The sequence below is a fragment of the Eleutherodactylus coqui genome, unplaced genomic scaffold, assembly GCF_035609145.1.
Source record: "Eleutherodactylus coqui strain aEleCoq1 unplaced genomic scaffold, aEleCoq1.hap1 HAP1_SCAFFOLD_106, whole genome shotgun sequence".
Taxonomy (NCBI): domain Eukaryota; kingdom Metazoa; phylum Chordata; class Amphibia; order Anura; family Eleutherodactylidae; genus Eleutherodactylus; species Eleutherodactylus coqui.
Genome location: NW_027102596.1, coordinates 303,870 through 448,048, shown reverse-complemented (window position 1 = coordinate 448,048; position 144,179 = coordinate 303,870).

Sequence of the window (144,179 nt, the reverse complement as noted above, 5' to 3'; positions counted from 1 at the left end):
CCCGATGCGTTGGTTATTGAAAAAAAAAGCAGATTCCGCAGCCAATGCTGAGGTAAAATGAAAGCTGTGCTGTGATTGGTTGCTATTTTTTATACTGTTAAGGTAACATGAAAGCTGTGCTGTGATTGGTTGCTATATATTATACTGCTGAGGCAACATGAAAGCTGTGCTGTGATTGGTTGATACTTCTTATACTACTCAGGTTACATGAAAGCTGTGCTGCGATTGGTTGCTATATATTATACCGGGAAGATCCTAGCAATACTGAGAATAATGAAAATAAAACACATCATAGGTTGAAGAAATTATACGCACGGCACGTCTTTTCTTCAGCCTTACATGACTATATATCTATATTTGTATACATCCATATATTTGGGTAGAAATCCATAAAAATATATATCGATATATATATGTATTTCTATATATTTATATAGATATTTATCTATACACAGAGACAGATAGATAGATAGATAGATAGATAGATAGATAGATAGATAGATAGATAGATAGATAGATAGATAGATAGATAGACTGCATGGAATAACCCTGGATGTCTGACAGTTGAAGCTGACTGGTGATGTCATTAAGGCTCTATTTTGACACGTACAGCTTGGAACCATAAACACTCATGCATGGCAGCCATTTACAGCCAGTCTCCATTGGAGATGGAATTGGGCAGAAATGTACTGGCCTATCTTCCTATTCTGACTCAATAACATGGCTGTAAGCGTATCGGCTGAAGTAACTTCTCTTGTAGTTATGAACCAGTACTCACAGAAGATATATGTTGTCAGACAGCATCCAACTCGACTGCAGAGGCATGTCAGAAGATTCCAGGGTTTATTCAGGTAGAAATCTTGTATAATGCACATTCAGCAGTAGGTAAAAAGAATGATGATTAGCCAAAGCACAGAGTAGAGACCTAGCACATAGGCTATAGACAGGAAACTCCCTAGCAGGAGGAAAAGGAGGAGTTATGCAATACAGGGGGTACAGAGGACCAGAAGGGACAAACTAAAGAAGGCAAACACTTGCAGATACAGTACAGGTTATACATGTCAATGAATAGAGTCAGGTAGATGAGACATGACACTTCCCAAGACGCCACAGCAGCCGGACAAATTGTATGTTTGACAGAATGGCTGTTTTATTCAGCCCATAAAGGTGACTACCCACTACAGTTCTTTTTTTCACTGCGAAATTCACAGCAGTTTTTTTTCTGCAGGCGTCTATGGGACTTGTAATGTTAAAATCGCAATCGCGCAAAATCGCGATTTTAACTGGAAGCAAAACAACAACACACACCCCCTACGTCTGTATGCTCCACGTATTCGGGTCATGGGCGTATGTACAGTGGATGCGGTCGCACCTGGGGCCCGGAGCCCTAGGGGGCCCATAAAGTCTCTCTTTCCCACATTGTAAACCAATGCTATCAATGAAGCTTTATAGTTGGGGGCCCAGTTCCAGACTTCGTACTGGGGCCCCACAGCTTCAAGTTACACCTCCGGATTAGGATAATGCTAGGCCATTCCAACCAGCCTGTGTGAGTGACCTACAGTCGCTGCTAGTTCAAAAGCGGCAAGCATGCAGGCTGGCCCCTGATGCGTGCTTCAGAGCCAACGCTTCTAGATGGAGCGACATTCGGGGAGCAAAGAACTCCAATGAACGGATGTCTACTTTAAAAGGATGTATTGCTTTATTCAATGCCTAGACACAGCAACAGTTCAACCGCTCGATAAAGACCGCAGTCAATAAAGGAAATAAAGAAATGTGTCTGTTTAATGTAAACTTGCATGGGAAACGTTTGCGAGCCACTGACTGACTGAATGCTGCTGGTGCCGCTGCTGCATGTCTGAAACTTGGTCTGACGTTACATGCACCACCAGGAATAAGGCCTTGCCTATAAGCATTCCCCAGCTGGCAAAAACGGAACATCCCTGCCTATTCCTCACCGTGGAAGGACAGAACCTACCTTTTTAAAAAAAAATAAAAAAAATAGGCCACAGCGGCAGCCAACTGGATTTTGGTAGGCCGCTGTCTCCCCCTTGTGTGCTGCATTCAAAATGCACTCTGCTAAAAATAAAAAGGATCCAGTTCTGTGGCTTCTCGGAGGAGATAGGGGTTCCCCCACCTCCCGTCTCCGAGCTGCAGCGGAGACTGACTAACATGGCTGCCAAGTCTGGTATTTATACTTCTAAATTGATGACATCACAATGCAGTGACATCAGCCTGCCAGACACCTGGCTCATTTGCATACAGTGTGTATGTATGTATGTATGAATGAATGAATGAATCTATCTATTTATTAATTATGTAGATTATAGATATAGATTATATCTGAATTATAGATTTTGTGCATATAGATAAAAGATAGATTTTAGATGAGATATATATATATATATATATATATTTATATATCTACATACATACACAAACACATATAGCTGTATTATGTATATATGTAGATTCTATAATGTATGTTGATTATATAATAGATCTATTGATTGATAGATAGATAATCCATAGATCTATTATATAATTAATATACATGATAGAATCTACATAGATATAAATAATCTAAAATCTATCATCTGGATATAATGTATGTCTATAATGTACACTATCTATCTATCGCTATACAAATAGCAAGATTTATTTCTCTATATTATCTATAGTTATGGATGGGTGGATGGATGGATTTATTTATGTATGGCGGGAAAAAAAAAAAAAAAGGCCTGCTGTACATTTAAACTTCTTCAGATGACCATGCTGATCTATTCTTATTCTTACTAGGGTCTACTGATGCCAGCCCAGGGGAAGCCAATTTTCCTCATTTTTGGGAAAAAGTTTCCGTCCGTCCCCACTCGAAATGCGTCCACCAAAAGAGATCTCTCAAAACGACCGACGGACGCACCTTCAGAGGCAAACTAGTGCTTGCTTCTAGTGTCATCGCGTGCTTAACCATCCTGCGTAGGGAGGTGACGAGTCCTGCAGGCTCTGCAAGCCTAGGATGCGTGAGCACGGTGCAAGAGGAAGGACTGAGGAGGATGTGAGGGGGTGCGGTTGAGAAAGCGTTGGGTGGGGCTATGCAGAGGTCTTCCAGCTCCCTCAGTGCATTGTGGGTGCGCCCGGAGTGCTGCCTGAGCGTGTTGCATCTGATACGTCCCCTATCTGGGGATCATATATTAAAGGGAGCATAGGTGCAGCACGTTTCTGTAAAACCAATAGAGGGCGCTGCAATGTTACTGTAGAAACCAATGGACTGCATGGCAGGTAGCTATACATAGATTTTAATGACGACGACTGCCAAGGCTAAAGCCCGTGTATATTCCATAGACTATAGCTATCTCCAGGATAGCTGCATGCACAGTCGCGCCATTGTCTCACACGGCTGCTTTCATTCCGCGCTTCCTGACAAGGCAATGTACGCATACGTCACTAGTGACGTATGCGTACATTGACCTGAAGGAAGCGGAAGGTAGCGCAATGTACGCTTTTTGACCGGATGGAGGAAAATCGGGTTGCTGGAGGTCACGTGACCGAAGTGACAAGCGGCTCCAGGAGAAGATTTGGGATAAGAAGAAGAGGTAAGCAGGCTGCCTGGGGAGCAATAGGTAAGTATATATTTTTTTGTTTTTAATGACAGAACCCCTTTAAGGCTCTTTTATGACACTTTTCGAACCGTGGTATGGTTACATGTGGGGAGTGTGGTGACAATACGGTTACACTAGGAAAGTGGGCTTACATGAGGGGAGCGTGGAGGTGGTGCGGCTACACAAGGGGACTGTGATGGAACCCCTAACAATAATCTGTGCCGTGTCATTTCCATAAATGTCATAGAAGGTAATGAAAATGAAGTGAACAGTTTAGCATACAGTAATTCCCCTTTCACATGGGCCAAAACTCTCACTTACCCAAAGTAAGCTCTGTTAGACTACACATGTGATACTGGACAATGCACCCATCCTCAGCCCTAGTTGGCCTGTGGTTCACATTCCTATGTGGGTCAGAAGCGGTGTTGTGTCTCCTTAAGGAGAGCACCCAAAAAGTATGTGGAGACACCCATGGGGTAAATGGGTCAGGGGATGGTATAGTCACTACCCAAGCACTGCACACAGAAGAGGGGTTTGAAAACCTAAAAAATGAGTAAGAAAGCTTATAAGGTGATGCTAGCTCCTCTGGGATATCTATGCAAATAAGGATAAGACAATACCTCTATAGCGCCATCTATTGGATGCAGCATTCCTTCAAATCCAAGTGATTTATCACAAGCCTTAACAATGATTGGGAATATTAAACCAAGCCAGGAAGCCATGCACAGACACACTGTTTCAGGGCGAGCACCCACTGGCGTTTGCGTTTTCCGCGGGGAAAAAACGCAGCGTTTTCGCCGCGTTTCCCGCGTTTTTCCGCCCGTTTTCCGCGGCGTTTTTCGCGGCGTTTTCGCGGCTTTTCTATTAATTTCCATGGAGAAAAATAAGGACACATATGCAACTGACAGCTCCTATGTTAAAAACGCAAACGCAACGCAAAAAAAACGCCAGTGGACAGGAACACATGTTATCTCTATGCCTGTGCAGGGAAAACGCAAAACGCAAAACGCAAAACGCAAAACGCAGGTAAAAAAACGCCAGTGGGTGCTCGCCCTCATGGTGATTGGCCCTCCTCAGTGTGCAGCAGGCTTCTGGCTTAGGGTGCATTCACACGAACGTATATCGGCTCGGTTTTCACGCCGAGCCGATAGACGTTGTCTTCATATGCGGGGGGGGGGGGGGGAGGCTGGAAGAGCCCAGGAGCAGGAACTGAGCTCCCGCCCCTCTCCACCCCTCTGCACTATTTGCAATGGGGAGAGGCGGAACAGGGGCAGGGCTAATACCTGGAACTTAGCCCCGCCTCCGCTCTGCCTCCTCTCATTGTAAATAGTGCAGAGGGGCGGAGAGGAGGCAGAGAGGGGGCGGGAGCTCAGTTCCTGCTCCTGCGCTCTTCCAGCCTCCACCCCCTGCACATGAGGACAACGTATATCGGCTTGGCATGAAAACCAAGCCGATATACGTTCGTGTGAATGCACCCTTAGTCTGTGAGGGGCCTGTGATGTGGATTATAAGCCGTGTCGTATCTCCTTAAGGTGAGCACCCGAAAAGTGTGTGGAGACACCTAGGGGGTGAGTGAGTCAGGGGATACGGAGATACGACACTGCTTATAATCCACATCACAGGCCCCTCACAGACTGAGGGTACATTCACACGAATGTATATCGGCTCGGTTTTCACGCCGAGCCGATATACGTCGTCCTCATCTGCGGGGGGGGGGGGAGGCTGGAAGAGCCAGGAGCGAGAACTGAGCTCCCACCTCCTCTCTGCCTCCTCTCCACCCCTTCTCCGCCCCTCTGCCATGCTGTCCATTGGTTTCTACAGTAACATAACAGCGCCCTCTATTGGTTTTACAGAAACGTGCTGCACCTCCTATTGGAATTACCCAAATTACAGCACCATGGAGATTAGCGGGTCACCTCCCAGTTCTCCATCTTTTTGCCCTAATTTTCTCTAGGGTGGTTTCAAACCGGCGGGAAAGTCGCGCCAATTTTACCCGATGCGTTGGTTATTGAAAAAAAAAGCAGATTCCGCAGCCAATGCTGAGGTAAAATGAAAGCTGTGCTGTGATTGGTTGCTATTTTTTATACTGTTAAGGTAACATGAAAGCTGTGCTGTGATTGGTTGCTATATATTATACTGCTGAGGCAACATGAAAGCTGTGCTGTGATTGGTTGATACTTCTTATACTACTCAGGTTACATGAAAGCTGTGCTGCGATTGGTTGCTATATATTATACCGGGAAGATCCTAGCAATACTGAGAATAATGAAAATAAAACACATCATAGGTTGAAGAAATTATACGCACGGCACGTCTTTTCTTCAGCCTTACATGACTATATATCTATATTTGTATACATCCATATATTTGGGTAGAAATCCATAAAAATATATATCGATATATATATGTATTTCTATATATTTATATAGATATTTATCTATACACAGAGACAGATAGATAGATAGATAGATAGATAGATAGATAGATAGATAGATAGATAGATAGATAGATAGATAGATAGACTGCATGGAATAACCCTGGATGTCTGACAGTTGAAGCTGACTGGTGATGTCATTAAGGCTCTATTTTGACACGTACAGCTTGGAACCATAAACACTCATGCATGGCAGCCATTTACAGCCAGTCTCCATTGGAGATGGAATTGGGCAGAAATGTACTGGCCTATCTTCCTATTCTGACTCAATAACATGGCTGTAAGCGTATCGGCTGAAGTAACTTCTCTTGTAGTTATGAACCAGTACTCACAGAAGATATATGTTGTCAGACAGCATCCAACTCGACTGCAGAGGCATGTCAGAAGATTCCAGGGTTTATTCAGGTAGAAATCTTGTATAATGCACATTCAGCAGTAGGTAAAAAGAATGATGATTAGCCAAAGCACAGAGTAGAGACCTAGCACATAGGCTATAGACAGGAAACTCCCTAGCAGGAGGAAAAGGAGGAGTTATGCAATACAGGGGGTACAGAGGACCAGAAGGGACAAACTAAAGAAGGCAAACACTTGCAGATACAGTACAGGTTATACATGTCAATGAATAGAGTCAGGTAGATGAGACATGACACTTCCCAAGACGCCACAGCAGCCGGACAAATTGTATGTTTGACAGAATGGCTGTTTTATTCAGCCCATAAAGGTGACTACCCACTACAGTTCTTTTTTTCACTGCGAAATTCACAGCAGTTTTTTTTCTGCAGGCGTCTATGGGACTTGTAATGTTAAAATCGCAATCGCGCAAAATCGCGATTTTAACTGGAAGCAAAACAACAACACACACCCCCTACGTCTGTATGCTCCACGTATTCGGGTCATGGGCGTATGTACAGTGGATGCGGTCGCACCTGGGGCCCGGAGCCCTAGGGGGCCCATAAAGTCTCTCTTTCCCACATTGTAAACCAATGCTATCAATGAAGCTTTATAGTTGGGGGCCCAGTTCCAGACTTCGTACTGGGGCCCCACAGCTTCAAGTTACACCTCCGGATTAGGATAATGCTAGGCCATTCCAACCAGCCTGTGTGAGTGACCTACAGTCGCTGCTAGTTCAAAAGCGGCAAGCATGCAGGCTGGCCCCTGATGCGTGCTTCAGAGCCAACGCTTCTAGATGGAGCGACATTCGGGGAGCAAAGAACTCCAATGAACGGATGTCTACTTTAAAAGGATGTATTGCTTTATTCAATGCCTAGACACAGCAACAGTTCAACCGCTCGATAAAGACCGCAGTCAATAAAGGAAATAAAGAAATGTGTCTGTTTAATGTAAACTTGCATGGGAAACGTTTGCGAGCCACTGACTGACTGAATGCTGCTGGTGCCGCTGCTGCATGTCTGAAACTTGGTCTGACGTTACATGCACCACCAGGAATAAGGCCTTGCCTATAAGCATTCCCCAGCTGGCAAAAACGGAACATCCCTGCCTATTCCTCACCGTGGAAGGACAGAACCTACCTTTTTAAAAAAAAATAAAAAAAATAGGCCACAGCGGCAGCCAACTGGATTTTGGTAGGCCGCTGTCTCCCCCTTGTGTGCTGCATTCAAAATGCACTCTGCTAAAAATAAAAAGGATCCAGTTCTGTGGCTTCTCGGAGGAGATAGGGGTTCCCCCACCTCCCGTCTCCGAGCTGCAGCGGAGACTGACTAACATGGCTGCCAAGTCTGGTATTTATACTTCTAAATTGATGACATCACAATGCAGTGACATCAGCCTGCCAGACACCTGGCTCATTTGCATACAGTGTGTATGTATGTATGTATGAATGAATGAATGAATCTATCTATTTATTAATTATGTAGATTATAGATATAGATTATATCTGAATTATAGATTTTGTGCATATAGATAAAAGATAGATTTTAGATGAGATATATATATATATATATATATATTTATATATCTACATACATACACAAACACATATAGCTGTATTATGTATATATGTAGATTCTATAATGTATGTTGATTATATAATAGATCTATTGATTGATAGATAGATAATCCATAGATCTATTATATAATTAATATACATGATAGAATCTACATAGATATAAATAATCTAAAATCTATCATCTGGATATAATGTATGTCTATAATGTACACTATCTATCTATCGCTATACAAATAGCAAGATTTATTTCTCTATATTATCTATAGTTATGGATGGGTGGATGGATGGATTTATTTATGTATGGCGGGAAAAAAAAAAAAAAAGGCCTGCTGTACATTTAAACTTCTTCAGATGACCATGCTGATCTATTCTTATTCTTACTAGGGTCTACTGATGCCAGCCCAGGGGAAGCCAATTTTCCTCATTTTTGGGAAAAAGTTTCCGTCCGTCCCCACTCGAAATGCGTCCACCAAAAGAGATCTCTCAAAACGACCGACGGACGCACCTTCAGAGGCAAACTAGTGCTTGCTTCTAGTGTCATCGCGTGCTTAACCATCCTGCGTAGGGAGGTGACGAGTCCTGCAGGCTCTGCAAGCCTAGGATGCGTGAGCACGGTGCAAGAGGAAGGACTGAGGAGGATGTGAGGGGGTGCGGTTGAGAAAGCGTTGGGTGGGGCTATGCAGAGGTCTTCCAGCTCCCTCAGTGCATTGTGGGTGCGCCCGGAGTGCTGCCTGAGCGTGTTGCATCTGATACGTCCCCTATCTGGGGATCATATATTAAAGGGAGCATAGGTGCAGCACGTTTCTGTAAAACCAATAGAGGGCGCTGCAATGTTACTGTAGAAACCAATGGACTGCATGGCAGGTAGCTATACATAGATTTTAATGACGACGACTGCCAAGGCTAAAGCCCGTGTATATTCCATAGACTATAGCTATCTCCAGGATAGCTGCATGCACAGTCGCGCCATTGTCTCACACGGCTGCTTTCATTCCGCGCTTCCTGACAAGGCAATGTACGCATACGTCACTAGTGACGTATGCGTACATTGACCTGAAGGAAGCGGAAGGTAGCGCAATGTACGCTTTTTGACCGGATGGAGGAAAATCGGGTTGCTGGAGGTCACGTGACCGAAGTGACAAGCGGCTCCAGGAGAAGATTTGGGATAAGAAGAAGAGGTAAGCAGGCTGCCTGGGGAGCAATAGGTAAGTATATATTTTTTTGTTTTTAATGACAGAACCCCTTTAAGGCTCTTTTATGACACTTTTCGAACCGTGGTATGGTTACATGTGGGGAGTGTGGTGACAATACGGTTACACTAGGAAAGTGGGCTTACATGAGGGGAGCGTGGAGGTGGTGCGGCTACACAAGGGGACTGTGATGGAACCCCTAACAATAATCTGTGCCGTGTCATTTCCATAAATGTCATAGAAGGTAATGAAAATGAAGTGAACAGTTTAGCATACAGTAATTCCCCTTTCACATGGGCCAAAACTCTCACTTACCCAAAGTAAGCTCTGTTAGACTACACATGTGATACTGGACAATGCACCCATCCTCAGCCCTAGTTGGCCTGTGGTTCACATTCCTATGTGGGTCAGAAGCGGTGTTGTGTCTCCTTAAGGAGAGCACCCAAAAAGTATGTGGAGACACCCATGGGGTAAATGGGTCAGGGGATGGTATAGTCACTACCCAAGCACTGCACACAGAAGAGGGGTTTGAAAACCTAAAAAATGAGTAAGAAAGCTTATAAGGTGATGCTAGCTCCTCTGGGATATCTATGCAAATAAGGATAAGACAATACCTCTATAGCGCCATCTATTGGATGCAGCATTCCTTCAAATCCAAGTGATTTATCACAAGCCTTAACAATGATTGGGAATATTAAACCAAGCCAGGAAGCCATGCACAGACACACTGTTTCAGGGCGAGCACCCACTGGCGTTTGCGTTTTCCGCGGGGAAAAAACGCAGCGTTTTCGCCGCGTTTCCCGCGTTTTTCCGCCCGTTTTCCGCGGCGTTTTTCGCGGCGTTTTCGCGGCTTTTCTATTAATTTCCATGGAGAAAAATAAGGACACATATGCAACTGACAGCTCCTATGTTAAAAACGCAAACGCAACGCAAAAAAAACGCCAGTGGACAGGAACACATGTTATCTCTATGCCTGTGCAGGGAAAACGCAAAACGCAAAACGCAAAACGCAGGTAAAAAAACGCCAGTGGGTGCTCGCCCTCATGGTGATTGGCCCTCCTCAGTGTGCAGCAGGCTTCTGGCTTAGGGTGCATTCACACGAACGTATATCGGCTCGGTTTTCACGCCGAGCCGATAGACGTTGTCTTCATATGCGGGGGGGGGGGAGGCTGGAAGAGCCCAGGAGCAGGAACTGAGCTCCCGCCCCTCTCCACCCCTCTGCACTATTTGCAATGGGGAGAGGCGGAACAGGGGCAGGGCTAATACCTGGAACTTAGCCCCGCCTCCGCTCTGCCTCCTCTCATTGTAAATAGTGCAGAGGGGCGGAGAGGAGGCAGAGAGGGGGCGGGAGCTCAGTTCCTGCTCCTGCGCTCTTCCAGCCTCCACCCCCTGCACATGAGGACAACGTATATCGGCTTGGCATGAAAACCAAGCCGATATACGTTCGTGTGAATGCACCCTTAGTCTGTGAGGGGCCTGTGATGTGGATTATAAGCCGTGTCGTATCTCCTTAAGGTGAGCACCCGAAAAGTGTGTGGAGACACCTAGGGGGTGAGTGAGTCAGGGGATACGGAGATACGACACTGCTTATAATCCACATCACAGGCCCCTCACAGACTGAGGGTACATTCACACGAATGTATATCGGCTCGGTTTTCACGCCGAGCCGATATACGTCGTCCTCATCTGCGGGGGGGGGGGGAGGCTGGAAGAGCCAGGAGCGAGAACTGAGCTCCCACCTCCTCTCTGCCTCCTCTCCACCCCTTCTCCGCCCCTCTGCCATGCTGTCCATTGGTTTCTACAGTAACATAACAGCGCCCTCTATTGGTTTTACAGAAACGTGCTGCACCTCCTATTGGATTTACCCAAATTACAGCACCATGGAGATTAGCGGGTCACCTCCCAGTTCTCCATCTTTTTGCCCTAATTTTCTCTAGGGTGGTTTCAAACCGGCGGGAAAGTCGCGCCAATTTTACCCGATGCGTTGGTTATTGAAAAAAAAAGCAGATTCCGCAGCCAATGCTGAGGTAAAATGAAAGCTGTGCTGTGATTGGTTGCTATTTTTTATACTGTTAAGGTAACATGAAAGCTGTGCTGTGATTGGTTGCTATATATTATACTGCTGAGGCAACATGAAAGCTGTGCTGTGATTGGTTGATACTTCTTATACTACTCAGGTTACATGAAAGCTGTGCTGCGATTGGTTGCTATATATTATACCGGGAAGATCCTAGCAATACTGAGAATAATGAAAATAAAACACATCATAGGTTGAAGAAATTATACGCACGGCACGTCTTTTCTTCAGCCTTACATGACTATATATCTATATATGTATACATCCATATATTTGGGTAGAAATCCATAAAAATATATATCGATATATATGTATTTCTATATATTTATATAGATATTTATCTATACACAGAGACAGATAGATAGATAGATAGATAGATAGATAGATAGATAGATAGATAGATAGATAGATAGATAGATAGATAGACTGCATGGAATAACCCTGGATGTCTGACAGTTGAAGCTGACTGGTGATGTCATTAAGGCTCTATTTTGACACGTACAGCTTGGAACCATAAACACTCATGCATGGCAGCCATTTACAGCCAGTCTCCATTGGAGATGGAATTGGGCAGAAATGTACTGGCCTATCTTCCTATTCTGACTCAATAACATGGCTGTAAGCGTTTCAGCTGAAGTAACTTCTCTTGTAGTTATGAACCAGTACTCACAGAAGATATATGTTGTCAGACAGCATCCAACTCGACTGCAGAGGCATGTCAGAAGATTCCAGGGTTTATTCAGGTAGAAATCTTGTATAATGCACATTCAGCAGTAGGTAAAAAGAATGATGATTAGCCAAAGCACAGAGTAGAGACCTAGCACATAGGCTATAGACAGGAAACTCCCTAGCAGGAGGAAAAGGAGGAGTTATGCAATACAGGGGGTACAGAGGACCAGAAGGGACAAACTAAAGAAGGCAAACACTTGCAGATACAGTACAGGTTATACATGTCAATGAATAGAGTCAGGTAGATGAGACATGACACTTCCCAAGACGCCACAGCAGCCGGACAAATTGTATGTTTGACAGAATGGCTGTTTTATTCAGCCCATAAAGGTGACTACCCACTACAGTTCTTTTTTTCACTGCGAAATTCACAGCAGTTTTTTTTCTGCAGGCGTCTATGGGACTTGTAATGTTAAAATCGCAATCGCGCAAAATCGCGATTTTAACTGGAAGCAAAACAACAACACACACCCCCTACGTCTGTATGCTCCACGTATTCGGGTCATGGGCGTATGTACAGTGGATGCGGTCGCACCTGGGGCCCGGAGCCCTAGGGGGCCCATAAAGTCTCTCTTTCCCACATTGTAAACCAATGCTATCAATGAAGCTTTATAGTTGGGGGCCCAGTTCCAGACTTCGTACTGGGGCCCCACAGCTTCAAGTTACACCTCCGGATTAGGATAATGCTAGGCCATTCCAACCAGCCTGTGTGAGTGACCTACAGTCGCTGCTAGTTCAAAAGCGGCAAGCATGCAGGCTGGCCCCTGATGCGTGCTTCAGAGCCAACGCTTCTAGATGGAGCGACATTCGGGGAGCAAAGAACTCCAATGAACGGATGTCTACTTTAAAAGGATGTATTGCTTTATTCAATGCCTAGACACAGCAACAGTTCAACCGCTCGATAAAGACCGCAGTCAATAAAGGAAATAAAGAAATGTGTCTGTTTAATGTAAACTTGCATGGGAAACGTTTGCGAGCCACTGACTGACTGAATGCTGCTGGTGCCGCTGCTGCATGTCTGAAACTTGGTCTGACGTTACATGCACCACCAGGAATAAGGCCTTGCCTATAAGCATTCCCCAGCTGGCAAAAACGGAACATCCCTGCCTATTCCTCACCGTGGAAGGACAGAACCTACCTTTTTAAAAAAAAATAAAAAAAATAGGCCACAGCGGCAGCCAACTGGATTTTGGTAGGCCGCTGTCTCCCCCTTGTGTGCTGCATTCAAAATGCACTCTGCTAAAAATAAAAAGGATCCAGTTCTGTGGCTTCTCGGAGGAGATAGGGGTTCCCCCACCTCCCGTCTCCGAGCTGCAGCGGAGACTGACTAACATGGCTGCCAAGTCTGGTATTTATACTTCTAAATTGATGACATCACAATGCAGTGACATCAGCCTGCCAGACACCTGGCTCATTTGCATACAGTGTGTATGTATGTATGTATGAATGAATGAATGAATCTATCTATTTATTAATTATGTAGATTATAGATATAGATTATATCTGAATTATAGATTTTGTGCATATAGATAAAAGATAGATTTTAGATGAGATATATATATATATATATATATATTTATATATCTACATACATACACAAACACATATAGCTGTATTATGTATATATGTAGATTCTATAATGTATGTTGATTATATAATAGATCTATTGATTGATAGATAGATAATCCATAGATCTATTATATAATTAATATACATGATAGAATCTACATAGATATAAATAATCTAAAATCTATCATCTGGATATAATGTATGTCTATAATGTACACTATCTATCTATCGCTATACAAATAGCAAGATTTATTTCTCTATATTATCTATAGTTATGGATGGGTGGATGGATGGATTTATTTATGTATGGCGGGAAAAAAAAAAAAAAAGGCCTGCTGTACATTTAAACTTCTTCAGATGACCATGCTGATCTATTCTTATTCTTACTAGGGTCTACTGATGCCAGCCCAGGGGAAGCCAATTTTCCTCATTTTTGGGAAAAAGTTTCCGTCCGTCCCCACTCGAAATGCGTCCACCAAAAGAGATCTCTCAAAACGACCGACGGACGCACCTTCAGAGGCAAACTAGTGCTTGCTTCTAGTGTCATCGCGTGCTTAACCATCCTGCGTAGGGAGGTGACGAGTCCTGCAGGCTCTGCAAGCCTAGGATGCGTGAGCACGGTGCAAGAGGAAGGACTGAGGAGGATGTGAGGGGGTGCGGTTGAGAAAGCGTTGGGTGGGGCTATGCAGAGGTCTTCCAGCTCCCTCAGTGCATTGTGGGTGCGCCCGGAGTGCTGCCTGAGCGTGTTGCATCTGATACGTCCCCTATCTGGGGATCATATATTAAAGGGAGCATAGGTGCAGCACGTTTCTGTAAAACCAATAGAGGGCGCTGCAATGTTACTGTAGAAACCAATGGACTGCATGGCAGGTAGCTATACATAGATTTTAATGACGACGACTGCCAAGGCTAAAGCCCGTGTATATTCCATAGACTATAGCTATCTCCAGGATAGCTGCATGCACAGTCGCGCCATTGTCTCACACGGCTGCTTTCATTCCGCGCTTCCTGACAAGGCAATGTACGCATACGTCACTAGTGACGTATGCGTACATTGACCTGAAGGAAGCGGAAGGTAGCGCAATGTACGCTTTTTGACCGGATGGAGGAAAATCGGGTTGCTGGAGGTCACGTGACCGAAGTGACAAGCGGCTCCAGGAGAAGATTTGGGATAAGAAGAAGAGGTAAGCAGGCTGCCTGGGGAGCAATAGGTAAGTATATATTTTTTTGTTTTTAATGACAGAACCCCTTTAAGGCTCTTTTATGACACTTTTCGAACCGTGGTATGGTTACATGTGGGGAGTGTGGTGACAATACGGTTACACTAGGAAAGTGGGCTTACATGAGGGGAGCGTGGAGGTGGTGCGGCTACACAAGGGGACTGTGATGGAACCCCTAACAATAATCTGTGCCGTGTCATTTCCATAAATGTCATAGAAGGTAATGAAAATGAAGTGAACAGTTTAGCATACAGTAATTCCCCTTTCACATGGGCCAAAACTCTCACTTACCCAAAGTAAGCTCTGTTAGACTACACATGTGATACTGGACAATGCACCCATCCTCAGCCCTAGTTGGCCTGTGGTTCACATTCCTATGTGGGTCAGAAGCGGTGTTGTGTCTCCTTAAGGAGAGCACCCAAAAAGTATGTGGAGACACCCATGGGGTAAATGGGTCAGGGGATGGTATAGTCACTACCCAAGCACTGCACACAGAAGAGGGGTTTGAAAACCTAAAAAATGAGTAAGAAAGCTTATAAGGTGATGCTAGCTCCTCTGGGATATCTATGCAAATAAGGATAAGACAATACCTCTATAGCGCCATCTATTGGATGCAGCATTCCTTCAAATCCAAGTGATTTATCACAAGCCTTAACAATGATTGGGAATATTAAACCAAGCCAGGAAGCCATGCACAGACACACTGTTTCAGGGCGAGCACCCACTGGCGTTTGCGTTTTCCGCGGGGAAAAAACGCAGCGTTTTCGCCGCGTTTCCCGCGTTTTTCCGCCCGTTTTCCGCGGCGTTTTTCGCGGCGTTTTCGCGGCTTTTCTATTAATTTCCATGGAGAAAAATAAGGACACATATGCAACTGACAGCTCCTATGTTAAAAACGCAAACGCAACGCAAAAAAAACGCCAGTGGACAGGAACACATGTTATCTCTATGCCTGTGCAGGGAAAACGCAAAACGCAAAACGCAAAACGCAAAACGCAGGTAAAAAAACGCCAGTGGGTGCTCGCCCTCATGGTGATTGGCCCTCCTCAGTGTGCAGCAGGCTTCTGGCTTAGGGTGCATTCACACGAACGTATATCGGCTCGGTTTTCACGCCGAGCCGATAGACGTTGTCTTCATATGCGGGGGGGGGGGGAGGCTGGAAGAGCCCAGGAGCAGGAACTGAGCTCCCGCCCCTCTCCACCCCTCTGCACTATTTGCAATGGGGAGAGGCGGAACAGGGGCAGGGCTAATACCTGGAACTTAGCCCCGCCTCCGCTCTGCCTCCTCTCATTGTAAATAGTGCAGAGGGGCGGAGAGGAGGCAGAGAGGGGGCGGGAGCTCAGTTCCTGCTCCTGCGCTCTTCCAGCCTCCACCCCCTGCACATGAGGACAACGTATATCGGCTTGGCATGAAAACCAAGCCGATATACGTTCGTGTGAATGCACCCTTAGTCTGTGAGGGGCCTGTGATGTGGATTATAAGCCGTGTCGTATCTCCTTAAGGTGAGCACCCGAAAAGTGTGTGGAGACACCTAGGGGGTGAGTGAGTCAGGGGATACGGAGATACGACACTGCTTATAATCCACATCACAGGCCCCTCACAGACTGAGGGTACATTCACACGAATGTATATCGGCTCGGTTTTCACGCCGAGCCGATATACGTCGTCCTCATCTGCGGGGGGGGGGGAGGCTGGAAGAGCCAGGAGCGAGAACTGAGCTCCCACCTCCTCTCTGCCTCCTCTCCACCCCTTCTCCGCCCCTCTGCCATGCTGTCCATTGGTTTCTACAGTAACATAACAGCGCCCTCTATTGGTTTTACAGAAACGTGCTGCACCTCCTATTGGATTTACCCAAATTACAGCACCATGGAGATTAGCGGGTCACCTCCCAGTTCTCCATCTTTTTGCCCTAATTTTCTCTAGGGTGGTTTCAAACCGGCGGGAAAGTCGCGCCAATTTTACCCGATGCGTTGGTTATTGAAAAAAAAAGCAGATTCCGCAGCCAATGCTGAGGTAAAATGAAAGCTGTGCTGTGATTGGTTGCTATTTTTTATACTGTTAAGGTAACATGAAAGCTGTGCTGTGATTGGTTGCTATATATTATACTGCTGAGGCAACATGAAAGCTGTGCTGTGATTGGTTGATACTTCTTATACTACTCAGGTTACATGAAAGCTGTGCTGCGATTGGTTGCTATATATTATACCGGGAAGATCCTAGCAATACTGAGAATAATGAAAATAAAACACATCATAGGTTGAAGAAATTATACGCACGGCACGTCTTTTCTTCAGCCTTACATGACTATATATCTATATATGTATACATCCATATATTTGGGTAGAAATCCATAAAAATATATATCGATATATATGTATTTCTATATATTTATATAGATATTTATCTATACACAGAGACAGATAGATAGATAGATAGATAGATAGATAGATAGATAGATAGATAGATAGATAGATAGATAGATAGACTGCATGGAATAACCCTGGATGTCTGACAGTTGAAGCTGACTGGTGATGTCATTAAGGCTCTATTTTGACACGTACAGCTTGGAACCATAAACACTCATGCATGGCAGCCATTTACAGCCAGTCTCCATTGGAGATGGAATTGGGCAGAAATGTACTGGCCTATCTTCCTATTCTGACTCAATAACATGGCTGTAAGCGTTTCAGCTGAAGTAACTTCTCTTGTAGTTATGAACCAGTACTCACAGAAGATATATGTTGTCAGACAGCATCCAACTCGACTGCAGAGGCATGTCAGAAGATTCCAGGGTTTATTCAGGTAGAAATCTTGTATAATGCACATTCAGCAGTAGGTAAAAAGAATGATGATTAGCCAAAGCACAGAGTAGAGACCTAGCACATAGGCTATAGACAGGAAACTCCCTAGCAGGAGGAAAAGGAGGAGTTATGCAATACAGGGGGTACAGAGGACCAGAAGGGACAAACTAAAGAAGGCAAACACTTGCAGATACAGTACAGGTTATACATGTCAATGAATAGAGTCAGGTAGATGAGACATGACACTTCCCAAGACGCCACAGCAGCCGGACAAATTGTATGTTTGACAGAATGGCTGTTTTATTCAGCCCATAAAGGTGACTACCCACTACAGTTCTTTTTTTCACTGCGAAATTCACAGCAGTTTTTTTTCTGCAGGCGTCTATGGGACTTGTAATGTTAAAATCGCAATCGCGCAAAATCGCGATTTTAACTGGAAGCAAAACAACAACACACACCCCCTACGTCTGTATGCTCCACGTATTCGGGTCATGGGCGTATGTACAGTGGATGCGGTCGCACCTGGGGCCCGGAGCCCTAGGGGGCCCATAAAGTCTCTCTTTCCCACATTGTAAACCAATGCTATCAATGAAGCTTTATAGTTGGGGGCCCAGTTCCAGACTTCGTACTGGGGCCCCACAGCTTCAAGTTACACCTCCGGATTAGGATAATGCTAGGCCATTCCAACCAGCCTGTGTGAGTGACCTACAGTCGCTGCTAGTTCAAAAGCGGCAAGCATGCAGGCTGGCCCCTGATGCGTGCTTCAGAGCCAACGCTTCTAGATGGAGCGACATTCGGGGAGCAAAGAACTCCAATGAACGGATGTCTACTTTAAAAGGATGTATTGCTTTATTCAATGCCTAGACACAGCAACAGTTCAACCGCTCGATAAAGACCGCAGTCAATAAAGGAAATAAAGAAATGTGTCTGTTTAATGTAAACTTGCATGGGAAACGTTTGCGAGCCACTGACTGACTGAATGCTGCTGGTGCCGCTGCTGCATGTCTGAAACTTGGTCTGACGTTACATGCACCACCAGGAATAAGGCCTTGCCTATAAGCATTCCCCAGCTGGCAAAAACGGAACATCCCTGCCTATTCCTCACCGTGGAAGGACAGAACCTACCTTTTTAAAAAAAAATAAAAAAAATAGGCCACAGCGGCAGCCAACTGGATTTTGGTAGGCCGCTGTCTCCCCCTTGTGTGCTGCATTCAAAATGCACTCTGCTAAAAATAAAAAGGATCCAGTTCTGTGGCTTCTCGGAGGAGATAGGGGTTCCCCCACCTCCCGTCTCCGAGCTGCAGCGGAGACTGACTAACATGGCTGCCAAGTCTGGTATTTATACTTCTAAATTGATGACATCACAATGCAGTGACATCAGCCTGCCAGACACCTGGCTCATTTGCATACAGTGTGTATGTATGTATGTATGAATGAATGAATGAATCTATCTATTTATTAATTATGTAGATTATAGATATAGATTATATCTGAATTATAGATTTTGTGCATATAGATAAAAGATAGATTTTAGATGAGATATATATATATATATATATATTTATATATCTACATACATACACAAACACATATAGCTGTATTATGTATATATGTAGATTCTATAATGTATGTTGATTATATAATAGATCTATTGATTGATAGATAGATAATCCATAGATCTATTATATAATTAATATACATGATAGAATCTACATAGATATAAATAATCTAAAATCTATCATCTGGATATAATGTATGTCTATAATGTACACTATCTATCTATCGCTATACAAATAGCAAGATTTATTTCTCTATATTATCTATAGTTATGGATGGGTGGATGGATGGATTTATTTATGTATGGCGGGAAAAAAAAAAAAAAAGGCCTGCTGTACATTTAAACTTCTTCAGATGACCATGCTGATCTATTCTTATTCTTACTAGGGTCTACTGATGCCAGCCCAGGGGAAGCCAATTTTCCTCATTTTTGGGAAAAAGTTTCCGTCCGTCCCCACTCGAAATGCGTCCACCAAAAGAGATCTCTCAAAACGACCGACGGACGCACCTTCAGAGGCAAACTAGTGCTTGCTTCTAGTGTCATCGCGTGCTTAACCATCCTGCGTAGGGAGGTGACGAGTCCTGCAGGCTCTGCAAGCCTAGGATGCGTGAGCACGGTGCAAGAGGAAGGACTGAGGAGGATGTGAGGGGGTGCGGTTGAGAAAGCGTTGGGTGGGGCTATGCAGAGGTCTTCCAGCTCCCTCAGTGCATTGTGGGTGCGCCCGGAGTGCTGCCTGAGCGTGTTGCATCTGATACGTCCCCTATCTGGGGATCATATATTAAAGGGAGCATAGGTGCAGCACGTTTCTGTAAAACCAATAGAGGGCGCTGCAATGTTACTGTAGAAACCAATGGACTGCATGGCAGGTAGCTATACATAGATTTTAATGACGACGACTGCCAAGGCTAAAGCCCGTGTATATTCCATAGACTATAGCTATCTCCAGGATAGCTGCATGCACAGTCGCGCCATTGTCTCACACGGCTGCTTTCATTCCGCGCTTCCTGACAAGGCAATGTACGCATACGTCACTAGTGACGTATGCGTACATTGACCTGAAGGAAGCGGAAGGTAGCGCAATGTACGCTTTTTGACCGGATGGAGGAAAATCGGGTTGCTGGAGGTCACGTGACCGAAGTGACAAGCGGCTCCAGGAGAAGATTTGGGATAAGAAGAAGAGGTAAGCAGGCTGCCTGGGGAGCAATAGGTAAGTATATATTTTTTTGTTTTTAATGACAGAACCCCTTTAAGGCTCTTTTATGACACTTTTCGAACCGTGGTATGGTTACATGTGGGGAGTGTGGTGACAATACGGTTACACTAGGAAAGTGGGCTTACATGAGGGGAGCGTGGAGGTGGTGCGGCTACACAAGGGGACTGTGATGGAACCCCTAACAATAATCTGTGCCGTGTCATTTCCATAAATGTCATAGAAGGTAATGAAAATGAAGTGAACAGTTTAGCATACAGTAATTCCCCTTTCACATGGGCCAAAACTCTCACTTACCCAAAGTAAGCTCTGTTAGACTACACATGTGATACTGGACAATGCACCCATCCTCAGCCCTAGTTGGCCTGTGGTTCACATTCCTATGTGGGTCAGAAGCGGTGTTGTGTCTCCTTAAGGAGAGCACCCAAAAAGTATGTGGAGACACCCATGGGGTAAATGGGTCAGGGGATGGTATAGTCACTACCCAAGCACTGCACACAGAAGAGGGGTTTGAAAACCTAAAAAATGAGTAAGAAAGCTTATAAGGTGATGCTAGCTCCTCTGGGATATCTATGCAAATAAGGATAAGACAATACCTCTATAGCGCCATCTATTGGATGCAGCATTCCTTCAAATCCAAGTGATTTATCACAAGCCTTAACAATGATTGGGAATATTAAACCAAGCCAGGAAGCCATGCACAGACACACTGTTTCAGGGCGAGCACCCACTGGCGTTTGCGTTTTCCGCGGGGAAAAAACGCAGCGTTTTCGCCGCGTTTCCCGCGTTTTTCCGCCCGTTTTCCGCGGCGTTTTTCGCGGCGTTTTCGCGGCTTTTCTATTAATTTCCATGGAGAAAAATAAGGACACATATGCAACTGACAGCTCCTATGTTAAAAACGCAAACGCAACGCAAAAAAAACGCCAGTGGACAGGAACACATGTTATCTCTATGCCTGTGCAGGGAAAACGCAAAACGCAAAACGCAAAACGCAGGTAAAAAAACGCCAGTGGGTGCTCGCCCTCATGGTGATTGGCCCTCCTCAGTGTGCAGCAGGCTTCTGGCTTAGGGTGCATTCACACGAACGTATATCGGCTCGGTTTTCACGCCGAGCCGATAGACGTTGTCTTCATATGCGGGGGGGGGGGGAGGCTGGAAGAGCCCAGGAGCAGGAACTGAGCTCCCGCCCCTCTCCACCCCTCTGCACTATTTGCAATGGGGAGAGGCGGAACAGGGGCAGGGCTAATACCTGGAACTTAGCCCCGCCTCCGCTCTGCCTCCTCTCATTGTAAATAGTGCAGAGGGGCGGAGAGGAGGCAGAGAGGGGGCGGGAGCTCAGTTCCTGCTCCTGCGCTCTTCCAGCCTCCACCCCCTGCACATGAGGACAACGTATATCGGCTTGGCATGAAAACCAAGCCGATATACGTTCGTGTGAATGCACCCTTAGTCTGTGAGGGGCCTGTGATGTGGATTATAAGCCGTGTCGTATCTCCTTAAGGTGAGCACCCGAAAAGTGTGTGGAGACACCTAGGGGGTGAGTGAGTCAGGGGATACGGAGATACGACACTGCTTATAATCCACATCACAGGCCCCTCACAGACTGAGGGTACATTCACACGAATGTATATCGGCTCGGTTTTCACGCCGAGCCGATATACGTCGTCCTCATCTGCGGGGGGGGGGGGGAGGCTGGAAGAGCCAGGAGCGAGAACTGAGCTCCCACCTCCTCTCTGCCTCCTCTCCACCCCTTCTCCGCCCCTCTGCCATGCTGTCCATTGGTTTCTACAGTAACATAACAGCGCCCTCTATTGGTTTTACAGAAACGTGCTGCACCTCCTATTGGAATTACCCAAATTACAGCACCATGGAGATTAGCGGGTCACCTCCCAGTTCTCCATCTTTTTGCCCTAATTTTCTCTAGGGTGGTTTCAAACCGGCGGGAAAGTCGCGCCAATTTTACCCGATGCGTTGGTTATTGAAAAAAAAAGCAGATTCCGCAGCCAATGCTGAGGTAAAATGAAAGCTGTGCTGTGATTGGTTGCTATTTTTTATACTGTTAAGGTAACATGAAAGCTGTGCTGTGATTGGTTGCTATATATTATACTGCTGAGGCAACATGAAAGCTGTGCTGTGATTGGTTGATACTTCTTATACTACTCAGGTTACATGAAAGCTGTGCTGCGATTGGTTGCTATATATTATACCGGGAAGATCCTAGCAATACTGAGAATAATGAAAATAAAACACATCATAGGTTGAAGAAATTATACGCACGGCACGTCTTTTCTTCAGCCTTACATGACTATATATCTATATTTGTATACATCCATATATTTGGGTAGAAATCCATAAAAATATATATCGATATATATATGTATTTCTATATATTTATATAGATATTTATCTATACACAGAGACAGATAGATAGATAGATAGATAGATAGATAGATAGATAGATAGATAGATAGATAGATAGATAGATAGATAGACTGCATGGAATAACCCTGGATGTCTGACAGTTGAAGCTGACTGGTGATGTCATTAAGGCTCTATTTTGACACGTACAGCTTGGAACCATAAACACTCATGCATGGCAGCCATTTACAGCCAGTCTCCATTGGAGATGGAATTGGGCAGAAATGTACTGGCCTATCTTCCTATTCTGACTCAATAACATGGCTGTAAGCGTATCGGCTGAAGTAACTTCTCTTGTAGTTATGAACCAGTACTCACAGAAGATATATGTTGTCAGACAGCATCCAACTCGACTGCAGAGGCATGTCAGAAGATTCCAGGGTTTATTCAGGTAGAAATCTTGTATAATGCACATTCAGCAGTAGGTAAAAAGAATGATGATTAGCCAAAGCACAGAGTAGAGACCTAGCACATAGGCTATAGACAGGAAACTTCCTAGCAGGAGGAAAAGGAGGAGTTATGCAATACAGGGGGTACAGAGGACCAGAAGGGACAAACTAAAGAAGGCAAACACTTGCAGATACAGTACAGGTTATACATGTCAATGAATAGAGTCAGGTAGATGAGACATGACACTTCCCAAGACGCCACAGCAGCCGGACAAATTGTATGTTTGACAGAATGGCTGTTTTATTCAGCCCATAAAGGTGACTACCCACTACAGTTCTTTTTTTCACTGCGAAATTCACAGCAGTTTTTTTTCTGCAGGCGTCTATGGGACTTGTAATGTTAAAATCGCAATCGCGCAAAATCGCGATTTTAACTGGAAGCAAAACAACAACACACACCCCCTACGTCTGTATGCTCCACGTATTCGGGTCATGGGCGTATGTACAGTGGATGCGGTCGCACCTGGGGCCCGGAGCCCTAGGGGGCCCATAAAGTCTCTCTTTCCCACATTGTAAACCAATGCTATCAATGAAGCTTTATAGTTGGGGGCCCAGTTCCAGACTTCGTACTGGGGCCCCACAGCTTCAAGTTACACCTCCGGATTAGGATAATGCTAGGCCATTCCAACCAGCCTGTGTGAGTGACCTACAGTCGCTGCTAGTTCAAAAGCGGCAAGCATGCAGGCTGGCCCCTGATGCGTGCTTCAGAGCCAACGCTTCTAGATGGAGCGACATTCGGGGAGCAAAGAACTCCAATGAACGGATGTCTACTTTAAAAGGATGTATTGCTTTATTCAATGCCTAGACACAGCAACAGTTCAACCGCTCGATAAAGACCGCAGTCAATAAAGGAAATAAAGAAATGTGTCTGTTTAATGTAAACTTGCATGGGAAACGTTTGCGAGCCACTGACTGACTGAATGCTGCTGGTGCCGCTGCTGCATGTCTGAAACTTGGTCTGACGTTACATGCACCACCAGGAATAAGGCCTTGCCTATAAGCATTCCCCAGCTGGCAAAAACGGAACATCCCTGCCTATTCCTCACCGTGGAAGGACAGAACCTACCTTTTTAAAAAAAAATAAAAAAAATAGGCCACAGCGGCAGCCAACTGGATTTTGGTAGGCCGCTGTCTCCCCCTTGTGTGCTGCATTCAAAATGCACTCTGCTAAAAATAAAAAGGATCCAGTTCTGTGGCTTCTCGGAGGAGATAGGGGTTCCCCCACCTCCCGTCTCCGAGCTGCAGCGGAGACTGACTAACATGGCTGCCAAGTCTGGTATTTATACTTCTAAATTGATGACATCACAATGCAGTGACATCAGCCTGCCAGACACCTGGCTCATTTGCATACAGTGTGTATGTATGTATGTATGAATGAATGAATGAATCTATCTATTTATTAATTATGTAGATTATAGATATAGATTATATCTGAATTATAGATTTTGTGCATATAGATAAAAGATAGATTTTAGATGAGATATATATATATATATATATATTTATATATCTACATACATACACAAACACATATAGCTGTATTATGTATATATGTAGATTCTATAATGTATGTTGATTATATAATAGATCTATTGATTGATAGATAGATAATCCATAGATCTATTATATAATTAATATACATGATAGAATCTACATAGATATAAATAATCTAAAATCTATCATCTGGATATAATGTATGTCTATAATGTACACTATCTATCTATCGCTATACAAATAGCAAGATTTATTTCTCTATATTATCTATAGTTATGGATGGGTGGATGGATGGATTTATTTATGTATGGCGGGAAAAAAAAAAAAAAAGGCCTGCTGTACATTTAAACTTCTTCAGATGACCATGCTGATCTATTCTTATTCTTACTAGGGTCTACTGATGCCAGCCCAGGGGAAGCCAATTTTCCTCATTTTTGGGAAAAAGTTTCCGTCCGTCCCCACTCGAAATGCGTCCACCAAAAGAGATCTCTCAAAACGACCGACGGACGCACCTTCAGAGGCAAACTAGTGCTTGCTTCTAGTGTCATCGCGTGCTTAACCATCCTGCGTAGGGAGGTGACGAGTCCTGCAGGCTCTGCAAGCCTAGGATGCGTGAGCACGGTGCAAGAGGAAGGACTGAGGAGGATGTGAGGGGGTGCGGTTGAGAAAGCGTTGGGTGGGGCTATGCAGAGGTCTTCCAGCTCCCTCAGTGCATTGTGGGTGCGCCCGGAGTGCTGCCTGAGCGTGTTGCATCTGATACGTCCCCTATCTGGGGATCATATATTAAAGGGAGCATAGGTGCAGCACGTTTCTGTAAAACCAATAGAGGGCGCTGCAATGTTACTGTAGAAACCAATGGACTGCATGGCAGGTAGCTATACATAGATTTTAATGACGACGACTGCCAAGGCTAAAGCCCGTGTATATTCCATAGACTATAGCTATCTCCAGGATAGCTGCATGCACAGTCGCGCCATTGTCTCACACGGCTGCTTTCATTCCGCGCTTCCTGACAAGGCAATGTACGCATACGTCACTAGTGACGTATGCGTACATTGACCTGAAGGAAGCGGAAGGTAGCGCAATGTACGCTTTTTGACCGGATGGAGGAAAATCGGGTTGCTGGAGGTCACGTGACCGAAGTGACAAGCGGCTCCAGGAGAAGATTTGGGATAAGAAGAAGAGGTAAGCAGGCTGCCTGGGGAGCAATAGGTAAGTATATATTTTTTTGTTTTTAATGACAGAACCCCTTTAAGGCTCTTTTATGACACTTTTCGAACCGTGGTATGGTTACATGTGGGGAGTGTGGTGACAATACGGTTACACTAGGAAAGTGGGCTTACATGAGGGGAGCGTGGAGGTGGTGCGGCTACACAAGGGGACTGTGATGGAACCCCTAACAATAATCTGTGCCGTGTCATTTCCATAAATGTCATAGAAGGTAATGAAAATGAAGTGAACAGTTTAGCATACAGTAATTCCCCTTTCACATGGGCCAAAACTCTCACTTACCCAAAGTAAGCTCTGTTAGACTACACATGTGATACTGGACAATGCACCCATCCTCAGCCCTAGTTGGCCTGTGGTTCACATTCCTATGTGGGTCAGAAGCGGTGTTGTGTCTCCTTAAGGAGAGCACCCAAAAAGTATGTGGAGACACCCATGGGGTAAATGGGTCAGGGGATGGTATAGTCACTACCCAAGCACTGCACACAGAAGAGGGGTTTGAAAACCTAAAAAATGAGTAAGAAAGCTTATAAGGTGATGCTAGCTCCTCTGGGATATCTATGCAAATAAGGATAAGACAATACCTCTATAGCGCCATCTATTGGATGCAGCATTCCTTCAAATCCAAGTGATTTATCACAAGCCTTAACAATGATTGGGAATATTAAACCAAGCCAGGAAGCCATGCACAGACACACTGTTTCAGGGCGAGCACCCACTGGCGTTTGCGTTTTCCGCGGGGAAAAAACGCAGCGTTTTCGCCGCGTTTCCCGCGTTTTTCCGCCCGTTTTCCGCGGCGTTTTTCGCGGCGTTTTCGCGGCTTTTCTATTAATTTCCATGGAGAAAAATAAGGACACATATGCAACTGACAGCTCCTATGTTAAAAACGCAAACGCAACGCAAAAAAAACGCCAGTGGACAGGAACACATGTTATCTCTATGCCTGTGCAGGGAAAACGCAAAACGCAAAACGCAAAACGCAGGTAAAAAAACGCCAGTGGGTGCTCGCCCTCATGGTGATTGGCCCTCCTCAGTGTGCAGCAGGCTTCTGGCTTAGGGTGCATTCACACGAACGTATATCGGCTCGGTTTTCACGCCGAGCCGATAGACGTTGTCTTCATATGCGGGGGGGGGGGGAGGCTGGAAGAGCCCAGGAGCAGGAACTGAGCTCCCGCCCCTCTCCACCCCTCTGCACTATTTGCAATGGGGAGAGGCGGAACAGGGGCAGGGCTAATACCTGGAACTTAGCCCCGCCTCCGCTCTGCCTCCTCTCATTGTAAATAGTGCAGAGGGGCGGAGAGGAGGCAGAGAGGGGGCGGGAGCTCAGTTCCTGCTCCTGCGCTCTTCCAGCCTCCACCCCCTGCACATGAGGACAACGTATATCGGCTTGGCATGAAAACCAAGCCGATATACGTTCGTGTGAATGCACCCTTAGTCTGTGAGGGGCCTGTGATGTGGATTATAAGCCGTGTCGTATCTCCTTAAGGTGAGCACCCGAAAAGTGTGTGGAGACACCTAGGGGGTGAGTGAGTCAGGGGATACGGAGATACGACACTGCTTATAATCCACATCACAGGCCCCTCACAGACTGAGGGTACATTCACACGAATGTATATCGGCTCGGTTTTCACGCCGAGCCGATATACGTCGTCCTCATCTGCGGGGGGGGGGGGGAGGCTGGAAGAGCCAGGAGCGAGAACTGAGCTCCCACCTCCTCTCTGCCTCCTCTCCACCCCTTCTCCGCCCCTCTGCCATGCTGTCCATTGGTTTCTACAGTAACATAACAGCGCCCTCTATTGGTTTTACAGAAACGTGCTGCACCTCCTATTGGAATTACCCAAATTACAGCACCATGGAGATTAGCGGGTCACCTCCCAGTTCTCCATCTTTTTGCCCTAATTTTCTCTAGGGTGGTTTCAAACCGGCGGGAAAGTCGCGCCAATTTTACCCGATGCGTTGGTTATTGAAAAAAAAAGCAGATTCCGCAGCCAATGCTGAGGTAAAATGAAAGCTGTGCTGTGATTGGTTGCTATTTTTTATACTGTTAAGGTAACATGAAAGCTGTGCTGTGATTGGTTGCTATATATTATACTGCTGAGGCAACATGAAAGCTGTGCTGTGATTGGTTGATACTTCTTATACTACTCAGGTTACATGAAAGCTGTGCTGCGATTGGTTGCTATATATTATACCGGGAAGATCCTAGCAATACTGAGAATAATGAAAATAAAACACATCATAGGTTGAAGAAATTATACGCACGGCACGTCTTTTCTTCAGCCTTACATGACTATATATCTATATTTGTATACATCCATATATTTGGGTAGAAATCCATAAAAATATATATCGATATATATATGTATTTCTATATATTTATATAGATATTTATCTATACACAGAGACAGATAGATAGATAGATAGATAGATAGATAGATAGATAGATAGATAGATAGATAGATAGATAGATAGATAGACTGCATGGAATAACCCTGGATGTCTGACAGTTGAAGCTGACTGGTGATGTCATTAAGGCTCTATTTTGACACGTACAGCTTGGAACCATAAACACTCATGCATGGCAGCCATTTACAGCCAGTCTCCATTGGAGATGGAATTGGGCAGAAATGTACTGGCCTATCTTCCTATTCTGACTCAATAACATGGCTGTAAGCGTATCGGCTGAAGTAACTTCTCTTGTAGTTATGAACCAGTACTCACAGAAGATATATGTTGTCAGACAGCATCCAACTCGACTGCAGAGGCATGTCAGAAGATTCCAGGGTTTATTCAGGTAGAAATCTTGTATAATGCACATTCAGCAGTAGGTAAAAAGAATGATGATTAGCCAAAGCACAGAGTAGAGACCTAGCACATAGGCTATAGACAGGAAACTTCCTAGCAGGAGGAAAAGGAGGAGTTATGCAATACAGGGGGTACAGAGGACCAGAAGGGACAAACTAAAGAAGGCAAACACTTGCAGATACAGTACAGGTTATACATGTCAATGAATAGAGTCAGGTAGATGAGACATGACACTTCCCAAGACGCCACAGCAGCCGGACAAATTGTATGTTTGACAGAATGGCTGTTTTATTCAGCCCATAAAGGTGACTACCCACTACAGTTCTTTTTTTCACTGCGAAATTCACAGCAGTTTTTTTTCTGCAGGCGTCTATGGGACTTGTAATGTTAAAATCGCAATCGCGCAAAATCGCGATTTTAACTGGAAGCAAAACAACAACACACACCCCCTACGTCTGTATGCTCCACGTATTCGGGTCATGGGCGTATGTACAGTGGATGCGGTCGCACCTGGGGCCCGGAGCCCTAGGGGGCCCATAAAGTCTCTCTTTCCCACATTGTAAACCAATGCTATCAATGAAGCTTTATAGTTGGGGGCCCAGTTCCAGACTTCGTACTGGGGCCCCACAGCTTCAAGTTACACCTCCGGATTAGGATAATGCTAGGCCATTCCAACCAGCCTGTGTGAGTGACCTACAGTCGCTGCTAGTTCAAAAGCGGCAAGCATGCAGGCTGGCCCCTGATGCGTGCTTCAGAGCCAACGCTTCTAGATGGAGCGACATTCGGGGAGCAAAGAACTCCAATGAACGGATGTCTACTTTAAAAGGATGTATTGCTTTATTCAATGCCTAGACACAGCAACAGTTCAACCGCTCGATAAAGACCGCAGTCAATAAAGGAAATAAAGAAATGTGTCTGTTTAATGTAAACTTGCATGGGAAACGTTTGCGAGCCACTGACTGACTGAATGCTGCTGGTGCCGCTGCTGCATGTCTGAAACTTGGTCTGACGTTACATGCACCACCAGGAATAAGGCCTTGCCTATAAGCATTCCCCAGCTGGCAAAAACGGAACATCCCTGCCTATTCCTCACCGTGGAAGGACAGAACCTACCTTTTTAAAAAAAAATAAAAAAAATAGGCCACAGCGGCAGCCAACTGGATTTTGGTAGGCCGCTGTCTCCCCCTTGTGTGCTGCATTCAAAATGCACTCTGCTAAAAATAAAAAGGATCCAGTTCTGTGGCTTCTCGGAGGAGATAGGGGTTCCCCCACCTCCCGTCTCCGAGCTGCAGCGGAGACTGACTAACATGGCTGCCAAGTCTGGTATTTATACTTCTAAATTGATGACATCACAATGCAGTGACATCAGCCTGCCAGACACCTGGCTCATTTGCATACAGTGTGTATGTATGTATGTATGAATGAATGAATGAATCTATCTATTTATTAATTATGTAGATTATAGATATAGATTATATCTGAATTATAGATTTTGTGCATATAGATAAAAGATAGATTTTAGATGAGATATATATATATATATATATATTTATATATCTACATACATACACAAACACATATAGCTGTATTATGTATATATGTAGATTCTATAATGTATGTTGATTATATAATAGATCTATTGATTGATAGATAGATAATCCATAGATCTATTATATAATTAATATACATGATAGAATCTACATAGATATAAATAATCTAAAATCTATCATCTGGATATAATGTATGTCTATAATGTACACTATCTATCTATCGCTATACAAATAGCAAGATTTATTTCTCTATATTATCTATAGTTATGGATGGGTGGATGGATGGATTTATTTATGTATGGCGGGAAAAAAAAAAAAAAAGGCCTGCTGTACATTTAAACTTCTTCAGATGACCATGCTGATCTATTCTTATTCTTACTAGGGTCTACTGATGCCAGCCCAGGGGAAGCCAATTTTCCTCATTTTTGGGAAAAAGTTTCCGTCCGTCCCCACTCGAAATGCGTCCACCAAAAGAGATCTCTCAAAACGACCGACGGACGCACCTTCAGAGGCAAACTAGTGCTTGCTTCTAGTGTCATCGCGTGCTTAACCATCCTGCGTAGGGAGGTGACGAGTCCTGCAGGCTCTGCAAGCCTAGGATGCGTGAGCACGGTGCAAGAGGAAGGACTGAGGAGGATGTGAGGGGGTGCGGTTGAGAAAGCGTTGGGTGGGGCTATGCAGAGGTCTTCCAGCTCCCTCAGTGCATTGTGGGTGCGCCCGGAGTGCTGCCTGAGCGTGTTGCATCTGATACGTCCCCTATCTGGGGATCATATATTAAAGGGAGCATAGGTGCAGCACGTTTCTGTAAAACCAATAGAGGGCGCTGCAATGTTACTGTAGAAACCAATGGACTGCATGGCAGGTAGCTATACATAGATTTTAATGACGACGACTGCCAAGGCTAAAGCCCGTGTATATTCCATAGACTATAGCTATCTCCAGGATAGCTGCATGCACAGTCGCGCCATTGTCTCACACGGCTGCTTTCATTCCGCGCTTCCTGACAAGGCAATGTACGCATACGTCACTAGTGACGTATGCGTACATTGACCTGAAGGAAGCGGAAGGTAGCGCAATGTACGCTTTTTGACCGGATGGAGGAAAATCGGGTTGCTGGAGGTCACGTGACCGAAGTGACAAGCGGCTCCAGGAGAAGATTTGGGATAAGAAGAAGAGGTAAGCAGGCTGCCTGGGGAGCAATAGGTAAGTATATATTTTTTTGTTTTTAATGACAGAACCCCTTTAAGGCTCTTTTATGACACTTTTCGAACCGTGGTATGGTTACATGTGGGGAGTGTGGTGACAATACGGTTACACTAGGAAAGTGGGCTTACATGAGGGGAGCGTGGAGGTGGTGCGGCTACACAAGGGGACTGTGATGGAACCCCTAACAATAATCTGTGCCGTGTCATTTCCATAAATGTCATAGAAGGTAATGAAAATGAAGTGAACAGTTTAGCATACAGTAATTCCCCTTTCACATGGGCCAAAACTCTCACTTACCCAAAGTAAGCTCTGTTAGACTACACATGTGATACTGGACAATGCACCCATCCTCAGCCCTAGTTGGCCTGTGGTTCACATTCCTATGTGGGTCAGAAGCGGTGTTGTGTCTCCTTAAGGAGAGCACCCAAAAAGTATGTGGAGACACCCATGGGGTAAATGGGTCAGGGGATGGTATAGTCACTACCCAAGCACTGCACACAGAAGAGGGGTTTGAAAACCTAAAAAATGAGTAAGAAAGCTTATAAGGTGATGCTAGCTCCTCTGGGATATCTATGCAAATAAGGATAAGACAATACCTCTATAGCGCCATCTATTGGATGCAGCATTCCTTCAAATCCAAGTGATTTATCACAAGCCTTAACAATGATTGGGAATATTAAACCAAGCCAGGAAGCCATGCACAGACACACTGTTTCAGGGCGAGCACCCACTGGCGTTTGCGTTTTCCGCGGGGAAAAAACGCAGCGTTTTCGCCGCGTTTCCCGCGTTTTTCCGCCCGTTTTCCGCGGCGTTTTTCGCGGCGTTTTCGCGGCTTTTCTATTAATTTCCATGGAGAAAAATAAGGACACATATGCAACTGACAGCTCCTATGTTAAAAACGCAAACGCAACGCAAAAAAAACGCCAGTGGACAGGAACACATGTTATCTCTATGCCTGTGCAGGGAAAACGCAAAACGCAAAACGCAAAACGCAAAACGCAGGTAAAAAAACGCCAGTGGGTGCTCGCCCTCATGGTGATTGGCCCTCCTCAGTGTGCAGCAGGCTTCTGGCTTAGGGTGCATTCACACGAACGTATATCGGCTCGGTTTTCACGCCGAGCCGATAGACGTTGTCTTCATATGCGGGGGGGGGGGGAGGCTGGAAGAGCCCAGGAGCAGGAACTGAGCTCCCGCCCCTCTCCACCCCTCTGCACTATTTGCAATGGGGAGAGGCGGAACAGGGGCAGGGCTAATACCTGGAACTTAGCCCCGCCTCCGCTCTGCCTCCTCTCATTGTAAATAGTGCAGAGGGGCGGAGAGGAGGCAGAGAGGGGGCGGGAGCTCAGTTCCTGCTCCTGCGCTCTTCCAGCCTCCACCCCCTGCACATGAGGACAACGTATATCGGCTTGGCATGAAAACCAAGCCGATATACGTTCGTGTGAATGCACCCTTAGTCTGTGAGGGGCCTGTGATGTGGATTATAAGCCGTGTCGTATCTCCTTAAGGTGAGCACCCGAAAAGTGTGTGGAGACACCTAGGGGGTGAGTGAGTCAGGGGATACGGAGATACGACACTGCTTATAATCCACATCACAGGCCCCTCACAGACTGAGGGTACATTCACACGAATGTATATCGGCTCGGTTTTCACGCCGAGCCGATATACGTCGTCCTCATCTGCGGGGGGGGGGGGGAGGCTGGAAGAGCCAGGAGCGAGAACTGAGCTCCCACCTCCTCTCTGCCTCCTCTCCACCCCTTCTCCGCCCCTCTGCCATGCTGTCCATTGGTTTCTACAGTAACATAACAGCGCCCTCTATTGGTTTTACAGAAACGTGCTGCACCTCCTATTGGAATTACCCAAATTACAGCACCATGGAGATTAGCGGGTCACCTCCCAGTTCTCCATCTTTTTGCCCTAATTTTCTCTAGGGTGGTTTCAAACCGGCGGGAAAGTCGCGCCAATTTTACCCGATGCGTTGGTTATTGAAAAAAAAAGCAGATTCCGCAGCCAATGCTGAGGTAAAATGAAAGCTGTGCTGTGATTGGTTGCTATTTTTTATACTGTTAAGGTAACATGAAAGCTGTGCTGTGATTGGTTGCTATATATTATACTGCTGAGGCAACATGAAAGCTGTGCTGTGATTGGTTGATACTTCTTATACTACTCAGGTTACATGAAAGCTGTGCTGCGATTGGTTGCTATATATTATACCGGGAAGATCCTAGCAATACTGAGAATAATGAAAATAAAACACATCATAGGTTGAAGAAATTATACGCACGGCACGTCTTTTCTTCAGCCTTACATGACTATATATCTATATTTGTATACATCCATATATTTGGGTAGAAATCCATAAAAATATATATCGATATATATATGTATTTCTATATATTTATATAGATATTTATCTATACACAGAGACAGATAGATAGATAGATAGATAGATAGATAGATAGATAGATAGATAGATAGACTGCATGGAATAACCCTGGATGTCTGACAGTTGAAGCTGACTGGTGATGTCATTAAGGCTCTATTTTGACACGTACAGCTTGGAACCATAAACACTCATGCATGGCAGCCATTTACAGCCAGTCTCCATTGGAGATGGAATTGGGCAGAAATGTACTGGCCTATCTTCCTATTCTGACTCAATAACATGGCTGTAAGCGTATCGGCTGAAGTAACTTCTCTTGTAGTTATGAACCAGTACTCACAGAAGATATATGTTGTCAGACAGCATCCAACTCGACTGCAGAGGCATGTCAGAAGATTCCAGGGTTTATTCAGGTAGAAATCTTGTATAATGCACATTCAGCAGTAGGTAAAAAGAATGATGATTAGCCAAAGCACAGAGTAGAGACCTAGCACATAGGCTATAGACAGGAAACTTCCTAGCAGGAGGAAAAGGAGGAGTTATGCAATACAGGGGGTACAGAGGACCAGAAGGGACAAACTAAAGAAGGCAAACACTTGCAGATACAGTACAGGTTATACATGTCAATGAATAGAGTCAGGTAGATGAGACATGACACTTCCCAAGACGCCACAGCAGCCGGACAAATTGTATGTTTGACAGAATGGCTGTTTTATTCAGCCCATAAAGGTGACTACCCACTACAGTTCTTTTTTTCACTGCGAAATTCACAGCAGTTTTTTTTCTGCAGGCGTCTATGGGACTTGTAATGTTAAAATCGCAATCGCGCAAAATCGCGATTTTAACTGGAAGCAAAACAACAACACACACCCCCTACGTCTGTATGCTCCACGTATTCGGGTCATGGGCGTATGTACAGTGGATGCGGTCGCACCTGGGGCCCGGAGCCCTAGGGGGCCCATAAAGTCTCTCTTTCCCACATTGTAAACCAATGCTATCAATGAAGCTTTATAGTTGGGGGCCCAGTTCCAGACTTCGTACTGGGGCCCCACAGCTTCAAGTTACACCTCCGGATTAGGATAATGCTAGGCCATTCCAACCAGCCTGTGTGAGTGACCTACAGTCGCTGCTAGTTCAAAAGCGGCAAGCATGCAGGCTGGCCCCTGATGCGTGCTTCAGAGCCAACGCTTCTAGATGGAGCGACATTCGGGGAGCAAAGAACTCCAATGAACGGATGTCTACTTTAAAAGGATGTATTGCTTTATTCAATGCCTAGACACAGCAACAGTTCAACCGCTCGATAAAGACCGCAGTCAATAAAGGAAATAAAGAAATGTGTCTGTTTAATGTAAACTTGCATGGGAAACGTTTGCGAGCCACTGACTGACTGAATGCTGCTGGTGCCGCTGCTGCATGTCTGAAACTTGGTCTGACGTTACATGCACCACCAGGAATAAGGCCTTGCCTATAAGCATTCCCCAGCTGGCAAAAACGGAACATCCCTGCCTATTCCTCACCGTGGAAGGACAGAACCTACCTTTTTAAAAAAAAATAAAAAAAATAGGCCACAGCGGCAGCCAACTGGATTTTGGTAGGCCGCTGTCTCCCCCTTGTGTGCTGCATTCAAAATGCACTCTGCTAAAAATAAAAAGGATCCAGTTCTGTGGCTTCTCGGAGGAGATAGGGGTTCCCCCACCTCCCGTCTCCGAGCTGCAGCGGAGACTGACTAACATGGCTGCCAAGTCTGGTATTTATACTTCTAAATTGATGACATCACAATGCAGTGACATCAGCCTGCCAGACACCTGGCTCATTTGCATACAGTGTGTATGTATGTATGTATGAATGAATGAATGAATCTATCTATTTATTAATTATGTAGATTATAGATATAGATTATATCTGAATTATAGATTTTGTGCATATAGATAAAAGATAGATTTTAGATGAGATATATATATATATATATATATTTATATATCTACATACATACACAAACACATATAGCTGTATTATGTATATATGTAGATTCTATAATGTATGTTGATTATATAATAGATCTATTGATTGATAGATAGATAATCCATAGATCTATTATATAATTAATATACATGATAGAATCTACATAGATATAAATAATCTAAAATCTATCATCTGGATATAATGTATGTCTATAATGTACACTATCTATCTATCGCTATACAAATAGCAAGATTTATTTCTCTATATTATCTATAGTTATGGATGGGTGGATGGATGGATTTATTTATGTATGGCGGGAAAAAAAAAAAAAAAGGCCTGCTGTACATTTAAACTTCTTCAGATGACCATGCTGATCTATTCTTATTCTTACTAGGGTCTACTGATGCCAGCCCAGGGGAAGCCAATTTTCCTCATTTTTGGGAAAAAGTTTCCGTCCGTCCCCACTCGAAATGCGTCCACCAAAAGAGATCTCTCAAAACGACCGACGGACGCACCTTCAGAGGCAAACTAGTGCTTGCTTCTAGTGTCATCGCGTGCTTAACCATCCTGCGTAGGGAGGTGACGAGTCCTGCAGGCTCTGCAAGCCTAGGATGCGTGAGCACGGTGCAAGAGGAAGGACTGAGGAGGATGTGAGGGGGTGCGGTTGAGAAAGCGTTGGGTGGGGCTATGCAGAGGTCTTCCAGCTCCCTCAGTGCATTGTGGGTGCGCCCGGAGTGCTGCCTGAGCGTGTTGCATCTGATACGTCCCCTATCTGGGGATCATATATTAAAGGGAGCATAGGTGCAGCACGTTTCTGTAAAACCAATAGAGGGCGCTGCAATGTTACTGTAGAAACCAATGGACTGCATGGCAGGTAGCTATACATAGATTTTAATGACGACGACTGCCAAGGCTAAAGCCCGTGTATATTCCATAGACTATAGCTATCTCCAGGATAGCTGCATGCACAGTCGCGCCATTGTCTCACACGGCTGCTTTCATTCCGCGCTTCCTGACAAGGCAATGTACGCATACGTCACTAGTGACGTATGCGTACATTGACCTGAAGGAAGCGGAAGGTAGCGCAATGTACGCTTTTTGACCGGATGGAGGAAAATCGGGTTGCTGGAGGTCACGTGACCGAAGTGACAAGCGGCTCCAGGAGAAGATTTGGGATAAGAAGAAGAGGTAAGCAGGCTGCCTGGGGAGCAATAGGTAAGTATATATTTTTTTGTTTTTAATGACAGAACCCCTTTAAGGCTCTTTTATGACACTTTTCGAACCGTGGTATGGTTACATGTGGGGAGTGTGGTGACAATACGGTTACACTAGGAAAGTGGGCTTACATGAGGGGAGCGTGGAGGTGGTGCGGCTACACAAGGGGACTGTGATGGAACCCCTAACAATAATCTGTGCCGTGTCATTTCCATAAATGTCATAGAAGGTAATGAAAATGAAGTGAACAGTTTAGCATACAGTAATTCCCCTTTCACATGGGCCAAAACTCTCACTTACCCAAAGTAAGCTCTGTTAGACTACACATGTGATACTGGACAATGCACCCATCCTCAGCCCTAGTTGGCCTGTGGTTCACATTCCTATGTGGGTCAGAAGCGGTGTTGTGTCTCCTTAAGGAGAGCACCCAAAAAGTATGTGGAGACACCCATGGGGTAAATGGGTCAGGGGATGGTATAGTCACTACCCAAGCACTGCACACAGAAGAGGGGTTTGAAAACCTAAAAAATGAGTAAGAAAGCTTATAAGGTGATGCTAGCTCCTCTGGGATATCTATGCAAATAAGGATAAGACAATACCTCTATAGCGCCATCTATTGGATGCAGCATTCCTTCAAATCCAAGTGATTTATCACAAGCCTTAACAATGATTGGGAATATTAAACCAAGCCAGGAAGCCATGCACAGACACACTGTTTCAGGGCGAGCACCCACTGGCGTTTGCGTTTTCCGCGGGGAAAAAACGCAGCGTTTTCGCCGCGTTTCCCGCGTTTTTCCGCCCGTTTTCCGCGGCGTTTTTCGCGGCGTTTTCGCGGCTTTTCTATTAATTTCCATGGAGAAAAATAAGGACACATATGCAACTGACAGCTCCTATGTTAAAAACGCAAACGCAACGCAAAAAAAACGCCAGTGGACAGGAACACATGTTATCTCTATGCCTGTGCAGGGAAAACGCAAAACGCAAAACGCAAAACGCAGGTAAAAAAACGCCAGTGGGTGCTCGCCCTCATGGTGATTGGCCCTCCTCAGTGTGCAGCAGGCTTCTGGCTTAGGGTGCATTCACACGAACGTATATCGGCTCGGTTTTCACGCCGAGCCGATAGACGTTGTCTTCATATGCGGGGGGGGGGGGAGGCTGGAAGAGCCCAGGAGCAGGAACTGAGCTCCCGCCCCTCTCCACCCCTCTGCACTATTTGCAATGGGGAGAGGCGGAACAGGGGCAGGGCTAATACCTGGAACTTAGCCCCGCCTCCGCTCTGCCTCCTCTCATTGTAAATAGTGCAGAGGGGCGGAGAGGAGGCAGAGAGGGGGCGGGAGCTCAGTTCCTGCTCCTGCGCTCTTCCAGCCTCCACCCCCTGCACATGAGGACAACGTATATCGGCTTGGCATGAAAACCAAGCCGATATACGTTCGTGTGAATGCACCCTTAGTCTGTGAGGGGCCTGTGATGTGGATTATAAGCCGTGTCGTATCTCCTTAAGGTGAGCACCCGAAAAGTGTGTGGAGACACCTAGGGGGTGAGTGAGTCAGGGGATACGGAGATACGACACTGCTTATAATCCACATCACAGGCCCCTCACAGACTGAGGGTACATTCACACGAATGTATATCGGCTCGGTTTTCACGCCGAGCCGATATACGTCGTCCTCATCTGCGGGGGGGGGGGGGAGGCTGGAAGAGCCAGGAGCGAGAACTGAGCTCCCACCTCCTCTCTGCCTCCTCTCCACCCCTTCTCCGCCCCTCTGCCATGCTGTCCATTGGTTTCTACAGTAACATAACAGCGCCCTCTATTGGTTTTACAGAAACGTGCTGCACCTCCTATTGGAATTACCCAAATTACAGCACCATGGAGATTAGCGGGTCACCTCCCAGTTCTCCATCTTTTTGCCCTAATTTTCTCTAGGGTGGTTTCAAACCGGCGGGAAAGTCGCGCCAATTTTACCCGATGCGTTGGTTATTGAAAAAAAAAGCAGATTCCGCAGCCAATGCTGAGGTAAAATGAAAGCTGTGCTGTGATTGGTTGCTATTTTTTATACTGTTAAGGTAACATGAAAGCTGTGCTGTGATTGGTTGCTATATATTATACTGCTGAGGCAACATGAAAGCTGTGCTGTGATTGGTTGATACTTCTTATACTACTCAGGTTACATGAAAGCTGTGCTGCGATTGGTTGCTATATATTATACCGGGAAGATCCTAGCAATACTGAGAATAATGAAAATAAAACACATCATAGGTTGAAGAAATTATACGCACGGCACGTCTTTTCTTCAGCCTTACATGACTATATATCTATATTTGTATACATCCATATATTTGGGTAGAAATCCATAAAAATATATATCGATATATATATGTATTTCTATATATTTATATAGATATTTATCTATACACAGAGACAGATAGATAGATAGATAGATAGATAGATAGATAGATAGATAGATAGATAGATAGATAGATAGATAGACTGCATGGAATAACCCTGGATGTCTGACAGTTGAAGCTGACTGGTGATGTCATTAAGGCTCTATTTTGACACGTACAGCTTGGAACCATAAACACTCATGCATGGCAGCCATTTACAGCCAGTCTCCATTGGAGATGGAATTGGGCAGAAATGTACTGGCCTATCTTCCTATTCTGACTCAATAACATGGCTGTAAGCGTATCGGCTGAAGTAACTTCTCTTGTAGTTATGAACCAGTACTCACAGAAGATATATGTTGTCAGACAGCATCCAACTCGACTGCAGAGGCATGTCAGAAGATTCCAGGGTTTATTCAGGTAGAAATCTTGTATAATGCACATTCAGCAGTAGGTAAAAAGAATGATGATTAGCCAAAGCACAGAGTAGAGACCTAGCACATAGGCTATAGACAGGAAACTTCCTAGCAGGAGGAAAAGGAGGAGTTATGCAATACAGGGGGTACAGAGGACCAGAAGGGACAAACTAAAGAAGGCAAACACTTGCAGATACAGTACAGGTTATACATGTCAATGAATAGAGTCAGGTAGATGAGACATGACACTTCCCAAGACGCCACAGCAGCCGGACAAATTGTATGTTTGACAGAATGGCTGTTTTATTCAGCCCATAAAGGTGACTACCCACTACAGTTCTTTTTTTCACTGCAAAATTCACAGCAGTTTTTTTTCTGCAGGCGTCTATGGGACTTGTAATGTTAAAATCGCAATCGCGCAAAATCGCGATTTTAACTGGAAGCAAAACAACAACACACACCCCCTACGTCTGTATGCTCCACGTATTCGGGTCATGGGCGTATGTACAGTGGATGCGGTCGCACCTGGGGCCCGGAGCCCTAGGGGGCCCATAAAGTCTCTCTTTCCCACATTGTAAACCAATGCTATCAATGAAGCTTTATAGTTGGGGGCCCAGTTCCAGACTTCGTACTGGGGCCCCACAGCTTCAAGTTACACCTCCGGATTAGGATAATGCTAGGCCATTCCAACCAGCCTGTGTGAGTGACCTACAGTCGCTGCTAGTTCAAAAGCGGCAAGCATGCAGGCTGGCCCCTGATGCGTGCTTCAGAGCCAACGCTTCTAGATGGAGCGACATTCGGGGAGCAAAGAACTCCAATGAACGGATGTCTACTTTAAAAGGATGTATTGCTTTATTCAATGCCTAGACACAGCAACAGTTCAACCGCTCGATAAAGACCGCAGTCAATAAAGGAAATAAAGAAATGTGTCTGTTTAATGTAAACTTGCATGGGAAACGTTTGCGAGCCACTGACTGACTGAATGCTGCTGGTGCCGCTGCTGCATGTCTGAAACTTGGTCTGACGTTACATGCACCACCAGGAATAAGGCCTTGCCTATAAGCATTCCCCAGCTGGCAAAAACGGAACATCCCTGCCTATTCCTCACCGTGGAAGGACAGAACCTACCTTTTTAAAAAAAAATAAAAAAAATAGGCCACAGCGGCAGCCAACTGGATTTTGGTAGGCCGCTGTCTCCCCCTTGTGTGCTGCATTCAAAATGCACTCTGCTAAAAATAAAAAGGATCCAGTTCTGTGGCTTCTCGGAGGAGATAGGGGTTCCCCCACCTCCCGTCTCCGAGCTGCAGCGGAGACTGACTAACATGGCTGCCAAGTCTGGTATTTATACTTCTAAATTGATGACATCACAATGCAGTGACATCAGCCTGCCAGACACCTGGCTCATTTGCATACAGTGTGTATGTATGTATGTATGAATGAATGAATGAATCTATCTATTTATTAATTATGTAGATTATAGATATAGATTATATCTGAATTATAGATTTTGTGCATATAGATAAAAGATAGATTTTAGATGAGATATATATATATATATATATATTTATATATCTACATACATACACAAACACATATAGCTGTATTATGTATATATGTAGATTCTATAATGTATGTTGATTATATAATAGATCTATTGATTGATAGATAGATAATCCATAGATCTATTATATAATTAATATACATGATAGAATCTACATAGATATAAATAATCTAAAATCTATCATCTGGATATAATGTATGTCTATAATGTACACTATCTATCTATCGCTATACAAATAGCAAGATTTATTTCTCTATATTATCTATAGTTATGGATGGGTGGATGGATGGATTTATTTATGTATGGCGGGAAAAAAAAAAAAAAAGGCCTGCTGTACATTTAAACTTCTTCAGATGACCATGCTGATCTATTCTTATTCTTACTAGGGTCTACTGATGCCAGCCCAGGGGAAGCCAATTTTCCTCATTTTTGGGAAAAAGTTTCCGTCCGTCCCCACTCGAAATGCGTCCACCAAAAGAGATCTCTCAAAACGACCGACGGACGCACCTTCAGAGGCAAACTAGTGCTTGCTTCTAGTGTCATCGCGTGCTTAACCATCCTGCGTAGGGAGGTGACGAGTCCTGCAGGCTCTGCAAGCCTAGGATGCGTGAGCACGGTGCAAGAGGAAGGACTGAGGAGGATGTGAGGGGGTGCGGTTGAGAAAGCGTTGGGTGGGGCTATGCAGAGGTCTTCCAGCTCCCTCAGTGCATTGTGGGTGCGCCCAGAGTGCTGCCTGAGCGTGTTGCATCTGATACGTCCCCTATCTGGGGATCATATATTAAAGGGAGCATAGGTGCAGCACGTTTCTGTAAAACCAATAGAGGGCGCTGCAATGTTACTGTAGAAACCAATGGACTGCATGGCAGGTAGCTATACATAGATTTTAATGACGACGACTGCCAAGGCTAAAGCCCGTGTATATTCCATAGACTATAGCTATCTCCAGGATAGCTGCATGCACAGTCGCGCCATTGTCTCACACGGCTGCTTTCATTCCGCGCTTCCTGACAAGGCAATGTACGCATACGTCACTAGTGACGTATGCGTACATTGACCTGAAGGAAGCGGAAGGTAGCGCAATGTACGCTTTTTGACCGGATGGAGGAAAATCGGGTTGCTGGAGGTCACGTGACCGAAGTGACAAGCGGCTCCAGGAGAAGATTTGGGATAAGAAGAAGAGGTAAGCAGGCTGCCTGGGGAGCAATAGGTAAGTATATATTTTTTTGTTTTTAATGACAGAACCCCTTTAAGGCTCTTTTATGACACTTTTCGAACCGTGGTATGGTTACATGTGGGGAGTGTGGTGACAATACGGTTACACTAGGAAAGTGGGCTTACATGAGGGGAGCGTGGAGGTGGTGCGGCTACACAAGGGGACTGTGATGGAACCCCTAACAATAATCTGTGCCGTGTCATTTCCATAAATGTCATAGAAGGTAATGAAAATGAAGTGAACAGTTTAGCATACAGTAATTCCCCTTTCACATGGGCCAAAACTCTCACTTACCCAAAGTAAGCTCTGTTAGACTACACATGTGATACTGGACAATGCACCCATCCTCAGCCCTAGTTGGCCTGTGGTTCACATTCCTATGTGGGTCAGAAGCGGTGTTGTGTCTCCTTAAGGAGAGCACCCAAAAAGTATGTGGAGACACCCATGGGGTAAATGGGTCAGGGGATGGTATAGTCACTACCCAAGCACTGCACACAGAAGAGGGGTTTGAAAACCTAAAAAATGAGTAAGAAAGCTTATAAGGTGATGCTAGCTCCTCTGGGATATCTATGCAAATAAGGATAAGACAATACCTCTATAGCGCCATCTATTGGATGCAGCATTCCTTCAAATCCAAGTGATTTATCACAAGCCTTAACAATGATTGGGAATATTAAACCAAGCCAGGAAGCCATGCACAGACACACTGTTTCAGGGCGAGCACCCACTGGCGTTTGCGTTTTCCGCGGGGAAAAAACGCAGCGTTTTCGCCGCGTTTCCCGCGTTTTTCCGCCCGTTTTCCGCGGCGTTTTTCGCGGCGTTTTCGCGGCTTTTCTATTAATTTCCATGGAGAAAAATAAGGACACATATGCAACTGACAGCTCCTATGTTAAAAACGCAAACGCAACGCAAAAAAAAACGCCAGTGGACAGGAACACATGTTATCTCTATGCCTGTGCAGGGAAAACGCAAAACGCAAAACGCAAAACGCAGGTAAAAAAACGCCAGTGGGTGCTCGCCCTCATGGTGATTGGCCCTCCTCAGTGTGCAGCAGGCTTCTGGCTTAGGGTGCATTCACACGAACGTATATCGGCTCGGTTTTCACGCCGAGCCGATAGACGTTGTCTTCATATGCGGGGGGGGGGGGAGGCTGGAAGAGCCCAGGAGCAGGAACTGAGCTCCCGCCCCTCTCCACCCCTCTGCACTATTTGCAATGGGGAGAGGCGGAACAGGGGCAGGGCTAATACCTGGAACTTAGCCCCGCCTCCGCTCTGCCTCCTCTCATTGTAAATAGTGCAGAGGGGCGGAGAGGAGGCAGAGAGGGGGCGGGAGCTCAGTTCCTGCTCCTGCGCTCTTCCAGCCTCCACCCCCTGCACATGAGGACAACGTATATCGGCTTGGCATGAAAACCAAGCCGATATACGTTCGTGTGAATGCACCCTTAGTCTGTGAGGGGCCTGTGATGTGGATTATAAGCCGTGTCGTATCTCCTTAAGGTGAGCACCCGAAAAGTGTGTGGAGACACCTAGGGGGTGAGTGAGTCAGGGGATACGGAGATACGACACTGCTTATAATCCACATCACAGGCCCCTCACAGACTGAGGGTACATTCACACGAATGTATATCGGCTCGGTTTTCACGCCGAGCCGATATACGTCGTCCTCATCTGCGGGGGGGGGGGGGAGGCTGGAAGAGCCAGGAGCGAGAACTGAGCTCCCACCTCCTCTCTGCCTCCTCTCCACCCCTTCTCCGCCCCTCTGCCATGCTGTCCATTGGTTTCTACAGTAACATAACAGCGCCCTCTATTGGTTTTACAGAAACGTGCTGCACCTCCTATTGGAATTACCCAAATTACAGCACCATGGAGATTAGCGGGTCACCTCCCAGTTCTCCATCTTTTTGCCCTAATTTTCTCTAGGGTGGTTTCAAACCGGCGGGAAAGTCGCGCCAATTTTACCCGATGCGTTGGTTATTGAAAAAAAAAGCAGATTCCGCAGCCAATGCTGAGGTAAAATGAAAGCTGTGCTGTGATTGGTTGCTATTTTTTATACTGTTAAGGTAACATGAAAGCTGTGCTGTGATTGGTTGCTATATATTATACTGCTGAGGCAACATGAAAGCTGTGCTGTGATTGGTTGATACTTCTTATACTACTCAGGTTACATGAAAGCTGTGCTGCGATTGGTTGCTATATATTATACCGGGAAGATCCTAGCAATACTGAGAATAATGAAAATAAAACACATCATAGGTTGAAGAAATTATACGCACGGCACGTCTTTTCTTCAGCCTTACATGACTATATATCTATATTTGTATACATCCATATATTTGGGTAGAAATCCATAAAAATATATATCGATATATATATGTATTTCTATATATTTATATAGATATTTATCTATACACAGAGACAGATAGATAGATAGATAGATAGATAGATAGATAGATAGATAGATAGATAGATAGATAGATAGATAGATAGATAGACTGCATGGAATAACCCTGGATGTCTGACAGTTGAAGCTGACTGGTGATGTCATTAAGGCTCTATTTTGACACGTACAGCTTGGAACCATAAACACTCATGCATGGCAGCCATTTACAGCCAGTCTCCATTGGAGATGGAATTGGGCAGAAATGTACTGGCCTATCTTCCTATTCTGACTCAATAACATGGCTGTAAGCGTATCGGCTGAAGTAACTTCTCTTGTAGTTATGAACCAGTACTCACAGAAGATATATGTTGTCAGACAGCATCCAACTCGACTGCAGAGGCATGTCAGAAGATTCCAGGGTTTATTCAGGTAGAAATCTTGTATAATGCACATTCAGCAGTAGGTAAAAAGAATGATGATTAGCCAAAGCACAGAGTAGAGACCTAGCACATAGGCTATAGACAGGAAACTTCCTAGCAGGAGGAAAAGGAGGAGTTATGCAATACAGGGGGTACAGAGGACCAGAAGGGACAAACTAAAGAAGGCAAACACTTGCAGATACAGTACAGGTTATACATGTCAATGAATAGAGTCAGGTAGATGAGACATGACACTTCCCAAGACGCCACAGCAGCCGGACAAATTGTATGTTTGACAGAATGGCTGTTTTATTCAGCCCATAAAGGTGACTACCCACTACAGTTCTTTTTTTCACTGCGAAATTCACAGCAGTTTTTTTTCTGCAGGCGTCTATGGGACTTGTAATGTTAAAATCGCAATCGCGCAAAATCGCGATTTTAACTGGAAGCAAAACAACAACACACACCCCCTACGTCTGTATGCTCCACGTATTCGGGTCATGGGCGTATGTACAGTGGATGCGGTCGCACCTGGGGCCCGGAGCCCTAGGGGGCCCATAAAGTCTCTCTTTCCCACATTGTAAACCAATGCTATCAATGAAGCTTTATAGTTGGGGGCCCAGTTCCAGACTTCGTACTGGGGCCCCACAGCTTCAAGTTACACCTCCGGATTAGGATAATGCTAGGCCATTCCAACCAGCCTGTGTGAGTGACCTACAGTCGCTGCTAGTTCAAAAGCGGCAAGCATGCAGGCTGGCCCCTGATGCGTGCTTCAGAGCCAACGCTTCTAGATGGAGCGACATTCGGGGAGCAAAGAACTCCAATGAACGGATGTCTACTTTAAAAGGATGTATTGCTTTATTCAATGCCTAGACACAGCAACAGTTCAACCGCTCGATAAAGACCGCAGTCAATAAAGGAAATAAAGAAATGTGTCTGTTTAATGTAAACTTGCATGGGAAACGTTTGCGAGCCACTGACTGACTGAATGCTGCTGGTGCCGCTGCTGCATGTCTGAAACTTGGTCTGACGTTACATGCACCACCAGGAATAAGGCCTTGCCTATAAGCATTCCCCAGCTGGCAAAAACGGAACATCCCTGCCTATTCCTCACCGTGGAAGGACAGAACCTACCTTTTTAAAAAAAAATAAAAAAAATAGGCCACAGCGGCAGCCAACTGGATTTTGGTAGGCCGCTGTCTCCCCCTTGTGTGCTGCATTCAAAATGCACTCTGCTAAAAATAAAAAGGATCCAGTTCTGTGGCTTCTCGGAGGAGATAGGGGTTCCCCCACCTCCCGTCTCCGAGCTGCAGCGGAGACTGACTAACATGGCTGCCAAGTCTGGTATTTATACTTCTAAATTGATGACATCACAATGCAGTGACATCAGCCTGCCAGACACCTGGCTCATTTGCATACAGTGTGTATGTATGTATGTATGAATGAATGAATGAATCTATCTATTTATTAATTATGTAGATTATAGATATAGATTATATCTGAATTATAGATTTTGTGCATATAGATAAAAGATAGATTTTAGATGAGATATATATATATATATATATATTTATATATCTACATACATACACAAACACATATAGCTGTATTATGTATATATGTAGATTCTATAATGTATGTTGATTATATAATAGATCTATTGATTGATAGATAGATAATCCATAGATCTATTATATAATTAATATACATGATAGAATCTACATAGATATAAATAATCTAAAATCTATCATCTGGATATAATGTATGTCTATAATGTACACTATCTATCTATCGCTATACAAATAGCAAGATTTATTTCTCTATATTATCTATAGTTATGGATGGGTGGATGGATGGATTTATTTATGTATGGCGGGAAAAAAAAAAAAAAAGGCCTGCTGTACATTTAAACTTCTTCAGATGACCATGCTGATCTATTCTTATTCTTACTAGGGTCTACTGATGCCAGCCCAGGGGAAGCCAATTTTCCTCATTTTTGGGAAAAAGTTTCCGTCCGTCCCCACTCGAAATGCGTCCACCAAAAGAGATCTCTCAAAACGACCGACGGACGCACCTTCAGAGGCAAACTAGTGCTTGCTTCTAGTGTCATCGCGTGCTTAACCATCCTGCGTAGGGAGGTGACGAGTCCTGCAGGCTCTGCAAGCCTAGGATGCGTGAGCACGGTGCAAGAGGAAGGACTGAGGAGGATGTGAGGGGGTGCGGTTGAGAAAGCGTTGGGTGGGGCTATGCAGAGGTCTTCCAGCTCCCTCAGTGCATTGTGGGTGCGCCCGGAGTGCTGCCTGAGCGTGTTGCATCTGATACGTCCCCTATCTGGGGATCATATATTAAAGGGAGCATAGGTGCAGCACGTTTCTGTAAAACCAATAGAGGGCGCTGCAATGTTACTGTAGAAACCAATGGACTGCATGGCAGGTAGCTATACATAGATTTTAATGACGACGACTGCCAAGGCTAAAGCCCGTGTATATTCCATAGACTATAGCTATCTCCAGGATAGCTGCATGCACAGTCGCGCCATTGTCTCACACGGCTGCTTTCATTCCGCGCTTCCTGACAAGGCAATGTACGCATACGTCACTAGTGACGTATGCGTACATTGACCTGAAGGAAGCGGAAGGTAGCGCAATGTACGCTTTTTGACCGGATGGAGGAAAATCGGGTTGCTGGAGGTCACGTGACCGAAGTGACAAGCGGCTCCAGGAGAAGATTTGGGATAAGAAGAAGAGGTAAGCAGGCTGCCTGGGGAGCAATAGGTAAGTATATATTTTTTTGTTTTTAATGACAGAACCCCTTTAAGGCTCTTTTATGACACTTTTCGAACCGTGGTATGGTTACATGTGGGGAGTGTGGTGACAATACGGTTACACTAGGAAAGTGGGCTTACATGAGGGGAGCGTGGAGGTGGTGCGGCTACACAAGGGGACTGTGATGGAACCCCTAACAATAATCTGTGCCGTGTCATTTCCATAAATGTCATAGAAGGTAATGAAAATGAAGTGAACAGTTTAGCATACAGTAATTCCCCTTTCACATGGGCCAAAACTCTCACTTACCCAAAGTAAGCTCTGTTAGACTACACATGTGATACTGGACAATGCACCCATCCTCAGCCCTAGTTGGCCTGTGGTTCACATTCCTATGTGGGTCAGAAGCGGTGTTGTGTCTCCTTAAGGAGAGCACCCAAAAAGTATGTGGAGACACCCATGGGGTAAATGGGTCAGGGGATGGTATAGTCACTACCCAAGCACTGCACACAGAAGAGGGGTTTGAAAACCTAAAAAATGAGTAAGAAAGCTTATAAGGTGATGCTAGCTCCTCTGGGATATCTATGCAAATAAGGATAAGACAATACCTCTATAGCGCCATCTATTGGATGCAGCATTCCTTCAAATCCAAGTGATTTATCACAAGCCTTAACAATGATTGGGAATATTAAACCAAGCCAGGAAGCCATGCACAGACACACTGTTTCAGGGCGAGCACCCACTGGCGTTTGCGTTTTCCGCGGGGAAAAAACGCAGCGTTTTCGCCGCGTTTCCCGCGTTTTTCCGCCCGTTTTCCGCGGCGTTTTTCGCGGCGTTTTCGCGGCTTTTCTATTAATTTCCATGGAGAAAAATAAGGACACATATGCAACTGACAGCTCCTATGTTAAAAACGCAAACGCAACGCAAAAAAAACGCCAGTGGACAGGAACACATGTTATCTCTATGCCTGTGCAGGGAAAACGCAAAACGCAAAACGCAAAACGCAGGTAAAAAAACGCCAGTGGGTGCTCGCCCTCATGGTGATTGGCCCTCCTCAGTGTGCAGCAGGCTTCTGGCTTAGGGTGCATTCACACGAACGTATATCGGCTCGGTTTTCACGCCGAGCCGATAGACGTTGTCTTCATATGCGGGGGGGGGGGGAGGCTGGAAGAGCCCAGGAGCAGGAACTGAGCTCCCGCCCCTCTCCACCCCTCTGCACTATTTGCAATGGGGAGAGGCGGAACAGGGGCAGGGCTAATACCTGGAACTTAGCCCCGCCTCCGCTCTGCCTCCTCTCATTGTAAATAGTGCAGAGGGGCGGAGAGGAGGCAGAGAGGGGGCGGGAGCTCAGTTCCTGCTCCTGCGCTCTTCCAGCCTCCACCCCCTGCACATGAGGACAACGTATATCGGCTTGGCATGAAAACCAAGCCGATATACGTTCGTGTGAATGCACCCTTAGTCTGTGAGGGGCCTGTGATGTGGATTATAAGCCGTGTCGTATCTCCTTAAGGTGAGCACCCGAAAAGTGTGTGGAGACACCTAGGGGGTGAGTGAGTCAGGGGATACGGAGATACGACACTGCTTATAATCCACATCACAGGCCCCTCACAGACTGAGGGTACATTCACACGAATGTATATCGGCTCGGTTTTCACGCCGAGCCGATATACGTCGTCCTCATCTGCGGGGGGGGGGGGGAGGCTGGAAGAGCCAGGAGCGAGAACTGAGCTCCCACCTCCTCTCTGCCTCCTCTCCACCCCTTCTCCGCCCCTCTGCCATGCTGTCCATTGGTTTCTACAGTAACATAACAGCGCCCTCTATTGGTTTTACAGAAACGTGCTGCACCTCCTATTGGAATTACCCAAATTACAGCACCATGGAGATTAGCGGGTCACCTCCCAGTTCTCCATCTTTTTGCCCTAATTTTCTCTAGGGTGGTTTCAAACCGGCGGGAAAGTCGCGCCAATTTTACCCGATGCGTTGGTTATTGAAAAAAAAAGCAGATTCCGCAGCCAATGCTGAGGTAAAATGAAAGCTGTGCTGTGATTGGTTGCTATTTTTTATACTGTTAAGGTAACATGAAAGCTGTGCTGTGATTGGTTGCTATATATTATACTGCTGAGGCAACATGAAAGCTGTGCTGTGATTGGTTGATACTTCTTATACTACTCAGGTTACATGAAAGCTGTGCTGCGATTGGTTGCTATATATTATACCGGGAAGATCCTAGCAATACTGAGAATAATGAAAATAAAACACATCATAGGTTGAAGAAATTATACGCACGGCACGTCTTTTCTTCAGCCTTACATGACTATATATCTATATTTGTATACATCCATATATTTGGGTAGAAATCCATAAAAATATATATCGATATATATATGTATTTCTATATATTTATATAGATATTTATCTATACACAGAGACAGATAGATAGATAGATAGATAGATAGATAGATAGATAGATAGATAGATAGATAGATAGATAGATAGATAGACTGCATGGAATAACCCTGGATGTCTGACAGTTGAAGCTGACTGGTGATGTCATTAAGGCTCTATTTTGACACGTACAGCTTGGAACCATAAACACTCATGCATGGCAGCCATTTACAGCCAGTCTCCATTGGAGATGGAATTGGGCAGAAATGTACTGGCCTATCTTCCTATTCTGACTCAATAACATGGCTGTAAGCGTATCGGCTGAAGTAACTTCTCTTGTAGTTATGAACCAGTACTCACAGAAGATATATGTTGTCAGACAGCATCCAACTCGACTGCAGAGGCATGTCAGAAGATTCCAGGGTTTATTCAGGTAGAAATCTTGTATAATGCACATTCAGCAGTAGGTAAAAAGAATGATGATTAGCCAAAGCACAGAGTAGAGACCTAGCACATAGGCTATAGACAGGAAACTTCCTAGCAGGAGGAAAAGGAGGAGTTATGCAATACAGGGGGTACAGAGGACCAGAAGGGACAAACTAAAGAAGGCAAACACTTGCAGATACAGTACAGGTTATACATGTCAATGAATAGAGTCAGGTAGATGAGACATGACACTTCCCAAGACGCCACAGCAGCCGGACAAATTGTATGTTTGACAGAATGGCTGTTTTATTCAGCCCATAAAGGTGACTACCCACTACAGTTCTTTTTTTCACTGCGAAATTCACAGCAGTTTTTTTTCTGCAGGCGTCTATGGGACTTGTAATGTTAAAATCGCAATCGCGCAAAATCGCGATTTTAACTGGAAGCAAAACAACAACACACACCCCCTACGTCTGTATGCTCCACGTATTCGGGTCATGGGCGTATGTACAGTGGATGCGGTCGCACCTGGGGCCCGGAGCCCTAGGGGGCCCATAAAGTCTCTCTTTCCCACATTGTAAACCAATGCTATCAATGAAGCTTTATAGTTGGGGGCCCAGTTCCAGACTTCGTACTGGGGCCCCACAGCTTCAAGTTACACCTCCGGATTAGGATAATGCTAGGCCATTCCAACCAGCCTGTGTGAGTGACCTACAGTCGCTGCTAGTTCAAAAGCGGCAAGCATGCAGGCTGGCCCCTGATGCGTGCTTCAGAGCCAACGCTTCTAGATGGAGCGACATTCGGGGAGCAAAGAACTCCAATGAACGGATGTCTACTTTAAAAGGATGTATTGCTTTATTCAATGCCTAGACACAGCAACAGTTCAACCGCTCGATAAAGACCGCAGTCAATAAAGGAAATAAAGAAATGTGTCTGTTTAATGTAAACTTGCATGGGAAACGTTTGCGAGCCACTGACTGACTGAATGCTGCTGGTGCCGCTGCTGCATGTCTGAAACTTGGTCTGACGTTACATGCACCACCAGGAATAAGGCCTTGCCTATAAGCATTCCCCAGCTGGCAAAAACGGAACATCCCTGCCTATTCCTCACCGTGGAAGGACAGAACCTACCTTTTTAAAAAAAAATAAAAAAAATAGGCCACAGCGGCAGCCAACTGGATTTTGGTAGGCCGCTGTCTCCCCCTTGTGTGCTGCATTCAAAATGCACTCTGCTAAAAATAAAAAGGATCCAGTTCTGTGGCTTCTCGGAGGAGATAGGGGTTCCCCCACCTCCCGTCTCCGAGCTGCAGCGGAGACTGACTAACATGGCTGCCAAGTCTGGTATTTATACTTCTAAATTGATGACATCACAATGCAGTGACATCAGCCTGCCAGACACCTGGCTCATTTGCATACAGTGTGTATGTATGTATGTATGAATGAATGAATGAATCTATCTATTTATTAATTATGTAGATTATAGATATAGATTATATCTGAATTATAGATTTTGTGCATATAGATAAAAGATAGATTTTAGATGAGATATATATATATATATATATATTTATATATCTACATACATACACAAACACATATAGCTGTATTATGTATATATGTAGATTCTATAATGTATGTTGATTATATAATAGATCTATTGATTGATAGATAGATAATCCATAGATCTATTATATAATTAATATACATGATAGAATCTACATAGATATAAATAATCTAAAATCTATCATCTGGATATAATGTATGTCTATAATGTACACTATCTATCTATCGCTATACAAATAGCAAGATTTATTTCTCTATATTATCTATAGTTATGGATGGGTGGATGGATGGATTTATTTATGTATGGCGGGAAAAAAAAAAAAAAAGGCCTGCTGTACATTTAAACTTCTTCAGATGACCATGCTGATCTATTCTTATTCTTACTAGGGTCTACTGATGCCAGCCCAGGGGAAGCCAATTTTCCTCATTTTTGGGAAAAAGTTTCCGTCCGTCCCCACTCGAAATGCGTCCACCAAAAGAGATCTCTCAAAACGACCGACGGACGCACCTTCAGAGGCAAACTAGTGCTTGCTTCTAGTGTCATCGCGTGCTTAACCATCCTGCGTAGGGAGGTGACGAGTCCTGCAGGCTCTGCAAGCCTAGGATGCGTGAGCACGGTGCAAGAGGAAGGACTGAGGAGGATGTGAGGGGGTGCGGTTGAGAAAGCGTTGGGTGGGGCTATGCAGAGGTCTTCCAGCTCCCTCAGTGCATTGTGGGTGCGCCCGGAGTGCTGCCTGAGCGTGTTGCATCTGATACGTCCCCTATCTGGGGATCATATATTAAAGGGAGCATAGGTGCAGCACGTTTCTGTAAAACCAATAGAGGGCGCTGCAATGTTACTGTAGAAACCAATGGACTGCATGGCAGGTAGCTATACATAGATTTTAATGACGACGACTGCCAAGGCTAAAGCCCGTGTATATTCCATAGACTATAGCTATCTCCAGGATAGCTGCATGCACAGTCGCGCCATTGTCTCACACGGCTGCTTTCATTCCGCGCTTCCTGACAAGGCAATGTACGCATACGTCACTAGTGACGTATGCGTACATTGACCTGAAGGAAGCGGAAGGTAGCGCAATGTACGCTTTTTGACCGGATGGAGGAAAATCGGGTTGCTGGAGGTCACGTGACCGAAGTGACAAGCGGCTCCAGGAGAAGATTTGGGATAAGAAGAAGAGGTAAGCAGGCTGCCTGGGGAGCAATAGGTAAGTATATATTTTTTTGTTTTTAATGACAGAACCCCTTTAAGGCTCTTTTATGACACTTTTCGAACCGTGGTATGGTTACATGTGGGGAGTGTGGTGACAATACGGTTACACTAGGAAAGTGGGCTTACATGAGGGGAGCGTGGAGGTGGTGCGGCTACACAAGGGGACTGTGATGGAACCCCTAACAATAATCTGTGCCGTGTCATTTCCATAAATGTCATAGAAGGTAATGAAAATGAAGTGAACAGTTTAGCATACAGTAATTCCCCTTTCACATGGGCCAAAACTCTCACTTACCCAAAGTAAGCTCTGTTAGACTACACATGTGATACTGGACAATGCACCCATCCTCAGCCCTAGTTGGCCTGTGGTTCACATTCCTATGTGGGTCAGAAGCGGTGTTGTGTCTCCTTAAGGAGAGCACCCAAAAAGTATGTGGAGACACCCATGGGGTAAATGGGTCAGGGGATGGTATAGTCACTACCCAAGCACTGCACACAGAAGAGGGGTTTGAAAACCTAAAAAATGAGTAAGAAAGCTTATAAGGTGATGCTAGCTCCTCTGGGATATCTATGCAAATAAGGATAAGACAATACCTCTATAGCGCCATCTATTGGATGCAGCATTCCTTCAAATCCAAGTGATTTATCACAAGCCTTAACAATGATTGGGAATATTAAACCAAGCCAGGAAGCCATGCACAGACACACTGTTTCAGGGCGAGCACCCACTGGCGTTTGCGTTTTCCGCGGGGAAAAAACGCAGCGTTTTCGCCGCGTTTCCCGCGTTTTTCCGCCCGTTTTCCGCGGCGTTTTTCGCGGCGTTTTCGCGGCTTTTCTATTAATTTCCATGGAGAAAAATAAGGACACATATGCAACTGACAGCTCCTATGTTAAAAACGCAAACGCAACGCAAAAAAAACGCCAGTGGACAGGAACACATGTTATCTCTATGCCTGTGCAGGGAAAACGCAAAACGCAAAACGCAAAACGCAAAACGCAGGTAAAAAAACGCCAGTGGGTGCTCGCCCTCATGGTGATTGGCCCTCCTCAGTGTGCAGCAGGCTTCTGGCTTAGGGTGCATTCACACGAACGTATATCGGCTCGGTTTTCACGCCGAGCCGATAGACGTTGTCTTCATATGCGGGGGGGGGGGGGAGGCTGGAAGAGCCCAGGAGCAGGAACTGAGCTCCCGCCCCTCTCCACCCCTCTGCACTATTTGCAATGGGGAGAGGCGGAACAGGGGCAGGGCTAATACCTGGAACTTAGCCCCGCCTCCGCTCTGCCTCCTCTCATTGTAAATAGTGCAGAGGGGCGGAGAGGAGGCAGAGAGGGGGCGGGAGCTCAGTTCCTGCTCCTGCGCTCTTCCAGCCTCCACCCCCTGCACATGAGGACAACGTATATCGGCTTGGCATGAAAACCAAGCCGATATACGTTCGTGTGAATGCACCCTTAGTCTGTGAGGGGCCTGTGATGTGGATTATAAGCCGTGTCGTATCTCCTTAAGGTGAGCACCCGAAAAGTGTGTGGAGACACCTAGGGGGTGAGTGAGTCAGGGGATACGGAGATACGACACTGCTTATAATCCACATCACAGGCCCCTCACAGACTGAGGGTACATTCACACGAATGTATATCGGCTCGGTTTTCACGCCGAGCCGATATACGTCGTCCTCATCTGCGGGGGGGGGGGGGAGGCTGGAAGAGCCAGGAGCGAGAACTGAGCTCCCACCTCCTCTCTGCCTCCTCTCCACCCCTTCTCCGCCCCTCTGCCATGCTGTCCATTGGTTTCTACAGTAACATAACAGCGCCCTCTATTGGTTTTACAGAAACGTGCTGCACCTCCTATTGGAATTACCCAAATTACAGCACCATGGAGATTAGCGGGTCACCTCCCAGTTCTCCATCTTTTTGCCCTAATTTTCTCTAGGGTGGTTTCAAACCGGCGGGAAAGTCGCGCCAATTTTACCCGATGCGTTGGTTATTGAAAAAAAAAGCAGATTCCGCAGCCAATGCTGAGGTAAAATGAAAGCTGTGCTGTGATTGGTTGCTATTTTTTATACTGTTAAGGTAACATGAAAGCTGTGCTGTGATTGGTTGCTATATATTATACTGCTGAGGCAACATGAAAGCTGTGCTGTGATTGGTTGATACTTCTTATACTACTCAGGTTACATGAAAGCTGTGCTGCGATTGGTTGCTATATATTATACCGGGAAGATCCTAGCAATACTGAGAATAATGAAAATAAAACACATCATAGGTTGAAGAAATTATACGCACGGCACGTCTTTTCTTCAGCCTTACATGACTATATATCTATATTTGTATACATCCATATATTTGGGTAGAAATCCATAAAAATATATATCGATATATATATGTATTTCTATATATTTATATAGATATTTATCTATACACAGAGACAGATAGATAGATAGATAGATAGATAGATAGATAGATAGATAGATAGATAGATAGATAGATAGATAGATAGATAGATAGACTGCATGGAATAACCCTGGATGTCTGACAGTTGAAGCTGACTGGTGATGTCATTAAGGCTCTATTTTGACACGTACAGCTTGGAACCATAAACACTCATGCATGGCAGCCATTTACAGCCAGTCTCCATTGGAGATGGAATTGGGCAGAAATGTACTGGCCTATCTTCCTATTCTGACTCAATAACATGGCTGTAAGCGTATCGGCTGAAGTAACTTCTCTTGTAGTTATGAACCAGTACTCACAGAAGATATATGTTGTCAGACAGCATCCAACTCGACTGCAGAGGCATGTCAGAAGATTCCAGGGTTTATTCAGGTAGAAATCTTGTATAATGCACATTCAGCAGTAGGTAAAAAGAATGATGATTAGCCAAAGCACAGAGTAGAGACCTAGCACATAGGCTATAGACAGGAAACTTCCTAGCAGGAGGAAAAGGAGGAGTTATGCAATACAGGGGGTACAGAGGACCAGAAGGGACAAACTAAAGAAGGCAAACACTTGCAGATACAGTACAGGTTATACATGTCAATGAATAGAGTCAGGTAGATGAGACATGACACTTCCCAAGACGCCACAGCAGCCGGACAAATTGTATGTTTGACAGAATGGCTGTTTTATTCAGCCCATAAAGGTGACTACCCACTACAGTTCTTTTTTTCACTGCGAAATTCACAGCAGTTTTTTTTCTGCAGGCGTCTATGGGACTTGTAATGTTAAAATCGCAATCACGCAAAATCGCGATTTTAACTGGAAGCAAAACAACAACACACACCCCCTACGTCTGTATGCTCCACGTATTCGGGTCATGGGCGTATGTACAGTGGATGCGGTCGCACCTGGGGCCCGGAGCCCTAGGGGGCCCATAAAGTCTCTCTTTCCCACATTGTAAACCAATGCTATCAATGAAGCTTTATAGTTGGGGGCCCAGTTCCAGACTTCGTACTGGGGCCCCACAGCTTCAAGTTACACCTCCGGATTAGGATAATGCTAGGCCATTCCAACCAGCCTGTGTGAGTGACCTACAGTCGCTGCTAGTTCAAAAGCGGCAAGCATGCAGGCTGGCCCCTGATGCGTGCTTCAGAGCCAACGCTTCTAGATGGAGCGACATTCGGGGAGCAAAGAACTCCAATGAACGGATGTCTACTTTAAAAGGATGTATTGCTTTATTCAATGCCTAGACACAGCAACAGTTCAACCGCTCGATAAAGACCGCAGTCAATAAAGGAAATAAAGAAATGTGTCTGTTTAATGTAAACTTGCATGGGAAACGTTTGCGAGCCACTGACTGACTGAATGCTGCTGGTGCCGCTGCTGCATGTCTGAAACTTGGTCTGACGTTACATGCACCACCAGGAATAAGGCCTTGCCTATAAGCATTCCCCAGCTGGCAAAAACGGAACATCCCTGCCTATTCCTCACCGTGGAAGGACAGAACCTACCTTTTTAAAAAAAAATAAAAAAAATAGGCCACAGCGGCAGCCAACTGGATTTTGGTAGGCCGCTGTCTCCCCCTTGTGTGCTGCATTCAAAATGCACTCTGCTAAAAATAAAAAGGATCCAGTTCTGTGGCTTCTCGGAGGAGATAGGGGTTCCCCCACCTCCCGTCTCCGAGCTGCAGCGGAGACTGACTAACATGGCTGCCAAGTCTGGTATTTATACTTCTAAATTGATGACATCACAATGCAGTGACATCAGCCTGCCAGACACCTGGCTCATTTGCATACAGTGTGTATGTATGTATGTATGAATGAATGAATGAATCTATCTATTTATTAATTATGTAGATTATAGATATAGATTATATCTGAATTATAGATTTTGTGCATATAGATAAAAGATAGATTTTAGATGAGATATATATATATATATATATTTATATATCTACATACATACACAAACACATATAGCTGTATTATGTATATATGTAGATTCTATAATGTATGTTGATTATATAATAGATCTATTGATTGATAGATAGATAATCCATAGATCTATTATATAATTAATATACATGATAGAATCTACATAGATATAAATAATCTAAAATCTATCATCTGGATATAATGTATGTCTATAATGTACACTATCTATCTATCGCTATACAAATAGCAAGATTTATTTCTCTATATTATCTATAGTTATGGATGGGTGGATGGATGGATTTATTTATGTATGGCGGGAAAAAAAAAAAAAAAGGCCTGCTGTACATTTAAACTTCTTCAGATGACCATGCTGATCTATTCTTATTCTTACTAGGGTCTACTGATGCCAGCCCAGGGGAAGCCAATTTTCCTCATTTTTGGGAAAAAGTTTCCGTCCGTCCCCACTCGAAATGCGTCCACCAAAAGAGATCTCTCAAAACGACCGACGGACGCACCTTCAGAGGCAAACTAGTGCTTGCTTCTAGTGTCATCGCGTGCTTAACCATCCTGCGTAGGGAGGTGACGAGTCCTGCAGGCTCTGCAAGCCTAGGATGCGTGAGCACGGTGCAAGAGGAAGGACTGAGGAGGATGTGAGGGGGTGCGGTTGAGAAAGCGTTGGGTGGGGCTATGCAGAGGTCTTCCAGCTCCCTCAGTGCATTGTGGGTGCGCCCGGAGTGCTGCCTGAGCGTGTTGCATCTGATACGTCCCCTATCTGGGGATCATATATTAAAGGGAGCATAGGTGCAGCACGTTTCTGTAAAACCAATAGAGGGCGCTGCAATGTTACTGTAGAAACCAATGGACTGCATGGCAGGTAGCTATACATAGATTTTAATGACGACGACTGCCAAGGCTAAAGCCCGTGTATATTCCATAGACTATAGCTATCTCCAGGATAGCTGCATGCACAGTCGCGCCATTGTCTCACACGGCTGCTTTCATTCCGCGCTTCCTGACAAGGCAATGTACGCATACGTCACTAGTGACGTATGCGTACATTGACCTGAAGGAAGCGGAAGGTAGCGCAATGTACGCTTTTTGACCGGATGGAGGAAAATCGGGTTGCTGGAGGTCACGTGACCGAAGTGACAAGCGGCTCCAGGAGAAGATTTGGGATAAGAAGAAGAGGTAAGCAGGCTGCCTGGGGAGCAATAGGTAAGTATATATTTTTTTGTTTTTAATGACAGAACCCCTTTAAGGCTCTTTTATGACACTTTTCGAACCGTGGTATGGTTACATGTGGGGAGTGTGGTGACAATACGGTTACACTAGGAAAGTGGGCTTACATGAGGGGAGCGTGGAGGTGGTGCGGCTACACAAGGGGACTGTGATGGAACCCCTAACAATAATCTGTGCCGTGTCATTTCCATAAATGTCATAGAAGGTAATGAAAATGAAGTGAACAGTTTAGCATACAGTAATTCCCCTTTCACATGGGCCAAAACTCTCACTTACCCAAAGTAAGCTCTGTTAGACTACACATGTGATACTGGACAATGCACCCATCCTCAGCCCTAGTTGGCCTGTGGTTCACATTCCTATGTGGGTCAGAAGCGGTGTTGTGTCTCCTTAAGGAGAGCACCCAAAAAGTATGTGGAGACACCCATGGGGTAAATGGGTCAGGGGATGGTATAGTCACTACCCAAGCACTGCACACAGAAGAGGGGTTTGAAAACCTAAAAAATGAGTAAGAAAGCTTATAAGGTGATGCTAGCTCCTCTGGGATATCTATGCAAATAAGGATAAGACAATACCTCTATAGCGCCATCTATTGGATGCAGCATTCCTTCAAATCCAAGTGATTTATCACAAGCCTTAACAATGATTGGGAATATTAAACCAAGCCAGGAAGCCATGCACAGACACACTGTTTCAGGGCGAGCACCCACTGGCGTTTGCGTTTTCCGCGGGGAAAAAACGCAGCGTTTTCGCCGCGTTTCCCGCGTTTTTCCGCCCGTTTTCCGCGGCGTTTTTCGCGGCGTTTTCGCGGCTTTTCTATTAATTTCCATGGAGAAAAATAAGGACACATATGCAACTGACAGCTCCTATGTTAAAAACGCAAACGCAACGCAAAAAAAACGCCAGTGGACAGGAACACATGTTATCTCTATGCCTGTGCAGGGAAAACGCAAAACGCAAAACGCAAAACGCAGGTAAAAAAACGCCAGTGGGTGCTCGCCCTCATGGTGATTGGCCCTCCTCAGTGTGCAGCAGGCTTCTGGCTTAGGGTGCATTCACACGAACGTATATCGGCTCGGTTTTCACGCCGAGCCGATAGACGTTGTCTTCATATGCGGGGGGGGGGGGGAGGCTGGAAGAGCCCAGGAGCAGGAACTGAGCTCCCGCCCCTCTCCACCCCTCTGCACTATTTGCAATGGGGAGAGGCGGAACAGGGGCAGGGCTAATACCTGGAACTTAGCCCCGCCTCCGCTCTGCCTCCTCTCATTGTAAATAGTGCAGAGGGGCGGAGAGGAGGCAGAGAGGGGGCGGGAGCTCAGTTCCTGCTCCTGCGCTCTTCCAGCCTCCACCCCCTGCACATGAGGACAACGTATATCGGCTTGGCATGAAAACCAAGCCGATATACGTTCGTGTGAATGCACCCTTAGTCTGTGAGGGGCCTGTGATGTGGATTATAAGCCGTGTCGTATCTCCTTAAGGTGAGCACCCGAAAAGTGTGTGGAGACACCTAGGGGGTGAGTGAGTCAGGGGATACGGAGATACGACACTGCTTATAATCCACATCACAGGCCCCTCACAGACTGAGGGTACATTCACACGAATGTATATCGGCTCGGTTTTCACGCCGAGCCGATATACGTCGTCCTCATCTGCGGGGGGGGGGGGGGGGGGAGGCTGGAAGAGCCAGGAGCGAGAACTGAGCTCCCACCTCCTCTCTGCCTCCTCTCCGCCCCTCTGCCATGCTGTCCATTGGTTTCTACAGTAACATAACAGCGCCCTCTATTGGTTTTACAGAAACGTGCTGCACCTCCTATTGGAATTACCCAAATTACAGCACCATGGAGATTAGCGGGTCACCTCCCAGTTCTCCATCTTTTTGCCCTAATTTTCTCTAGGGTGGTTTCAAACCGGCGGGAAAGTCGCGCCAATTTTACCCGATGCGTTGGTTATTGAAAAAAAAAGCAGATTCCGCAGCCAATGCTGAGGTAAAATGAAAGCTGTGCTGTGATTGGTTGCTATTTTTTATACTGTTAAGGTAACATGAAAGCTGTGCTGTGATTGGTTGCTATATATTATACTGCTGAGGCAACATGAAAGCTGTGCTGTGATTGGTTGATACTTCTTATACTACTCAGGTTACATGAAAGCTGTGCTGCGATTGGTTGCTATATATTATACCGGGAAGATCCTAGCAATACTGAGAATAATGAAAATAAAACACATCATAGGTTGAAGAAATTATACGCACGGCACGTCTTTTCTTCAGCCTTACATGACTATATATCTATATTTGTATACATCCATATATTTGGGTAGAAATCCATAAAAATATATATCGATATATATATGTATTTCTATATATTTATATAGATATTTATCTATACACAGAGACAGATAGATAGATAGATAGATAGATAGATAGATAGATAGATAGATAGATAGATAGATAGATAGACTGCATGGAATAACCCTGGATGTCTGACAGTTGAAGCTGACTGGTGATGTCATTAAGGCTCTATTTTGACACGTACAGCTTGGAACCATAAACACTCATGCATGGCAGCCATTTACAGCCAGTCTCCATTGGAGATGGAATTGGGCAGAAATGTACTGGCCTATCTTCCTATTCTGACTCAATAACATGGCTGTAAGCGTATCGGCTGAAGTAACTTCTCTTGTAGTTATGAACCAGTACTCACAGAAGATATATGTTGTCAGACAGCATCCAACTCGACTGCAGAGGCATGTCAGAAGATTCCAGGGTTTATTCAGGTAGAAATCTTGTATAATGCACATTCAGCAGTAGGTAAAAAGAATGATGATTAGCCAAAGCACAGAGTAGAGACCTAGCACATAGGCTATAGACAGGAAACTTCCTAGCAGGAGGAAAAGGAGGAGTTATGCAATACAGGGGGTACAGAGGACCAGAAGGGACAAACTAAAGAAGGCAAACACTTGCAGATACAGTACAGGTTATACATGTCAATGAATAGAGTCAGGTAGATGAGACATGACACTTCCCAAGACGCCACAGCAGCCGGACAAATTGTATGTTTGACAGAATGGCTGTTTTATTCAGCCCATAAAGGTGACTACCCACTACAGTTCTTTTTTTCACTGCGAAATTCACAGCAGTTTTTTTTCTGCAGGCGTCTATGGGACTTGTAATGTTAAAATCGCAATCGCGCAAAATCGCGATTTTAACTGGAAGCAAAACAACAACACACACCCCCTACGTCTGTATGCTCCACGTATTCGGGTCATGGGCGTATGTACAGTGGATGCGGTCGCACCTGGGGCCCGGAGCCCTAGGGGGCCCATAAAGTCTCTCTTTCCCACATTGTAAACCAATGCTATCAATGAAGCTTTATAGTTGGGGGCCCAGTTCCAGACTTCGTACTGGGGCCCCACAGCTTCAAGTTACACCTCCGGATTAGGATAATGCTAGGCCATTCCAACCAGCCTGTGTGAGTGACCTACAGTCGCTGCTAGTTCAAAAGCGGCAAGCATGCAGGCTGGCCCCTGATGCGTGCTTCAGAGCCAACGCTTCTAGATGGAGCGACATTCGGGGAGCAAAGAACTCCAATGAACGGATGTCTACTTTAAAAGGATGTATTGCTTTATTCAATGCCTAGACACAGCAACAGTTCAACCGCTCGATAAAGACCGCAGTCAATAAAGGAAATAAAGAAATGTGTCTGTTTAATGTAAACTTGCATGGGAAACGTTTGCGAGCCACTGACTGACTGAATGCTGCTGGTGCCGCTGCTGCATGTCTGAAACTTGGTCTGACGTTACATGCACCACCAGGAATAAGGCCTTGCCTATAAGCATTCCCCAGCTGGCAAAAACGGAACATCCCTGCCTATTCCTCACCGTGGAAGGACAGAACCTACCTTTTTAAAAAAAAATAAAAAAAATAGGCCACAGCGGCAGCCAACTGGATTTTGGTAGGCCGCTGTCTCCCCCTTGTGTGCTGCATTCAAAATGCACTCTGCTAAAAATAAAAAGGATCCAGTTCTGTGGCTTCTCGGAGGAGATAGGGGTTCCCCCACCTCCCGTCTCCGAGCTGCAGCGGAGACTGACTAACATGGCTGCCAAGTCTGGTATTTATACTTCTAAATTGATGACATCACAATGCAGTGACATCAGCCTGCCAGACACCTGGCTCATTTGCATACAGTGTGTATGTATGTATGTATGAATGAATGAATGAATCTATCTATTTATTAATTATGTAGATTATAGATATAGATTATATCTGAATTATAGATTTTGTGCATATAGATAAAAGATAGATTTTAGATGATATATATATATATATATATATTTATATATCTACATACATACACAAACACATATAGCTGTATTATGTATATATGTAGATTCTATAATGTATGTTGATTATATAATAGATCTATTGATTGATAGATAGATAATCCATAGATCTATTATATAATTAATATACATGATAGAATCTACATAGATATAAATAATCTAAAATCTATCATCTGGATATAATGTATGTCTATAATGTACACTATCTATCTATCGCTATACAAATAGCAAGATTTATTTCTCTATATTATCTATAGTTATGGATGGGTGGATGGATGGATTTATTTATGTATGGCGGGAAAAAAAAAAAAAAAGGCCTGCTGTACATTTAAACTTCTTCAGATGACCATGCTGATCTATTCTTATTCTTACTAGGGTCTACTGATGCCAGCCCAGGGGAAGCCAATTTTCCTCATTTTTGGGAAAAAGTTTCCGTCCGTCCCCACTCGAAATGCGTCCACCAAAAGAGATCTCTCAAAACGACCGACGGACGCACCTTCAGAGGCAAACTAGTGCTTGCTTCTAGTGTCATCGCGTGCTTAACCATCCTGCGTAGGGAGGTGACGAGTCCTGCAGGCTCTGCAAGCCTAGGATGCGTGAGCACGGTGCAAGAGGAAGGACTGAGGAGGATGTGAGGGGGTGCGGTTGAGAAAGCGTTGGGTGGGGCTATGCAGAGGTCTTCCAGCTCCCTCAGTGCATTGTGGGTGCGCCCGGAGTGCTGCCTGAGCGTGTTGCATCTGATACGTCCCCTATCTGGGGATCATATATTAAAGGGAGCATAGGTGCAGCACGTTTCTGTAAAACCAATAGAGGGCGCTGCAATGTTACTGTAGAAACCAATGGACTGCATGGCAGGTAGCTATACATAGATTTTAATGACGACGACTGCCAAGGCTAAAGCCCGTGTATATTCCATAGACTATAGCTATCTCCAGGATAGCTGCATGCACAGTCGCGCCATTGTCTCACACGGCTGCTTTCATTCCGCGCTTCCTGACAAGGCAATGTACGCATACGTCACTAGTGACGTATGCGTACATTGACCTGAAGGAAGCGGAAGGTAGCGCAATGTACGCTTTTTGACCGGATGGAGGAAAATCGGGTTGCTGGAGGTCACGTGACCGAAGTGACAAGCGGCTCCAGGAGAAGATTTGGGATAAGAAGAAGAGGTAAGCAGGCTGCCTGGGGAGCAATAGGTAAGTATATATTTTTTTGTTTTTAATGACAGAACCCCTTTAAGGCTCTTTTATGACACTTTTCGAACCGTGGTATGGTTACATGTGGGGAGTGTGGTGACAATACGGTTACACTAGGAAAGTGGGCTTACATGAGGGGAGCGTGGAGGTGGTGCGGCTACACAAGGGGACTGTGATGGAACCCCTAACAATAATCTGTGCCGTGTCATTTCCATAAATGTCATAGAAGGTAATGAAAATGAAGTGAACAGTTTAGCATACAGTAATTCCCCTTTCACATGGGCCAAAACTCTCACTTACCCAAAGTAAGCTCTGTTAGACTACACATGTGATACTGGACAATGCACCCATCCTCAGCCCTAGTTGGCCTGTGGTTCACATTCCTATGTGGGTCAGAAGCGGTGTTGTGTCTCCTTAAGGAGAGCACCCAAAAAGTATGTGGAGACACCCATGGGGTAAATGGGTCAGGGGATGGTATAGTCACTACCCAAGCACTGCACACAGAAGAGGGGTTTGAAAACCTAAAAAATGAGTAAGAAAGCTTATAAGGTGATGCTAGCTCCTCTGGGATATCTATGCAAATAAGGATAAGACAATACCTCTATAGCGCCATCTATTGGATGCAGCATTCCTTCAAATCCAAGTGATTTATCACAAGCCTTAACAATGATTGGGAATATTAAACCAAGCCAGGAAGCCATGCACAGACACACTGTTTCAGGGCGAGCACCCACTGGCGTTTGCGTTTTCCGCGGGGAAAAAACGCAGCGTTTTCGCCGCGTTTCCCGCGTTTTTCCGCCCGTTTTCCGCGGCGTTTTTCGCGGCGTTTTCGCGGCTTTTCTATTAATTTCCATGGAGAAAAATAAGGACACATATGCAACTGACAGCTCCTATGTTAAAAACGCAAACGCAACGCAAAAAAAACGCCAGTGGACAGGAACACATGTTATCTCTATGCCTGTGCAGGGAAAACGCAAAACGCAAAACGCAAAACGCAGGTAAAAAAACGCCAGTGGGTGCTCGCCCTCATGGTGATTGGCCCTCCTCAGTGTGCAGCAGGCTTCTGGCTTAGGGTGCATTCACACGAACGTATATCGGCTCGGTTTTCACGCCGAGCCGATAGACGTTGTCTTCATATGCGGGGGGGGGGGGGAGGCTGGAAGAGCCCAGGAGCAGGAACTGAGCTCCCGCCCCTCTCCACCCCTCTGCACTATTTGCAATGGGGAGAGGCGGAACAGGGGCAGGGCTAATACCTGGAACTTAGCCCCGCCTCCGCTCTGCCTCCTCTCATTGTAAATAGTGCAGAGGGGCGGAGAGGAGGCAGAGAGGGGGCGGGAGCTCAGTTCCTGCTCCTGCGCTCTTCCAGCCTCCACCCCCTGCACATGAGGACAACGTATATCGGCTTGGCATGAAAACCAAGCCGATATACGTTCGTGTGAATGCACCCTTAGTCTGTGAGGGGCCTGTGATGTGGATTATAAGCCGTGTCGTATCTCCTTAAGGTGAGCACCCGAAAAGTGTGTGGAGACACCTAGGGGGTGAGTGAGTCAGGGGATACGGAGATACGACACTGCTTATAATCCACATCACAGGCCCCTCACAGACTGAGGGTACATTCACACGAATGTATATCGGCTCGGTTTTCACGCCGAGCCGATATACGTCGTCCTCATCTGCGGGGGGGGGGGGGGGGGGAGGCTGGAAGAGCCAGGAGCGAGAACTGAGCTCCCACCTCCTCTCTGCCTCCTCTCCGCCCCTCTGCCATGCTGTCCATTGGTTTCTACAGTAACATAACAGCGCCCTCTATTGGTTTTACAGAAACGTGCTGCACCTCCTATTGGAATTACCCAAATTACAGCACCATGGAGATTAGCGGGTCACCTCCCAGTTCTCCATCTTTTTGCCCTAATTTTCTCTAGGGTGGTTTCAAACCGGCGGGAAAGTCGCGCCAATTTTACCCGATGCGTTGGTTATTGAAAAAAAAAGCAGATTCCGCAGCCAATGCTGAGGTAAAATGAAAGCTGTGCTGTGATTGGTTGCTATTTTTTATACTGTTAAGGTAACATGAAAGCTGTGCTGTGATTGGTTGCTATATATTATACTGCTGAGGCAACATGAAAGCTGTGCTGTGATTGGTTGATACTTCTTATACTACTCAGGTTACATGAAAGCTGTGCTGCGATTGGTTGCTATATATTATACCGGGAAGATCCTAGCAATACTGAGAATAATGAAAATAAAACACATCATAGGTTGAAGAAATTATACGCACGGCACGTCTTTTCTTCAGCCTTACATGACTATATATCTATATATGTATACATCCATATATTTGGGTAGAAATCCATAAAAATATATATCGATATATATGTATTTCTATATATTTATATAGATATTTATCTATACACAGAGACAGATAGATAGATAGATAGATAGATAGATAGATAGATAGATAGATAGATAGATAGATAGATAGATAGACTGCATGGAATAACCCTGGATGTCTGACAGTTGAAGCTGACTGGTGATGTCATTAAGGCTCTATTTTGACACGTACAGCTTGGAACCATAAACACTCATGCATGGCAGCCATTTACAGCCAGTCTCCATTGGAGATGGAATTGGGCAGAAATGTACTGGCCTATCTTCCTATTCTGACTCAATAACATGGCTGTAAGCGTATCGGCTGAAGTAACTTCTCTTGTAGTTATGAACCAGTACTCACAGAAGATATATGTTGTCAGACAGCATCCAACTCGACTGCAGAGGCATGTCAGAAGATTCCAGGGTTTATTCAGGTAGAAATCTTGTATAATGCACATTCAGCAGTAGGTAAAAAGAATGATGATTAGCCAAAGCACAGAGTAGAGACCTAGCACATAGGCTATAGACAGGAAACTCCCTAGCAGGAGGAAAAGGAGGAGTTATGCAATACAGGGGGTACAGAGGACCAGAAGGGACAAACTAAAGAAGGCAAACACTTGCAGATACAGTACAGGTTATACATGTCAATGAATAGAGTCAGGTAGATGAGACATGACACTTCCCAAGACGCCACAGCAGCCGGACAAATTGTATGTTTGACAGAATGGCTGTTTTATTCAGCCCATAAAGGTGACTACCCACTACAGTTCTTTTTTTCACTGCGAAATTCACAGCAGTTTTTTTTCTGCAGGCGTCTATGGGACTTGTAATGTTAAAATCGCAATCGCGCAAAATCGCGATTTTAACTGGAAGCAAAACAACAACACACACCCCCTACGTCTGTATGCTCCACGTATTCGGGTCATGGGCGTATGTACAGTGGATGCGGTCGCACCTGGGGCCCGGAGCCCTAGGGGGCCCATAAAGTCTCTCTTTCCCACATTGTAAACCAATGCTATCAATGAAGCTTTATAGTTGGGGGCCCAGTTCCAGACTTCGTACTGGGGCCCCACAGCTTCAAGTTACACCTCCGGATTAGGATAATGCTAGGCCATTCCAACCAGCCTGTGTGAGTGACCTACAGTCGCTGCTAGTTCAAAAGCGGCAAGCATGCAGGCTGGCCCCTGATGCGTGCTTCAGAGCCAACGCTTCTAGATGGAGCGACATTCGGGGAGCAAAGAACTCCAATGAACGGATGTCTACTTTAAAAGGATGTATTGCTTTATTCAATGCCTAGACACAGCAACAGTTCAACCGCTCGATAAAGACCGCAGTCAATAAAGGAAATAAAGAAATGTGTCTGTTTAATGTAAACTTGCATGGGAAACGTTTGCGAGCCACTGACTGACTGAATGCTGCTGGTGCCGCTGCTGCATGTCTGAAACTTGGTCTGACGTTACATGCACCACCAGGAATAAGGCCTTGCCTATAAGCATTCCCCAGCTGGCAAAAACGGAACATCCCTGCCTATTCCTCACCGTGGAAGGACAGAACCTACCTTTTTAAAAAAAAATAAAAAAAATAGGCCACAGCGGCAGCCAACTGGATTTTGGTAGGCCGCTGTCTCCCCCTTGTGTGCTGCATTCAAAATGCACTCTGCTAAAAATAAAAAGGATCCAGTTCTGTGGCTTCTCGGAGGAGATAGGGGTTCCCCCACCTCCCGTCTCCGAGCTGCAGCGGAGACTGACTAACATGGCTGCCAAGTCTGGTATTTATACTTCTAAATTGATGACATCACAATGCAGTGACATCAGCCTGCCAGACACCTGGCTCATTTGCATACAGTGTGTATGTATGTATGTATGAATGAATGAATGAATCTATCTATTTATTAATTATGTAGATTATAGATATAGATTATATCTGAATTATAGATTTTGTGCATATAGATAAAAGATAGATTTTAGATGAGATATATATATATATATATATATTTATATATCTACATACATACACAAACACATATAGCTGTATTATGTATATATGTAGATTCTATAATGTATGTTGATTATATAATAGATCTATTGATTGATAGATAGATAATCCATAGATCTATTATATAATTAATATACATGATAGAATCTACATAGATATAAATAATCTAAAATCTATCATCTGGATATAATGTATGTCTATAATGTACACTATCTATCTATCGCTATACAAATAGCAAGATTTATTTCTCTATATTATCTATAGTTATGGATGGGTGGATGGATGGATTTATTTATGTATGGCGGGAAAAAAAAAAAAAAAGGCCTGCTGTACATTTAAACTTCTTCAGATGACCATGCTGATCTATTCTTATTCTTACTAGGGTCTACTGATGCCAGCCCAGGGGAAGCCAATTTTCCTCATTTTTGGGAAAAAGTTTCCGTCCGTCCCCACTCGAAATGCGTCCACCAAAAGAGATCTCTCAAAACGACCGACGGACGCACCTTCAGAGGCAAACTAGTGCTTGCTTCTAGTGTCATCGCGTGCTTAACCATCCTGCGTAGGGAGGTGACGAGTCCTGCAGGCTCTGCAAGCCTAGGATGCGTGAGCACGGTGCAAGAGGAAGGACTGAGGAGGATGTGAGGGGGTGCGGTTGAGAAAGCGTTGGGTGGGGCTATGCAGAGGTCTTCCAGCTCCCTCAGTGCATTGTGGGTGCGCCCGGAGTGCTGCCTGAGCGTGTTGCATCTGATACGTCCCCTATCTGGGGATCATATATTAAAGGGAGCATAGGTGCAGCACGTTTCTGTAAAACCAATAGAGGGCGCTGCAATGTTACTGTAGAAACCAATGGACTGCATGGCAGGTAGCTATACATAGATTTTAATGACGACGACTGCCAAGGCTAAAGCCCGTGTATATTCCATAGACTATAGCTATCTCCAGGATAGCTGCATGCACAGTCGCGCCATTGTCTCACACGGCTGCTTTCATTCCGCGCTTCCTGACAAGGCAATGTACGCATACGTCACTAGTGACGTATGCGTACATTGACCTGAAGGAAGCGGAAGGTAGCGCAATGTACGCTTTTTGACCGGATGGAGGAAAATCGGGTTGCTGGAGGTCACGTGACCGAAGTGACAAGCGGCTCCAGGAGAAGATTTGGGATAAGAAGAAGAGGTAAGCAGGCTGCCTGGGGAGCAATAGGTAAGTATATATTTTTTTGTTTTTAATGACAGAACCCCTTTAAGGCTCTTTTATGACACTTTTCGAACCGTGGTATGGTTACATGTGGGGAGTGTGGTGACAATACGGTTACACTAGGAAAGTGGGCTTACATGAGGGGAGCGTGGAGGTGGTGCGGCTACACAAGGGGACTGTGATGGAACCCCTAACAATAATCTGTGCCGTGTCATTTCCATAAATGTCATAGAAGGTAATGAAAATGAAGTGAACAGTTTAGCATACAGTAATTCCCCTTTCACATGGGCCAAAACTCTCACTTACCCAAAGTAAGCTCTGTTAGACTACACATGTGATACTGGACAATGCACCCATCCTCAGCCCTAGTTGGCCTGTGGTTCACATTCCTATGTGGGTCAGAAGCGGTGTTGTGTCTCCTTAAGGAGAGCACCCAAAAAGTATGTGGAGACACCCATGGGGTAAATGGGTCAGGGGATGGTATAGTCACTACCCAAGCACTGCACACAGAAGAGGGGTTTGAAAACCTAAAAAATGAGTAAGAAAGCTTATAAGGTGATGCTAGCTCCTCTGGGATATCTATGCAAATAAGGATAAGACAATACCTCTATAGCGCCATCTATTGGATGCAGCATTCCTTCAAATCCAAGTGATTTATCACAAGCCTTAACAATGATTGGGAATATTAAACCAAGCCAGGAAGCCATGCACAGACACACTGTTTCAGGGCGAGCACCCACTGGCGTTTGCGTTTTCCGCGGGGAAAAAACGCAGCGTTTTCGCCGCGTTTCCCGCGTTTTTCCGCCCGTTTTCCGCGGCGTTTTTCGCGGCGTTTTCGCGGCTTTTCTATTAATTTCCATGGAGAAAAATAAGGACACATATGCAACTGACAGCTCCTATGTTAAAAACGCAAACGCAACGCAAAAAAAACGCCAGTGGACAGGAACACATGTTATCTCTATGCCTGTGCAGGGAAAACGCAAAACGCAAAACGCAAAACGCAGGTAAAAAAACGCCAGTGGGTGCTCGCCCTCATGGTGATTGGCCCTCCTCAGTGTGCAGCAGGCTTCTGGCTTAGGGTGCATTCACACGAACGTATATCGGCTCGGTTTTCACGCCGAGCCGATAGACGTTGTCTTCATATGCGGGGGGGGGGGGAGGCTGGAAGAGCCCAGGAGCAGGAACTGAGCTCCCGCCCCTCTCCACCCCTCTGCACTATTTGCAATGGGGAGAGGCGGAACAGGGGCAGGGCTAATACCTGGAACTTAGCCCCGCCTCCGCTCTGCCTCCTCTCATTGTAAATAGTGCAGAGGGGCGGAGAGGAGGCAGAGAGGGGGCGGGAGCTCAGTTCCTGCTCCTGCGCTCTTCCAGCCTCCACCCCCTGCACATGAGGACAACGTATATCGGCTTGGCATGAAAACCAAGCCGATATACGTTCGTGTGAATGCACCCTTAGTCTGTGAGGGGCCTGTGATGTGGATTATAAGCCGTGTCGTATCTCCTTAAGGTGAGCACCCGAAAAGTGTGTGGAGACACCTAGGGGGTGAGTGAGTCAGGGGATACGGAGATACGACACTGCTTATAATCCACATCACAGGCCCCTCACAGACTGAGGGTACATTCACACGAATGTATATCGGCTCGGTTTTCACGCCGAGCCGATATACGTCGTCCTCATCTGCGGGGGGGGGGGGGAGGCTGGAAGAGCCAGGAGCGAGAACTGAGCTCCCACCTCCTCTCTGCCTCCTCTCCACCCCTTCTCCGCCCCTCTGCCATGCTGTCCATTGGTTTCTACAGTAACATAACAGCGCCCTCTATTGGTTTTACAGAAACGTGCTGCACCTCCTATTGGAATTACCCAAATTACAGCACCATGGAGATTAGCGGGTCACCTCCCAGTTCTCCATCTTTTTGCCCTAATTTTCTCTAGGGTGGTTTCAAACCGGCGGGAAAGTCGCGCCAATTTTACCCGATGCGTTGGTTATTGAAAAAAAAAGCAGATTCCGCAGCCAATGCTGAGGTAAAATGAAAGCTGTGCTGTGATTGGTTGCTATTTTTTATACTGTTAAGGTAACATGAAAGCTGTGCTGTGATTGGTTGCTATATATTATACTGCTGAGGCAACATGAAAGCTGTGCTGTGATTGGTTGATACTTCTTATACTACTCAGGTTACATGAAAGCTGTGCTGCGATTGGTTGCTATATATTATACCGGGAAGATCCTAGCAATACTGAGAATAATGAAAATAAAACACATCATAGGTTGAAGAAATTATACGCACGGCACGTCTTTTCTTCAGCCTTACATGACTATATATCTATATTTGTATACATCCATATATTTGGGTAGAAATCCATAAAAATATATATCGATATATATATGTATTTCTATATATTTATATAGATATTTATCTATACACAGAGACAGATAGATAGATAGATAGATAGATAGATAGATAGATAGATAGATAGATAGATAGATAGATAGATAGATAGACTGCATGGAATAACCCTGGATGTCTGACAGTTGAAGCTGACTGGTGATGTCATTAAGGCTCTATTTTGACACGTACAGCTTGGAACCATAAACACTCATGCATGGCAGCCATTTACAGCCAGTCTCCATTGGAGATGGAATTGGGCAGAAATGTACTGGCCTATCTTCCTATTCTGACTCAATAACATGGCTGTAAGCGTATCGGCTGAAGTAACTTCTCTTGTAGTTATGAACCAGTACTCACAGAAGATATATGTTGTCAGACAGCATCCAACTCGACTGCAGAGGCATGTCAGAAGATTCCAGGGTTTATTCAGGTAGAAATCTTGTATAATGCACATTCAGCAGTAGGTAAAAAGAATGATGATTAGCCAAAGCACAGAGTAGAGACCTAGCACATAGGCTATAGACAGGAAACTTCCTAGCAGGAGGAAAAGGAGGAGTTATGCAATACAGGGGGTACAGAGGACCAGAAGGGACAAACTAAAGAAGGCAAACACTTGCAGATACAGTACAGGTTATACATGTCAATGAATAGAGTCAGGTAGATGAGACATGACACTTCCCAAGACGCCACAGCAGCCGGACAAATTGTATGTTTGACAGAATGGCTGTTTTATTCAGCCCATAAAGGTGACTACCCACTACAGTTCTTTTTTTCACTGCGAAATTCACAGCAGTTTTTTTTCTGCAGGCGTCTATGGGACTTGTAATGTTAAAATCGCAATCGCGCAAAATCGCGATTTTAACTGGAAGCAAAACAACAACACACACCCCCTACGTCTGTATGCTCCACGTATTCGGGTCATGGGCGTATGTACAGTGGATGCGGTCGCACCTGGGGCCCGGAGCCCTAGGGGGCCCATAAAGTCTCTCTTTCCCACATTGTAAACCAATGCTATCAATGAAGCTTTATAGTTGGGGGCCCAGTTCCAGACTTCGTACTGGGGCCCCACAGCTTCAAGTTACACCTCCGGATTAGGATAATGCTAGGCCATTCCAACCAGCCTGTGTGAGTGACCTACAGTCGCTGCTAGTTCAAAAGCGGCAAGCATGCAGGCTGGCCCCTGATGCGTGCTTCAGAGCCAACGCTTCTAGATGGAGCGACATTCGGGGAGCAAAGAACTCCAATGAACGGATGTCTACTTTAAAAGGATGTATTGCTTTATTCAATGCCTAGACACAGCAACAGTTCAACCGCTCGATAAAGACCGCAGTCAATAAAGGAAATAAAGAAATGTGTCTGTTTAATGTAAACTTGCATGGGAAACGTTTGCGAGCCACTGACTGACTGAATGCTGCTGGTGCCGCTGCTGCATGTCTGAAACTTGGTCTGACGTTACATGCACCACCAGGAATAAGGCCTTGCCTATAAGCATTCCCCAGCTGGCAAAAACGGAACATCCCTGCCTATTCCTCACCGTGGAAGGACAGAACCTACCTTTTTAAAAAAAAATAAAAAAAATAGGCCACAGCGGCAGCCAACTGGATTTTGGTAGGCCGCTGTCTCCCCCTTGTGTGCTGCATTCAAAATGCACTCTGCTAAAAATAAAAAGGATCCAGTTCTGTGGCTTCTCGGAGGAGATAGGGGTTCCCCCACCTCCCGTCTCCGAGCTGCAGCGGAGACTGACTAACATGGCTGCCAAGTCTGGTATTTATACTTCTAAATTGATGACATCACAATGCAGTGACATCAGCCTGCCAGACACCTGGCTCATTTGCATACAGTGTGTATGTATGTATGTATGAATGAATGAATGAATCTATCTATTTATTAATTATGTAGATTATAGATATAGATTATATCTGAATTATAGATTTTGTGCATATAGATAAAAGATAGATTTTAGATGAGATATATATATATATATATATATTTATATATCTACATACATACACAAACACATATAGCTGTATTATGTATATATGTAGATTCTATAATGTATGTTGATTATATAATAGATCTATTGATTGATAGATAGATAATCCATAGATCTATTATATAATTAATATACATGATAGAATCTACATAGATATAAATAATCTAAAATCTATCATCTGGATATAATGTATGTCTATAATGTACACTATCTATCTATCGCTATACAAATAGCAAGATTTATTTCTCTATATTATCTATAGTTATGGATGGGTGGATGGATGGATTTATTTATGTATGGCGGGAAAAAAAAAAAAAAAGGCCTGCTGTACATTTAAACTTCTTCAGATGACCATGCTGATCTATTCTTATTCTTACTAGGGTCTACTGATGCCAGCCCAGGGGAAGCCAATTTTCCTCATTTTTGGGAAAAAGTTTCCGTCCGTCCCCACTCGAAATGCGTCCACCAAAAGAGATCTCTCAAAACGACCGACGGACGCACCTTCAGAGGCAAACTAGTGCTTGCTTCTAGTGTCATCGCGTGCTTAACCATCCTGCGTAGGGAGGTGACGAGTCCTGCAGGCTCTGCAAGCCTAGGATGCGTGAGCACGGTGCAAGAGGAAGGACTGAGGAGGATGTGAGGGGGTGCGGTTGAGAAAGCGTTGGGTGGGGCTATGCAGAGGTCTTCCAGCTCCCTCAGTGCATTGTGGGTGCGCCCGGAGTGCTGCCTGAGCGTGTTGCATCTGATACGTCCCCTATCTGGGGATCATATATTAAAGGGAGCATAGGTGCAGCACGTTTCTGTAAAACCAATAGAGGGCGCTGCAATGTTACTGTAGAAACCAATGGACTGCATGGCAGGTAGCTATACATAGATTTTAATGACGACGACTGCCAAGGCTAAAGCCCGTGTATATTCCATAGACTATAGCTATCTCCAGGATAGCTGCATGCACAGTCGCGCCATTGTCTCACACGGCTGCTTTCATTCCGCGCTTCCTGACAAGGCAATGTACGCATACGTCACTAGTGACGTATGCGTACATTGACCTGAAGGAAGCGGAAGGTAGCGCAATGTACGCTTTTTGACCGGATGGAGGAAAATCGGGTTGCTGGAGGTCACGTGACCGAAGTGACAAGCGGCTCCAGGAGAAGATTTGGGATAAGAAGAAGAGGTAAGCAGGCTGCCTGGGGAGCAATAGGTAAGTATATATTTTTTTGTTTTTAATGACAGAACCCCTTTAAGGCTCTTTTATGACACTTTTCGAACCGTGGTATGGTTACATGTGGGGAGTGTGGTGACAATACGGTTACACTAGGAAAGTGGGCTTACATGAGGGGAGCGTGGAGGTGGTGCGGCTACACAAGGGGACTGTGATGGAACCCCTAACAATAATCTGTGCCGTGTCATTTCCATAAATGTCATAGAAGGTAATGAAAATGAAGTGAACAGTTTAGCATACAGTAATTCCCCTTTCACATGGGCCAAAACTCTCACTTACCCAAAGTAAGCTCTGTTAGACTACACATGTGATACTGGACAATGCACCCATCCTCAGCCCTAGTTGGCCTGTGGTTCACATTCCTATGTGGGTCAGAAGCGGTGTTGTGTCTCCTTAAGGAGAGCACCCAAAAAGTATGTGGAGACACCCATGGGGTAAATGGGTCAGGGGATGGTATAGTCACTACCCAAGCACTGCACACAGAAGAGGGGTTTGAAAACCTAAAAAATGAGTAAGAAAGCTTATAAGGTGATGCTAGCTCCTCTGGGATATCTATGCAAATAAGGATAAGACAATACCTCTATAGCGCCATCTATTGGATGCAGCATTCCTTCAAATCCAAGTGATTTATCACAAGCCTTAACAATGATTGGGAATATTAAACCAAGCCAGGAAGCCATGCACAGACACACTGTTTCAGGGCGAGCACCCACTGGCGTTTGCGTTTTCCGCGGGGAAAAAACGCAGCGTTTTCGCCGCGTTTCCCGCGTTTTTCCGCCCGTTTTCCGCGGCGTTTTTCGCGGCGTTTTCGCGGCTTTTCTATTAATTTCCATGGAGAAAAATAAGGACACATATGCAACTGACAGCTCCTATGTTAAAAACGCAAACGCAACGCAAAAAAAACGCCAGTGGACAGGAACACATGTTATCTCTATGCCTGTGCAGGGAAAACGCAAAACGCAAAACGCAAAACGCAGGTAAAAAAACGCCAGTGGGTGCTCGCCCTCATGGTGATTGGCCCTCCTCAGTGTGCAGCAGGCTTCTGGCTTAGGGTGCATTCACACGAACGTATATCGGCTCGGTTTTCACGCCGAGCCGATAGACGTTGTCTTCATATGCGGGGGGGGGGGGAGGCTGGAAGAGCCCAGGAGCAGGAACTGAGCTCCCGCCCCTCTCCACCCCTCTGCACTATTTGCAATGGGGAGAGGCGGAACAGGGGCAGGGCTAATACCTGGAACTTAGCCCCGCCTCCGCTCTGCCTCCTCTCATTGTAAATAGTGCAGAGGGGCGGAGAGGAGGCAGAGAGGGGGCGGGAGCTCAGTTCCTGCTCCTGCGCTCTTCCAGCCTCCACCCCCTGCACATGAGGACAACGTATATCGGCTTGGCATGAAAACCAAGCCGATATACGTTCGTGTGAATGCACCCTTAGTCTGTGAGGGGCCTGTGATGTGGATTATAAGCCGTGTCGTATCTCCTTAAGGTGAGCACCCGAAAAGTGTGTGGAGACACCTAGGGGGTGAGTGAGTCAGGGGATACGGAGATACGACACTGCTTATAATCCACATCACAGGCCCCTCACAGACTGAGGGTACATTCACACGAATGTATATCGGCTCGGTTTTCACGCCGAGCCGATATACGTCGTCCTCATCTGCGGGGGGGGGGGGGAGGCTGGAAGAGCCAGGAGCGAGAACTGAGCTCCCACCTCCTCTCTGCCTCCTCTCCACCCCTTCTCCGCCCCTCTGCCATGCTGTCCATTGGTTTCTACAGTAACATAACAGCGCCCTCTATTGGTTTTACAGAAACGTGCTGCACCTCCTATTGGAATTACCCAAATTACAGCACCATGGAGATTAGCGGGTCACCTCCCAGTTCTCCATCTTTTTGCCCTAATTTTCTCTAGGGTGGTTTCAAACCGGCGGGAAAGTCGCGCCAATTTTACCCGATGCGTTGGTTATTGAAAAAAAAAGCAGATTCCGCAGCCAATGCTGAGGTAAAATGAAAGCTGTGCTGTGATTGGTTGCTATTTTTTATACTGTTAAGGTAACATGAAAGCTGTGCTGTGATTGGTTGCTATATATTATACTGCTGAGGCAACATGAAAGCTGTGCTGTGATTGGTTGATACTTCTTATACTACTCAGGTTACATGAAAGCTGTGCTGCGATTGGTTGCTATATATTATACCGGGAAGATCCTAGCAATACTGAGAATAATGAAAATAAAACACATCATAGGTTGAAGAAATTATACGCACGGCACGTCTTTTCTTCAGCCTTACATGACTATATATCTATATTTGTATACATCCATATATTTGGGTAGAAATCCATAAAAATATATATCGATATATATATGTATTTCTATATATTTATATAGATATTTATCTATACACAGAGACAGATAGATAGATAGATAGATAGATAGATAGATAGATAGATAGATAGATAGATAGATAGACTGCATGGAATAACCCTGGATGTCTGACAGTTGAAGCTGACTGGTGATGTCATTAAGGCTCTATTTTGACACGTACAGCTTGGAACCATAAACACTCATGCATGGCAGCCATTTACAGCCAGTCTCCATTGGAGATGGAATTGGGCAGAAATGTACTGGCCTATCTTCCTATTCTGACTCAATAACATGGCTGTAAGCGTATCGGCTGAAGTAACTTCTCTTGTAGTTATGAACCAGTACTCACAGAAGATATATGTTGTCAGACAGCATCCAACTCGACTGCAGAGGCATGTCAGAAGATTCCAGGGTTTATTCAGGTAGAAATCTTGTATAATGCACATTCAGCAGTAGGTAAAAAGAATGATGATTAGCCAAAGCACAGAGTAGAGACCTAGCACATAGGCTATAGACAGGAAACTTCCTAGCAGGAGGAAAAGGAGGAGTTATGCAATACAGGGGGTACAGAGGACCAGAAGGGACAAACTAAAGAAGGCAAACACTTGCAGATACAGTACAGGTTATACATGTCAATGAATAGAGTCAGGTAGATGAGACATGACACTTCCCAAGACGCCACAGCAGCCGGACAAATTGTATGTTTGACAGAATGGCTGTTTTATTCAGCCCATAAAGGTGACTACCCACTACAGTTCTTTTTTTCACTGCGAAATTCACAGCAGTTTTTTTTCTGCAGGCGTCTATGGGACTTGTAATGTTAAAATCGCAATCGCGCAAAATCGCGATTTTAACTGGAAGCAAAACAACAACACACACCCCCTACGTCTGTATGCTCCACGTATTCGGGTCATGGGCGTATGTACAGTGGATGCGGTCGCACCTGGGGCCCGGAGCCCTAGGGGGCCCATAAAGTCTCTCTTTCCCACATTGTAAACCAATGCTATCAATGAAGCTTTATAGTTGGGGGCCCAGTTCCAGACTTCGTACTGGGGCCCCACAGCTTCAAGTTACACCTCCGGATTAGGATAATGCTAGGCCATTCCAACCAGCCTGTGTGAGTGACCTACAGTCGCTGCTAGTTCAAAAGCGGCAAGCATGCAGGCTGGCCCCTGATGCGTGCTTCAGAGCCAACGCTTCTAGATGGAGCGACATTCGGGGAGCAAAGAACTCCAATGAACGGATGTCTACTTTAAAAGGATGTATTGCTTTATTCAATGCCTAGACACAGCAACAGTTCAACCGCTCGATAAAGACCGCAGTCAATAAAGGAAATAAAGAAATGTGTCTGTTTAATGTAAACTTGCATGGGAAACGTTTGCGAGCCACTGACTGACTGAATGCTGCTGGTGCCGCTGCTGCATGTCTGAAACTTGGTCTGACGTTACATGCACCACCAGGAATAAGGCCTTGCCTATAAGCATTCCCCAGCTGGCAAAAACGGAACATCCCTGCCTATTCCTCACCGTGGAAGGACAGAACCTACCTTTTTAAAAAAAAATAAAAAAAATAGGCCACAGCGGCAGCCAACTGGATTTTGGTAGGCCGCTGTCTCCCCCTTGTGTGCTGCATTCAAAATGCACTCTGCTAAAAATAAAAAGGATCCAGTTCTGTGGCTTCTCGGAGGAGATAGGGGTTCCCCCACCTCCCGTCTCCGAGCTGCAGCGGAGACTGACTAACATGGCTGCCAAGTCTGGTATTTATACTTCTAAATTGATGACATCACAATGCAGTGACATCAGCCTGCCAGACACCTGGCTCATTTGCATACAGTGTGTATGTATGTATGTATGAATGAATGAATGAATCTATCTATTTATTAATTATGTAGATTATAGATATAGATTATATCTGAATTATAGATTTTGTGCATATAGATAAAAGATAGATTTTAGATGAGATATATATATATATATATATATTTATATATCTACATACATACACAAACACATATAGCTGTATTATGTATATATGTAGATTCTATAATGTATGTTGATTATATAATAGATCTATTGATTGATAGATAGATAATCCATAGATCTATTATATAATTAATATACATGATAGAATCTACATAGATATAAATAATCTAAAATCTATCATCTGGATATAATGTATGTCTATAATGTACACTATCTATCTATCGCTATACAAATAGCAAGATTTATTTCTCTATATTATCTATAGTTATGGATGGGTGGATGGATGGATTTATTTATGTATGGCGGGAAAAAAAAAAAAAAAGGCCTGCTGTACATTTAAACTTCTTCAGATGACCATGCTGATCTATTCTTATTCTTACTAGGGTCTACTGATGCCAGCCCAGGGGAAGCCAATTTTCCTCATTTTTGGGAAAAAGTTTCCGTCCGTCCCCACTCGAAATGCGTCCACCAAAAGAGATCTCTCAAAACGACCGACGGACGCACCTTCAGAGGCAAACTAGTGCTTGCTTCTAGTGTCATCGCGTGCTTAACCATCCTGCGTAGGGAGGTGACGAGTCCTGCAGGCTCTGCAAGCCTAGGATGCGTGAGCACGGTGCAAGAGGAAGGACTGAGGAGGATGTGAGGGGGTGCGGTTGAGAAAGCGTTGGGTGGGGCTATGCAGAGGTCTTCCAGCTCCCTCAGTGCATTGTGGGTGCGCCCGGAGTGCTGCCTGAGCGTGTTGCATCTGATACGTCCCCTATCTGGGGATCATATATTAAAGGGAGCATAGGTGCAGCACGTTTCTGTAAAACCAATAGAGGGCGCTGCAATGTTACTGTAGAAACCAATGGACTGCATGGCAGGTAGCTATACATAGATTTTAATGACGACGACTGCCAAGGCTAAAGCCCGTGTATATTCCATAGACTATAGCTATCTCCAGGATAGCTGCATGCACAGTCGCGCCATTGTCTCACACGGCTGCTTTCATTCCGCGCTTCCTGACAAGGCAATGTACGCATACGTCACTAGTGACGTATGCGTACATTGACCTGAAGGAAGCGGAAGGTAGCGCAATGTACGCTTTTTGACCGGATGGAGGAAAATCGGGTTGCTGGAGGTCACGTGACCGAAGTGACAAGCGGCTCCAGGAGAAGATTTGGGATAAGAAGAAGAGGTAAGCAGGCTGCCTGGGGAGCAATAGGTAAGTATATATTTTTTTGTTTTTAATGACAGAACCCCTTTAAGGCTCTTTTATGACACTTTTCGAACCGTGGTATGGTTACATGTGGGGAGTGTGGTGACAATACGGTTACACTAGGAAAGTGGGCTTACATGAGGGGAGCGTGGAGGTGGTGCGGCTACACAAGGGGACTGTGATGGAACCCCTAACAATAATCTGTGCCGTGTCATTTCCATAAATGTCATAGAAGGTAATGAAAATGAAGTGAACAGTTTAGCATACAGTAATTCCCCTTTCACATGGGCCAAAACTCTCACTTACCCAAAGTAAGCTCTGTTAGACTACACATGTGATACTGGACAATGCACCCATCCTCAGCCCTAGTTGGCCTGTGGTTCACATTCCTATGTGGGTCAGAAGCGGTGTTGTGTCTCCTTAAGGAGAGCACCCAAAAAGTATGTGGAGACACCCATGGGGTAAATGGGTCAGGGGATGGTATAGTCACTACCCAAGCACTGCACACAGAAGAGGGGTTTGAAAACCTAAAAAATGAGTAAGAAAGCTTATAAGGTGATGCTAGCTCCTCTGGGATATCTATGCAAATAAGGATAAGACAATACCTCTATAGCGCCATCTATTGGATGCAGCATTCCTTCAAATCCAAGTGATTTATCACAAGCCTTAACAATGATTGGGAATATTAAACCAAGCCAGGAAGCCATGCACAGACACACTGTTTCAGGGCGAGCACCCACTGGCGTTTGCGTTTTCCGCGGGGAAAAAACGCAGCGTTTTCGCCGCGTTTCCCGCGTTTTTCCGCCCGTTTTCCGCGGCGTTTTTCGCGGCGTTTTCGCGGCTTTTCTATTAATTTCCATGGAGAAAAATAAGGACACATATGCAACTGACAGCTCCTATGTTAAAAACGCAAACGCAACGCAAAAAAAACGCCAGTGGACAGGAACACATGTTATCTCTATGCCTGTGCAGGGAAAACGCAAAACGCAAAACGCAAAACGCAGGTAAAAAAACGCCAGTGGGTGCTCGCCCTCATGGTGATTGGCCCTCCTCAGTGTGCAGCAGGCTTCTGGCTTAGGGTGCATTCACACGAACGTATATCGGCTCGGTTTTCACGCCGAGCCGATAGACGTTGTCTTCATATGCGGGGGGGGGGGGAGGCTGGAAGAGCCCAGGAGCAGGAACTGAGCTCCCGCCCCTCTCCACCCCTCTGCACTATTTGCAATGGGGAGAGGCGGAACAGGGGCAGGGCTAATACCTGGAACTTAGCCCCGCCTCCGCTCTGCCTCCTCTCATTGTAAATAGTGCAGAGGGGCGGAGAGGAGGCAGAGAGGGGGCGGGAGCTCAGTTCCTGCTCCTGCGCTCTTCCAGCCTCCACCCCCTGCACATGAGGACAACGTATATCGGCTTGGCATGAAAACCAAGCCGATATACGTTCGTGTGAATGCACCCTTAGTCTGTGAGGGGCCTGTGATGTGGATTATAAGCCGTGTCGTATCTCCTTAAGGTGAGCACCCGAAAAGTGTGTGGAGACACCTAGGGGGTGAGTGAGTCAGGGGATACGGAGATACGACACTGCTTATAATCCACATCACAGGCCCCTCACAGACTGAGGGTACATTCACACGAATGTATATCGGCTCGGTTTTCACGCCGAGCCGATATACGTCGTCCTCATCTGCGGGGGGGGGGGGGAGGCTGGAAGAGCCAGGAGCGAGAACTGAGCTCCCACCTCCTCTCTGCCTCCTCTCCACCCCTTCTCCGCCCCTCTGCCATGCTGTCCATTGGTTTCTACAGTAACATAACAGCGCCCTCTATTGGTTTTACAGAAACGTGCTGCACCTCCTATTGGAATTACCCAAATTACAGCACCATGGAGATTAGCGGGTCACCTCCCAGTTCTCCATCTTTTTGCCCTAATTTTCTCTAGGGTGGTTTCAAACCGGCGGGAAAGTCGCGCCAATTTTACCCGATGCGTTGGTTATTGAAAAAAAAAGCAGATTCCGCAGCCAATGCTGAGGTAAAATGAAAGCTGTGCTGTGATTGGTTGCTATTTTTTATACTGTTAAGGTAACATGAAAGCTGTGCTGTGATTGGTTGCTATATATTATACTGCTGAGGCAACATGAAAGCTGTGCTGTGATTGGTTGATACTTCTTATACTACTCAGGTTACATGAAAGCTGTGCTGCGATTGGTTGCTATATATTATACCGGGAAGATCCTAGCAATACTGAGAATAATGAAAATAAAACACATCATAGGTTGAAGAAATTATACGCACGGCACGTCTTTTCTTCAGCCTTACATGACTATATATCTATATTTGTATACATCCATATATTTGGGTAGAAATCCATAAAAATATATATCGATATATATATGTATTTCTATATATTTATATAGATATTTATCTATACACAGAGACAGATAGATAGATAGATAGATAGATAGATAGATAGATAGATAGATAGATAGATAGATAGATAGATAGATAGACTGCATGGAATAACCCTGGATGTCTGACAGTTGAAGCTGACTGGTGATGTCATTAAGGCTCTATTTTGACACGTACAGCTTGGAACCATAAACACTCATGCATGGCAGCCATTTACAGCCAGTCTCCATTGGAGATGGAATTGGGCAGAAATGTACTGGCCTATCTTCCTATTCTGACTCAATAACATGGCTGTAAGCGTATCGGCTGAAGTAACTTCTCTTGTAGTTATGAACCAGTACTCACAGAAGATATATGTTGTCAGACAGCATCCAACTCGACTGCAGAGGCATGTCAGAAGATTCCAGGGTTTATTCAGGTAGAAATCTTGTATAATGCACATTCAGCAGTAGGTAAAAAGAATGATGATTAGCCAAAGCACAGAGTAGAGACCTAGCACATAGGCTATAGACAGGAAACTTCCTAGCAGGAGGAAAAGGAGGAGTTATGCAATACAGGGGGTACAGAGGACCAGAAGGGACAAACTAAAGAAGGCAAACACTTGCAGATACAGTACAGGTTATACATGTCAATGAATAGAGTCAGGTAGATGAGACATGACACTTCCCAAGACGCCACAGCAGCCGGACAAATTGTATGTTTGACAGAATGGCTGTTTTATTCAGCCCATAAAGGTGACTACCCACTACAGTTCTTTTTTTCACTGCGAAATTCACAGCAGTTTTTTTTCTGCAGGCGTCTATGGGACTTGTAATGTTAAAATCGCAATCGCGCAAAATCGCGATTTTAACTGGAAGCAAAACAACAACACACACCCCCTACGTCTGTATGCTCCACGTATTCGGGTCATGGGCGTATGTACAGTGGATGCGGTCGCACCTGGGGCCCGGAGCCCTAGGGGGCCCATAAAGTCTCTCTTTCCCACATTGTAAACCAATGCTATCAATGAAGCTTTATAGTTGGGGGCCCAGTTCCAGACTTCGTACTGGGGCCCCACAGCTTCAAGTTACACCTCCGGATTAGGATAATGCTAGGCCATTCCAACCAGCCTGTGTGAGTGACCTACAGTCGCTGCTAGTTCAAAAGCGGCAAGCATGCAGGCTGGCCCCTGATGCGTGCTTCAGAGCCAACGCTTCTAGATGGAGCGACATTCGGGGAGCAAAGAACTCCAATGAACGGATGTCTACTTTAAAAGGATGTATTGCTTTATTCAATGCCTAGACACAGCAACAGTTCAACCGCTCGATAAAGACCGCAGTCAATAAAGGAAATAAAGAAATGTGTCTGTTTAATGTAAACTTGCATGGGAAACGTTTGCGAGCCACTGACTGACTGAATGCTGCTGGTGCCGCTGCTGCATGTCTGAAACTTGGTCTGACGTTACATGCACCACCAGGAATAAGGCCTTGCCTATAAGCATTCCCCAGCTGGCAAAAACGGAACATCCCTGCCTATTCCTCACCGTGGAAGGACAGAACCTACCTTTTTAAAAAAAAATAAAAAAAATAGGCCACAGCGGCAGCCAACTGGATTTTGGTAGGCCGCTGTCTCCCCCTTGTGTGCTGCATTCAAAATGCACTCTGCTAAAAATAAAAAGGATCCAGTTCTGTGGCTTCTCGGAGGAGATAGGGGTTCCCCCACCTCCCGTCTCCGAGCTGCAGCGGAGACTGACTAACATGGCTGCCAAGTCTGGTATTTATACTTCTAAATTGATGACATCACAATGCAGTGACATCAGCCTGCCAGACACCTGGCTCATTTGCATACAGTGTGTATGTATGTATGTATGAATGAATGAATGAATCTATCTATTTATTAATTATGTAGATTATAGATATAGATTATATCTGAATTATAGATTTTGTGCATATAGATAAAAGATAGATTTTAGATGAGATATATATATATATATATATATTTATATATCTACATACATACACAAACACATATAGCTGTATTATGTATATATGTAGATTCTATAATGTATGTTGATTATATAATAGATCTATTGATTGATAGATAGATAATCCATAGATCTATTATATAATTAATATACATGATAGAATCTACATAGATATAAATAATCTAAAATCTATCATCTGGATATAATGTATGTCTATAATGTACACTATCTATCTATCGCTATACAAATAGCAAGATTTATTTCTCTATATTATCTATAGTTATGGATGGGTGGATGGATGGATTTATTTATGTATGGCGGGAAAAAAAAAAAAAAAGGCCTGCTGTACATTTAAACTTCTTCAGATGACCATGCTGATCTATTCTTATTCTTACTAGGGTCTACTGATGCCAGCCCAGGGGAAGCCAATTTTCCTCATTTTTGGGAAAAAGTTTCCGTCCGTCCCCACTCGAAATGCGTCCACCAAAAGAGATCTCTCAAAACGACCGACGGACGCACCTTCAGAGGCAAACTAGTGCTTGCTTCTAGTGTCATCGCGTGCTTAACCATCCTGCGTAGGGAGGTGACGAGTCCTGCAGGCTCTGCAAGCCTAGGATGCGTGAGCACGGTGCAAGAGGAAGGACTGAGGAGGATGTGAGGGGGTGCGGTTGAGAAAGCGTTGGGTGGGGCTATGCAGAGGTCTTCCAGCTCCCTCAGTGCATTGTGGGTGCGCCCGGAGTGCTGCCTGAGCGTGTTGCATCTGATACGTCCCCTATCTGGGGATCATATATTAAAGGGAGCATAGGTGCAGCACGTTTCTGTAAAACCAATAGAGGGCGCTGCAATGTTACTGTAGAAACCAATGGACTGCATGGCAGGTAGCTATACATAGATTTTAATGACGACGACTGCCAAGGCTAAAGCCCGTGTATATTCCATAGACTATAGCTATCTCCAGGATAGCTGCATGCACAGTCGCGCCATTGTCTCACACGGCTGCTTTCATTCCGCGCTTCCTGACAAGGCAATGTACGCATACGTCACTAGTGACGTATGCGTACATTGACCTGAAGGAAGCGGAAGGTAGCGCAATGTACGCTTTTTGACCGGATGGAGGAAAATCGGGTTGCTGGAGGTCACGTGACCGAAGTGACAAGCGGCTCCAGGAGAAGATTTGGGATAAGAAGAAGAGGTAAGCAGGCTGCCTGGGGAGCAATAGGTAAGTATATATTTTTTTGTTTTTAATGACAGAACCCCTTTAAGGCTCTTTTATGACACTTTTCGAACCGTGGTATGGTTACATGTGGGGAGTGTGGTGACAATACGGTTACACTAGGAAAGTGGGCTTACATGAGGGGAGCGTGGAGGTGGTGCGGCTACACAAGGGGACTGTGATGGAACCCCTAACAATAATCTGTGCCGTGTCATTTCCATAAATGTCATAGAAGGTAATGAAAATGAAGTGAACAGTTTAGCATACAGTAATTCCCCTTTCACATGGGCCAAAACTCTCACTTACCCAAAGTAAGCTCTGTTAGACTACACATGTGATACTGGACAATGCACCCATCCTCAGCCCTAGTTGGCCTGTGGTTCACATTCCTATGTGGGTCAGAAGCGGTGTTGTGTCTCCTTAAGGAGAGCACCCAAAAAGTATGTGGAGACACCCATGGGGTAAATGGGTCAGGGGATGGTATAGTCACTACCCAAGCACTGCACACAGAAGAGGGGTTTGAAAACCTAAAAAATGAGTAAGAAAGCTTATAAGGTGATGCTAGCTCCTCTGGGATATCTATGCAAATAAGGATAAGACAATACCTCTATAGCGCCATCTATTGGATGCAGCATTCCTTCAAATCCAAGTGATTTATCACAAGCCTTAACAATGATTGGGAATATTAAACCAAGCCAGGAAGCCATGCACAGACACACTGTTTCAGGGCGAGCACCCACTGGCGTTTGCGTTTTCCGCGGGGAAAAAACGCAGCGTTTTCGCCGCGTTTCCCGCGTTTTTCCGCCCGTTTTCCGCGGCGTTTTTCGCGGCGTTTTCGCGGCTTTTCTATTAATTTCCATGGAGAAAAATAAGGACACATATGCAACTGACAGCTCCTATGTTAAAAACGCAAACGCAACGCAAAAAAAACGCCAGTGGACAGGAACACATGTTATCTCTATGCCTGTGCAGGGAAAACGCAAAACGCAAAACGCAAAACGCAGGTAAAAAAACGCCAGTGGGTGCTCGCCCTCATGGTGATTGGCCCTCCTCAGTGTGCAGCAGGCTTCTGGCTTAGGGTGCATTCACACGAACGTATATCGGCTCGGTTTTCACGCCGAGCCGATAGACGTTGTCTTCATATGCGGGGGGGGGGGGAGGCTGGAAGAGCCCAGGAGCAGGAACTGAGCTCCCGCCCCTCTCCACCCCTCTGCACTATTTGCAATGGGGAGAGGCGGAACAGGGGCAGGGCTAATACCTGGAACTTAGCCCCGCCTCCGCTCTGCCTCCTCTCATTGTAAATAGTGCAGAGGGGCGGAGAGGAGGCAGAGAGGGGGCGGGAGCTCAGTTCCTGCTCCTGCGCTCTTCCAGCCTCCACCCCCTGCACATGAGGACAACGTATATCGGCTTGGCATGAAAACCAAGCCGATATACGTTCGTGTGAATGCACCCTTAGTCTGTGAGGGGCCTGTGATGTGGATTATAAGCCGTGTCGTATCTCCTTAAGGTGAGCACCCGAAAAGTGTGTGGAGACACCTAGGGGGTGAGTGAGTCAGGGGATACGGAGATACGACACTGCTTATAATCCACATCACAGGCCCCTCACAGACTGAGGGTACATTCACACGAATGTATATCGGCTCGGTTTTCACGCCGAGCCGATATACGTCGTCCTCATCTGCGGGGGGGGGGGGGAGGCTGGAAGAGCCAGGAGCGAGAACTGAGCTCCCACCTCCTCTCTGCCTCCTCTCCACCCCTTCTCCGCCCCTCTGCCATGCTGTCCATTGGTTTCTACAGTAACATAACAGCGCCCTCTATTGGTTTTACAGAAACGTGCTGCACCTCCTATTGGAATTACCCAAATTACAGCACCATGGAGATTAGCGGGTCACCTCCCAGTTCTCCATCTTTTTGCCCTAATTTTCTCTAGGGTGGTTTCAAACCGGCGGGAAAGTCGCGCCAATTTTACCCGATGCGTTGGTTATTGAAAAAAAAAGCAGATTCCGCAGCCAATGCTGAGGTAAAATGAAAGCTGTGCTGTGATTGGTTGCTATTTTTTATACTGTTAAGGTAACATGAAAGCTGTGCTGTGATTGGTTGCTATATATTATACTGCTGAGGCAACATGAAAGCTGTGCTGTGATTGGTTGATACTTCTTATACTACTCAGGTTACATGAAAGCTGTGCTGCGATTGGTTGCTATATATTATACCGGGAAGATCCTAGCAATACTGAGAATAATGAAAATAAAACACATCATAGGTTGAAGAAATTATACGCACGGCACGTCTTTTCTTCAGCCTTACATGACTATATATCTATATTTGTATACATCCATATATTTGGGTAGAAATCCATAAAAATATATATCGATATATATATGTATTTCTATATATTTATATAGATATTTATCTATACACAGAGACAGATAGATAGATAGATAGATAGATAGATAGATAGATAGATAGATAGATAGATAGATAGATAGATAGATAGACTGCATGGAATAACCCTGGATGTCTGACAGTTGAAGCTGACTGGTGATGTCATTAAGGCTCTATTTTGACACGTACAGCTTGGAACCATAAACACTCATGCATGGCAGCCATTTACAGCCAGTCTCCATTGGAGATGGAATTGGGCAGAAATGTACTGGCCTATCTTCCTATTCTGACTCAATAACATGGCTGTAAGCGTATCGGCTGAAGTAACTTCTCTTGTAGTTATGAACCAGTACTCACAGAAGATATATGTTGTCAGACAGCATCCAACTCGACTGCAGAGGCATGTCAGAAGATTCCAGGGTTTATTCAGGTAGAAATCTTGTATAATGCACATTCAGCAGTAGGTAAAAAGAATGATGATTAGCCAAAGCACAGAGTAGAGACCTAGCACATAGGCTATAGACAGGAAACTTCCTAGCAGGAGGAAAAGGAGGAGTTATGCAATACAGGGGGTACAGAGGACCAGAAGGGACAAACTAAAGAAGGCAAACACTTGCAGATACAGTACAGGTTATACATGTCAATGAATAGAGTCAGGTAGATGAGACATGACACTTCCCAAGACGCCACAGCAGCCGGACAAATTGTATGTTTGACAGAATGGCTGTTTTATTCAGCCCATAAAGGTGACTACCCACTACAGTTCTTTTTTTCACTGCGAAATTCACAGCAGTTTTTTTTCTGCAGGCGTCTATGGGACTTGTAATGTTAAAATCGCAATCGCGCAAAATCGCGATTTTAACTGGAAGCAAAACAACAACACACACCCCCTACGTCTGTATGCTCCACGTATTCGGGTCATGGGCGTATGTACAGTGGATGCGGTCGCACCTGGGGCCCGGAGCCCTAGGGGGCCCATAAAGTCTCTCTTTCCCACATTGTAAACCAATGCTATCAATGAAGCTTTATAGTTGGGGGCCCAGTTCCAGACTTCGTACTGGGGCCCCACAGCTTCAAGTTACACCTCCGGATTAGGATAATGCTAGGCCATTCCAACCAGCCTGTGTGAGTGACCTACAGTCGCTGCTAGTTCAAAAGCGGCAAGCATGCAGGCTGGCCCCTGATGCGTGCTTCAGAGCCAACGCTTCTAGATGGAGCGACATTCGGGGAGCAAAGAACTCCAATGAACGGATGTCTACTTTAAAAGGATGTATTGCTTTATTCAATGCCTAGACACAGCAACAGTTCAACCGCTCGATAAAGACCGCAGTCAATAAAGGAAATAAAGAAATGTGTCTGTTTAATGTAAACTTGCATGGGAAACGTTTGCGAGCCACTGACTGACTGAATGCTGCTGGTGCCGCTGCTGCATGTCTGAAACTTGGTCTGACGTTACATGCACCACCAGGAATAAGGCCTTGCCTATAAGCATTCCCCAGCTGGCAAAAACGGAACATCCCTGCCTATTCCTCACCGTGGAAGGACAGAACCTACCTTTTTAAAAAAAAATAAAAAAAATAGGCCACAGCGGCAGCCAACTGGATTTTGGTAGGCCGCTGTCTCCCCCTTGTGTGCTGCATTCAAAATGCACTCTGCTAAAAATAAAAAGGATCCAGTTCTGTGGCTTCTCGGAGGAGATAGGGGTTCCCCCACCTCCCGTCTCCGAGCTGCAGCGGAGACTGACTAACATGGCTGCCAAGTCTGGTATTTATACTTCTAAATTGATGACATCACAATGCAGTGACATCAGCCTGCCAGACACCTGGCTCATTTGCATACAGTGTGTATGTATGTATGTATGAATGAATGAATGAATCTATCTATTTATTAATTATGTAGATTATAGATATAGATTATATCTGAATTATAGATTTTGTGCATATAGATAAAAGATAGATTTTAGATGAGATATATATATATATATATATTTATATATCTACATACATACACAAACACATATAGCTGTATTATGTATATATGTAGATTCTATAATGTATGTTGATTATATAATAGATCTATTGATTGATAGATAGATAATCCATAGATCTATTATATAATTAATATACATGATAGAATCTACATAGATATAAATAATCTAAAATCTATCATCTGGATATAATGTATGTCTATAATGTACACTATCTATCTATCGCTATACAAATAGCAAGATTTATTTCTCTATATTATCTATAGTTATGGATGGGTGGATGGATGGATTTATTTATGTATGGCGGGAAAAAAAAAAAAAAAGGCCTGCTGTACATTTAAACTTCTTCAGATGACCATGCTGATCTATTCTTATTCTTACTAGGGTCTACTGATGCCAGCCCAGGGGAAGCCAATTTTCCTCATTTTTGGGAAAAAGTTTCCGTCCGTCCCCACTCGAAATGCGTCCACCAAAAGAGATCTCTCAAAACGACCGACGGACGCACCTTCAGAGGCAAACTAGTGCTTGCTTCTAGTGTCATCGCGTGCTTAACCATCCTGCGTAGGGAGGTGACGAGTCCTGCAGGCTCTGCAAGCCTAGGATGCGTGAGCACGGTGCAAGAGGAAGGACTGAGGAGGATGTGAGGGGGTGCGGTTGAGAAAGCGTTGGGTGGGGCTATGCAGAGGTCTTCCAGCTCCCTCAGTGCATTGTGGGTGCGCCCGGAGTGCTGCCTGAGCGTGTTGCATCTGATACGTCCCCTATCTGGGGATCATATATTAAAGGGAGCATAGGTGCAGCACGTTTCTGTAAAACCAATAGAGGGCGCTGCAATGTTACTGTAGAAACCAATGGACTGCATGGCAGGTAGCTATACATAGATTTTAATGACGACGACTGCCAAGGCTAAAGCCCGTGTATATTCCATAGACTATAGCTATCTCCAGGATAGCTGCATGCACAGTCGCGCCATTGTCTCACACGGCTGCTTTCATTCCGCGCTTCCTGACAAGGCAATGTACGCATACGTCACTAGTGACGTATGCGTACATTGACCTGAAGGAAGCGGAAGGTAGCGCAATGTACGCTTTTTGACCGGATGGAGGAAAATCGGGTTGCTGGAGGTCACGTGACCGAAGTGACAAGCGGCTCCAGGAGAAGATTTGGGATAAGAAGAAGAGGTAAGCAGGCTGCCTGGGGAGCAATAGGTAAGTATATATTTTTTTGTTTTTAATGACAGAACCCCTTTAAGGCTCTTTTATGACACTTTTCGAACCGTGGTATGGTTACATGTGGGGAGTGTGGTGACAATACGGTTACACTAGGAAAGTGGGCTTACATGAGGGGAGCGTGGAGGTGGTGCGGCTACACAAGGGGACTGTGATGGAACCCCTAACAATAATCTGTGCCGTGTCATTTCCATAAATGTCATAGAAGGTAATGAAAATGAAGTGAACAGTTTAGCATACAGTAATTCCCCTTTCACATGGGCCAAAACTCTCACTTACCCAAAGTAAGCTCTGTTAGACTACACATGTGATACTGGACAATGCACCCATCCTCAGCCCTAGTTGGCCTGTGGTTCACATTCCTATGTGGGTCAGAAGCGGTGTTGTGTCTCCTTAAGGAGAGCACCCAAAAAGTATGTGGAGACACCCATGGGGTAAATGGGTCAGGGGATGGTATAGTCACTACCCAAGCACTGCACACAGAAGAGGGGTTTGAAAACCTAAAAAATGAGTAAGAAAGCTTATAAGGTGATGCTAGCTCCTCTGGGATATCTATGCAAATAAGGATAAGACAATACCTCTATAGCGCCATCTATTGGATGCAGCATTCCTTCAAATCCAAGTGATTTATCACAAGCCTTAACAATGATTGGGAATATTAAACCAAGCCAGGAAGCCATGCACAGACACACTGTTTCAGGGCGAGCACCCACTGGCGTTTGCGTTTTCCGCGGGGAAAAAACGCAGCGTTTTCGCCGCGTTTCCCGCGTTTTTCCGCCCGTTTTCCGCGGCGTTTTTCGCGGCGTTTTCGCGGCTTTTCTATTAATTTCCATGGAGAAAAATAAGGACACATATGCAACTGACAGCTCCTATGTTAAAAACGCAAACGCAACGCAAAAAAAACGCCAGTGGACAGGAACACATGTTATCTCTATGCCTGTGCAGGGAAAACGCAAAACGCAAAACGCAAAACGCAGGTAAAAAAACGCCAGTGGGTGCTCGCCCTCATGGTGATTGGCCCTCCTCAGTGTGCAGCAGGCTTCTGGCTTAGGGTGCATTCACACGAACGTATATCGGCTCGGTTTTCACGCCGAGCCGATAGACGTTGTCTTCATATGCGGGGGGGGGGGGAGGCTGGAAGAGCCCAGGAGCAGGAACTGAGCTCCCGCCCCTCTCCACCCCTCTGCACTATTTGCAATGGGGAGAGGCGGAACAGGGGCAGGGCTAATACCTGGAACTTAGCCCCGCCTCCGCTCTGCCTCCTCTCATTGTAAATAGTGCAGAGGGGCGGAGAGGAGGCAGAGAGGGGGCGGGAGCTCAGTTCCTGCTCCTGCGCTCTTCCAGCCTCCACCCCCTGCACATGAGGACAACGTATATCGGCTTGGCATGAAAACCAAGCCGATATACGTTCGTGTGAATGCACCCTTAGTCTGTGAGGGGCCTGTGATGTGGATTATAAGCCGTGTCGTATCTCCTTAAGGTGAGCACCCGAAAAGTGTGTGGAGACACCTAGGGGGTGAGTGAGTCAGGGGATACGGAGATACGACACTGCTTATAATCCACATCACAGGCCCCTCACAGACTGAGGGTACATTCACACGAATGTATATCGGCTCGGTTTTCACGCCGAGCCGATATACGTCGTCCTCATCTGCGGGGGGGGGGGGGGGGAGGCTGGAAGAGCCAGGAGCGAGAACTGAGCTCCCACCTCCTCTCTGCCTCCTCTCCGCCCCTCTGCCATGCTGTCCATTGGTTTCTACAGTAACATAACAGCGCCCTCTATTGGTTTTACAGAAACGTGCTGCACCTCCTATTGGAATTACCCAAATTACAGCACCATGGAGATTAGCGGGTCACCTCCCAGTTCTCCATCTTTTTGCCCTAATTTTCTCTAGGGTGGTTTCAAACCGGCGGGAAAGTCGCGCCAATTTTACCCGATGCGTTGGTTATTGAAAAAAAAAGCAGATTCCGCAGCCAATGCTGAGGTAAAATGAAAGCTGTGCTGTGATTGGTTGCTATTTTTTATACTGTTAAGGTAACATGAAAGCTGTGCTGTGATTGGTTGCTATATATTATACTGCTGAGGCAACATGAAAGCTGTGCTGTGATTGGTTGATACTTCTTATACTACTCAGGTTACATGAAAGCTGTGCTGCGATTGGTTGCTATATATTATACCGGGAAGATCCTAGCAATACTGAGAATAATGAAAATAAAACACATCATAGGTTGAAGAAATTATACGCACGGCACGTCTTTTCTTCAGCCTTACATGACTATATATCTATATATGTATACATCCATATATTTGGGTAGAAATCCATAAAAATATATATCGATATATATGTATTTCTATATATTTATATAGATATTTATCTATACACAGAGACAGATAGATAGATAGATAGATAGATAGATAGATAGATAGATAGATAGATAGATAGATAGATAGATAGATAGATAGATAGATAGACTGCATGGAATAACCCTGGATGTCTGACAGTTGAAGCTGACTGGTGATGTCATTAAGGCTCTATTTTGACACGTACAGCTTGGAACCATAAACACTCATGCATGGCAGCCATTTACAGCCAGTCTCCATTGGAGATGGAATTGGGCAGAAATGTACTGGCCTATCTTCCTATTCTGACTCAATAACATGGCTGTAAGCGTATCGGCTGAAGTAACTTCTCTTGTAGTTATGAACCAGTACTCACAGAAGATATATGTTGTCAGACAGCATCCAACTCGACTGCAGAGGCATGTCAGAAGATTCCAGGGTTTATTCAGGTAGAAATCTTGTATAATGCACATTCAGCAGTAGGTAAAAAGAATGATGATTAGCCAAAGCACAGAGTAGAGACCTAGCACATAGGCTATAGACAGGAAACTCCCTAGCAGGAGGAAAAGGAGGAGTTATGCAATACAGGGGGTACAGAGGACCAGAAGGGACAAACTAAAGAAGGCAAACACTTGCAGATACAGTACAGGTTATACATGTCAATGAATAGAGTCAGGTAGATGAGACATGACACTTCCCAAGACGCCACAGCAGCCGGACAAATTGTATGTTTGACAGAATGGCTGTTTTATTCAGCCCATAAAGGTGACTACCCACTACAGTTCTTTTTTTCACTGCGAAATTCACAGCAGTTTTTTTTCTGCAGGCGTCTATGGGACTTGTAATGTTAAAATCGCAATCGCGCAAAATCGCGATTTTAACTGGAAGCAAAACAACAACACACACCCCCTACGTCTGTATGCTCCACGTATTCGGGTCATGGGCGTATGTACAGTGGATGCGGTCGCACCTGGGGCCCGGAGCCCTAGGGGGCCCATAAAGTCTCTCTTTCCCACATTGTAAACCAATGCTATCAATGAAGCTTTATAGTTGGGGGCCCAGTTCCAGACTTCGTACTGGGGCCCCACAGCTTCAAGTTACACCTCCGGATTAGGATAATGCTAGGCCATTCCAACCAGCCTGTGTGAGTGACCTACAGTCGCTGCTAGTTCAAAAGCGGCAAGCATGCAGGCTGGCCCCTGATGCGTGCTTCAGAGCCAACGCTTCTAGATGGAGCGACATTCGGGGAGCAAAGAACTCCAATGAACGGATGTCTACTTTAAAAGGATGTATTGCTTTATTCAATGCCTAGACACAGCAACAGTTCAACCGCTCGATAAAGACCGCAGTCAATAAAGGAAATAAAGAAATGTGTCTGTTTAATGTAAACTTGCATGGGAAACGTTTGCGAGCCACTGACTGACTGAATGCTGCTGGTGCCGCTGCTGCATGTCTGAAACTTGGTCTGACGTTACATGCACCACCAGGAATAAGGCCTTGCCTATAAGCATTCCCCAGCTGGCAAAAACGGAACATCCCTGCCTATTCCTCACCGTGGAAGGACAGAACCTACCTTTTTAAAAAAAAATAAAAAAAATAGGCCACAGCGGCAGCCAACTGGATTTTGGTAGGCCGCTGTCTCCCCCTTGTGTGCTGCATTCAAAATGCACTCTGCTAAAAATAAAAAGGATCCAGTTCTGTGGCTTCTCGGAGGAGATAGGGGTTCCCCCACCTCCCGTCTCCGAGCTGCAGCGGAGACTGACTAACATGGCTGCCAAGTCTGGTATTTATACTTCTAAATTGATGACATCACAATGCAGTGACATCAGCCTGCCAGACACCTGGCTCATTTGCATACAGTGTGTATGTATGTATGTATGAATGAATGAATGAATCTATCTATTTATTAATTATGTAGATTATAGATATAGATTATATCTGAATTATAGATTTTGTGCATATAGATAAAAGATAGATTTTAGATGAGATATATATATATATATATATATTTATATATCTACATACATACACAAACACATATAGCTGTATTATGTATATATGTAGATTCTATAATGTATGTTGATTATATAATAGATCTATTGATTGATAGATAGATAATCCATAGATCTATTATATAATTAATATACATGATAGAATCTACATAGATATAAATAATCTAAAATCTATCATCTGGATATAATGTATGTCTATAATGTACACTATCTATCTATCGCTATACAAATAGCAAGATTTATTTCTCTATATTATCTATAGTTATGGATGGGTGGATGGATGGATTTATTTATGTATGGCGGGAAAAAAAAAAAAAAAGGCCTGCTGTACATTTAAACTTCTTCAGATGACCATGCTGATCTATTCTTATTCTTACTAGGGTCTACTGATGCCAGCCCAGGGGAAGCCAATTTTCCTCATTTTTGGGAAAAAGTTTCCGTCCGTCCCCACTCGAAATGCGTCCACCAAAAGAGATCTCTCAAAACGACCGACGGACGCACCTTCAGAGGCAAACTAGTGCTTGCTTCTAGTGTCATCGCGTGCTTAACCATCCTGCGTAGGGAGGTGACGAGTCCTGCAGGCTCTGCAAGCCTAGGATGCGTGAGCACGGTGCAAGAGGAAGGACTGAGGAGGATGTGAGGGGGTGCGGTTGAGAAAGCGTTGGGTGGGGCTATGCAGAGGTCTTCCAGCTCCCTCAGTGCATTGTGGGTGCGCCCGGAGTGCTGCCTGAGCGTGTTGCATCTGATACGTCCCCTATCTGGGGATCATATATTAAAGGGAGCATAGGTGCAGCACGTTTCTGTAAAACCAATAGAGGGCGCTGCAATGTTACTGTAGAAACCAATGGACTGCATGGCAGGTAGCTATACATAGATTTTAATGACGACGACTGCCAAGGCTAAAGCCCGTGTATATTCCATAGACTATAGCTATCTCCAGGATAGCTGCATGCACAGTCGCGCCATTGTCTCACACGGCTGCTTTCATTCCGCGCTTCCTGACAAGGCAATGTACGCATACGTCACTAGTGACGTATGCGTACATTGACCTGAAGGAAGCGGAAGGTAGCGCAATGTACGCTTTTTGACCGGATGGAGGAAAATCGGGTTGCTGGAGGTCACGTGACCGAAGTGACAAGCGGCTCCAGGAGAAGATTTGGGATAAGAAGAAGAGGTAAGCAGGCTGCCTGGGGAGCAATAGGTAAGTATATATTTTTTTGTTTTTAATGACAGAACCCCTTTAAGGCTCTTTTATGACACTTTTCGAACCGTGGTATGGTTACATGTGGGGAGTGTGGTGACAATACGGTTACACTAGGAAAGTGGGCTTACATGAGGGGAGCGTGGAGGTGGTGCGGCTACACAAGGGGACTGTGATGGAACCCCTAACAATAATCTGTGCCGTGTCATTTCCATAAATGTCATAGAAGGTAATGAAAATGAAGTGAACAGTTTAGCATACAGTAATTCCCCTTTCACATGGGCCAAAACTCTCACTTACCCAAAGTAAGCTCTGTTAGACTACACATGTGATACTGGACAATGCACCCATCCTCAGCCCTAGTTGGCCTGTGGTTCACATTCCTATGTGGGTCAGAAGCGGTGTTGTGTCTCCTTAAGGAGAGCACCCAAAAAGTATGTGGAGACACCCATGGGGTAAATGGGTCAGGGGATGGTATAGTCACTACCCAAGCACTGCACACAGAAGAGGGGTTTGAAAACCTAAAAAATGAGTAAGAAAGCTTATAAGGTGATGCTAGCTCCTCTGGGATATCTATGCAAATAAGGATAAGACAATACCTCTATAGCGCCATCTATTGGATGCAGCATTCCTTCAAATCCAAGTGATTTATCACAAGCCTTAACAATGATTGGGAATATTAAACCAAGCCAGGAAGCCATGCACAGACACACTGTTTCAGGGCGAGCACCCACTGGCGTTTGCGTTTTCCGCGGGGAAAAAACGCAGCGTTTTCGCCGCGTTTCCCGCGTTTTTCCGCCCGTTTTCCGCGGCGTTTTTCGCGGCGTTTTCGCGGCTTTTCTATTAATTTCCATGGAGAAAAATAAGGACACATATGCAACTGACAGCTCCTATGTTAAAAACGCAAACGCAACGCAAAAAAAACGCCAGTGGACAGGAACACATGTTATCTCTATGCCTGTGCAGGGAAAACGCAAAACGCAAAACGCAAAACGCAAAACGCAGGTAAAAAAACGCCAGTGGGTGCTCGCCCTCATGGTGATTGGCCCTCCTCAGTGTGCAGCAGGCTTCTGGCTTAGGGTGCATTCACACGAACGTATATCGGCTCGGTTTTCACGCCGAGCCGATAGACGTTGTCTTCATATGCGGGGGGGGGGGGAGGCTGGAAGAGCCCAGGAGCAGGAACTGAGCTCCCGCCCCTCTCCACCCCTCTGCACTATTTGCAATGGGGAGAGGCGGAACAGGGGCAGGGCTAATACCTGGAACTTAGCCCCGCCTCCGCTCTGCCTCCTCTCATTGTAAATAGTGCAGAGGGGCGGAGAGGAGGCAGAGAGGGGGCGGGAGCTCAGTTCCTGCTCCTGCGCTCTTCCAGCCTCCACCCCCTGCACATGAGGACAACGTATATCGGCTTGGCATGAAAACCAAGCCGATATACGTTCGTGTGAATGCACCCTTAGTCTGTGAGGGGCCTGTGATGTGGATTATAAGCCGTGTCGTATCTCCTTAAGGTGAGCACCCGAAAAGTGTGTGGAGACACCTAGGGGGTGAGTGAGTCAGGGGATACGGAGATACGACACTGCTTATAATCCACATCACAGGCCCCTCACAGACTGAGGGTACATTCACACGAATGTATATCGGCTCGGTTTTCACGCCGAGCCGATATACGTCGTCCTCATCTGCGGGGGGGGGGGGGGGGGAGGCTGGAAGAGCCAGGAGCGAGAACTGAGCTCCCACCTCCTCTCTGCCTCCTCTCCGCCCCTCTGCCATGCTGTCCATTGGTTTCTACAGTAACATAACAGCGCCCTCTATTGGTTTTACAGAAACGTGCTGCACCTCCTATTGGAATTACCCAAATTACAGCACCATGGAGATTAGCGGGTCACCTCCCAGTTCTCCATCTTTTTGCCCTAATTTTCTCTAGGGTGGTTTCAAACCGGCGGGAAAGTCGCGCCAATTTTACCCGATGCGTTGGTTATTGAAAAAAAAAGCAGATTCCGCAGCCAATGCTGAGGTAAAATGAAAGCTGTGCTGTGATTGGTTGCTATTTTTTATACTGTTAAGGTAACATGAAAGCTGTGCTGTGATTGGTTGCTATATATTATACTGCTGAGGCAACATGAAAGCTGTGCTGTGATTGGTTGATACTTCTTATACTACTCAGGTTACATGAAAGCTGTGCTGCGATTGGTTGCTATATATTATACCGGGAAGATCCTAGCAATACTGAGAATAATGAAAATAAAACACATCATAGGTTGAAGAAATTATACGCACGGCACGTCTTTTCTTCAGCCTTACATGACTATATATCTATATATGTATACATCCATATATTTGGGTAGAAATCCATAAAAATATATATCGATATATATGTATTTCTATATATTTATATAGATATTTATCTATACACAGAGACAGATAGATAGATAGATAGATAGATAGATAGATAGATAGATAGATAGATAGATAGACTGCATGGAATAACCCTGGATGTCTGACAGTTGAAGCTGACTGGTGATGTCATTAAGGCTCTATTTTGACACGTACAGCTTGGAACCATAAACACTCATGCATGGCAGCCATTTACAGCCAGTCTCCATTGGAGATGGAATTGGGCAGAAATGTACTGGCCTATCTTCCTATTCTGACTCAATAACATGGCTGTAAGCGTATCGGCTGAAGTAACTTCTCTTGTAGTTATGAACCAGTACTCACAGAAGATATATGTTGTCAGACAGCATCCAACTCGACTGCAGAGGCATGTCAGAAGATTCCAGGGTTTATTCAGGTAGAAATCTTGTATAATGCACATTCAGCAGTAGGTAAAAAGAATGATGATTAGCCAAAGCACAGAGTAGAGACCTAGCACATAGGCTATAGACAGGAAACTCCCTAGCAGGAGGAAAAGGAGGAGTTATGCAATACAGGGGGTACAGAGGACCAGAAGGGACAAACTAAAGAAGGCAAACACTTGCAGATACAGTACAGGTTATACATGTCAATGAATAGAGTCAGGTAGATGAGACATGACACTTCCCAAGACGCCACAGCAGCCGGACAAATTGTATGTTTGACAGAATGGCTGTTTTATTCAGCCCATAAAGGTGACTACCCACTACAGTTCTTTTTTTCACTGCGAAATTCACAGCAGTTTTTTTTCTGCAGGCGTCTATGGGACTTGTAATGTTAAAATCGCAATCGCGCAAAATCGCGATTTTAACTGGAAGCAAAACAACAACACACACCCCCTACGTCTGTATGCTCCACGTATTCGGGTCATGGGCGTATGTACAGTGGATGCGGTCGCACCTGGGGCCCGGAGCCCTAGGGGGCCCATAAAGTCTCTCTTTCCCACATTGTAAACCAATGCTATCAATGAAGCTTTATAGTTGGGGGCCCAGTTCCAGACTTCGTACTGGGGCCCCACAGCTTCAAGTTACACCTCCGGATTAGGATAATGCTAGGCCATTCCAACCAGCCTGTGTGAGTGACCTACAGTCGCTGCTAGTTCAAAAGCGGCAAGCATGCAGGCTGGCCCCTGATGCGTGCTTCAGAGCCAACGCTTCTAGATGGAGCGACATTCGGGGAGCAAAGAACTCCAATGAACGGATGTCTACTTTAAAAGGATGTATTGCTTTATTCAATGCCTAGACACAGCAACAGTTCAACCGCTCGATAAAGACCGCAGTCAATAAAGGAAATAAAGAAATGTGTCTGTTTAATGTAAACTTGCATGGGAAACGTTTGCGAGCCACTGACTGACTGAATGCTGCTGGTGCCGCTGCTGCATGTCTGAAACTTGGTCTGACGTTACATGCACCACCAGGAATAAGGCCTTGCCTATAAGCATTCCCCAGCTGGCAAAAACGGAACATCCCTGCCTATTCCTCACCGTGGAAGGACAGAACCTACCTTTTTAAAAAAAAATAAAAAAAATAGGCCACAGCGGCAGCCAACTGGATTTTGGTAGGCCGCTGTCTCCCCCTTGTGTGCTGCATTCAAAATGCACTCTGCTAAAAATAAAAAGGATCCAGTTCTGTGGCTTCTCGGAGGAGATAGGGGTTCCCCCACCTCCCGTCTCCGAGCTGCAGCGGAGACTGACTAACATGGCTGCCAAGTCTGGTATTTATACTTCTAAATTGATGACATCACAATGCAGTGACATCAGCCTGCCAGACACCTGGCTCATTTGCATACAGTGTGTATGTATGTATGTATGAATGAATGAATGAATCTATCTATTTATTAATTATGTAGATTATAGATATAGATTATATCTGAATTATAGATTTTGTGCATATAGATAAAAGATAGATTTTAGATGAGATATATATATATATATATATATTTATATATCTACATACATACACAAACACATATAGCTGTATTATGTATATATGTAGATTCTATAATGTATGTTGATTATATAATAGATCTATTGATTGATAGATAGATAATCCATAGATCTATTATATAATTAATATACATGATAGAATCTACATAGATATAAATAATCTAAAATCTATCATCTGGATATAATGTATGTCTATAATGTACACTATCTATCTATCGCTATACAAATAGCAAGATTTATTTCTCTATATTATCTATAGTTATGGATGGGTGGATGGATGGATTTATTTATGTATGGCGGGAAAAAAAAAAAAAAAGGCCTGCTGTACATTTAAACTTCTTCAGATGACCATGCTGATCTATTCTTATTCTTACTAGGGTCTACTGATGCCAGCCCAGGGGAAGCCAATTTTCCTCATTTTTGGGAAAAAGTTTCCGTCCGTCCCCACTCGAAATGCGTCCACCAAAAGAGATCTCTCAAAACGACCGACGGACGCACCTTCAGAGGCAAACTAGTGCTTGCTTCTAGTGTCATCGCGTGCTTAACCATCCTGCGTAGGGAGGTGACGAGTCCTGCAGGCTCTGCAAGCCTAGGATGCGTGAGCACGGTGCAAGAGGAAGGACTGAGGAGGATGTGAGGGGGTGCGGTTGAGAAAGCGTTGGGTGGGGCTATGCAGAGGTCTTCCAGCTCCCTCAGTGCATTGTGGGTGCGCCCGGAGTGCTGCCTGAGCGTGTTGCATCTGATACGTCCCCTATCTGGGGATCATATATTAAAGGGAGCATAGGTGCAGCACGTTTCTGTAAAACCAATAGAGGGCGCTGCAATGTTACTGTAGAAACCAATGGACTGCATGGCAGGTAGCTATACATAGATTTTAATGACGACGACTGCCAAGGCTAAAGCCCGTGTATATTCCATAGACTATAGCTATCTCCAGGATAGCTGCATGCACAGTCGCGCCATTGTCTCACACGGCTGCTTTCATTCCGCGCTTCCTGACAAGGCAATGTACGCATACGTCACTAGTGACGTATGCGTACATTGACCTGAAGGAAGCGGAAGGTAGCGCAATGTACGCTTTTTGACCGGATGGAGGAAAATCGGGTTGCTGGAGGTCACGTGACCGAAGTGACAAGCGGCTCCAGGAGAAGATTTGGGATAAGAAGAAGAGGTAAGCAGGCTGCCTGGGGAGCAATAGGTAAGTATATATTTTTTTGTTTTTAATGACAGAACCCCTTTAAGGCTCTTTTATGACACTTTTCGAACCGTGGTATGGTTACATGTGGGGAGTGTGGTGACAATACGGTTACACTAGGAAAGTGGGCTTACATGAGGGGAGCGTGGAGGTGGTGCGGCTACACAAGGGGACTGTGATGGAACCCCTAACAATAATCTGTGCCGTGTCATTTCCATAAATGTCATAGAAGGTAATGAAAATGAAGTGAACAGTTTAGCATACAGTAATTCCCCTTTCACATGGGCCAAAACTCTCACTTACCCAAAGTAAGCTCTGTTAGACTACACATGTGATACTGGACAATGCACCCATCCTCAGCCCTAGTTGGCCTGTGGTTCACATTCCTATGTGGGTCAGAAGCGGTGTTGTGTCTCCTTAAGGAGATGTGGAGACACCCATGGGGTAAATGGGTCAGGGGATGGTATAGTCACTACCCAAGCACTGCACACAGAAGAGGGGTTTGAAAACCTAAAAAATGAGTAAGAAAGCTTATAAGGTGATGCTAGCTCCTCTGGGATATCTATGCAAATAAGGATAAGACAATACCTCTATAGCGCCATCTATTGGATGCAGCATTCCTTCAAATCCAAGTGATTTATCACAAGCCTTAACAATGATTGGGAATATTAAACCAAGCCAGGAAGCCATGCACAGACACACTGTTTCAGGGCGAGCACCCACTGGCGTTTGCGTTTTCCGCGGGGAAAAAACGCAGCGTTTTCGCCGCGTTTCCCGCGTTTTTCCGCCCGTTTTCCGCGGCGTTTTTCGCGGCGTTTTCGCGGCTTTTCTATTAATTTCCATGGAGAAAAATAAGGACACATATGCAACTGACAGCTCCTATGTTAAAAACGCAAACGCAACGCAAAAAAAACGCCAGTGGACAGGAACACATGTTATCTCTATGCCTGTGCAGGGAAAACGCAAAACGCAAAACGCAAAACGCAAAACGCAGGTAAAAAAACGCCAGTGGGTGCTCGCCCTCATGGTGATTGGCCCTCCTCAGTGTGCAGCAGGCTTCTGGCTTAGGGTGCATTCACACGAACGTATATCGGCTCGGTTTTCACGCCGAGCCGATAGACGTTGTCTTCATATGCGGGGGGGGGGGGAGGCTGGAAGAGCCCAGGAGCAGGAACTGAGCTCCCGCCCCTCTCCACCCCTCTGCACTATTTGCAATGGGGAGAGGCGGAACAGGGGCAGGGCTAATACCTGGAACTTAGCCCCGCCTCCGCTCTGCCTCCTCTCATTGTAAATAGTGCAGAGGGGCGGAGAGGAGGCAGAGAGGGGGCGGGAGCTCAGTTCCTGCTCCTGCGCTCTTCCAGCCTCCACCCCCTGCACATGAGGACAACGTATATCGGCTTGGCATGAAAACCAAGCCGATATACGTTCGTGTGAATGCACCCTTAGTCTGTGAGGGGCCTGTGATGTGGATTATAAGCCGTGTCGTATCTCCTTAAGGTGAGCACCCGAAAAGTGTGTGGAGACACCTAGGGGGTGAGTGAGTCAGGGGATACGGAGATACGACACTGCTTATAATCCACATCACAGGCCCCTCACAGACTGAGGGTACATTCACACGAATGTATATCGGCTCGGTTTTCACGCCGAGCCGATATACGTCGTCCTCATCTGCGGGGGGGGGGGGGGGGGGAGGCTGGAAGAGCCAGGAGCGAGAACTGAGCTCCCACCTCCTCTCTGCCTCCTCTCCGCCCCTCTGCCATGCTGTCCATTGGTTTCTACAGTAACATAACAGCGCCCTCTATTGGTTTTACAGAAACGTGCTGCACCTCCTATTGGAATTACCCAAATTACAGCACCATGGAGATTAGCGGGTCACCTCCCAGTTCTCCATCTTTTTGCCCTAATTTTCTCTAGGGTGGTTTCAAACCGGCGGGAAAGTCGCGCCAATTTTACCCGATGCGTTGGTTATTGAAAAAAAAAGCAGATTCCGCAGCCAATGCTGAGGTAAAATGAAAGCTGTGCTGTGATTGGTTGCTATTTTTTATACTGTTAAGGTAACATGAAAGCTGTGCTGTGATTGGTTGCTATATATTATACTGCTGAGGCAACATGAAAGCTGTGCTGTGATTGGTTGATACTTCTTATACTACTCAGGTTACATGAAAGCTGTGCTGCGATTGGTTGCTATATATTATACCGGGAAGATCCTAGCAATACTGAGAATAATGAAAATAAAACACATCATAGGTTGAAGAAATTATACGCACGGCACGTCTTTTCTTCAGCCTTACATGACTATATATCTATATATGTATACATCCATATATTTGGGTAGAAATCCATAAAAATATATATCGATATATATGTATTTCTATATATTTATATAGATATTTATCTATACACAGAGACAGATAGATAGATAGATAGATAGATAGATAGATAGATAGATAGATAGATAGATAGATAGATAGACTGCATGGAATAACCCTGGATGTCTGACAGTTGAAGCTGACTGGTGATGTCATTAAGGCTCTATTTTGACACGTACAGCTTGGAACCATAAACACTCATGCATGGCAGCCATTTACAGCCAGTCTCCATTGGAGATGGAATTGGGCAGAAATGTACTGGCCTATCTTCCTATTCTGACTCAATAACATGGCTGTAAGCGTATCGGCTGAAGTAACTTCTCTTGTAGTTATGAACCAGTACTCACAGAAGATATATGTTGTCAGACAGCATCCAACTCGACTGCAGAGGCATGTCAGAAGATTCCAGGGTTTATTCAGGTAGAAATCTTGTATAATGCACATTCAGCAGTAGGTAAAAAGAATGATGATTAGCCAAAGCACAGAGTAGAGACCTAGCACATAGGCTATAGACAGGAAACTCCCTAGCAGGAGGAAAAGGAGGAGTTATGCAATACAGGGGGTACAGAGGACCAGAAGGGACAAACTAAAGAAGGCAAACACTTGCAGATACAGTACAGGTTATACATGTCAATGAATAGAGTCAGGTAGATGAGACATGACACTTCCCAAGACGCCACAGCAGCCGGACAAATTGTATGTTTGACAGAATGGCTGTTTTATTCAGCCCATAAAGGTGACTACCCACTACAGTTCTTTTTTTCACTGCGAAATTCACAGCAGTTTTTTTTCTGCAGGCGTCTATGGGACTTGTAATGTTAAAATCGCAATCGCGCAAAATCGCGATTTTAACTGGAAGCAAAACAACAACACACACCCCCTACGTCTGTATGCTCCACGTATTCGGGTCATGGGCGTATGTACAGTGGATGCGGTCGCACCTGGGGCCCGGAGCCCTAGGGGGCCCATAAAGTCTCTCTTTCCCACATTGTAAACCAATGCTATCAATGAAGCTTTATAGTTGGGGGCCCAGTTCCAGACTTCGTACTGGGGCCCCACAGCTTCAAGTTACACCTCCGGATTAGGATAATGCTAGGCCATTCCAACCAGCCTGTGTGAGTGACCTACAGTCGCTGCTAGTTCAAAAGCGGCAAGCATGCAGGCTGGCCCCTGATGCGTGCTTCAGAGCCAACGCTTCTAGATGGAGCGACATTCGGGGAGCAAAGAACTCCAATGAACGGATGTCTACTTTAAAAGGATGTATTGCTTTATTCAATGCCTAGACACAGCAACAGTTCAACCGCTCGATAAAGACCGCAGTCAATAAAGGAAATAAAGAAATGTGTCTGTTTAATGTAAACTTGCATGGGAAACGTTTGCGAGCCACTGACTGACTGAATGCTGCTGGTGCCGCTGCTGCATGTCTGAAACTTGGTCTGACGTTACATGCACCACCAGGAATAAGGCCTTGCCTATAAGCATTCCCCAGCTGGCAAAAACGGAACATCCCTGCCTATTCCTCACCGTGGAAGGACAGAACCTACCTTTTTAAAAAAAAATAAAAAAAATAGGCCACAGCGGCAGCCAACTGGATTTTGGTAGGCCGCTGTCTCCCCCTTGTGTGCTGCATTCAAAATGCACTCTGCTAAAAATAAAAAGGATCCAGTTCTGTGGCTTCTCGGAGGAGATAGGGGTTCCCCCACCTCCCGTCTCCGAGCTGCAGCGGAGACTGACTAACATGGCTGCCAAGTCTGGTATTTATACTTCTAAATTGATGACATCACAATGCAGTGACATCAGCCTGCCAGACACCTGGCTCATTTGCATACAGTGTGTATGTATGTATGTATGAATGAATGAATGAATCTATCTATTTATTAATTATGTAGATTATAGATATAGATTATATCTGAATTATAGATTTTGTGCATATAGATAAAAGATAGATTTTAGATGAGATATATATATATATATATATATTTATATATCTACATACATACACAAACACATATAGCTGTATTATGTATATATGTAGATTCTATAATGTATGTTGATTATATAATAGATCTATTGATTGATAGATAGATAATCCATAGATCTATTATATAATTAATATACATGATAGAATCTACATAGATATAAATAATCTAAAATCTATCATCTGGATATAATGTATGTCTATAATGTACACTATCTATCTATCGCTATACAAATAGCAAGATTTATTTCTCTATATTATCTATAGTTATGGATGGGTGGATGGATGGATTTATTTATGTATGGCGGGAAAAAAAAAAAAAAAGGCCTGCTGTACATTTAAACTTCTTCAGATGACCATGCTGATCTATTCTTATTCTTACTAGGGTCTACTGATGCCAGCCCAGGGGAAGCCAATTTTCCTCATTTTTGGGAAAAAGTTTCCGTCCGTCCCCACTCGAAATGCGTCCACCAAAAGAGATCTCTCAAAACGACCGACGGACGCACCTTCAGAGGCAAACTAGTGCTTGCTTCTAGTGTCATCGCGTGCTTAACCATCCTGCGTAGGGAGGTGACGAGTCCTGCAGGCTCTGCAAGCCTAGGATGCGTGAGCACGGTGCAAGAGGAAGGACTGAGGAGGATGTGAGGGGGTGCGGTTGAGAAAGCGTTGGGTGGGGCTATGCAGAGGTCTTCCAGCTCCCTCAGTGCATTGTGGGTGCGCCCGGAGTGCTGCCTGAGCGTGTTGCATCTGATACGTCCCCTATCTGGGGATCATATATTAAAGGGAGCATAGGTGCAGCACGTTTCTGTAAAACCAATAGAGGGCGCTGCAATGTTACTGTAGAAACCAATGGACTGCATGGCAGGTAGCTATACATAGATTTTAATGACGACGACTGCCAAGGCTAAAGCCCGTGTATATTCCATAGACTATAGCTATCTCCAGGATAGCTGCATGCACAGTCGCGCCATTGTCTCACACGGCTGCTTTCATTCTGCGCTTCCTGACAAGGCAATGTACGCATACGTCACTAGTGACGTATGCGTACATTGACCTGAAGGAAGCGGAAGGTAGCGCAATGTACGCTTTTTGACCGGATGGAGGAAAATCGGGTTGCTGGAGGTCACGTGACCGAAGTGACAAGCGGCTCCAGGAGAAGATTTGGGATAAGAAGAAGAGGTAAGCAGGCTGCCTGGGGAGCAATAGGTAAGTATATATTTTTTTGTTTTTAATGACAGAACCCCTTTAAGGCTCTTTTATGACACTTTTCGAACCGTGGTATGGTTACATGTGGGGAGTGTGGTGACAATACGGTTACACTAGGAAAGTGGGCTTACATGAGGGGAGCGTGGAGGTGGTGCGGCTACACAAGGGGACTGTGATGGAACCCCTAACAATAATCTGTGCCGTGTCATTTCCATAAATGTCATAGAAGGTAATGAAAATGAAGTGAACAGTTTAGCATACAGTAATTCCCCTTTCACATGGGCCAAAACTCTCACTTACCCAAAGTAAGCTCTGTTAGACTACACATGTGATACTGGACAATGCACCCATCCTCAGCCCTAGTTGGCCTGTGGTTCACATTCCTATGTGGGTCAGAAGCGGTGTTGTGTCTCCTTAAGGAGAGCACCCAAAAAGTATGTGGAGACACCCATGGGGTAAATGGGTCAGGGGATGGTATAGTCACTACCCAAGCACTGCACACAGAAGAGGGGTTTGAAAACCTAAAAAATGAGTAAGAAAGCTTATAAGGTGATGCTAGCTCCTCTGGGATATCTATGCAAATAAGGATAAGACAATACCTCTATAGCGCCATCTATTGGATGCAGCATTCCTTCAAATCCAAGTGATTTATCACAAGCCTTAACAATGATTGGGAATATTAAACCAAGCCAGGAAGCCATGCACAGACACACTGTTTCAGGGCGAGCACCCACTGGCGTTTGCGTTTTCCGCGGGGAAAAAACGCAGCGTTTTCGCCGCGTTTCCCGCGTTTTTCCGCCCGTTTTCCGCGGCGTTTTTCGCGGCGTTTTCGCGGCTTTTCTATTAATTTCCATGGAGAAAAATAAGGACACATATGCAACTGACAGCTCCTATGTTAAAAACGCAAACGCAACGCAAAAAAAACGCCAGTGGACAGGAACACATGTTATCTCTATGCCTGTGCAGGGAAAACGCAAAACGCAAAACGCAAAACGCAGCAGGTAAAAAAACGCCAGTGGGTGCTCGCCCTCATGGTGATTGGCCCTCCTCAGTGTGCAGCAGGCTTCTGGCTTAGGGTGCATTCACACGAACGTATATCGGCTCGGTTTTCACGCCGAGCCGATAGACGTTGTCTTCATATGCGGGGGGGGGGGGAGGCTGGAAGAGCCCAGGAGCAGGAACTGAGCTCCCGCCCCTCTCCACCCCTCTGCACTATTTGCAATGGGGAGAGGCGGAACAGGGGCAGGGCTAATACCTGGAACTTAGCCCCGCCTCCGCTCTGCCTCCTCTCATTGTAAATAGTGCAGAGGGGCGGAGAGGAGGCAGAGAGGGGGCGGGAGCTCAGTTCCTGCTCCTGCGCTCTTCCAGCCTCCACCCCCTGCACATGAGGACAACGTATATCGGCTTGGCATGAAAACCAAGCCGATATACGTTCGTGTGAATGCACCCTTAGTCTGTGAGGGGCCTGTGATGTGGATTATAAGCCGTGTCGTATCTCCTTAAGGTGAGCACCCGAAAAGTGTGTGGAGACACCTAGGGGGTGAGTGAGTCAGGGGATACGGAGATACGACACTGCTTATAATCCACATCACAGGCCCCTCACAGACTGAGGGTACATTCACACGAATGTATATCGGCTCGGTTTTCACGCCGAGCCGATATACGTCGTCCTCATCTGCGGGGGGGGGGGGGAGGCTGGAAGAGCCAGGAGCGAGAACTGAGCTCCCACCTCCTCTCTGCCTCCTCTCCACCCCTTCTCCGCCCCTCTGCCATGCTGTCCATTGGTTTCTACAGTAACATAACAGCGCCCTCTATTGGTTTTACAGAAACGTGCTGCACCTCCTATTGGAATTACCCAAATTACAGCACCATGGAGATTAGCGGGTCACCTCCCAGTTCTCCATCTTTTTGCCCTAATTTTCTCTAGGGTGGTTTCAAACCGGCGGGAAAGTCGCGCCAATTTTACCCGATGCGTTGGTTATTGAAAAAAAAAGCAGATTCCGCAGCCAATGCTGAGGTAAAATGAAAGCTGTGCTGTGATTGGTTGCTATTTTTTATACTGTTAAGGTAACATGAAAGCTGTGCTGTGATTGGTTGCTATATATTATACTGCTGAGGCAACATGAAAGCTGTGCTGTGATTGGTTGATACTTCTTATACTACTCAGGTTACATGAAAGCTGTGCTGCGATTGGTTGCTATATATTATACCGGGAAGATCCTAGCAATACTGAGAATAATGAAAATAAAACACATCATAGGTTGAAGAAATTATACGCACGGCACGTCTTTTCTTCAGCCTTACATGACTATATATCTATATTTGTATACATCCATATATTTGGGTAGAAATCCATAAAAATATATATCGATATATATATGTATTTCTATATATTTATATAGATATTTATCTATACACAGAGACAGATAGATAGATAGATAGATAGATAGATAGATAGATAGATAGATAGATAGATAGATAGACTGCATGGAATAACCCTGGATGTCTGACAGTTGAAGCTGACTGGTGATGTCATTAAGGCTCTATTTTGACACGTACAGCTTGGAACCATAAACACTCATGCATGGCAGCCATTTACAGCCAGTCTCCATTGGAGATGGAATTGGGCAGAAATGTACTGGCCTATCTTCCTATTCTGACTCAATAACATGGCTGTAAGCGTATCGGCTGAAGTAACTTCTCTTGTAGTTATGAACCAGTACTCACAGAAGATATATGTTGTCAGACAGCATCCAACTCGACTGCAGAGGCATGTCAGAAGATTCCAGGGTTTATTCAGGTAGAAATCTTGTATAATGCACATTCAGCAGTAGGTAAAAAGAATGATGATTAGCCAAAGCACAGAGTAGAGACCTAGCACATAGGCTATAGACAGGAAACTTCCTAGCAGGAGGAAAAGGAGGAGTTATGCAATACAGGGGGTACAGAGGACCAGAAGGGACAAACTAAAGAAGGCAAACACTTGCAGATACAGTACAGGTTATACATGTCAATGAATAGAGTCAGGTAGATGAGACATGACACTTCCCAAGACGCCACAGCAGCCGGACAAATTGTATGTTTGACAGAATGGCTGTTTTATTCAGCCCATAAAGGTGACTACCCACTACAGTTCTTTTTTTCACTGCGAAATTCACAGCAGTTTTTTTTCTGCAGGCGTCTATGGGACTTGTAATGTTAAAATCGCAATCGCGCAAAATCGCGATTTTAACTGGAAGCAAAACAACAACACACACCCCCTACGTCTGTATGCTCCACGTATTCGGGTCATGGGCGTATGTACAGTGGATGCGGTCGCACCTGGGGCCCGGAGCCCTAGGGGGCCCATAAAGTCTCTCTTTCCCACATTGTAAACCAATGCTATCAATGAAGCTTTATAGTTGGGGGCCCAGTTCCAGACTTCGTACTGGGGCCCCACAGCTTCAAGTTACACCTCCGGATTAGGATAATGCTAGGCCATTCCAACCAGCCTGTGTGAGTGACCTACAGTCGCTGCTAGTTCAAAAGCGGCAAGCATGCAGGCTGGCCCCTGATGCGTGCTTCAGAGCCAACGCTTCTAGATGGAGCGACATTCGGGGAGCAAAGAACTCCAATGAACGGATGTCTACTTTAAAAGGATGTATTGCTTTATTCAATGCCTAGACACAGCAACAGTTCAACCGCTCGATAAAGACCGCAGTCAATAAAGGAAATAAAGAAATGTGTCTGTTTAATGTAAACTTGCATGGGAAACGTTTGCGAGCCACTGACTGACTGAATGCTGCTGGTGCCGCTGCTGCATGTCTGAAACTTGGTCTGACGTTACATGCACCACCAGGAATAAGGCCTTGCCTATAAGCATTCCCCAGCTGGCAAAAACGGAACATCCCTGCCTATTCCTCACCGTGGAAGGACAGAACCTACCTTTTTAAAAAAAAATAAAAAAAATAGGCCACAGCGGCAGCCAACTGGATTTTGGTAGGCCGCTGTCTCCCCCTTGTGTGCTGCATTCAAAATGCACTCTGCTAAAAATAAAAAGGATCCAGTTCTGTGGCTTCTCGGAGGAGATAGGGGTTCCCCCACCTCCCGTCTCCGAGCTGCAGCGGAGACTGACTAACATGGCTGCCAAGTCTGGTATTTATACTTCTAAATTGATGACATCACAATGCAGTGACATCAGCCTGCCAGACACCTGGCTCATTTGCATACAGTGTGTATGTATGTATGTATGAATGAATGAATGAATCTATCTATTTATTAATTATGTAGATTATAGATATAGATTATATCTGAATTATAGATTTTGTGCATATAGATAAAAGATAGATTTTAGATGAGATATATATATATATATATATATTTATATATCTACATACATACACAAACACATATAGCTGTATTATGTATATATGTAGATTCTATAATGTATGTTGATTATATAATAGATCTATTGATTGATAGATAGATAATCCATAGATCTATTATATAATTAATATACATGATAGAATCTACATAGATATAAATAATCTAAAATCTATCATCTGGATATAATGTATGTCTATAATGTACACTATCTATCTATCGCTATACAAATAGCAAGATTTATTTCTCTATATTATCTATAGTTATGGATGGGTGGATGGATGGATTTATTTATGTATGGCGGGAAAAAAAAAAAAAAAGGCCTGCTGTACATTTAAACTTCTTCAGATGACCATGCTGATCTATTCTTATTCTTACTAGGGTCTACTGATGCCAGCCCAGGGGAAGCCAATTTTCCTCATTTTTGGGAAAAAGTTTCCGTCCGTCCCCACTCGAAATGCGTCCACCAAAAGAGATCTCTCAAAACGACCGACGGACGCACCTTCAGAGGCAAACTAGTGCTTGCTTCTAGTGTCATCGCGTGCTTAACCATCCTGCGTAGGGAGGTGACGAGTCCTGCAGGCTCTGCAAGCCTAGGATGCGTGAGCACGGTGCAAGAGGAAGGACTGAGGAGGATGTGAGGGGGTGCGGTTGAGAAAGCGTTGGGTGGGGCTATGCAGAGGTCTTCCAGCTCCCTCAGTGCATTGTGGGTGCGCCCGGAGTGCTGCCTGAGCGTGTTGCATCTGATACGTCCCCTATCTGGGGATCATATATTAAAGGGAGCATAGGTGCAGCACGTTTCTGTAAAACCAATAGAGGGCGTCCAATGGACTGCATGGCAGGTAGCTATACATAGATTTTAATGACGACGACTGCCAAGGCTAAAGCCCGTGTATATTCCATAGACTATAGCTATCTCCAGGATAGCTGCATGCACAGTCGCAGCCATTGTCTCACACGGCTGCTTTCATTCCGCGCTTCCTGACAAGGCAATGTACGCATACGTCACTAGTGACGTATGCGTACATTGACCTGAAGGAAGCGGAAGGTAGCGCAATGTACGCTTTTTGACCGGATGGAGGAAAATCGGGTTGCTGGAGGTCACGTGACCGAAGTGACAAGCGGCTCCAGGAGAAGATTTGGGATAAGAAGAAGAGGTAAAGCAGGCTGCCTGGGGAGCAATAGGTAAGTATATATTTTTTTGTTTTTAATGACAGAACCCCTTTAAGGCTCTTTTATGACACTTTTCGAACCGTGGTATGGTTACATGTGGGGAGTGTGGTGACAATACGGTTACACTAGGAAAGTGGGCTTACATGAGGGGAGCGTGGAGGTGGTGCGGCTACACAAGGGGACTGTGATGGAACCCCTAACAATAATCTGTGCCGTGGTCATTTCCATAAATGTCATAGAAGGTAATGAAAATGAAGTGAACAGTTTAGCATACAGTAATTCCCCTTTCACATGGGCCAAAACTCTCACTTACCCAAAGTAAGCTCTGTTAGACTACACATGTGATACTGGACAATGCACCCATCCTCAGCCCTAGTTGGCCTGTGGTTCACATTCCTATGTGGGTCAGAAGCGGTGTTGTGTCTCCTTAAGGAGAGCACCCAAAAAGTATGTGGAGACACCCATGGGGTAAATGGGTCAGGGGATGGTATAGTCACTACCCAAGCACTGCACACAGAAGAGGGGTTTGAAAACCTAAAAAATGAGTAAGAAAGCTTATAAGGTGATGCTAGCTCCTCTGGGATATCTATGCAAATAAGGATAAGACAATACCTCTATAGCGCCATCTATTGGATGCAGCATTCCTTCAAATCCAAGTGATTTATCACAAGCCTTAACAATGATTGGGAATATTAAACCAAGCCAGGAAGCCATGCACAGACACACTGTTTCAGGGCGAGCACCCACTGGCGTTTGCGTTTTTCCGCGGGGAAAAAAACGCAAGCGTTTTCGCCGCGTTTCCCTGCGTTTTTCCCGCCCGTTTTCCGCGGCGTTTTTCGCGGCGTTTTCGCGGCTTTTCTATTAATTTTCCATGGAGAAAAATAAGGACACATATGCAACTGACAGCTCCTATGTTAAAAACGCAAACGCAACGCAAAAAAAAACGCCAGTGGACAGGAACACATGTTATCTCTATGCCTGTGCAGGGAAAACGCAAAACGCAAAACGCAAAAACGCAAAACGCAGGTAAAAAAACGCCAGTGGGTGCTCGCCCTCATGGTGATTGGCCCTCCTCAGTGTGCAGCAGGCTTCTGGCTTAGGGTGCATTCACACGAACGTATATCGGCTCGGTTTTCACGCCGAGCCGATAGACGTTGTCTTCATATGCGGGGGGGGGGGGAGGCTGGAAGAGCCCAGGAGCAGGAACTGAGCTCCCGCCCCTCTCCACCCACTCTGCACTATTTGCAATGGGGAGAGGCGGAACAGGGGCAGGGCTAATACCTGGAACTTAGCCCCGCCTCCGCTCTGCCTCCTCTCATTGTAAATAGTGCAGAGGGGCGGAGAGGAGGCAGAGAGGGGGCGGGAGCTCAGTTCCTGCTCCTGCGCTCTTCCAGCCTCCACCCCCTGCACATGAGGACAACGTATATCGGCTTGGCATGAAAACCAAGCCGATATACGTTCGTGTGAATGCACCCTTAGTCTGTGAGGGGCCTGTGATGTGGATTATAAGCCGTGTCGTATCTCCTTAAGGTGAGCACCCGAAAAGTGTGTGGAGACACCTAGGGGGTGAGTGAGTCAGGGGATACGGAGATACGACACTGCTTATAATCCACAATCACAGGCCCCTCACAGACTGAGGGGTACATTCACACGAATGTATATCGGCTCGGTTTTCACGCCGAGCCGATATACGTCGTCCTCATCTGCGGGGGGGGGGGGGGAGGGCTGGAAGAGCCAGGAGCGAGAACTGAGCTCCCACCTCCTCTCTGCCTCCTCTCCACCCCTTCTCCGCCCCTCTGCCATGCTGTCCATTGGTTTCTACAGTAACATAACAGCGCCCTCTATTGGTTTTACAGAAACGTGCTGCACCTCCTATTGGAATTACCCAAATTACAGCACCATGGAGATTAGCGGGTCACCTCCCAGTTCTCCATCTTTTTGGCCCTAATTTTCTCTAGGGTGGTTTCAAACCGGCGGGAAAGTCGCGCCAATTTTACCCGATGCGTTGGTTATTGAAAAAAAAAAGCAGATTCCGCAGCCAATGCTGAGGTAAAATGAAAGCTGTGCTGTGATTGGTTGCTATTTTTTATACTGTTAAGGTAACATGAAAGCTGTGCTGTGATTGGTTGCTATATATTATACTGCTAGAGGCAACATGAAAGCTGTGCTGTGATTGGTTGATACTTCTTATACTACTCAGGTTACATGAAAGCTGTGCTGCGATTGGTTGCTATATATTATACCGGGAAGATCCTAGCAATACTGAGAATAATGAAAATAAAACACATCATAGGTTGAAGAAATTATACGCACGGCACGTCTTTTCTTCAGCCTTACATGACTATATATCTATATTTGTATACATCCATATATTTGGGTAGAAATCCATAAAAATATATATCGATATATATATGTATTTCTATATATTTATATAGATATTTATCTATACACAGAGACAGATAGATAGATAGATAGATAGATAGATAGATAGATAGATAGATAGATAGATAGATAGATAGATAGACTGCATGGAATAACCCTGGATGTCTGACAGTTGAAGCTGACTGGTGATGTCATTAAGGCTCTATTTTGACACGTACAGCTTGGAACCATAAACACTCATGCATGGCAGCCATTTACAGCCAGTCTCCATTGGAGATGGAATTGGGCAGAAATGTACTGGCCTATCTTCCTATTCTGACTCAATAACATGGCTGTAAGCGTATCGGCTGAAGTAACTTCTCTTGTAGTTATGAACCAGTACTCACAGAAGATATATGTTGTCAGACAGCATCCAACTCGACTGCAGAGGCATGTCAGAAGATTCCAGGGTTTATTCAGGTAGAAATCTTGTATAATGCACATTCAGCAGTAGGTAAAAAGAATGATGATTAGCCAAAGCACAGAGTAGAGACCTAGCACATAGGCTATAGACAGGAAACTTCCTAGCAGGAGGAAAAGGAGGAGTTATGCAATACAGGGGGTACAGAGGACCAGAAGGGACAAACTAAAGAAGGCAAACACTTGCAGATACAGTACAGGTTATACATGTCAATGAATAGAGTCAGGTAGATGAGACATGACACTTCCCAAGACGCCACAGCAGCCGGACAAATTGTATGTTTGACAGAATGGCTGTTTTATTCAGCCCATAAAGGTGACTACCCACTACAGTTCTTTTTTTCACTGCGAAATTCACAGCAGTTTTTTTTCTGCAGGCGTCTATGGGACTTGTAATGTTAAAATCGCAATCGCGCAAAATCGCGATTTTAACTGGAAGCAAAACAACAACACACACCCCCTACGTCTGTATGCTCCACGTATTCGGGTCATGGGCGTATGTACAGTGGATGCGGTCGCACCTGGGGCCCGGAGCCCTAGGGGGCCCATAAAGTCTCTCTTTCCCACATTGTAAACCAATGCTATCAATGAAGCTTTATAGTTGGGGGCCCAGTTCCAGACTTCGTACTGGGGCCCCACAGCTTCAAGTTACACCTCCGGATTAGGATAATGCTAGGCCATTCCAACCAGCCTGTGTGAGTGACCTACAGTCGCTGCTAGTTCAAAAGCGGCAAGCATGCAGGCTGGCCCCTGATGCGTGCTTCAGAGCCAACGCTTCTAGATGGAGCGACATTCGGGGAGCAAAGAACTCCAATGAACGGATGTCTACTTTAAAAGGATGTATTGCTTTATTCAATGCCTAGACACAGCAACAGTTCAACCGCTCGATAAAGACCGCAGTCAATAAAGGAAATAAGAAATGTGTCTGTTTAATGTAAACTTGCATGGGAAACGTTTGCGAGCCACTGACTGACTGAATGCTGCTGGTGCCGCTGCTGCATGTCTGAAACTTGGTCTGACGTTACATGCACCACCAGGAATAAGGCCTTGCCTATAAGCATTCCCCAGCTGGCAAAAACGGAACATCCCTGCCTATTCCTCACCGTGGAAGGACAGAACCTACCTTTTTTAAAAAAAATAAAAAAAATAGGCCACAGCGGCAGCCAACTGGATTTTGGTAGGCCGCTGTCTCCCCCTTGTGTGCTGCATTCAAAATGCACTCTGCTAAAAATAAAAAGGATCCAGTTCTGTGGCTTCTCGGAGGAGATAGGGGTTCCCCCACCTCCCGTCTCCGAGCTGCAGCGGAGACTGACTAACATGGCTGCCAAGTCTGGTATTTATACTTCTAAATTGATGACATCACAATGCAGTGACATCAGCCTGCCAGACACCTGGCTCATTTGCATACAGTGTGTATGTATGTATGTATGAATGAATGAATGAATCTATCTATTTATTAATTATGTAGATTATAGATATAGATTATATCTGAATTATAGATTTTGTGCATATAGATAAAAGATAGATTTTAGATGAGATATATATATATATATATATTTATATATCTACATACATACACAAACACATATAGCTGTATTATGTATATATGTAGATTCTATAATGTATGTTGATTATATAATAGATCTATTGATTGATAGATAGATAATCCATAGATCTATTATATAATTAATATACATGATAGAATCTACATAGATATAAATAATCTAAAATCTATCATCTGGATATAATGTATGTCTATAATGTACACTATCTATCTATCGCTATACAAATAGCAAGATTTATTTCTCTATATTATCTATAGTTATGGATGGGTGGATGGATGGATTTATTTATGTATGGCGGGAAAAAAAAAAAAAAAGGCCTGCTGTACATTTAAACTTCTTCAGATGACCATGCTGATCTATTCTTATTCTTACTAGGGTCTACTGATTGCCAGCCCAGGGGAAGCCAATTTTCCTCATTTTTGGGAAAAAGTTTCCGTCCGTCCCCACTCGAAATGCGTCCACCAAAAGAGATCTCTCAAAACGACCGACGGACGCACCTTCAGAGGCAAACTAGTGCTTGCTTCTAGTGTCATCGCGTGCTTAACCATCCTGCGTAGGGAGGTGACGAGTCCTGCAGGCTCTGCAAGCCTAGGATGCGTGAGCACGGTGCAAGAGGAAGGACTGAGGAGGATGTGAGGGGGTGCGGTTGAGAAAGCGTTGGGTGGGGCTATGCAGAGGTCTTCCAGCTCCCTCAGTGCATTGTGGGTGCGCCCGGAGTGCTGCCTGAGCGTGTTGCATCTGATACGTCCCCTATCTGGGGATCATATATTAAAGGGAGCATAGGTGCAGCACGTTTCTGTAAAACCAATAGAGGGCGCTGCAATGTTACTGTAGAAACCAATGGACTGCATGGCAGGTAGCTATACATAGATTTTAATGACGACGACTGCCAAGGCTAAAGCCCGTGTATATTCCATAGACTATAGCTATCTCCAGGATAGCTGCATGCACAGTCGCGCCATTGTCTCACACGGCTGCTTTCATTCCGCGCTTCCTGACAAGGCAATGTACGCATACGTCACTAGTGACGTATGCGTACATTGACCTGAAGGAAGCGGAAGGTAGCGCAATGTACGCTTTTTGACCGGATGGAGGAAAATCGGGTTGCTGGAGGTCACGTGACCGAAGTGACAAGCGGCTCCAGGAGAAGATTTGGGATAAGAAGAAGAGGTAAGCAGGCTGCCTGGGGAGCAATAGGTAAGTATATATTTTTTTGTTTTTAATGACAGAACCCCTTTAAGGCTCTTTTATGACACTTTTCGAACCGTGGTATGGTTACATGTGGGGAGTGTGGTGACAATACGGTTACACTAGGAAAGTGGGCTTACATGAGGGGAGCGTGGAGGTGGTGCGGCTACACAAGGGGACTGTGATGGAACCCCTAACAATAATCTGTGCCGTGTCATTTCCATAAATGTCATAGAAGGTAATGAAAATGAAGTGAACAGTTTAGCATACAGTAATTCCCCTTTCACATGGGCCAAAACTCTCACTTACCCAAAGTAAGCTCTGTTAGACTACACATGTGATACTGGACAATGCACCCATCCTCAGCCCTAGTTGGCCTGTGGTTCACATTCCTATGTGGGTCAGAAGCGGTGTTGTGTCTCCTTAAGGAGAGCACCCAAAAAGTATGTGGAGACACCCATGGGGTAAATGGGTCAGGGGATGGTATAGTCACTACCCAAGCACTGCACACAGAAGAGGGGTTTGAAAACCTAAAAAATGAGTAAGAAAGCTTATAAGGTGATGCTAGCTCCTCTGGGATATCTATGCAAATAAGGATAAGACAATACCTCTATAGCGCCATCTATTGGATGCAGCATTCCTTCAAATCCAAGTGATTTATCACAAGCCTTAACAATGATTGGGAATATTAAACCAAGCCAGGAAGCCATGCACAGACACACTGTTTCAGGGCGAGCACCCACTGGCGTTTGCGTTTTCCGCGGGGAAAAAACGCAGCGTTTTCGCCGCGTTTCCCGCGTTTTTCCGCCCGTTTTCCGCGGCGTTTTTCGCGGCGTTTTCGCGGCTTTTCTATTAATTTCCATGGAGAAAAATAAGGACACATATGCAACTGACAGCTCCTATGTTAAAAACGCAAACGCAACGCAAAAAAAACGCCAGTGGACAGGAACACATGTTATCTCTATGCCTGTGCAGGGAAAACGCAAAACGCAAAACGCAAAACGCAAAACGCAGGTAAAAAAACGCCAGTGGGTGCTCGCCCTCATGGTGATTGGCCCTCCTCAGTGTGCAGCAGGCTTCTGGCTTAGGGTGCATTCACACGAACGTATATCGGCTCGGTTTTCACGCCGAGCCGATAGACGTTGTCTTCATATGCGGGGGGGGGGGGAGGCTGGAAGAGCCCAGGAGCAGGAACTGAGCTCCCGCCCCTCTCCACCCCTCTGCACTATTTGCAATGGGGAGAGGCGGAACAGGGGCAGGGCTAATACCTGGAACTTAGCCCCGCCTCCGCTCTGCCTCCTCTCATTGTAAATAGTGCAGAGGGGCGGAGAGGAGGCAGAGAGGGGGCGGGAGCTCAGTTCCTGCTCCTGCGCTCTTCCAGCCTCCACCCCCTGCACATGAGGACAACGTATATCGGCTTGGCATGAAAACCAAGCCGATATACGTTCGTGTGAATGCACCCTTAGTCTGTGAGGGGCCTGTGATGTGGATTATAAGCCGTGTCGTATCTCCTTAAGGTGAGCACCCGAAAAGTGTGTGGAGACACCTAGGGGGTGAGTGAGTCAGGGGATACGGAGATACGACACTGCTTATAATCCACATCACAGGCCCCTCACAGACTGAGGGTACATTCACACGAATGTATATCGGCTCGGTTTTCACGCCGAGCCGATATACGTCGTCCTCATCTGCGGGGGGGGGGGGAGGCTGGAAGAGCCAGGAGCGAGAACTGAGCTCCCACCTCCTCTCTGCCTCCTCTCCACCCCTTCTCCGCCCCTCTGCCATGCTGTCCATTGGTTTCTACAGTAACATAACAGCGCCCTCTATTGGTTTTACAGAAACGTGCTGCACCTCCTATTGGAATTACCCAAATTACAGCACCATGGAGATTAGCGGGTCACCTCCCAGTTCTCCATCTTTTTGCCCTAATTTTCTCTAGGGTGGTTTCAAACCGGCGGGAAAGTCGCGCCAATTTTACCCGATGCGTTGGTTATTGAAAAAAAAAGCAGATTCCGCAGCCAATGCTGAGGTAAAATGAAAGCTGTGCTGTGATTGGTTGCTATTTTTTATACTGTTAAGGTAACATGAAAGCTGTGCTGTGATTGGTTGCTATATATTATACTGCTGAGGCAACATGAAAGCTGTGCTGTGATTGGTTGATACTTCTTATACTACTCAGGTTACATGAAAGCTGTGCTGCGATTGGTTGCTATATATTATACCGGGAAGATCCTAGCAATACTGAGAATAATGAAAATAAAACACATCATAGGTTGAAGAAATTATACGCACGGCACGTCTTTTCTTCAGCCTTACATGACTATATATCTATATTTGTATACATCCATATATTTGGGTAGAAATCCATAAAAATATATATCGATATATATATGTATTTCTATATATTTATATAGATATTTATCTATACACAGAGACAGATAGATAGATAGATAGATAGATAGATAGATAGATAGATAGATAGATAGATAGATAGACTGCATGGAATAACCCTGGATGTCTGACAGTTGAAGCTGACTGGTGATGTCATTAAGGCTCTATTTTGACACGTACAGCTTGGAACCATAAACACTCATGCATGGCAGCCATTTACAGCCAGTCTCCATTGGAGATGGAATTGGGCAGAAATGTACTGGCCTATCTTCCTATTCTGACTCAATAACATGGCTGTAAGCGTATCGGCTGAAGTAACTTCTCTTGTAGTTATGAACCAGTACTCACAGAAGATATATGTTGTCAGACAGCATCCAACTCGACTGCAGAGGCATGTCAGAAGATTCCAGGGTTTATTCAGGTAGAAATCTTGTATAATGCACATTCAGCAGTAGGTAAAAAGAATGATGATTAGCCAAAGCACAGAGTAGAGACCTAGCACATAGGCTATAGACAGGAAACTCCCTAGCAGGAGGAAAAGGAGGAGTTATGCAATACAGGGGGTACAGAGGACCAGAAGGGACAAACTAAAGAAGGCAAACACTTGCAGATACAGTACAGGTTATACATGTCAATGAATAGAGTCAGGTAGATGAGACATGACACTTCCCAAGACGCCACAGCAGCCGGACAAATTGTATGTTTGACAGAATGGCTGTTTTATTCAGCCCATAAAGGTGACTACCCACTACAGTTCTTTTTTTCACTGCGAAATTCACAGCAGTTTTTTTTCTGCAGGCGTCTATGGGACTTGTAATGTTAAAATCGCAATCGCGCAAAATCGCGATTTTAACTGGAAGCAAAACAACAACACACACCCCCTACGTCTGTATGCTCCACGTATTCGGGTCATGGGCGTATGTACAGTGGATGCGGTCGCACCTGGGGCCCGGAGCCCTAGGGGGCCCATAAAGTCTCTCTTTCCCACATTGTAAACCAATGCTATCAATGAAGCTTTATAGTTGGGGGCCCAGTTCCAGACTTCGTACTGGGGCCCCACAGCTTCAAGTTACACCTCCGGATTAGGATAATGCTAGGCCATTCCAACCAGCCTGTGTGAGTGACCTACAGTCGCTGCTAGTTCAAAAGCGGCAAGCATGCAGGCTGGCCCCTGATGCGTGCTTCAGAGCCAACGCTTCTAGATGGAGCGACATTCGGGGAGCAAAGAACTCCAATGAACGGATGTCTACTTTAAAAGGATGTATTGCTTTATTCAATGCCTAGACACAGCAACAGTTCAACCGCTCGATAAAGACCGCAGTCAATAAAGGAAATAAAGAAATGTGTCTGTTTAATGTAAACTTGCATGGGAAACGTTTGCGAGCCACTGACTGACTGAATGCTGCTGGTGCCGCTGCTGCATGTCTGAAACTTGGTCTGACGTTACATGCACCACCAGGAATAAGGCCTTGCCTATAAGCATTCCCCAGCTGGCAAAAACGGAACATCCCTGCCTATTCCTCACCGTGGAAGGACAGAACCTACCTTTTTAAAAAAAAATAAAAAAAATAGGCCACAGCGGCAGCCAACTGGATTTTGGTAGGCCGCTGTCTCCCCCTTGTGTGCTGCATTCAAAATGCACTCTGCTAAAAATAAAAAGGATCCAGTTCTGTGGCTTCTCGGAGGAGATAGGGGTTCCCCCACCTCCCGTCTCCGAGCTGCAGCGGAGACTGACTAACATGGCTGCCAAGTCTGGTATTTATACTTCTAAATTGATGACATCACAATGCAGTGACATCAGCCTGCCAGACACCTGGCTCATTTGCATACAGTGTGTATGTATGTATGTATGAATGAATGAATGAATCTATCTATTTATTAATTATGTAGATTATAGATATAGATTATATCTGAATTATAGATTTTGTGCATATAGATAAAAGATAGATTTTAGATGAGATATATATATATATATATATTTATATATCTACATACATACACAAACACATATAGCTGTATTATGTATATATGTAGATTCTATAATGTATGTTGATTATATAATAGATCTATTGATTGATAGATAGATAATCCATAGATCTATTATATAATTAATATACATGATAGAATCTACATAGATATAAATAATCTAAAATCTATCATCTGGATATAATGTATGTCTATAATGTACACTATCTATCTATCGCTATACAAATAGCAAGATTTATTTCTCTATATTATCTATAGTTATGGATGGGTGGATGGATGGATTTATTTATGTATGGCGGGAAAAAAAAAAAAAAAGGCCTGCTGTACATTTAAACTTCTTCAGATGACCATGCTGATCTATTCTTATTCTTACTAGGGTCTACTGATGCCAGCCCAGGGGAAGCCAATTTTCCTCATTTTTGGGAAAAAGTTTCCGTCCGTCCCCACTCGAAATGCGTCCACCAAAAGAGATCTCTCAAAACGACCGACGGACGCACCTTCAGAGGCAAACTAGTGCTTGCTTCTAGTGTCATCGCGTGCTTAACCATCCTGCGTAGGGAGGTGACGAGTCCTGCAGGCTCTGCAAGCCTAGGATGCGTGAGCACGGTGCAAGAGGAAGGACTGAGGAGGATGTGAGGGGGTGCGGTTGAGAAAGCGTTGGGTGGGGCTATGCAGAGGTCTTCCAGCTCCCTCAGTGCATTGTGGGTGCGCCCGGAGTGCTGCCTGAGCGTGTTGCATCTGATACGTCCCCTATCTGGGGATCATATATTAAAGGGAGCATAGGTGCAGCACGTTTCTGTAAAACCAATAGAGGGCGCTGCAATGTTACTGTAGAAACCAATGGACTGCATGGCAGGTAGCTATACATAGATTTTAATGACGACGACTGCCAAGGCTAAAGCCCGTGTATATTCCATAGACTATAGCTATCTCCAGGATAGCTGCATGCACAGTCGCGCCATTGTCTCACACGGCTGCTTTCATTCCGCGCTTCCTGACAAGGCAATGTACGCATACGTCACTAGTGACGTATGCGTACATTGACCTGAAGGAAGCGGAAGGTAGCGCAATGTACGCTTTTTGACCGGATGGAGGAAAATCGGGTTGCTGGAGGTCACGTGACCGAAGTGACAAGCGGCTCCAGGAGAAGATTTGGGATAAGAAGAAGAGGTAAGCAGGCTGCCTGGGGAGCAATAGGTAAGTATATATTTTTTTGTTTTTAATGACAGAACCCCTTTAAGGCTCTTTTATGACACTTTTCGAACCGTGGTATGGTTACATGTGGGGAGTGTGGTGACAATACGGTTACACTAGGAAAGTGGGCTTACATGAGGGGAGCGTGGAGGTGGTGCGGCTACACAAGGGGACTGTGATGGAACCCCTAACAATAATCTGTGCCGTGTCATTTCCATAAATGTCATAGAAGGTAATGAAAATGAAGTGAACAGTTTAGCATACAGTAATTCCCCTTTCACATGGGCCAAAACTCTCACTTACCCAAAGTAAGCTCTGTTAGACTACACATGTGATACTGGACAATGCACCCATCCTCAGCCCTAGTTGGCCTGTGGTTCACATTCCTATGTGGGTCAGAAGCGGTGTTGTGTCTCCTTAAGGAGAGCACCCAAAAAGTATGTGGAGACACCCATGGGGTAAATGGGTCAGGGGATGGTATAGTCACTACCCAAGCACTGCACACAGAAGAGGGGTTTGAAAACCTAAAAAATGAGTAAGAAAGCTTATAAGGTGATGCTAGCTCCTCTGGGATATCTATGCAAATAAGGATAAGACAATACCTCTATAGCGCCATCTATTGGATGCAGCATTCCTTCAAATCCAAGTGATTTATCACAAGCCTTAACAATGATTGGGAATATTAAACCAAGCCAGGAAGCCATGCACAGACACACTGTTTCAGGGCGAGCACCCACTGGCGTTTGCGTTTTCCGCGGGGAAAAAACGCAGCGTTTTCGCCGCGTTTCCCGCGTTTTTCCGCCCGTTTTCCGCGGCGTTTTTCGCGGCGTTTTCGCGGCTTTTCTATTAATTTCCATGGAGAAAAATAAGGACACATATGCAACTGACAGCTCCTATGTTAAAAACGCAAACGCAACGCAAAAAAAACGCCAGTGGACAGGAACACATGTTATCTCTATGCCTGTGCAGGAAAAACGCAAAACGCAAAACGCAGGTAAAAAAACGCCAGTGGGTGCTCGCCCTCATGGTGATTGGCCCTCCTCAGTGTGCAGCAGGCTTCTGGCTTAGGGTGCATTCACACGAACGTATATCGGCTCGGTTTTCACGCCGAGCCGATAGACGTTGTCTTCATATGCGGGGGGGGGGGAGGCTGGAAGAGCCCAGGAGCAGGAACTGAGCTCCCGCCCCCCTCCACCCCTCTGCACTATTTGCAATGGGGAGAGGCGGAACAGGGGTAGGGCTAATACCTGGAACTTAGCCCCGCCTCCGCTCTGCCTCCTCTCATTGTAAATAGTGCAGAGGGGCGGAGAGGAGGCAGAGAGGGGGCGGGAGCTCAGTTCCTGCTCCTGCGCTCTTCCAGCCTCCACCCCCTGCACATGAGGACAACGTATATCGGCTTGGCATGAAAACCAAGCCGATATACGTTCGTGTGAATGCACCCTTAGTCTGTGAGGGGCCTGTGATGTGGATTATAAGCCGTGTCGTATCTCCTTAAGGTGAGCACCCGAAAAGTGTGTGGAGACACCTAGGGGGTGAGTGAGTCAGGGGATACGGAGATACGACACTGCTTATAATCCACATCACAGGCCCCTCACAGACTGAGGGTACATTCACACGAATGTATATCGGCTCGGTTTTCACGCCGAGCCGATATACGTCGTCCTCATCTGCGGGGGGGGGGGGGAGGCTGGAAGAGCCAGGAGCGAGAACTGAGCTCCCACCTCCTCTCTGCCTCCTCTCCACCCCTTCTCCGCCCCTCTGCCATGCTGTCCATTGGTTTCTACAGTAACATAACAGCGCCCTCTATTGGTTTTACAGAAACGTGCTGCACCTCCTATTGGATTTACCCAAATTACAGCACCATGGAGATTAGCGGGTCACCTCCCAGTTCTCCATCTTTTTGCCCTAATTTTCTCTAGGGTGGTTTCAAACCGGCGGGAAAGTCGCGCCAATTTTACCCGATGCGTTGGTTATTGAAAAAAAAAGCAGATTCCGCAGCCAATGCTGAGGTAAAATGAAAGCTGTGCTGTGATTGGTTGCTATTTTTTATACTGTTAAGGTAACATGAAAGCTGTGCTGTGATTGGTTGCTATATATTATACTGCTGAGGCAACATGAAAGCTGTGCTGTGATTGGTTGATACTTCTTATACTACTCAGGTTACATGAAAGCTGTGCTGCGATTGGTTGCTATATATTATACCGGGAAGATCCTAGCAATACTGAGAATAATGAAAATAAAACACATCATAGGTTGAAGAAATTATACGCACGGCACGTCTTTTCTTCAGCCTTACATGACTATATATCTATATTTGTATACATCCATATATTTGGGTAGAAATCCATAAAAATATATATCGATATATATATGTATTTCTATATATTTATATAGATATTTATCTATACACAGAGACAGATAGATAGATAGATAGATAGATAGATAGATAGATAGATAGATAGATAGATAGATAGACTGCATGGAATAACCCTGGATGTCTGACAGTTGAAGCTGACTGGTGATGTCATTAAGGCTCTATTTTGACACGTACAGCTTGGAACCATAAACACTCATGCATGGCAGCCATTTACAGCCAGTCTCCATTGGAGATGGAATTGGGCAGAAATGTACTGGCCTATCTTCCTATTCTGACTCAATAACATGGCTGTAAGCGTATCGGCTGAAGTAACTTCTCTTGTAGTTATGAACCAGTACTCACAGAAGATATATGTTGTCAGACAGCATCCAACTCGACTGCAGAGGCATGTCAGAAGATTCCAGGGTTTATTCAGGTAGAAATCTTGTATAATGCACATTCAGCAGTAGGTAAAAAGAATGATGATTAGCCAAAGCACAGAGTAGAGACCTAGCACATAGGCTATAGACAGGAAACTCCCTAGCAGGAGGAAAAGGAGGAGTTATGCAATACAGGGGGTACAGAGGACCAGAAGGGACAAACTAAAGAAGGCAAACACTTGCAGATACAGTACAGGTTATACATGTCAATGAATAGAGTCAGGTAGATGAGACATGACACTTCCCAAGACGCCACAGCAGCCGGACAAATTGTATGTTTGACAGAATGGCTGTTTTATTCAGCCCATAAAGGTGACTACCCACTACAGTTCTTTTTTTCACTGCGAAATTCACAGCAGTTTTTTTTCTGCAGGCGTCTATGGGACTTGTAATGTTAAAATCGCAATCGCGCAAAATCGCGATTTTAACTGGAAGCAAAACAACAACACACACCCCCTACGTCTGTATGCTCCACGTATTCGGGTCATGGGCGTATGTACAGTGGATGCGGTCGCACCTGGGGCCCGGAGCCCTAGGGGGCCCATAAAGTCTCTCTTTCCCACATTGTAAACCAATGCTATCAATGAAGCTTTATAGTTGGGGGCCCAGTTCCAGACTTCGTACTGGGGCCCCACAGCTTCAAGTTACACCTCCGGATTAGGATAATGCTAGGCCATTCCAACCAGCCTGTGTGAGTGACCTACAGTCGCTGCTAGTTCAAAAGCGGCAAGCATGCAGGCTGGCCCCTGATGCGTGCTTCAGAGCCAACGCTTCTAGATGGAGCGACATTCGGGGAGCAAAGAACTCCAATGAACGGATGTCTACTTTAAAAGGATGTATTGCTTTATTCAATGCCTAGACACAGCAACAGTTCAACCGCTCGATAAAGACCGCAGTCAATAAAGGAAATAAAGAAATGTGTCTGTTTAATGTAAACTTGCATGGGAAACGTTTGCGAGCCACTGACTGACTGAATGCTGCTGGTGCCGCTGCTGCATGTCTGAAACTTGGTCTGACGTTACATGCACCACCAGGAATAAGGCCTTGCCTATAAGCATTCCCCAGCTGGCAAAAACGGAACATCCCTGCCTATTCCTCACCGTGGAAGGACAGAACCTACCTTTTTAAAAAAAAATAAAAAAAATAGGCCACAGCGGCAGCCAACTGGATTTTGGTAGGCCGCTGTCTCCCCCTTGTGTGCTGCATTCAAAATGCACTCTGCTAAAAATAAAAAGGATCCAGTTCTGTGGCTTCTCGGAGGAGATAGGGGTTCCCCCACCTCCCGTCTCCGAGCTGCAGCGGAGACTGACTAACATGGCTGCCAAGTCTGGTATTTATACTTCTAAATTGATGACATCACAATGCAGTGACATCAGCCTGCCAGACACCTGGCTCATTTGCATACAGTGTGTATGTATGTATGTATGAATGAATGAATGAATCTATCTATTTATTAATTATGTAGATTATAGATATAGATTATATCTGAATTATAGATTTTGTGCATATAGATAAAAGATAGATTTTAGATGAGATATATATATATATATATATATATTTATATATCTACATACATACACAAACACATATAGCTGTATTATGTATATATGTAGATTCTATAATGTATGTTGATTATATAATAGATCTATTGATTGATAGATAGATAATCCATAGATCTATTATATAATTAATATACATGATAGAATCTACATAGATATAAATAATCTAAAATCTATCATCTGGATATAATGTATGTCTATAATGTACACTATCTATCTATCGCTATACAAATAGCAAGATTTATTTCTCTATATTATCTATAGTTATGGATGGGTGGATGGATGGATTTATTTATGTATGGCGGGAAAAAAAAAAAAAAAGGCCTGCTGTACATTTAAACTTCTTCAGATGACCATGCTGATCTATTCTTATTCTTACTAGGGTCTACTGATGCCAGCCCAGGGGAAGCCAATTTTCCTCATTTTTGGGAAAAAGTTTCCGTCCGTCCCCACTCGAAATGCGTCCACCAAAAGAGATCTCTCAAAACGACCGACGGACGCACCTTCAGAGGCAAACTAGTGCTTGCTTCTAGTGTCATCGCGTGCTTAACCATCCTGCGTAGGGAGGTGACGAGTCCTGCAGGCTCTGCAAGCCTAGGATGCGTGAGCACGGTGCAAGAGGAAGGACTGAGGAGGATGTGAGGGGGTGCGGTTGAGAAAGCGTTGGGTGGGGCTATGCAGAGGTCTTCCAGCTCCCTCAGTGCATTGTGGGTGCGCCCGGAGTGCTGCCTGAGCGTGTTGCATCTGATACGTCCCCTATCTGGGGATCATATATTAAAGGGAGCATAGGTGCAGCACGTTTCTGTAAAACCAATAGAGGGCGCTGCAATGTTACTGTAGAAACCAATGGACTGCATGGCAGGTAGCTATACATAGATTTTAATGACGACGACTGCCAAGGCTAAAGCCCGTGTATATTCCATAGACTATAGCTATCTCCAGGATAGCTGCATGCACAGTCGCGCCATTGTCTCACACGGCTGCTTTCATTCCGCGCTTCCTGACAAGGCAATGTACGCATACGTCACTAGTGACGTATGCGTACATTGACCTGAAGGAAGCGGAAGGTAGCGCAATGTACGCTTTTTGACCGGATGGAGGAAAATCGGGTTGCTGGAGGTCACGTGACCGAAGTGACAAGCGGCTCCAGGAGAAGATTTGGGATAAGAAGAAGAGGTAAGCAGGCTGCCTGGGGAGCAATAGGTAAGTATATATTTTTTTGTTTTTAATGACAGAACCCCTTTAAGGCTCTTTTATGACACTTTTCGAACCGTGGTATGGTTACATGTGGGGAGTGTGGTGACAATACGGTTACACTAGGAAAGTGGGCTTACATGAGGGGAGCGTGGAGGTGGTGCGGCTACACAAGGGGACTGTGATGGAACCCCTAACAATAATCTGTGCCGTGTCATTTCCATAAATGTCATAGAAGGTAATGAAAATGAAGTGAACAGTTTAGCATACAGTAATTCCCCTTTCACATGGGCCAAAACTCTCACTTACCCAAAGTAAGCTCTGTTAGACTACACATGTGATACTGGACAATGCACCCATCCTCAGCCCTAGTTGGCCTGTGGTTCACATTCCTATGTGGGTCAGAAGCGGTGTTGTGTCTCCTTAAGGAGAGCACCCAAAAAGTATGTGGAGACACCCATGGGGTAAATGGGTCAGGGGATGGTATAGTCACTACCCAAGCACTGCACACAGAAGAGGGGTTTGAAAACCTAAAAAATGAGTAAGAAAGCTTATAAGGTGATGCTAGCTCCTCTGGGATATCTATGCAAATAAGGATAAGACAATACCTCTATAGCGCCATCTATTGGATGCAGCATTCCTTCAAATCCAAGTGATTTATCACAAGCCTTAACAATGATTGGGAATATTAAACCAAGCCAGGAAGCCATGCACAGACACACTGTTTCAGGGCGAGCACCCACTGGCGTTTGCGTTTTCCGCGGGGAAAAAACGCAGCGTTTTCGCCGCGTTTCCCGCGTTTTTCCGCCCGTTTTCCGCGGCGTTTTTCGCGGCGTTTTCGCGGCTTTTCTATTAATTTCCATGGAGAAAAATAAGGACACATATGCAACTGACAGCTCCTATGTTAAAAACGCAAACGCAACGCAAAAAAAACGCCAGTGGACAGGAACACATGTTATCTCTATGCCTGTGCAGGAAAAACGCAAAACGCAAAACGCAGGTAAAAAAACGCCAGTGGGTGCTCGCCCTCATGGTGATTGGCCCTCCTCAGTGTGCAGCAGGCTTCTGGCTTAGGGTGCATTCACACGAACGTATATCGGCTCGGTTTTCACGCCGAGCCGATAGACGTTGTCTTCATATGCGGGGGGGGGGGAGGCTGGAAGAGCCCAGGAGCAGGAACTGAGCTCCCGCCCCCCTCCACCCCTCTGCACTATTTGCAATGGGGAGAGGCGGAACAGGGGTAGGGCTAATACCTGGAACTTAGCCCCGCCTCCGCTCTGCCTCCTCTCATTGTAAATAGTGCAGAGGGGCGGAGAGGAGGCAGAGAGGGGGCGGGAGCTCAGTTCCTGCTCCTGCGCTCTTCCAGCCTCCACCCCCTGCACATGAGGACAACGTATATCGGCTTGGCATGAAAACCAAGCCGATATACGTTCGTGTGAATGCACCCTTAGTCTGTGAGGGGCCTGTGATGTGGATTATAAGCCGTGTCGTATCTCCTTAAGGTGAGCACCCGAAAAGTGTGTGGAGACACCTAGGGGGTGAGTGAGTCAGGGGATACGGAGATACGACACTGCTTATAATCCACATCACAGGCCCCTCACAGACTGAGGGTACATTCACACGAATGTATATCGGCTCGGTTTTCACGCCGAGCCGATATACGTCGTCCTCATCTGCGGGGGGGGGGGGGAGGCTGGAAGAGCCAGGAGCGAGAACTGAGCTCCCACCTCCTCTCTGCCTCCTCTCCACCCCTTCTCCGCCCCTCTGCCATGCTGTCCATTGGTTTCTACAGTAACATAACAGCGCCCTCTATTGGTTTTACAGAAACGTGCTGCACCTCCTATTGGATTTACCCAAATTACAGCACCATGGAGATTAGCGGGTCACCTCCCAGTTCTCCATCTTTTTGCCCTAATTTTCTCTAGGGTGGTTTCAAACCGGCGGGAAAGTCGCGCCAATTTTACCCGATGCGTTGGTTATTGAAAAAAAAAGCAGATTCCGCAGCCAATGCTGAGGTAAAATGAAAGCTGTGCTGTGATTGGTTGCTATTTTTTATACTGTTAAGGTAACATGAAAGCTGTGCTGTGATTGGTTGCTATATATTATACTGCTGAGGCAACATGAAAGCTGTGCTGTGATTGGTTGATACTTCTTATACTACTCAGGTTACATGAAAGCTGTGCTGCGATTGGTTGCTATATATTATACCGGGAAGATCCTAGCAATACTGAGAATAATGAAAATAAAACACATCATAGGTTGAAGAAATTATACGCACGGCACGTCTTTTCTTCAGCCTTACATGACTATATATCTATATTTGTATACATCCATATATTTGGGTAGAAATCCATAAAAATATATATCGATATATATATGTATTTCTATATATTTATATAGATATTTATCTATACACAGAGACAGATAGATAGATAGATAGATAGATAGATAGATAGATAGATAGATAGATAGATAGATAGATAGACTGCATGGAATAACCCTGGATGTCTGACAGTTGAAGCTGACTGGTGATGTCATTAAGGCTCTATTTTGACACGTACAGCTTGGAACCATAAACACTCATGCATGGCAGCCATTTACAGCCAGTCTCCATTGGAGATGGAATTGGGCAGAAATGTACTGGCCTATCTTCCTATTCTGACTCAATAACATGGCTGTAAGCGTATCGGCTGAAGTAACTTCTCTTGTAGTTATGAACCAGTACTCACAGAAGATATATGTTGTCAGACAGCATCCAACTCGACTGCAGAGGCATGTCAGAAGATTCCAGGGTTTATTCAGGTAGAAATCTTGTATAATGCACATTCAGCAGTAGGTAAAAAGAATGATGATTAGCCAAAGCACAGAGTAGAGACCTAGCACATAGGCTATAGACAGGAAACTCCCTAGCAGGAGGAAAAGGAGGAGTTATGCAATACAGGGGGTACAGAGGACCAGAAGGGACAAACTAAAGAAGGCAAACACTTGCAGATACAGTACAGGTTATACATGTCAATGAATAGAGTCAGGTAGATGAGACATGACACTTCCCAAGACGCCACAGCAGCCGGACAAATTGTATGTTTGACAGAATGGCTGTTTTATTCAGCCCATAAAGGTGACTACCCACTACAGTTCTTTTTTTCACTGCGAAATTCACAGCAGTTTTTTTTCTGCAGGCGTCTATGGGACTTGTAATGTTAAAATCGCAATCGCGCAAAATCGCGATTTTAACTGGAAGCAAAACAACAACACACACCCCCTACGTCTGTATGCTCCACGTATTCGGGTCATGGGCGTATGTACAGTGGATGCGGTCGCACCTGGGGCCCGGAGCCCTAGGGGGCCCATAAAGTCTCTCTTTCCCACATTGTAAACCAATGCTATCAATGAAGCTTTATAGTTGGGGGCCCAGTTCCAGACTTCGTACTGGGGCCCCACAGCTTCAAGTTACACCTCCGGATTAGGATAATGCTAGGCCATTCCAACCAGCCTGTGTGAGTGACCTACAGTCGCTGCTAGTTCAAAAGCGGCAAGCATGCAGGCTGGCCCCTGATGCGTGCTTCAGAGCCAACGCTTCTAGATGGAGCGACATTCGGGGAGCAAAGAACTCCAATGAACGGATGTCTACTTTAAAAGGATGTATTGCTTTATTCAATGCCTAGACACAGCAACAGTTCAACCGCTCGATAAAGACCGCAGTCAATAAAGGAAATAAAGAAATGTGTCTGTTTAATGTAAACTTGCATGGGAAACGTTTGCGAGCCACTGACTGACTGAATGCTGCTGGTGCCGCTGCTGCATGTCTGAAACTTGGTCTGACGTTACATGCACCACCAGGAATAAGGCCTTGCCTATAAGCATTCCCCAGCTGGCAAAAACGGAACATCCCTGCCTATTCCTCACCGTGGAAGGACAGAACCTACCTTTTTAAAAAAAAATAAAAAAAATAGGCCACAGCGGCAGCCAACTGGATTTTGGTAGGCCGCTGTCTCCCCCTTGTGTGCTGCATTCAAAATGCACTCTGCTAAAAATAAAAAGGATCCAGTTCTGTGGCTTCTCGGAGGAGATAGGGGTTCCCCCACCTCCCGTCTCCGAGCTGCAGCGGAGACTGACTAACATGGCTGCCAAGTCTGGTATTTATACTTCTAAATTGATGACATCACAATGCAGTGACATCAGCCTGCCAGACACCTGGCTCATTTGCATACAGTGTGTATGTATGTATGTATGAATGAATGAATGAATCTATCTATTTATTAATTATGTAGATTATAGATATAGATTATATCTGAATTATAGATTTTGTGCATATAGATAAAAGATAGATTTTAGATGAGATATATATATATATATATATTTATATATCTACATACATACACAAACACATATAGCTGTATTATGTATATATGTAGATTCTATAATGTATGTTGATTATATAATAGATCTATTGATTGATAGATAGATAATCCATAGATCTATTATATAATTAATATACATGATAGAATCTACATAGATATAAATAATCTAAAATCTATCATCTGGATATAATGTATGTCTATAATGTACACTATCTATCTATCGCTATACAAATAGCAAGATTTATTTCTCTATATTATCTATAGTTATGGATGGGTGGATGGATGGATTTATTTATGTATGGCGGGAAAAAAAAAAAAAAAGGCCTGCTGTACATTTAAACTTCTTCAGATGACCATGCTGATCTATTCTTATTCTTACTAGGGTCTACTGATGCCAGCCCAGGGGAAGCCAATTTTCCTCATTTTTGGGAAAAAGTTTCCGTCCGTCCCCACTCGAAATGCGTCCACCAAAAGAGATCTCTCAAAACGACCGACGGACGCACCTTCAGAGGCAAACTAGTGCTTGCTTCTAGTGTCATCGCGTGCTTAACCATCCTGCGTAGGGAGGTGACGAGTCCTGCAGGCTCTGCAAGCCTAGGATGCGTGAGCACGGTGCAAGAGGAAGGACTGAGGAGGATGTGAGGGGGTGCGGTTGAGAAAGCGTTGGGTGGGGCTATGCAGAGGTCTTCCAGCTCCCTCAGTGCATTGTGGGTGCGCCCGGAGTGCTGCCTGAGCGTGTTGCATCTGATACGTCCCCTATCTGGGGATCATATATTAAAGGGAGCATAGGTGCAGCACGTTTCTGTAAAACCAATAGAGGGCGCTGCAATGTTACTGTAGAAACCAATGGACTGCATGGCAGGTAGCTATACATAGATTTTAATGACGACGACTGCCAAGGCTAAAGCCCGTGTATATTCCATAGACTATAGCTATCTCCAGGATAGCTGCATGCACAGTCGCGCCATTGTCTCACACGGCTGCTTTCATTCCGCGCTTCCTGACAAGGCAATGTACGCATACGTCACTAGTGACGTATGCGTACATTGACCTGAAGGAAGCGGAAGGTAGCGCAATGTACGCTTTTTGACCGGATGGAGGAAAATCGGGTTGCTGGAGGTCACGTGACCGAAGTGACAAGCGGCTCCAGGAGAAGATTTGGGATAAGAAGAAGAGGTAAGCAGGCTGCCTGGGGAGCAATAGGTAAGTATATATTTTTTTGTTTTTAATGACAGAACCCCTTTAAGGCTCTTTTATGACACTTTTCGAACCGTGGTATGGTTACATGTGGGGAGTGTGGTGACAATACGGTTACACTAGGAAAGTGGGCTTACATGAGGGGAGCGTGGAGGTGGTGCGGCTACACAAGGGGACTGTGATGGAACCCCTAACAATAATCTGTGCCGTGTCATTTCCATAAATGTCATAGAAGGTAATGAAAATGAAGTGAACAGTTTAGCATACAGTAATTCCCCTTTCACATGGGCCAAAACTCTCACTTACCCAAAGTAAGCTCTGTTAGACTACACATGTGATACTGGACAATGCACCCATCCTCAGCCCTAGTTGGCCTGTGGTTCACATTCCTATGTGGGTCAGAAGCGGTGTTGTGTCTCCTTAAGGAGAGCACCCAAAAAGTATGTGGAGACACCCATGGGGTAAATGGGTCAGGGGATGGTATAGTCACTACCCAAGCACTGCACACAGAAGAGGGGTTTGAAAACCTAAAAAATGAGTAAGAAAGCTTATAAGGTGATGCTAGCTCCTCTGGGATATCTATGCAAATAAGGATAAGACAATACCTCTATAGCGCCATCTATTGGATGCAGCATTCCTTCAAATCCAAGTGATTTATCACAAGCCTTAACAATGATTGGGAATATTAAACCAAGCCAGGAAGCCATGCACAGACACACTGTTTCAGGGCGAGCACCCACTGGCGTTTGCGTTTTCCGCGGGGAAAAAACGCAGCGTTTTCGCCGCGTTTCCCGCGTTTTTCCGCCCGTTTTCCGCGGCGTTTTTCGCGGCGTTTTCGCGGCTTTTCTATTAATTTCCATGGAGAAAAATAAGGACACATATGCAACTGACAGCTCCTATGTTAAAAACGCAAACGCAACGCAAAAAAAACGCCAGTGGACAGGAACACATGTTATCTCTATGCCTGTGCAGGAAAAACGCAAAACGCAAAACGCAGGTAAAAAAACGCCAGTGGGTGCTCGCCCTCATGGTGATTGGCCCTCCTCAGTGTGCAGCAGGCTTCTGGCTTAGGGTGCATTCACACGAACGTATATCGGCTCGGTTTTCACGCCGAGCCGATAGACGTTGTCTTCATATGCGGGGGGGGGGGGAGGCTGGAAGAGCCCAGGAGCAGGAACTGAGCTCCCGCCCCTCTCCACCCCTCTGCACTATTTGCAATGGGGAGAGGCGGAACAGGGGCAGGGCTAATACCTGGAACTTAGCCCCGCCTCCGCTCTGCCTCCTCTCATTGTAAATAGTGCAGAGGGGCGGAGAGGAGGCAGAGAGGGGGCGGGAGCTCAGTTCCTGCTCCTGCGCTCTTCCAGCCTCCACCCCCTGCACATGAGGACAACGTATATCGGCTTGGCATGAAAACCAAGCCGATATACGTTCGTGTGAATGCACCCTTAGTCTGTGAGGGGCCTGTGATGTGGATTATAAGCCGTGTCGTATCTCCTTAAGGTGAGCACCCGAAAAGTGTGTGGAGACACCTAGGGGGTGAGTGAGTCAGGGGATACGGAGATACGACACTGCTTATAATCCACATCACAGGCCCCTCACAGACTGAGGGTACATTCACACGAATGTATATCGGCTCGGTTTTCACGCCGAGCCGATATACGTCGTCCTCATCTGCGGGGGGGGGGGGAGGCTGGAAGAGCCAGGAGCGAGAACTGAGCTCCCACCTCCTCTCTGCCTCCTCTCCACCCCTTCTCCGCCCCTCTGCCATGCTGTCCATTGGTTTCTACAGTAACATAACAGCGCCCTCTATTGGTTTTACAGAAACGTGCTGCACCTCCTATTGGAATTACCCAAATTACAGCACCATGGAGATTAGCGGGTCACCTCCCAGTTCTCCATCTTTTTGCCCTAATTTTCTCTAGGGTGGTTTCAAACCGGCGGGAAAGTCGCGCCAATTTTACCCGATGCGTTGGTTATTGAAAAAAAAAGCAGATTCCGCAGCCAATGCTGAGGTAAAATGAAAGCTGTGCTGTGATTGGTTGCTATTTTTTATACTGTTAAGGTAACATGAAAGCTGTGCTGTGATTGGTTGCTATATATTATACTGCTGAGGCAACATGAAAGCTGTGCTGTGATTGGTTGATACTTCTTATACTACTCAGGTTACATGAAAGCTGTGCTGCGATTGGTTGCTATATATTATACCGGGAAGATCCTAGCAATACTGAGAATAATGAAAATAAAACACATCATAGGTTGAAGAAATTATACGCACGGCACGTCTTTTCTTCAGCCTTACATGACTATATATCTATATTTGTATACATCCATATATTTGGGTAGAAATCCATAAAAATATATATCGATATATATATGTATTTCTATATATTTATATAGATATTTATCTATACACAGAGACAGATAGATAGATAGATAGATAGATAGATAGATAGATAGATAGATAGATAGATAGACTGCATGGAATAACCCTGGATGTCTGACAGTTGAAGCTGACTGGTGATGTCATTAAGGCTCTATTTTGACACGTACAGCTTGGAACCATAAACACTCATGCATGGCAGCCATTTACAGCCAGTCTCCATTGGAGATGGAATTGGGCAGAAATGTACTGGCCTATCTTCCTATTCTGACTCAATAACATGGCTGTAAGCGTATCGGCTGAAGTAACTTCTCTTGTAGTTATGAACCAGTACTCACAGAAGATATATGTTGTCAGACAGCATCCAACTCGACTGCAGAGGCATGTCAGAAGATTCCAGGGTTTATTCAGGTAGAAATCTTGTATAATGCACATTCAGCAGTAGGTAAAAAGAATGATGATTAGCCAAAGCACAGAGTAGAGACCTAGCACATAGGCTATAGACAGGAAACTCCCTAGCAGGAGGAAAAGGAGGAGTTATGCAATACAGGGGGTACAGAGGACCAGAAGGGACAAACTAAAGAAGGCAAACACTTGCAGATACAGTACAGGTTATACATGTCAATGAATAGAGTCAGGTAGATGAGACATGACACTTCCCAAGACGCCACAGCAGCCGGACAAATTGTATGTTTGACAGAATGGCTGTTTTATTCAGCCCATAAAGGTGACTACCCACTACAGTTCTTTTTTTCACTGCGAAATTCACAGCAGTTTTTTTTCTGCAGGCGTCTATGGGACTTGTAATGTTAAAATCGCAATCGCGCAAAATCGCGATTTTAACTGGAAGCAAAACAACAACACACACCCCCTACGTCTGTATGCTCCACGTATTCGGGTCATGGGCGTATGTACAGTGGATGCGGTCGCACCTGGGGCCCGGAGCCCTAGGGGGCCCATAAAGTCTCTCTTTCCCACATTGTAAACCAATGCTATCAATGAAGCTTTATAGTTGGGGGCCCAGTTCCAGACTTCGTACTGGGGCCCCACAGCTTCAAGTTACACCTCCGGATTAGGATAATGCTAGGCCATTCCAACCAGCCTGTGTGAGTGACCTACAGTCGCTGCTAGTTCAAAAGCGGCAAGCATGCAGGCTGGCCCCTGATGCGTGCTTCAGAGCCAACGCTTCTAGATGGAGCGACATTCGGGGAGCAAAGAACTCCAATGAACGGATGTCTACTTTAAAAGGATGTATTGCTTTATTCAATGCCTAGACACAGCAACAGTTCAACCGCTCGATAAAGACCGCAGTCAATAAAGGAAATAAAGAAATGTGTCTGTTTAATGTAAACTTGCATGGGAAACGTTTGCGAGCCACTGACTGACTGAATGCTGCTGGTGCCGCTGCTGCATGTCTGAAACTTGGTCTGACGTTACATGCACCACCAGGAATAAGGCCTTGCCTATAAGCATTCCCCAGCTGGCAAAAACGGAACATCCCTGCCTATTCCTCACCGTGGAAGGACAGAACCTACCTTTTTAAAAAAAAATAAAAAAAATAGGCCACAGCGGCAGCCAACTGGATTTTGGTAGGCCGCTGTCTCCCCCTTGTGTGCTGCATTCAAAATGCACTCTGCTAAAAATAAAAAGGATCCAGTTCTGTGGCTTCTCGGAGGAGATAGGGGTTCCCCCACCTCCCGTCTCCGAGCTGCAGCGGAGACTGACTAACATGGCTGCCAAGTCTGGTATTTATACTTCTAAATTGATGACATCACAATGCAGTGACATCAGCCTGCCAGACACCTGGCTCATTTGCATACAGTGTGTATGTATGTATGTATGAATGAATGAATGAATCTATCTATTTATTAATTATGTAGATTATAGATATAGATTATATCTGAATTATAGATTTTGTGCATATAGATAAAAGATAGATTTTAGATGAGATATATATATATATATATATATTTATATATCTACATACATACACAAACACATATAGCTGTATTATGTATATATGTAGATTCTATAATGTATGTTGATTATATAATAGATCTATTGATTGATAGATAGATAATCCATAGATCTATTATATAATTAATATACATGATAGAATCTACATAGATATAAATAATCTAAAATCTATCATCTGGATATAATGTATGTCTATAATGTACACTATCTATCTATCGCTATACAAATAGCAAGATTTATTTCTCTATATTATCTATAGTTATGGATGGGTGGATGGATGGATTTATTTATGTATGGCGGGAAAAAAAAAAAAAAAGGCCTGCTGTACATTTAAACTTCTTCAGATGACCATGCTGATCTATTCTTATTCTTACTAGGGTCTACTGATGCCAGCCCAGGGGAAGCCAATTTTCCTCATTTTTGGGAAAAAGTTTCCGTCCGTCCCCACTCGAAATGCGTCCACCAAAAGAGATCTCTCAAAACGACCGACGGACGCACCTTCAGAGGCAAACTAGTGCTTGCTTCTAGTGTCATCGCGTGCTTAACCATCCTGCGTAGGGAGGTGACGAGTCCTGCAGGCTCTGCAAGCCTAGGATGCGTGAGCACGGTGCAAGAGGAAGGACTGAGGAGGATGTGAGGGGGTGCGGTTGAGAAAGCGTTGGGTGGGGCTATGCAGAGGTCTTCCAGCTCCCTCAGTGCATTGTGGGTGCGCCCGGAGTGCTGCCTGAGCGTGTTGCATCTGATACGTCCCCTATCTGGGGATCATATATTAAAGGGAGCATAGGTGCAGCACGTTTCTGTAAAACCAATAGAGGGCGCTGCAATGTTACTGTAGAAACCAATGGACTGCATGGCAGGTAGCTATACATAGATTTTAATGACGACGACTGCCAAGGCTAAAGCCCGTGTATATTCCATAGACTATAGCTATCTCCAGGATAGCTGCATGCACAGTCGCGCCATTGTCTCACACGGCTGCTTTCATTCCGCGCTTCCTGACAAGGCAATGTACGCATACGTCACTAGTGACGTATGCGTACATTGACCTGAAGGAAGCGGAAGGTAGCGCAATGTACGCTTTTTGACCGGATGGAGGAAAATCGGGTTGCTGGAGGTCACGTGACCGAAGTGACAAGCGGCTCCAGGAGAAGATTTGGGATAAGAAGAAGAGGTAAGCAGGCTGCCTGGGGAGCAATAGGTAAGTATATATTTTTTTGTTTTTAATGACAGAACCCCTTTAAGGCTCTTTTATGACACTTTTCGAACCGTGGTATGGTTACATGTGGGGAGTGTGGTGACAATACGGTTACACTAGGAAAGTGGGCTTACATGAGGGGAGCGTGGAGGTGGTGCGGCTACACAAGGGGACTGTGATGGAACCCCTAACAATAATCTGTGCCGTGTCATTTCCATAAATGTCATAGAAGGTAATGAAAATGAAGTGAACAGTTTAGCATACAGTAATTCCCCTTTCACATGGGCCAAAACTCTCACTTACCCAAAGTAAGCTCTGTTAGACTACACATGTGATACTGGACAATGCACCCATCCTCAGCCCTAGTTGGCCTGTGGTTCACATTCCTATGTGGGTCAGAAGCGGTGTTGTGTCTCCTTAAGGAGAGCACCCAAAAAGTATGTGGAGACACCCATGGGGTAAATGGGTCAGGGGATGGTATAGTCACTACCCAAGCACTGCACACAGAAGAGGGGTTTGAAAACCTAAAAAATGAGTAAGAAAGCTTATAAGGTGATGCTAGCTCCTCTGGGATATCTATGCAAATAAGGATAAGACAATACCTCTATAGCGCCATCTATTGGATGCAGCATTCCTTCAAATCCAAGTGATTTATCACAAGCCTTAACAATGATTGGGAATATTAAACCAAGCCAGGAAGCCATGCACAGACACACTGTTTCAGGGCGAGCACCCACTGGCGTTTGCGTTTTCCGCGGGGAAAAAACGCAGCGTTTTCGCCGCGTTTCCCGCGTTTTTCCGCCCGTTTTCCGCGGCGTTTTTCGCGGCGTTTTCGCGGCTTTTCTATTAATTTCCATGGAGAAAAATAAGGACACATATGCAACTGACAGCTCCTATGTTAAAAACGCAAACGCAACGCAAAAAAAACGCCAGTGGACAGGAACACATGTTATCTCTATGCCTGTGCAGGAAAAACGCAAAACGCAAAACGCAGGTAAAAAAACGCCAGTGGGTGCTCGCCCTCATGGTGATTGGCCCTCCTCAGTGTGCAGCAGGCTTCTGGCTTAGGGTGCATTCACACGAACGTATATCGGCTCGGTTTTCACGCCGAGCCGATAGACGTTGTCTTCATATGCGGGGGGGGGGGAGGCTGGAAGAGCCCAGGAGCAGGAACTGAGCTCCCGCCCCCCTCCACCCCTCTGCACTATTTGCAATGGGGAGAGGCGGAACAGGGGTAGGGCTAATACCTGGAACTTAGCCCCGCCTCCGCTCTGCCTCCTCTCATTGTAAATAGTGCAGAGGGGCGGAGAGGAGGCAGAGAGGGGGCGGGAGCTCAGTTCCTGCTCCTGCGCTCTTCCAGCCTCCACCCCCTGCACATGAGGACA